General features: G+C 51.2%; 1 protein-coding gene and 1 long non-coding RNA gene across 6 annotated transcripts; one reads left to right on the top strand and one right to left on the bottom strand.

Annotated features, from left to right (window-relative positions):
- The first annotated feature begins 40,487 nt into the window (after positions 1-40,487).
- VWA5B1 (von Willebrand factor A domain containing 5B1) lies at positions 40,488-104,531 on the top strand. Of its 5 annotated transcripts, none has more exons than XM_059879920.1 (22): positions 40,488-40,609; positions 48,897-49,061; positions 51,218-51,370; positions 52,669-52,888; positions 58,248-58,384; positions 59,269-59,400; positions 59,980-60,104; positions 64,171-64,347; positions 68,825-68,935; positions 71,064-71,266; positions 72,200-72,314; positions 73,757-73,942; positions 77,097-77,280; positions 78,266-78,456; positions 84,317-84,518; positions 84,951-85,265; positions 88,793-88,930; positions 94,142-94,270; positions 96,382-96,450; positions 98,190-98,259; positions 99,172-99,289; positions 100,778-104,531. In XM_059879920.1, exons 2-22 carry the CDS (start codon positions 48,923-48,925, stop codon positions 101,270-101,272), a joined length of 3,609 nt encoding a protein of 1,202 aa, XP_059735903.1. In that variant the 5' UTR covers positions 40,488-40,609; positions 48,897-48,922; the 3' UTR covers positions 101,273-104,531. The 5 variants fall into 5 exon arrangements, with proteins under 5 accessions (XP_059735903.1, XP_024838842.1, XP_024838837.1 ...); XM_024983074.2 differs by having other exon boundaries at positions 58,245-58,384; positions 77,166-77,280; XM_024983069.2 differs by having other exon boundaries at positions 58,245-58,384.
- LOC112443424 (uncharacterized) lies at positions 88,926-108,590 on the bottom strand. Its single transcript, XR_009492302.1, has 4 exons — positions 107,833-108,590; positions 106,064-107,681; positions 93,664-94,240; positions 88,926-93,570 (listed from the first exon to the last, which is right to left on the bottom strand). It is a non-coding gene; the product is annotated as an uncharacterized lncRNA (long non-coding RNA).
- Positions 108,591-142,755: the final 34,165 nt, after the last annotated feature.

Genomic DNA, 142,755 nt, shown 5'->3' with positions numbered 1-142,755 from the left:
CTTCTTTATGGTCCAACTCTCACAACCGTATATGACTACTTGAAAAACCATAGCTTTGACTATATGGACCTTTGTTGGCAAAGTGATAGCTCTGCTTTTTAATACACTATCTAGGTTTGTCAAAGCAGCTATACTCCAATAAAAATTAATTTAAAAAGAAGAAATCCACTGGCTCACTTAAGCAATGCAATGAAGAGCTTTGGGAAGATGTGGGAAAGCTTACAAATCAAAGGGAAAATTGGAATAAACACACAAACCAAGTCTCAGGAAGAACAAGAAACCAAAAATCCAGCGAGCAGGAAACCAAACCATAATCCCAGCCAGGCCCCGTGGGTGAATCATATTCACCCTGTCTTCACATGACTTCTCTTTAGACGCAAATTCTGGGAGCAGCCCTGGGTCCTGGGTCCACCTCTCTGCTAGGTGATGAGCAGGACACCTTGATTGACAGTCCAAACACTCCTGCCTCTGGTGGAGGAGGTGGAGCTCACAAAAGGAGCACCAGAGTTTACTTATCATAAGAAGGAAGGATGGGAAGGGATGGGATGGGCGAGCAAAACACAAGCTTCCCGTGTCATCAGCCCATTGCCTCTGGATGTTGAGGGCTTCATCATTTTCACACTCAAAGCAATTCTGTCATTATCGAGCTGTAAAATGAAATCATTCCAGAATGGATATCCTCAAATAACTAGCTAGACTGAGAAGAGGAGTGAGAAGAGAATTTCCTGGGGATATGTTGGTTTTCAAATGTTTCTGTCCCCAGATAACTGCCAAGTCGTTTGGTGGGGACCAGGAAGAATTCTAAAGTTTCCTACTCACTCATCCTCAAAGCCTCTGGGATGCTTGCTTCCAACAATAGACACATGGTCCCTCCTATCTGCGTGCCCTTTTGTAGGTGTGGCTCTGCAACTCCTCCCACCAAGATGTGGAATCTGCTTCTCCCGTCGCCTTGAATCTGAGCTGGCCATGTGACTTGATGTCACTAATAAATCAAATGCAGTGGGTATGAGGCTCTATGACTTCTCCATCTAAATCTTAAGAGGCAATACAACTTTTTGTTCCCAGTACCTGCTACATCTTATGGATTGAATAGCATCCCCTCAAAATTCACATGTTGAAATCTAACTCCCATTGTCCAGCCCTGTAAATGCCACTGATATGTTGTCAACTACAAAATACATCTAGAACCTGCCCACTTCTGCCAGACCTATTGCCATCACCTTAATTCAAGTCAACCCCATCTCCTGCTTAGTCTATTTGTTAGATGTTGGTATGATAATGCCACATAACAAACAACCCCCTCCAAATCCCGATGACTTTCCACTACATTTCTTGAGGATAGGTGTATGGGTCGTTTGGGAGACCACTTCTTTAGGCGACAGGTCAGTTCTGGTTTCCTCTCTAGGTTTCGTTATTCTTCATGGACCGGTAGCTACCCAGGGCATTCTCTTCTCAAGGCAGGTGATGAATAAGAGTAGAAGCCAAACCGTGCAGCTGCTTGTAAAGCCCTTGTTTGCATTACATCTGCGAACACTCTATTAGTTAAAGCAAATTATATAGTTAAGGCCCAAGACGATAGGGGAGAAATGTGTGTTCCTTCCATAGAAAGGAAACCATGACAAGGGCCAGGAAGGGAGAAAGATTTGGAGGCAAATAACAGTCCACCTAAGCTACTCTTATAGCCTCTGTAATGGGCATCCTTCCCAAATCGTTGGAAGAACCATCTTTCGCAAGAACTTGCTGATTAAGGTGCTCTTCTGTTTACAGCCCACTGGTGGCTTCTTATTGCTCACAGGAGATGGGAAGGCTGAGCCCTAATCCAACATGATTGGTGTCCTTATAAGAAAAGTGTAGAAGGAAAGCTATTTAAGACACAGAGAGAATACAGCCAACTACAAGCCAAGGAGGGACCAAAGACGAAACCAACCCCTGTCCAACACCTTGATCTGGGACTTCTAGCCTCCAGAATTGAGAAAATAAATTCCTGTTGTTTAAGCCACCCTAACCTGTGATGGTATGGCTGGTATGTGCCATACTTTGTTATGGGAGCCTAAGCAAACTAGTACGTTCCCGGTATGTTCCTTCACAGCATGAATCACAATGGTAGCGATAATTATGGTGTGATTTCTCTTTCTTTTCCTTTAGGGTTCATTACAGGATATTGAATATAGGTCCCTGTGCTATACGGTAGGACCTTGCTGTTTATCCATTCGATATATAGTAGTTTTCATCTGCTAGTCCCAAACTTCCAATCCAACCCTCCTTACCCACCATCCCCCTCTTCAGCAATCACAAAGCTGTTCTCTATGCCTGTGAGTCTGTTGCTGTTTTTGTAGACAGGTTCGTTTCTGCCATATTTGAGATTCCACATTTAAGAGATATCATACGGTGTCTCTTTCTCCTTCTCACTTCTCTTAGTAAGTTCTCTTGAGTTCTATCCTTGTGGCTGGGAAGTGTGAGTGTGTGTGTGTGTGTGTGTGTGCTCAGTCGTGTCCTACTCTGTGCAACCCTATGGACTGTAGCCTACCAGGTTCATCTGTCCATGGGATTTTCCAGGCAAGAATACCGGAGGGGTTGCTACTTCCTACTCCAAGGCATCTTCCCCACCCAGGGAGCGAACACCCAAGAGCGATGTCTCTTGCATCTCCTGCATTGACAGGCAGATTCTTTACCACTAGCACCGCCTGCATCCATGTGGCTGCAAAAGGCATTATTTCACTTTTTATGGTTGAGTAATGTTCCAATGTGTGTATGTACCACATTTTCTTTATCCATTCATCTGTCAACGGACATTAGGTTGTCTCCATGTCTTGGTTATTGTAAACAGTGTTGCTATGAAGATAAGGATGTGTGCACCTTTTTGAATTAGTTTTGTCTGGATATATGCCTAGCAATGGGATTGCTGGATCATATGGCAAGTCTATTTTTAGTTTTATAAGAGCTTTCATACTGTTCTCCATAGTGGCTGCACCAATTTACATTCCCACCAACGGTTCAGAAGGGCTGCCTCCTCTAAACATTATGGTACAATTTCTTATGTGCCTGCGCCTCCCACTAGACTTTAAACTGTGCAGCCACACAGGGACCACGTTCTCGTATCTGCGGTTCCATCCCCAGAAGCTAGCTTGGTGCTTGATACAGTGTAGGTGCTCAAGAAATGACTTGCATGAATGAACGAACCGATGAGCCTCATCTCAGGTGACAAAGCAGGGAGAGCGTTGGAAGACTCTCCGAAGGGAGAGGGGGAACCCTTCTGAACCGTTGGTGGGAATGTAAACTGGAGCAGCCACCATGGAGAACAGTCTAGAAGTTATCTATAAAACTAAAAGTAGAGTCGCCATGTGATCCAGCAATCCCGTTTCTAGTGCAGACCCCTTGACATATCAACCCCTTCCTCGTTTCTTACAACCCTCCCGATGTAGAACGGTTCCACTGTGAGACTTGCAATCTGATTTACTGCCGAGTGATAGCACAGTCATCACCATGGCAACACCCAGTGATGCTTCTCTGCCAGACAAAGTCTCTTCCGTCAGGAAAGGGCAAATGGGCACCAGGATGGGAAGGAGTCATTTGCAAGGTACGAGAGCCAGCCTCACAGCCCTGCACTGGCAGCCAGGACCTGTGGGAGCTGTGTCTAACAGGGCAGTGTCCCTACGGAGGGCAGCCAGGACCATCTTCCCTGCCACTGAAGAGCTCTGTCTTTGAGACAGGCCAGCCAGCCAGAAGCAACATCGTGTAGGTGGAGGCCAAGTTTAGCTCAGGCGTGTCTGGCTGACTTACCTGCAGCATCTGCCCTTCATCCCCAAACACCTGCACAACGACCAAAGCAATTGTTTTCCCGTCTGCCCATTGTCTTTCCCTTCCTGATTTCTTACAGCCCCTCCCGCCCACCTTCCCCACTGCCCCCGCCCCACTTTCTGCCTTTTTTTTTTTTTTTTCAGTCAGCTTGTACTAAGAACCTGCTGTGTGTTAGTCCATATCTTAAACAGATGTGGCATGTTCACCAGTGCCCAGAGGGGTCTTTCCTTTATAGATAAAGGAATTAAGCCCCATCCTTGTGGTGGCACTAGTGGTAAAGAACCCGCCTGCCAATGCAGGAGACATAAGAGACATAGGTTCCATCCCTGGGTCGGGAAGATCCCCTAGAGAAGGAAATGGCAACCCACTCCAGTATTCTTACCTGGAGAATCCCATGGACAGAGGAACCTGGCAGGCTACAGTCCATACAGCCGCAGAGTCGGACACGACTGAAGTGACTTAGCACACATACTTGCCCTTTTGGTGGAGCTCTGAGGCTGTCGCTCGGGGGTGGACATTGAAACACGTTGCTGGTATCATGAGTGAGATATTGGGACGTGCCTTCTTGCAGCAACAGGGTTGATTAAGTGTCATTTGGGTGAAGCTGAAATACGACTAGTAATCCTCCAAATAGTTAAGGGTCAAATGGGATTTTGTGGGTCCATCTGGAAATCCAACCCCCATCTTACCTACACAAATGCATTCCACATCCCCAGCTTTTAGATACTATCTTCATGGAAGCTGAGAACTGTATCTAGTGGACACTCATTTCCCCTCCCTGGGCTTCTCTGAGGTACTCAGACCTCCTTAATCCCCCAAAGCAAAGGGATCAAAAATTTAGAAAACCTCACGGTTTTGTCTAGTGCTTACCCTGCGGGCAGGGCTACCTGGCCATGAACCAATACACTCAACGTAGGCATGCATCAGAGGGACGAGGGCTCCTGGCCCAGCCCTCCACTGCCTGGCCGTCTGGTCTTGACCCAGGCGCCCTCCCTCGATGAGCCTCAGTGTTTTCATCGGTAGAATGGGGACAACACCTGCTACGTTACAGGATCGTGGAGGGGGTACACACTGTAGCTGTAGCGTCACCTGCAAAGAGTCTGGCATATAGAACACATGGAAAAAATGCGAGCTGTTACAGCAGCTTCTTTAGGAGGGCAGAGCTTGCCGTACAGCACCCCACTGGCAGGAACGTCAACAGAGAGAGCAAGATGTTGAGAGATGCCTCCTGAGCTGGTGCGGATGGAGAAGCAGTGACAATCTGCCCGAAGAAAAACCTCCGCAAGCGGCCCAGGCAGGGGAAATCCAACCATGACAACATTGCCGAGACTCCGCAAGATGCTTCTTCATCATTGATGCTCCTGAGGGAGAAGCCACAGCTGAGCTCATTCCTTTCCCATTGATTTGCAGCATCTGCCCCAGACTTCAGTGGCGGTGGGAAAAGTAAGGATTTTCTGGGCAAGCCTTCAGGCTGCCAACCTTCGATAATCACCGGGTCCTTTCAGAAATTAGATTTTCCAACTGGCCTCTGCAATGCCACTGACAGCTTCGGTGGGCAGGGCACAGCACTGGCCCATGAGTTCCTTCAGGGCCAGGCTCTCCAATCTGCAGAGTTCCTGCACATGTGAGGGCATGGCAATGGCAGATGCTAATGAAACTGGCTGGATAGATGCATGGAGGCATATATGGAGTGCTGTCAACTGAAATCAAGATCGCGTCTTTCTGGCTGCAGAATTCCAGAAGCTCAAGAAGATCTGAGGCTGAAAAAGCAGTGGGGTTCAGGCTCTGGGAAAAGCTAGGAGGACCACAGAAGTGGTTAAGCTCCTAATGACCTTGAGACCCAGGGTAAATCATTCCTTGTGGATGTGCAAAGTGTATTTCATAGAGGGAGGGACTGTGGGCTTGGGGGCCAGCCCAGTCCAGACTCTCTTCCTGTGGATGAGGGCATGGGCCTCAGTTTCCCCTCCAGGGGAGGGCATAATGATGGCACCTCCTTTTCCGGTTCTTGGAAAGTTTTCACTGAGATAATGCTGACCAAGTAGTCTACATAGAACCAGACACATACGCATGTGCAGTACACTTGTTCACGTTATTTTGTGTGTGTGTGCATGTTTTTATGCCCATGAGAACAAGACCCAGTTCCCCCCTCAGTCAGTCTCTCCCATCAGGAAGCTTCCATAAGCTTCTTATCCTTCTCCATCAGAGGACAGACAGACTGAAAACCACAACCACAGAAAACTAACCAAACTGATCACATGGACCACAGCCTTGTCTAAGTGAAACTATGAGCCATGCTGTGTAGGGCCACCCCAGATGGACAGGTCATGGTGGAGAGTTCTGACAAAACGTGGTCCACTGGAGAAGGGAATGGCAAACCACTTCAGTGTTCTTGCCTTGAGAACCCCATGAACAGTATGAAAAGGCAAAAAGGTAGGACACTGAAAGAGGAACTCCCCAGGTCGGTAGGTGCCCAATATGCTACTGGAGATCAGTGGAGAAATAACTCCAGAAAGAATGAAGGGATGGAGCCAAAGCAAAAACAACATCCAGTTGTGGATGGCTGGTGATGGAAGTAAAATCCAATGTTGTAAAGAGCAATATTGCATAGGTACCTGGAATGTTAGCTCCATGAATCAAGGAAAATTGGGAGTGGTCAAATCAGATTAGATCAGATCAGATCAGTCGCTCAGTTGTGTCCGACTCTTTGCGATCCCATGAATTGCAGCACACCAGGCCTCCCTGTCCATCACCAACTCCTGGAGTTCACTGAGACTCAACGTCTATTGAGTCAATGATACCATCCAGCCATCTCATCCTCTGTTGTCCCCTCCTCCTCCTGCCCCCAATCCCTCCCAGCATCAGAGTCTTTTCCAATGAGTCAACTCTTCACATGAGGTGGCCAAAGTACTGGAGTTTCAGCTTCAGCATCATTCCTTCCAAAGAGATCCCAGGGCTGATCTCCTTCAGAATGGACTGGTTGGATCCCCTTGCAGTCCAAGGGACTCTCAAGAGTATATCTACTACTGCAGGCCAGAATCCCTTAGAAGAAATGGAGTAGCCATCATAGTCAACAAGAGGGTCTGAAATGCAGTACTTGGATACAATCTCAAAAATGACAGAATGATCTCTGTTTGTTTCCAAGGCAAATGTTTATAACATAAGACACCAGTATTAATAATGTCTGAGACAGAGGGACCTCAAGCAGGGAACAGATACAGAGGGAGACAAGATTTATCTTCATTTAGTTGCATCATTTCCCAATTCCTTCCCTTCCCTACTGCAGTGAACACCAGGAGGCCAAATGATGCCTTCCCCACCTTCATCCCAGACTGCAGACAGACCCCCAATTCTTCTCCTTACTTGCAGTATATCCTTGGGTGATTTCTTTCCCTTCTTTGAGGCTTGGTTTTCTCATCTTTAAAAGTGTAAATAACAATGGTTTCTTTACATAACAATTGTTTCCAGGATTAAATGAATGTATATACTTTTGAGAGCCTGATCTAGGTGATGCTCCAAGACATCTGTTCTCCCGTTAACCTAAAGAAGCAGCATGGAAATAAATCAGAATCTGGACAGAGGTACAGGAAAGATAGTGGGCTGGGACCTCTTGGACTCTCTTGAAGGATGAGGCAGAGATGCTACAGACTGGAAGGAGGAAATGACATTCCAGGCAGAGAGTCTGCCTGGGGATAAAAGTCACCCTGTGTTCCAGATGCAATGGATATGAATTTGAGCAAACTCCGGGAGATAGTGAAGAACAGGGAAGCTGGGTGTGCTGCAGTCCATGGGGCTGCAAAGAGTTGGACACGACTCAGCTACTGAACAAAAACAACAATGTTCCAGAAGCTGAGGGAAGCTTTGGGAGGGTAGGGAATATTACTACAACGAAAGACATCCCCCACATATATCAGGCTGAAGGAAGGAAGACACAGAGAGCCACCACGGAGTCTCTACAGGGCACAGCTGGATTTAGAAATCTGAATGGAAATTTTGCACTCCCTGCAGCAAGTTGAGTAACAGGTGGGAGACAGTGGAGGGCACGGGTGGGGTTGGTTAGAGCTGCATGAACGCAATCAAGATGCTTGAACCCAGGTGGTGGTGGTGGGGAAGGGAGACAGGTGACAGATTTGGAAAACAAGTTCAAAATATTTCTTGAGCACTTTTTTCATGACCTCTGATCTCACCATGTCTGCTTGGAGCCATCCTTCCAAATCTTCATCGGCAGCTATGTGATAATTTCATAGTGGATCAGATTGCACCACCCCCTGCTTTAAGGCTTCTTGACGGCGTCTTATTGCCCTGGAGGTTAAAGCCAGAGTCTTCAGCCCGGTCTGCAGGCCCTCCCTGTTCTCTGCCTCCGCTCCCCATCTTCCTCCTCCTCCAGGTTAACACCTATTCAGGTCTCAACTCAAGTAGACTTCCTGACCTCCAGGGTTCGGTTAAATTCTCCTATGTCGGGCAAGCACCACGTCACTGTCTTGGTGGCCTTTGTCCCAGCTGTTCTTTCACAATCATGAGTAGCTCCCTTTTCCACTAACATATAAGCTCCACAAGGGTCAGCCCTGTGTGTGTGTTCACTCCCTCTGTGCACCCCCAGTAGTCGGCACAGAGCGTGCTCAGTGAACATGGGCTGAGCCAAGGAGTGAGGGAATGAGCGTGCGCCGTCCACCAGCACCATGCCGGGCTCTCAGGGAGACGTCCACAGGCAGGGACCATTCAGGAGCAGAGAGCCAGCCCGAGGAGGGAGCTGTCCTCCTGAATCCTGTCCCTGCTCCCTGCTCCTCCTCCCCAGGGTCCACAGCCCCGGAGCCGCTCAGAAGCTGACATTCCCTTGGCAACGTGGCCACCAGCCTGGCATGATGAGATGCTTTAGCTGGACCTTGCCGGCTGAGCCCAGCCTCAGGGAAGCTAAGGTAGATGCCATGGCAACGCCTAGCTCCCAGGAGACCCTGGACTGCTCTTTGGGGATGCCAAATCAGGCTTCTCTGTTCTCTGGGGACTGAGCCCAGGGTCCAGCCTGAAAGAGACAAAGTCTTTGAGGGAGAAAAGCCACGTTCAAGCTGGCCAGAGATGCATCACGGCAACCAGTTGTCTCTGAGAGTTCAGGGGAGCCATGGATCAATCAGTCCCACCTAGAGGCCTGACCACATGTCTGTGGTGTGATTGTCATGGTGAGCACAAGGCTCCTAGGTGGGGAAGAGGAGTCACCATTAAAGCAGGTGATGGAGGAAGGGGAGGGCAGGACGAATGGAGAGAGAAACGTGGAAGCATATGCACTACCACGTGTGAAATGGATAGCCAGTGGGGATCTGCTGTACGACCCAGTGAGCTCAAACCAGGGCTCTGCAACAACCCAGAGGGGCGGGAAGGAGGAGTGGGCAGGAGGGAGGCTTAAGACAGAGGGGACACGTGTAAACCTGTGGCTGCTTCGTGTTGAAGCATGGCAGAGGCCAACACAATATTGTGAAGCAATTTCCTTTCAATTAAAAATAAATAAGATTGGGGCAAGATGAGGGAGAAGGTCATGAAAAGTTCTCGTGCAGGGGAGAGAGAGCCAGCATGGCGCTGAGGAAACAGGTGAGCATCCTGGCTTCAAGTCTTGGCTCTGCCTCCTAAATGTCTCCACTTCTCTGAGTCCCTGCATCCTCACTTACAAAGCAGGGATGGTAATAAGACTTACCTTGCAGGGCTATTGTGAGGACCAGGTCTGCTGAGAGACGGAAGTTCCCTGGGACACAGAGAGCGCACACTAAATCACAGCTGTCTTCGTTAGCGTCACCTTGGACTCTGTAAACAGGACGCTGTCGAGACGTGTGATGCGCTCTCAGGTGGCTACTCAGTGAACTGGGCTGGCAGCCTGTTAGAGCGACCTGCCAAGGTCCTGATTCTGATACAGGGGTTGAGACCAAGGTAGGGGGAGTCCTTGACTGGGAGCCCTTGGTCTACCTGATCTCACCTGTCTTCACCACCACCTGTGGGGCAGGGATCACTGCTCCTACTTCCAGAAAGGGATTTCCAGGTCCAGAGAGCCACGTAATTTGCCCAAGTCCCATCATGGAATGAGTTTGTGGATTCTCACAAATGAAGCTGAGAAGGAACAGTAGTAGCCGCTAGCCCCGCGGGACATAGAAGACCCCTGGGGGCGCCTCTAGCCTCTGCCTCAAGCCCCTTCCCACCCCAAACAGAAGTGCTCCTTGAGAAAAGGGAGTGCTCTGACACTGTTGGTGGGGATGCAAGTTGGTGCAGCCACTATGAAGAACAGTATGGAAATTCTTCAAAAAACTAAAAATAGAGTTGCCATATCATCCAGCAATCCCACTCCTGGGCATATATCCAGACAAAAGTACCATTCAAAAAGATGCACGCGCCCCATATGTTCATAGCATCACCATTCACTGTAGCCAAGACGTGGAAGCAACCTGAACGTCCATTGACAGGTGAAAGGGTAAAGAAGGTCTCTCTCTCTCTCTCTCTCTCTCTCACACACACACACACACACACGGGAATATTAGTCAGTCAAGAAAAGAACAAAGTCATGCCAGTTTCAGCAACGTGCATGGACCTAGAGACTATCATACTAAGTGAAGTAAGCCAGAAAGAGGAAGACAAAATGCTACTTATATGTGGACTCTAAAGTATGACACGGATGAACTTATCTATGATTCCTATACATAGAGAATAGACCCGTGCTTGCCAGGGAGCAGGAGTGGGAGAAGCATGGATGGAAGTCTGAGATTGGCAGATGCAAACTATTGTACATAAAGTGGCTAAAAAATAAGGTCTTGCTGTATAGCACAGGGGACTAGAAATAAATTCAATATAGGGCGTCCCTGGTGGCTCAGATGATAAAGAAGCTGCCTGCGCTGTGGGAGACTCGGGTTGGATCCCTGGATCGGGAAGATCCCCTGGAGGAGGAACTGGCAACCCGCTCCAGTATTCTTGCCCAGAGAATCCCATGGACAGAGGAGCCTGGTGGGCTACAGTCTACGGCGTTGCAAAGAGTTGGACACGACTGAGCAACTAACACACACACACATACACACACACACACACACACACACACATACACACACACACATCTTGTAATAAACCATAATGGAAAAGAGTATGGAAAAGAATTTATGTATCTGGTATATATATCTGAATCACTTTGCCATCCAGGAGAATAACACAACATTGTAAATGAACTATACTTCAATAAAATAAACTTAAAAAAAAAGAGAAATGCTTCTTGATAAGGAGGAAGACTAGAAATTGTTTTATCTGGACCACGCTCCTAGCTGGACCTGGACCCTGGGTACCTTTGCCAACGTGAGCTGTTCCATCTGATTCCATAGCAGGGATTCAGGAACTGGAGCAGACAGGCACTCACCTTGGGGATGTCTGGGGCATCCAGGAGCTAAATAGGTGAATGGGTATCTTTTGGTTCTTAAGCATCACGCCCTCCTTTTTCACCTTGAAATAGCAGGTTCAGCATAGGCCAGAAACTTCCTGCAGAAGCCAGTTTAAATTCATGCTTTTTGCTTATGTTACACTGGCCAGTGAATACCTGCAGAAGACAGGAACGATGCACAAGTTGTGAGAGACGATTCTGCTTATGCCTTTTCCCAGAAATAAGTCATTTTGTTTCGTGAAGGCCCTTGGCCTCTGGAAGAGCCAGCTTTCAAAGGGCATGCTCAGCTTGACTCCCTGTTAGAGGATGCACCTTGGGTTGGAATACAGATGTAATTAATAAATCCAGATGGCGCTGAATTTACCACGGAGAGCCAAGGGCCATCAAGAAGGGGAGCAACTAACAAGTGTCATCAACAGAAATATACAAAACCCACAGGCGTGGAGCGCCACCGACTGGGTGGGACCTCAGAACCCCACAGAGTGCCTTCCCTTAAGTGTTTCTGGAAGTCTCGGGGAAGGCGTAGTCCAGCACACTCCATGCAAGACCATTTGTGGTCGCCCGAGGGCTGGATGCAGTTTCTGTGCGTGCTTGAAACGCTGCCCTCGAGAGCACTGTGGTCCTGTGGGCCCCACACTGACGCCTCAAGATACCCAAATGGCCTTCCTCCTCCCTCTGTCTTCACTGTGTTGGAGCCATGCTGGGGTCCGTTCCAACTGGGGAGGATTTATTCATGTAAGGACCATTTACTGAGCATCTGCTATGTGCCAGAAGATTCACTGGGGAATAAATGTGGCATGGTATTTGTTCTTTGTGTAGTTCATGGTCTAGCAGCTGATGATAAACACATGAACAGACAAAAAATTGCAAGGAGAGCTACTAAAGGATGCCATTCAATGATATAAACTCATTGGAGGTTGTATTTTGGGATCAGGTAGTCACGGAGGACCTCTCTGAGGAGGTGACATTTATGCTGAGACCTGAGAGCCATCCTGCCCAAAGTGAGGGATGGAGCATTCCAGGCAGAGGGAACATGATGGGGTGAGGCCTGAAGGCTGGGCCTGAGGAGTTGAGAAGAGGAGAAACGGGTGGGACTCCCGCTGAAGAGAGAGAGGTGGGGGTGAGATTAGAGATGGAGGCTGGGCCAGGTCATTCAAGACCAAAGTGAGGCGTTTGGATTTTATTTTGAGCATGATGCAATCCCCAGAGGGTTCTAAGCAAGGCAGGGATGTGAGTTAATTTATATTTTTAAAATGTCATCCTGTTTCGCAAAGCAAGAAAGGAGGCAGAGAGCAGTGAGGAGACTGCTGCAGAGTCTGGGGGAATGGCCAGGGGAGGGGGTTGGGGGGGAGAAGGACTGGAGGGTCAGAGGGGGAGGGGGAGAGGTGGGTGGACTTGAGGGATATTTTGGAGGGAGAATCAGCTATGCTTGCTGATGTCCATGGATATCCTGATTTTTTTTTAATTTTGGCTGTGCAGCACGCGTGGGCTCTGGAGAGCAGGGGCTCATGTTTGCTAGCTGACTTAGTTGCCCTGCAGCATGTGGAACTTTACTTCCGCAACAGAAAATCAAATCCACGTCCCCTGCCTTGGAAGGAGTATTTATAACCATTGGACCACCAGGGAAGTCCCTTGATTAATTTTTACTGTAAAAATAACATATAGTCTTTGTCTCAGCATTTTTCTCCACCAGGCACTTTACCGATCTTTCTACCTCTTTCTACTTCTAACCTTGGGCCTTGACTCAAAGCTCAGTCTGCCTTCCCCAAGAAGAGGTACCCTAAGTACCCTGCCTTAGCCTTCACTCAGCCAGGACCCCCCTCGCCACCCAAATCAATTCAGTTCAGTCACTCAGTCGTGTCTGACTCTGCGTCCCCATGGACTGCAGCATATCAGGCCTCCCTGTCCATCACCAACTCCCAGACTTGACTCAAACTCATGTCCATCGAGTCGGTGATGCCATCCAACCATCTCATCCTCTGTCGTCCCCTTCTCCTCCTGCCTTCAATCTTTCCCAACATCAGGGCCTTTTCAAATGAGTCAGTTTTTCGCATTAGGCGGCCAAAGTATTGGAGTTTCAGCTTCAACATCAGTCCTTCCAATGAATACTCAGGACTAACTTCCTTTAGGATGGACTGGTTGGATCTCCTTGCAGTCCAAGAGACTCTCAAGTCTTCTCCAACACCACACTTCAAAAGCATCAATTCTTCAGTGCTCAGCTTTCTTTACAGTCCAACTCTCACATCCATACATGACTACTGGAAAAACCATACCCTTGACTAGAGGGACCTTTGTTGGCAAAGTAATGTCTCTGCTTTTTAATGAACACGTATAAACTCGTGCATGCTACAGATGTTGCCAACCCTTTCTAGGCTGTTTAGAAGAAACCAAAACCCAGAGAGGCTCAGAGACTTATTCCAGATCACACAGCTACCACATAATACGTTTTAAAACCCTCAATATATTCTGTTGCCATTGGATCCTACATAGTAATTTTAGAAAGTTATCACCTAAGAGAGATCCTTAAGGAATTTGCTTCAATAAATAGCTAAGAATTCATTTATTCAATAACCCCACTGAGCTATTGTGAGTATTGGTTATCTGTCGTCTGTCACGTGCCCAGCACCCAGCCAGCCTCTGAGGTTATGAAATCAATCAGATAAAGCCCTCTACCCTTGTGAAGCTTTTGGTTTTGCGGACAGAGAGGGTGTTGGGTCGGAGGATGTAAGGGTGTCTCCGGTGTAAAGGCCTGCAGGGCAATAAGACAAGTGCAGTAGCAAAGACACAGACGTGCTCAGGAAAGCAAAACGAACGGTGCACAAACCCCCTGAGCACACAGCAGATCCTTCCAAAAGGCTTAGAAGTTGCTTGTTCTCGAGTTCTTCAAATGTTTGCCTCACAAGTGCACTTAGCCTCTTAGTTTGGACCACCCAGCAGGGCAGGCTCTGTGAGGCTAAGGCAATTGCTGACCCTGGCTCATCTGAATGGCCCTGGATTCCAAACTGATCCTGCAGCTTTTCTGTTCTGTGCTTTTGAAGCTGTGTTTGCTTCTGAACGGTCTCTTATAAAACAGGATCACACCTTTGCTTTTTCAGCGTATTCACCTTTCAGTCTTCCGTAATGCTAGTTTGTAGTGGGGAGGGAGCAGAAAGCAGAGACAAAGACAGGCATGGTCCCCGCCATCACGGAACTTGCAACTGGCCATTAACCAGCTCAGTCCATGAAGGGTCCTGCTGGGTTGTACCATCTACAACTTTGTGCCTCCTAAATCTTATCTTCCGCCGAGTGTTATCTGAGCTCCAAACTCATACATCCAACCATAAACTCTGCCTGGTTACATGATTTGCCCTGAAACCTTTATATTCAAAACAAAATCTAGATTCCCACCGATGCCAACTCCTGCCTGGTTCTCCCTGCACCTTTCCTACCGCTGTGAATGGCACCATCACCATCTATTGCACAAACCCATAACCTAGGAAGCGCCCTTGACTCTTCCCTCTCCCTGGACTCCCACACCCAGCCATGCCCTGCTTCCCATCACCTCTGTCCCCACCACTGGCTGCTGCCATCTTGGACTTCTGTTACCACCATAGCTTCCCGCTGACCCTCTCTCAGCTTTGAATCCATTCATTACACAGTGCCTAGGTCAATCTCATAAAAGTAGACAGAAGCATATCTTCTTGTAGCCTTGCAGGGATGGTCCGTTGCTTTCAGAGTAAAATTCCAACCCCACTGGTCCTCGTCACCTCTCAGCTTCCCTCTCCTTTGCGTGGGTCCCTCTCACTTTGCTCCAGCCTGTCTCATCTCCTCTCTTCCTTGGGTCCTTGATAACCTTTCCCATCCTTTGCACCTGCTGCTCTATCACTGACTGCTCCTCTGCAACCCGGTTCTTTCAACAGCTGGATTCCTCCTCATCCTTCAGGCTTCAGCTCAGATATCAACTCTTCCGAGAAGCCTCCCCTGACTTCCCAATCCAACACACCACCCCCTACCCTGATGACTCTGTGTCCCATCACTCAAACTCTTCCCTTTATAGCATCAACTCTCTCATGGTTTCAGGGACGTAGAATGTGGGACTCATGACAGCAGGGATTCACTATGGAGGCCCTGGGGCCCCGAAAAGATGCTCAAATATTTGTTGAATCCAAACAGAAGAGCCACAAAAAGCTTCCCAGGGCTATTCTGAGGATTACGTGAAACTGAAAGCCCCTGCCACAGGGCCAGGTTCATTGCAGGCTTCCACAGGCTCACTCAGGGTCCCAGGCTGGCCTGTAGATTTCAGGCACCAGAAATGCATTATCCTCATTTCCCAGGGGGAAGAAAGCATGAGAGATGAGACGGCAAGCAACATAAAAAAGTGCTTCTGACCACACTTGAAAGAATTTATTTTCTTTGTTTGCCTCTTCCCCCTCTTTGCTGTGTGTCTATTTTTAAAGAGCTGGAAGGTCGCTGCAAGACGATCGCTCCAGAGATGTGGCCCTCCCTCGTTGCCTTCCACTGGCTCTCAAGTAGCCACCTGTTCCATGCCATCCGCATCGAGCCCAGCCCGCGCCTCTTCCTGGCCCACTCAACTACACCCTGGGGACCCTGGCCAGACCAGGCTCTGTTCCTGCCCCCAGGATGGCTTTGAAGCAAGGAGCTGTGTCTGCCTGTTTGTTTGCAGCTAAGCTCCTTGTACGGTAACAGATCATGAATAAGAAATAAGACCCTGATGGCAGAGCAGACATCTCCCGCCAGCACTAACTGTCCCCCGCCCAGAAGCATCTGCAAACTCCAGGCAGCCCAGCTCCTGGAGAGGCAGCAAGGTGCAGGCAGTAAGCACCAGAGATGGAGGCAGAAGCCACCTGAGCTCAGCAGGCAGGAGTCAAACCCCTCCCTGTGTTGGGAGCTATGTCTGGGTTCCAGTCCTGGCTCTACTGCTAAGCCAGGAGACAGGATTAAGTCCCTTCGCTTTTCTGTCAGTTTCCTTATCTGTACAGTGGGTAGAGGAATACTCCCAAATTGGTACCTAGGATTTACATTTTTGACAAAAATCTTTCCTTCTAATGTTTTTATTTCACTTGTTCAGTGAAGCTTATTTACTAGGTGCCTATTCTGTGCCAGGCACTACACTAGGCATGGAAGATACGGTTGCCCAAAGAGATAAGGTATCGGCCTTCACTGGGCTTGTATTGCAGGGAAGAAAGACATGCACTCGGTTCTCCCATAATTAAATGCTAAGTTACAGCTGTGACAGGTTCTAAAAAGTCTACAATGGACAGGTACTTGGGGCAACGAGAGCCTGTAACTGGAAAATTTGATCTTGAGGGTCCCCTGAGGAAGTGATGCTTGAACTGACATCAGAAGAAGTAGAGATGTTAACTAAGAAAGGAGGGAAGAATGGCCTGGGAAAGGGGAACAGCTTGGACAAAACATGGGTCAGGAGTAGCTCAGAGACTGTGAGGACTTGCAAGGAATCTGATCTTTCTGGGGCTGCAGAGTGGAAATGAAGTGGGAAAATCGCCAGGGACCAGACGTGGTGGTCCTTGTTGTCAGAGGTAAAGAGGAATTGTGTCTCCATTCTGAGAGCAATGGGAAACATTTGCTGGTTTCATCAGGGTGTCTTGAGATCAAGTTTAGTGCTTTCAAGGTTCACTCTGGCTGCTGAGTGGAGAGTAGACTGGCATGAGGGGGATGCTGAGGGAAAGCAGGAGCCTGAAGTCTGTTGAAGGCAACCTGGAGGAAGACGAGGGTGGTTTAGTAATGACAGTGGCTGCAGAGCTGGAAAAAAAGTCCAGGTAGCTGGTTGCATGGCGCTGGGGGGAGGAGTGGAGTGGGAAGGGTGCGGGAAGGTGAGGATGGAGAGGGCTGCCATTCACTGGGGGAAACAAAAATTACCATCTCTACTTTAGAGATAGGAGAATCAAGCCTCAGAAAGGGGAAATGGTCCCCCAAAATAGCAAGTGATGGGACCAAGCTCACAGCCAGTCTTCCAGGAGACCAGTAACAGGTACCATGATTGGGCGAGTGCCAAGTGACTAAAGACTGGTCCCCATGGCCAGGGCTGGCCTCTGCCTCAAAGTTCTGGCTGCCAAAGGTGAGGAGGGCAGTGTCCAGGCTGACCCAGTCCCACCCTCAGCAAATGCTGGGTCCTCAGCCAAACCCAAGGGTGTCAGCCATAGCAGTAGGAAGAGAGCAAGCCTGAGGGCCAGCTGGAGACAGGACCCCGGGGAGGTGAAGATGACAGGCTCTGGAGGCATGCAGACCTGGGTACCAATCCTATTTTTGCCACCTGCCACCTATGTGCCCCCTGATGCTGCCAGTGGCTTCCTGGCATCTGACCAGAACTAGAGAGCATTGCACCAAGACTGTCAGCCTTCGTGAAAACCCAGGCTGGGCTCACCAGAGACACAACTTCCCCCTCTCTCCAAGGACATCCTCTGATGCGGCAGACTCTCGTGGGGATGAGAGCACCAGGGATAAAGGGAGGGTATCTTCCCCATGGCAGGACATCAAGGCGGAGGCAGATGGAAGGGTCTGCTCAGTGTGGGAGGACCTTTTGATCACGACATTGAACTTTCCAATGCATGCTCTTAAGTTGCTTCAGTCGTGTCCGACTCTGTGCGACCCCATAGATGGCAGCCCACTAGGCTTCCCCGTCCCTGGGATTCTCCAGGCAACAACACTGGAGTGGGTTGCCATTTCCTTCTCCAATGCATGAAAGTGAAAAGTGAAAGTGAAGTCGCTCAGTCGTGTCCAACTCCTAGGTACCCCATGGACTGCAGCCTACCAGGCTTCTCCGTCCATGGGATCTTCCAGGCCAAAGTACTAGAGTGGGGTGCCATTGCCTTCTCCGTTCCAATGCATAGTGATAATTAAATGCAAACTGATTTTACCTTTATTGTTTTTAAACTCTCTACACACAAAGTAACTCTTCTTGGCCAGACTCAGAGGAGATGATTCCCGCCACACTTGCCCCCACAATGACGGATGCCAAGGCCCCCTCACCCACTGCCATCTTCTCTGGGGAGGCGGGGAGAAGCATATGTGACTCTTTGGGACACACACATGTAGGGTCATGTGCTTGTTTACTCACTTATTCAACAAATATTCATGAAGCCCTGCTATGTGTCAGGTTGATCATTAGATGCTGGAAATACAGGTATCTGTTAGACATGATACTGCCCCTGAGAAGGGCTTATTCATTCATTTCCCCATTCATGCATTCCTCCAATGTGATATTAATTGAGCACCAACCGTGCCCAGCATGGGAACTGAGGCCCCTCAGGCAGATTATCTAACTGGGATGGTTAGACTTTCTCAAGGAGGTGCCTTCCAAGGGTGCTTCAGCTCTCCTTTTCAGGAAAAGTGGAAAACAGCTAGATGAAGGGAAAACTCATCCACCAGATGGAGGGATCGACACTGGCTAAAAACCCCAAAGGTATGAAGCAACTTGAGGTTCAGGGAACCACAGCAGTTCTACGTGGCTGGAGGAAAAGTTCACATGGGGACTGGGCAGGAGCAGGGCCAGAAAAAGGGAAAGATCATAAAGAGCCTTGAATGCTAAGGCAAGAAGGGGAACTTTTTACTAAGAAGCCATGGCAGAGTCACTGAAGGGTCTCAGGCTGGGTGGAGAAAGGGGATAACAGGTAGGGACAGCCCCCATCAGATATCACAGAGACCTGGCTGCAGCCAGGGGATGGAGGGGAGCACAGGACACTCAAGACAGGGAGCCCAAGTCTGTGAGGAGGCCGGTACTGAGGCAAGTGGGATGGAGAGCAGGGGTGTGTTCCAAAGACATCAGGAAGAGGAAATCTACAAGAGGTGGCTTATCAATCAACTCCTGTCAGAAAATGCTGCAAACCCAACCACTCCAAACTCAGTGACTTAAAAAACCATTGATCCCAGATCAACTGAGAGCTGGCTGATCTTGCCCAGGCTTGATCAGGCTTGACTGGACTTGTGCATGCATCTGCCGTTGGGTGATATCAGCTGGGCTTGCTCGGAGCAGTTTGGTCCTGCTCTGTGGGTTCCTCATCCCCCTCCTGGCACCAACGGGCACGCTCATCACATGGCAATGAGGTCAAGGCACAAAAGAACAAGCCTAACCAGGCAAGACTTTTGTAAGCCGTTAGTTATGTTATATCCACCAATATCCCATTGTGTAAGTCAAGGAGCTGAGCCCAAGATGAAGGGATGGGAGCTATATTCCATCTTTTTGGAGGACGAATTGTCAAGTCACATGGCACAAAGCAAGGATTCAAGGGAAGGTGAGGAACTGGGTCATTCAAGCTGTTTCCTGTCCACTACAAAGCCTGGGAGGAGAGGAAGAACATTCATAAATTCTTTTGCCAAGAATGGGACCCATGTCAGTCTCCAAAGCTTGGACTTGTTGCCCTCTAGACCTCAAAGCTGCATCAAGAATTAAGTGTGAGACAGGGATTGTATCAGATGCAACGTCTTTGCAGCCTGCCCACCCTGCACAGAATGTTCCAGGGGAAGAACCAACCCTCAGCCTCATAACCCATCCAGACTTTCTCTGATCTTTCTGCCAGCCCTGCCCTGAGCACTCCCCTACTGCTTACCTCCTGGAGGACTGGCATCCCTTCTCACTCAGACTGTGTTGATTACACATTCTGGAGCCTTGTTTTCCTCTGTGTGGGCAGAAATCGTCGCACAACCACTCCAATCCTGCAAACAGAGGGGCAGGTAGGAAAAGAGGTCTGTGTTTGGGGCAGGTGAAATCTGCTGCTGCTGCTCTCCATCTCACTGGGATCCTCCCTTCCCCTTTGCACTCTTGCCCTCCTCTCCCGCTGCCCCTCCAGGCCATCCGCCTGCTTCCTCCAATTGCACAGCAAATACGAGGAAGAGTTACTCTCCCCTGAGAGTGACTCTAAAGGAAAGAAGCAGAAGTGGCCTATACCCTGGGGAACCTGAGGGGTGTCATTTCCCTCTTCTGGATCCTAGTTTGTCGTTGTTTAGTTGCTAAGTCATGTCTGAGTCTCTGCACCCCCATGAATGACAGCCCGCCTGCAGCCTCCTCTGTCCACGAGATTTCCCAGGCAAGAGTACTGGACTGCGTTGCCATTTCCTTCTCCAGGGGACCTTCCCAGCCCAGGGATCGAACCTGTGTCTCCTGCATTGGCAGACGGGTTCTTTACTGCTGAACCACCAGGAAAGCCCAAGGATCTTAGTTTTCACACCTATAAAACAGTAACATTGGTTTCAGTTTAGTTCAGTTCAGTTCAGTCGCTCAGTCGTGTCTGACTCTTTGCAACCCCATGAATCGCAGCACGCCAGGCCTCCCTGTCTATCACCAACTCCTGGAGTTCACTCAGACTCACGTCCATCGAGTCGGTGATGCCATCCAGCCATCTCATCCTCTGTCGTCCCTTTCTCCTGCAATCCCTCCAGCATCAGAGTCTTTTAGCAGACATTTAATGTTTAACAGACACTCATACAATGCTTACTAAGTGTCCCGCTATCTTAAGTGCTTTGCAAATATTTGCTCATTTAATTATCATAATGACACTTCAAGTCATCTCTATTTTACAGTGGGAAACTGAGGGGCAGAGAGCCAGGGAATGACAGAGTCAGGGCTTCAGCCCAGGCAATCCAACCCCAGAGTCCACATTTAACCACATATTACTCAGCCAGGTGGTGCAGTGGTGAATAATCCACTCGTCAACCCAAGAGATGCAGGTTCAATCCCTGGGTCAGCAGGTGCTGGGAAACCAATGCAATGGGTAAAGTCTTGAAGGTTTCAAGCAGAGGCAGCTCCAGAGAGTAACTCCAAGCTGGCCTCCTTCTCTACCTCCTAGGGCACATCCAAGATCTTCTGTCTCCCACCACCTCTCATGGAGTCACTCAACCTGGCTGACCTTGATTCCCAGAGAACTTTAATCCCAAAATGCAAACTCTAGGCTGGGGAAGGCTGAGGGGAAAGGATGGCCAGAGAATATGGAACCTGAATGGTAGGAGAACAGAGACTTTGAACTATGTAGGGGCTGAGAATTGGACTTTGGGAACCTCAGGAGTAGGGAGGCTTGGAATTCTTTTTCCAGTAGTCATGTATGGATGTGAGAGTTGGACTATAAGGAAAGCTGAGCGCCAAAGAATTGATGCTTTTGAACTGTGGTGTTGGACAAGATTCTTGAGAGTCCCCTGGACTGTGAGGAGATCCCACCAGTCCATCCTAAAGGAAATCAGTCCTGAATATTCATTGGAAGGACTGATGCTGAAGCTGAAACTCCAATCCTTTGGTCACCTGATGTGAAGAACTGACTCACTGGAAAAGACCCTGATGCTGGCAAAGAGTGAAAGTGGGAGGAGAAGGGGATGACAGAGGATGAGATGGTCGGATGGCATCACCAAGTCAATGGACCTGAGTTTGAGTAAGCTCTGGGAGTTGGTGATGGACAGGGAGGCCTGGTGTGCCGCAGTCCATGGGGTCACAGAGAGTCGGACACGACTGAGCGACTGAACTGAACTGATGCTCTGTGAGCCCAGTACCTAACCTCCAGGAAACTGGGACTCTTTGAGCCGAAAATTGGCTCAAAGCCACTGCAGGTACCAGTGCTATCACTTCTCCGCCTCAGTCTCCCAGGCTGTCTAGGGCAAGGCTGATCCTGCCTACTGCACCAGCGATGGTGGGATGAAACAGATGGTGTGTGTGGAAAGGCTTTAGGGGACGGTTGAGTGGAACAAAAGCTGGTTGGGATTGCTTGTGCCTCGTCCCACCTGACCAAGCTGCTGCAATCTGAGTCTTGCTCATCACTCTGTTCTTTAAGCCCTGAACCCAAAGCCTAGCTCATCATGGGTTTCAAATTTCAGTTTCAAACTGAAGTGAATCATGGTGAGTCTCCATTTTGACGAAGGCAGCATTCCATTCCCAAAACCATCATTTTCTACTCAGGACCGATCTTACACCCCAGCAGGCATTCAGAGGTGACCCAGGCAAAACAACCAACTTGGAGAAGTTTGTTTGCCTACAAGCTAGCTTCCTGTCCTCTCTGCCCCTTCTCCATGCCCTCTGCCCAGCAATACCTACCCCCCAACACACCACACACACAGAATTGCTCCCTCCAAACTCTTCTCCAGAATTCTCTTGCTGGGGCTACGCTCTCAGCTGGCTGACACCTACACAGATGTCTACCAGGGTTTCAGGCAGACATTCAGTGAACGTCTGATGGGACTCAGAGCACTTGAGGATCCTAAGACATGACTTCTTAGTGGTGGAATCACTGACTATCAGACTCCTGGCTAAGATCGCGTGTCACACTAGCAGGGAGCTCCTGCATCCAACTCTGTGTCTCTGCTCCCTTCAGACCTTTCTACCCCACTGCGCCCACCACTGGCCCCATTCCATCCTCAGATGTCTCTCTCCTTAGGCAGAGTTCAGAAAAGGGATGGGTCCTCTGCCCTGGATGTGTAGTGAAGGAGACAGGGTGGAAAGATGGAATCAGACAGACCTGGCCTTGAATTTCATCTCTTTTACTTGTTCTGTGGCCTTGGGCAAACTGCTTCGCCTCTCCGAGCTCATTTTTAAAAATCTTTGTTTTATATTGGACTGTGGTTGATACACAATGTTGTGTTAGTTTCAGATGTACAGAAAAGTGATTGTTATACACATACATACATCTATTCTTTTTAAAAATTCTTTTTCCATGTAGATGATTACAGGATATTGAGCAGAGTTCTGTGGCTATGCAATAGGCTCTTGTTGGTTATCTATTTTAAATATAGTAATGTGATTATGTCAATCATTCTGAAATGAAGATCACAGCATCTTTCTCCCAGGGTTTCGTGCAGAACAGCAGCATGCACCTCTTTCAGGCCTTGCTTGCCAGGGCCTGGCACACAGTGAGAGCTATAAAAGGCCTTTGGGGTGTGATGGGGGGGTTCCCAGGCGTTGGCATCTGACAGGCAGAAATTTGAATTCCTATTCCGCCACCTCCTAGCTGTGCAGCCTTGGGTTAAATCACTCCAGACCTCTCTGATCTGCTGTTTCTCTATGAGAACAGAAGGAGAAGGGGACGACAGAGGATGAGACGGTTGCACGGCATCATCGACTCAATGTTCATAAGTGTGAGCCAACTCCAGCAGAGGGTGAAGGACAGGAAGCCTGGCGTGCTGCAGTCCATGGGGTCACAAAGAGTCAGACATGACCGAGCGACTGAACAACAACAACATAGGTTTTTGATTGTTTAGTGTCATCCTGTACCTAACTCCAGACTCCAAAGCTAGGCTTCACAACCCCAGCTAGCAGACCTCTTGGCTTCCAGATCTGCTGTCGTTGATCATAAGCCTCTGACTCACTGGGCCACCCAACTTTGTACTCAGAGCTCAGGTCTTCAGTCTGATGCCTCCTAGAATTTACCTGAAAGCCTAGATGCTTCCTTTGTGGCTTTGGCATGACCAGAGGTAGGAGGTAACATCTCAGGACTCTAAGGCTGGATGGGCACAGCCAAAGGTCTCGGCAATAACGTGCCTGTGGTCAGCAAGATGACCAGAGCCATCTGCTTGGCTGATCGTGGCCACAGCAGGGCAGGGGCAGAGCATGGAAACAAATGGTCAGGGTCTATCACTCGGTCCTAGAATGCTGGGGGACACTTGCTGGGGGTCAAGGAGATACAGATGAGGCCAGCCTGGCTCTGATCTCGGGCAGAGGGCCCCCCAGGGCCCAGACAGGCCCCGTCAAGTGCTGACCCGAGGCAGCCCTGTTCCCCAGGGAGGGGCTGCCCGCAGGCCTGTGACTGCTGGCCAGGCCCTTTCCATCAGTCCCAGCAGGAATTAGCAGAGGCTGCTAAGTGGCCTCGGCCTTCTCCTGTGCTCCCGAGAAGGGGGGAGGGAGAGGGCGAGGGGGAGCCGCACCAGCGGTGCGCATGGGGTGATTGTCATGGTTACGCTCTGACAAAACAAACAGCCCTGCTTCCTGCAGGCCACCAAACAGCCACTGCATGTGGGCATCAATCAAGCCACTGCCAGGGCCACGGGCACTGGGCTCGGCACCGGAGCCCTGCCCTGGGTGCCCCTCCAGCAGCTCTGGGCTCCGAGAGGCAGCGGCTGGGGCTGCGGACAACAGGGAGCGTTTACCCAGCCACCTGTTGCTTCGGGGGTGAGGTAAGGGCTGGCCCTGTTTGTGTGAGGATGAGGACGGGGCCGCTGGGCTGTCCCCAGTGTGTGCGTGTGTGTGAGCGTGTGCCTACATCAGCGTGTGTACATTGTGTGCGGGCACTAGTGGGATGGACCCGCCGGACACAGGGCTCAGGATGCTCCAGCGATAGAAGTGAGAGCTTACCGGACCACATGTTGCTGCCAGGTCCCCTCCCCTTTCCTCCCCACCTCCTCCACTCCCCCTCTCTTTCTGGAGCGCTCCGGGTGTGTGTGTGTGTGATTAGTTCTCTTTTTCTTATCCTGTGGATGAATCTCACCTTCTCCCACCCCCTATGTGTTTCTTCGCCCTCTTCCCCCGCCCACCCGCCCTGACACCTGTTCCACCGTCTCCTGCCCGCTCCCCCCCCCCCCGCCCCCAGTCTCCAGGGCCCTGGGGCCATCAGGAGCTCTGCGGGCTGTCCTCCCCTGGCTGCTGGGCTTGTGCCCGCTGCCCTCCGGGTACCGGGCGTGTGACTGTCCCCAAAGCCAGCCGCTAGCTGATCCGAGAGCCCTTCTCAGAGCCCGGAAACCCCAGGCTCCTGCCAGGTAAGTGGGGTTCTGGGAGGGAGCAGGGGTCCGCGGCAGGCTGGGGGAGGGGAGGGGAGCCTGGCACCCTCGCGCAGCAGTGGCGTCTGCCAACACGTCAAGCCGGGGCTGGAAGTCCCGTCATAACATCTCCCGCATCTCCAGCAGCGTTGCCAACAGCCCGAGCCCGAGGCTCCCTTGGCCCCGCCCGCCCCGCGGCTCAGACCCAGGCTCGGTGGGCCCCGGAGTGGGGGCGGGGGAGGGGGGATGCTAGACCCTCCCCACCTCTCCTCCCAGAGCCGCAGGCACCTTCCTGTCTCTCTTCCTGCTCCCCTTCCTTCCTGTCTTTTCCTTTTTTTTTTTTTTTTTGAAGATTTAAGAGCGGGTTAAGCGTCCTTCCTCCTCTCCTCTTCCCTGGATTCCCCGGCCGCTGGGATCTGGGCAGAGGCTCAGGGGCGCTGGATGAATCCTGACGTCCTGCCCGAGGGTGGAGGGCAGAAGCCACCCGAGGCTCCCTCGCTTAGCTGGAATTGGGGGAGGGGGCCTGGCTGTAGGGGAGGGGACCTGAGCGCGGGGGGGCGGGTGGGGGGGGGTGTAGAGGGACGGGGGCGGGGGTGGGGCGCGGGGGGGGGGGCGTGGTGCCCGCAGAATGTCTGCTCTAGACACCTGTGGGGGGGCTGTGCGTCCCTAGAAGGTGTGAAGGGTAGGGAGGGAGCCTCAGGGGTTGGTAAGGTGGGGGCATGGTGCGTGTGTTGAGGGGCACGTGTGTGGGATCCCTGTGTCTGCTGGTGTGCAGGGACAGTGTGGGGTGTATCTGTGTGTGTGTGTGTGTATGTGCGCGTGCCCGCACATGCACACGTGCAGGCAGCTGTGGACTGAACTTGACCCAGAGGCTGTCTTCCAGGATTCCCAAGACCTGACAGGTTGGCTGCAGGCAGTACTTGTCACCCAGCCTCAGTCAGCATCCCTTCGCAGGGACAGAGCTTCCCCTGATTCCAACCAAAGCCTCCCCACCGCCCCCTCAGGTGGTGATCCCGGGCACTGGGGAGGCGGCACTGTGCCCTGATGGCTGGCCTGCACACCCCACTGCTCTTTTGACGTGAGACAGGCCAAGGGTCCTGGGCTTAGGGGGACAGGGATGCTCCCTCCCCAGCCTTAGGCAACTCCAGGTCTAGGAAACCAGCCCCAAATCCCAGCCAGATAGCTGCCTAAGGGACTCCAGCCATTGGCCATGGGTTTGTTGCCTGGAGGGTGGGTGCTGCTGGTGGTCCTGGCCCGGAGGCAAGAGCAGCATTTCCCTCCCTGAGCGGGACTCGCTTGCTCGCTGGCCTCCCCTCACCTGATAGAAGATGCTGATGCTTTTCTGGGGGAAAGGGCACCTCTAAGGGAATGGGGACAGCGAAAGAGGCACCCGGGGGAGGCACCCTGCCCCTCCAGGATCCTGGCCTCGGGTTCCTGCTCAGGTTCAAATTGTCCTCTCTCCTGGGTGAGCAGGTCTCTCTTAGCACGCCCTGGCCAAACCCCTCCAACTACATGACCCGAGTAACCCGTGGCCAAGCTGACTTAGGTTGTTTGTGGTCTCATGGACGTTCCCAGTTCAGCGACACTGGGAAGGTGGCTTGGGCCAGGCCAAGCAGAGGGTCACCAGACATGAGAAGTCCACAGACTTCCCTCAGGGCCTGGGGAACAGTCCAGTGGGATCAGCAGACAAAATACGGCTCCAAGTCACCAGAGATGCGCAAATCTTTTCACCCCGTGTTAAACTCCTTAAGGGCTTCCCTGGTAGCTCAGTTGGTAAACAATCTGCCTGCAAGGCAGGAGACCCCAGATCTATTCCTGGGTTGGGAAGATATCCTGGAGAAGGGAAAGGCTACCCACTCCAGTATTCTGGCCTGGAGAATTCCGTGGACAGTCCATGGGGTCGCAAAGAGTCGGACACGACTGAGCGACTTTCACTTTCAAACTTCTTGAAAAGCATGTGTCCATGGGGCACTGCCTGATGAAAATCCAGCTGGATCCTTTCCCTAACCTGTGTTCTCTGGGGTTACTTAGCCAGCAGAATGGCTGGCCCATGAGACCCTCTAAGAAAGGGGGCTGGGACTCGGGGTGTTCCGTGTGGAGCTGAGAAGGCTTCCTGGAGGAGGTGACATTCGGGTGGGGACCTGAAGGAAATGGTGGGGGGATGTGGATACATGGGTGAATGAAGAGAGGCAGGGGAGCATTCACACGTGGCGGGAGGTGTGAGGACAGGCAGAGCTGGGAGGAGCAGGAGTCTTGGTCGGCTCGTTTTAAGTAAATCAGTCGGCATGAAGAGAACCACCTAGGGTGCAAAGAGGGAAAGGAATGAAAACCCTTCATCACTGGGGGCCCGCTTTACACCAGGCTCTTTGCTGGGCACTGCAGTCTCAATTGTGGAGAGCAAGATGCATCCGTTATCCGGGATGAGACAAAGCAGTGCCCATGACATGACTTCTTCAGTTTGAGGTCTCTTCGAGCTAGCCATGAGGAGACCCCGAGGAGGCTTATAAGAACCTGAAGCCCAGAGCTTAAGGCCGAGTGGAGACAGGCAGGTGGGAGCCATCTGCTCACAGCTTGGAGCAGGGCAGGAGTCAGCCACTTTGAGAGAGAAGAAAGGAGAAGGCCAGAGGCTGGACCCTGAGGAATTTTTGCCTCCACTGACCAGTCCCTTGCCTCACTTTAGTCCTGGCCCTGAGCGATGACCTCCCAGAGAAACAGAGAAGCAGCTGGAGGAAGAGGGCCAGTACAGAGGGTCCTCCCCGTCTGTGATGTCTCCGTACCGGGCATCTTCCCTGTGGGGTTTTATTTCATTCTCATTTTACAGATGATGAAACTGAGCCTTGGAGACGTCCAAGAGCTTGGTTGGAGGTCACATAGCAGACGGCAGAGACATTTCAGCAGGAATGAAGTGAGGAGGTGGGCACATCCCGCAGACAGCTCCTGAGTAGGTGCTGGGTGCCCAGAGAGGAAGCAACAGGCACAGGCCCTCTTGCTTCTTCAGAAGAGATGTTAGGACCACTCTGCCGATGGCGATGATCACAGCAGGATGTGGCTGAGCCAACCTGCGTCCCAGGGGCTCAGAGCGGGGAGCAATCACCCCCAGATACAGCATCGGGGGAGGCTTCAGGGAGGAGGTGGGACTTGAAAGGGTCAGAAGGATCAGCAGGTTTAGAAACATGTAGACAGCTCAAGCGTGCTCTGAGTTGAGGGAAGAACATGGCAAGGACATGAGGTTGTGGGGGGCATATATTCTATCTTGTCAGGGACAGAGGGCAAGAGTGGAGGAATGACACCAGACCAGGCTTCAGAGGCAGCTGGGGGTGACCATCAGGGAGGCTGGATCCGACATGCAGTTCAGACTGTTGAAGGAGCAGAGAGCATGGTGATCAGGTCTGGACCTCGGGGAGTGAGTTCAGGCTCAGGTGCTCAGTTGCCTCCATTTCTTTGCTCCGAGGAGTTGAAATTTCACAGCTCTAATCCTCACCAGGATCTGGGTGGGGAGGGGAGGGGGATTCCAGTCCCCAGTTTGAAAACCCTTCGCTGGATTCTTCTCCCCTCTCCTCTAACCATACTAGGGGTCAAACTCCAGGACGCAGGGCATCGGCCGAGTGGTTCCTTCCATGGGTGCCCCTCTGGAGACAGTGAGGTGCAGAGTCAGGATGGCAGCTGCAGGGGATTCTCCAGCACAGACACAAAAGGAGCCTGGAGGAGGGGTCTTCCTGATGCGTGTGTGCAGACCCTTTGCAGGGATCTGAGTAGTCACCATCTGAGACCCCACAAATGTGAGGCTGTAAGTTACCCAAAAAGTCATAACAGAAGAACGTTAATGTAACAGCCACTTGCGTTGTAGTCCCTGTGTGACGGTCTCTCCTCGCCAGCATTGTCCCTGCCCATCACGTAACATCTATGTCCGCCAGACCCTCTTTGGTTGGTGGGTGGGGTCAGCAGCTGACCATACAATGCCACACATTGCATGGTGAAACTGCCGTCCTGTGAAAGTTGTGGGTTTTAATGACTCCAATCAAAGCGGAAGATGGAGGACTCTTTTAAGTAAGTGTTAGTCGCTCAGTCGTGCCCAACTCTTTGTGACCCCATGGACTGCAGCCCACCAGGCTCCTCTGTCCACGAGATTCTCCAGACAAGGATACTGGAGCGGGTTGCCGTTTCCTTCTCCAGGGGATCTTCCTGACCCCAGAACCAAACCCAGGTCTCCTGCACTGCAGGCAGAGTCTTTACTGACTGAGCTACAAGGGAAGCCCCTTGTAGGAGTCTTTTAATCCCACCCAAATTCATAGACAAATGAGAAGTTGACAGGGGTAGGCCAGTTAATAACACAAGAGAAAATTGGTCACACTGAGTTTATGATAGGCAACGTCAAGCACTCTGCTGAGACAGTGAAATATGAAATGAAAAAAAGTCACATCATTCTAGCATATAACGTTCAAAAATGTTACTGCCCCAACCACACTTGTTTTATTCTTTGTAAATTTTTTTTTTTTTTTGGCCACATGGTTTGTGAAATCTTAATTCCCTGACTAGGGCTCAAACTTGTGTCCCTGCAGTGTAAGGGCAGAGTCTTAAGAACTGGACCACCAGGAAGTTCCCATGATCATTGAAAATTTTAGCATGCGGTTACACTTGCAATCTTATTTTAATAATTCAAGATTTTATTTTTATATTTTTAGTTTCATTTCTTAAAATGAAATCCATGCTGAAAACTTTTTTCCACCATTTCCTATGACATTTTCTACCGTGTCTTAAGTGGATTAACTTGGCCTCTTTCTGGTCAAATTATTGGGAAGATTTAGAGATCTTTTGTGGTCAGTGTTTAGTATTTGTAAAGTTTACCAATGAATGAGTGAATGACTATCCCTGCAAGGGCCATGCACTTTGCTCAAGTCTTTTGCTTCTGCAATGCCTGCCTCGCCTTAGGGCATTCTTTCATTTATTTAACATATAATGAGTATCTGTTGATTGCCAGGTACTGGGCATACAACCGTCTACAAAATATGCAAGACTCTGCCTTCCTGGAGCTTGTATTCTAGCGGACTCACCGGCCAATCTCCCCTTTCCCCACCTCTTACTCTCTGCTCAGGAGTGTGGCTTCTGTCCTTGGGACCATAATTACTCAGAGACCCATCCATGGACTGACTCGCTAGTAGATGAGGTGATGGTGCAGTAACAAGCAGCAGTGTTTTCATTCTGGCTTGAGCCACACATCTGGGGATCGTGCACGCTCTCACTTTTAGGTCCAGGATAACAGAGGCTCCTTGCGGACACGTGTCTCTGTGATCACCATAGCAGGGAATAAGATCTGGCCAATTGCACACTGGCTATTACAGCTTCCACCTGGAAGTGACCCACTTCACTTCCACTCTGTTCATTGGCCAAACAAGACACACAACCACACCTTCAGAGGGGCGGAGAAGTGTAATGTGCCTTGTGTCCAGAGGAGGGGGATGAGAAAGACCTGCCCAACAACACGAAGGACACGCTCTGGTTTCCCCGAGGGGGGGGCAGCAGAGCCTTTGGGAGGATGTTGACAGCAAATTGGGGGAAGAGAAAAGGTGATCTTGGGCTGGATCCCTTTGAGCATCTTCACCCCCAGCCCTGGTCACTAACTCTGATCAGCAGATCTGAATACCTGTGGCCAGTGGAGCTGGCTTCTGCAACTCTCAAGCCCCAGCTGAGTGAAGCAGTAGGTTGGTTTTAACACCGTCTTAGCTTGTGCCGCTGTAACAAAAATACTGTCAACTGAGTGACTTAAACAATTTACTTCACATAGTTTTGGAGGCCAGAAGTCTGAGATCAGGGGGCCAGCAAGGTCAAGTTCTTGAGGGAGAAATACTTACTGCTTTACAGACAGCTGGGTGCCTTCTTGCTGTTTCCTCGCAAGGTGGAGAAAGACAGCTCTGGTTTCTTCCTCTTCTTGTATAAACACATCATCAGTCAGTTTAGTCGCTCAGTTGTGCCTGACTCTTTGCAACCCCACGAATTGCGGCACACCAGGCCTCCCTGTCTGTCACCAACTCCCGGAGTTCACCCAAACTCATGTCGATCGAGTTGGTGATGCCATCCAGCCATCTCATCCTCTGTTGTCCCCTTCTCCTCCTGCCCCCAATCCCTCCCAGCATCAAAGTCTTTTCCAGTGAGTCAACTCTTCGCATGAGGTGGCCAAATGATTGGAGTTTCAATTTAACATCATTCCTTCCAAAGAACACCCAGGACTGATCTCCTTTAGAATGGACTGGTTGGATCTCCTTGCAGTCCAAGGGACTCTCATGAGTCTTCTCCAATACCACAGTTCAAAAGCATCAATTCTTTCGTGCTCAGCTTTCTTCACAGTCCAACTCTCACATTCATACATGACCATAGGAAAAACCATAGCCTTGACTAGATGGACCTTTGTTGACAAACTAATGTCTCTGTTTTTTAATATGTTATCTAGGTTGGTCATAACTTTCCTTCCAAGGAGTAAGCGTCTTTTAATTTCCTGGTTGCAATCACCATCTGCAGTGATTTTGGAGCCCCAAAAATTAAAGTCTGACACTGTTTCCACTGTTTCCCCATCTATTTCCCATGAAGTGATGGGACCAGACGCCATGATCTTCGTTTTCTGAATGTTGAGCTTTAAGCCAACTTTTTCACTCTCCTCTTTCACTTTCATCAAGAGGCTCTTTAGTTCCTCTTCACTCTCTGCCATAAGGGTAGTGTCATCTGAATATCTGAGTTTATTGATATTTCTCCAGGCAATCTTGATTCCAGCTTGTGCTTCTTCCCGTCTGTTTCTCATGATGTACTCTGCATAGAAGTTAAATAAGCAGGGTGACAATATACAGCCTTGATGTACTCCTTTTCCTATTTGGAACCAGTCTGTTGTTCCATGTCCAGTTCTAACTGTTGCTTCCTGACTTGTGTACAAATTTCTCAAGAGGCAGGTCAGGTGCTCTGGTATTCCCATCTCTTTCAGAACTTTCCACAGTTTGTTGTGATCCACACAATCAAAGGCTTTGGCATAGTCAATAAAGCAGAAATAGATGTTTTTCTGGAACTCTCTTGCTTTTTCGATGATCCAGAGGATGTTGGCAATTTGATCTCTTGTTCCTCTGCTTTTTCTAAAACCAGCTTGAACACCTGGAAGTTCACAGTTCACATATTGCTGAAGCCTGGCTTGGAGAATTTTGAGACTTACTTTACTGGCGTGTGAGATGAGTGCAATTGTGCAGTAGTTTGAGCATTCATTTGGCATTGCCTTTCTTTGGGATTGGAATGAAAACTGACCTTTTCCAGTCCTGTGGCTACTGCAGAGTTTTCCAGATTTGCTGGCATATTGAGTGCAACACTTTCACAGCATCATTTTTAAGGATTTGAAATAGCTCAATTGGAATTCCATCACACGAGCTTTGTTCGTAGTGATGCTTTCTAAGGCCCACTTGACTTCATATTCCAAGATATCTGGCTCTAGGTGAGTGATCACACCATCGTGATTATCTTGGTCGTGAAGATCTTTTTTATACAGTTCTTCTGTGTAGTCTTGCCACCTCTTCTTAATATCTTCTGCTTCTGTTAGATCTCTACCATTTCTGTCCTTTATTGAGCCATCTTTGCATGAAATGTTCCCTTGGTATCTCTAATTTTCTTGAAGAGATCTCTAGTCTTTCCCATTCTGTTGTTTTCCTCTATTTCTTTGCACTGATCTCTGAAGAAGGCTTTCTTATCACTCCTTGTTATTCTTTGGAACTCTGCATTCAGATGCTTGTATCTTTCCTTTTCTCCTTTGCTTTTCGATTCTCTTCTTTTCACAGCTATTTGTAAGCCCTCCCCAGAGAGCCATTTTGCTTTTTTGCATTTCTTTTCCATGGGGATGGTCTTGATCCCTGTCTCCTGTACAATGTCACAAACCTCCGTCCATAGTTCATCAGGCACTCTGTCTATCAGATCTAGTCCCTTAAATCTATTTCTCACTTTCACTGTATAATCATAAGGAATTTTATTTAGGTCATACCTGAATGGTCTAGTGGTTTTCCCTACTGTCTTCAATTTAAGTCTGAATTTGGCAATAAGGAGTTCATGATCTGAGCCACAGTCAGCTCCCAGTCTTGTTTTTGCTGACTCTATAGAGCTCCTCCATATTTGGCTGCAAAGAATATAATCAATCTGATTTCGGTGTTGATCATCTGGTGATGTCCATGTGTAGAGTCTTCTCTTGTGTTGTTGGAAGAGGGTGTTTGCTATGACCAGTGCGTTCTCTTGGCAAAACTCTATTAGCCTTTGCCCTGCTTCATTTCGTATTCCAAGGCCAAATTTGCCTGTTACCCTAGGTGTTTCTTGACTTCCTACTTTTGCATTCCAGTTCCCTATAATGAAAAGGACATCTCTTTTGGGTGTTAGTTCTAAAAGGTCTTGTAGGTCTTCATAAAACCATTCAACTTCAGCTTCCTCAGCGTTACTGGTTGGGGCATAGACTTGGATTACTGTGATATTGAATGGTTTGCCTTGGAAACGAACAGAGATCATTCTGTCATTTTTGAGATTGCATCCAAGTGCTGCATTTCAGACTCTTTTGTTGACCATGATGGCTACTCCATTTCTTCTAAGGGATTCCTGCCCACAGTAGTAGGTATAATGGTCATCTGAGTTAAATTCACCCATTTCAGCCCATTTCAGTTCGCTGATTCCTAGAATGTCGATGTTCACTCTTGCTATCTCCTGTTTGACCACTTCCAATTTGCCTTGATTCATGGACCTGACATTCCAGGTTCCTATGCAATATTGCTCTTTACAGCATCAGACCTTGCTTCTATCACCAGTCCCATCCACAACTGGGTATTGTTTTTGCTTTGGCTCCATCCCTTCATTCTTTCTGGAGTTATTTCTCCACTGATCTCCAGTAGCATATTGGGCACCTACCGACCTGGGGAGTTCCTCTTTCAATATCCTATCATTTTGCCTTTTCATACTGTTCATGGGGTTCTCAAGGCAAGAATACTGAAGTGGTTTGCCATTCTCTTCTCCAGTGGACCACATTCTGTCAGACCTCTCTACCATGACCTGCCCGTCTTGGGTGGCCCCACGGGCATGGCTTAGTTTCATTGAGTTAGACAAGGCTGTGGTCCTAGTGTGATTAGATTGACTAGTTTTCTGTGATTATGGTTTGTGTGTCTGCCCCCTGATGCCTCTCACAACACCTACCATCTTACTTGGGTTTATCTTACCTTGGTCATGGGATATCTCTTCATTGCTACTCCAGCAAAGCGCAGCCGCTGGTGCTTACCTTGGATGAGGGGTATCTCCTCACGACCACCCCTCCTGACCTTGAATGTGGAGTAGTTCCTCTCGGCCCTCCTGCACCCTGCAGAACCCATCATGGGGGCTCCATAATCATGACCTCATCAAAATCTAGTTATCCCTGGGAGGCCCCACCTCCAAACACAATCCCACTGGGCATCAAGGCTTCAAAATATGAACTTAAAGGGGACACATTCAGTCCACAGCATAGAGGAGGCTGTGCTACAGGAACTCCAATTCTGTTGTGTTACTTTCCCTTTGAGCCTCAGTCTCCTGATCCTTCAGTTCAGTTCAGCTCAGTCGCTCAGTCGTGTCTGACTCTTTGCAATCCCATGGACTGCAGCACGCCAGGCCTCCCTGTCCACCACCAACTCCCGGAGCTTGCTCAAACTTATGTCCATCGAGTCAGTGATGCCATCCAACCATCTCATCCTGTCGTCCCCTTCTCCTCCTGCCCTCAATCTTTCCTAGCATCAGGCTCCTGATCCTTTAAATGGGGATAAGAATTTATTTTGCCCCTATTTAGAAAGCTCCAATTAATTTATGGATGTGAACACGCTTTGATTATACATTGCTTCCTATGAGGTGTGGATACTCTTAATCATTCTTCTAAGGCTCAGTGGTGGAGTTGAGAGGATGAGCTGGTCAGGGATGGGAACCCCTCACTACGTTTACTTCTGTCCTTTCAATTCTTTGGACCTTGAAGCCTTTCCTAATATATCCCCTTTCTAAGAGATTCCTCACAAGCCTATTGGGAGGTCTGGCCTTGACCTACTTTGTTCCTCATCCCATCTTCCCCAACACAGGCCAAAGCTGCCCACTCACCTTTAACACTCAGCCCTGTTTTGTTCACACACCTTTAGCTTGGCCCCTGACACCCTGTTGCTGAATCAGACACACTGTCCAGACTTGAGGACCCCTTACTCCAGGCCAGGTACTGTGCTTGGCTCATCACTTCGTTTTGTCATAACGATGCCAGGAGGTAGGCCTCTAATGTACCCGTTTTACAGATCAGAAACCTGAGGCTCAGAGAGGTGAAGTCACTTGTCCATGTGACTCAGAGATATAAGTCAGAGGCAGGCTTCCAACCCAACTCTGTTGGGACTGCAGAGCCTGAGCTCTTGACCCTCAGGCTGGGGTCTCCTACTCACTTGCCTCTGGTTGGTTTCATCTCTGTTGCTGACAGCCCCACTCTACATCAGGAAGGCTTTTCTCTTGCTTCTGTGGATTTAGCTCCAGCAGTGTAGTAAATGCCGAGGCACTGGAGTGAGACTGCCAGTTCAAGTCCCAGACGTACCACTTACTAGCTCTGTGACTTTGGGCAAGTTTTTTAACCTCTCTTAGGTTCACTCAGTTCAGTTCAGTTCAGTTCAGTCGCTCAGTCGTATCCAACTCTTTGTGACCCCATGGACTGCGGCATGCTAGGCCTCCCTGTCCATCACCAACTCCCGGAGTCTACTCAAACTCATGTCCATTGACTCGGTGATGCCATCTGACCATCTCATCCTCTGTCATCCCCTTCTCCTCTAGCCTTCAATCTTTCTCAGCATCAGGGTCTTTTCCAATGAGTCAGTTCTTTGCATCAGGTGGCCAAAGTATTGGAGTTTCAGCTTCACTCGGATCATCTGTTTAAAAAATAATAATAATAATATAGGGTTAGGAGGAATCAGTGTGGTAATCGACATGAATTACTTAGCATAGTGCTTGACCCAGGGACAGCTTGCTACAAGGGTCGGGAATATCCAGATCATTCAACTGGCTCCCCACTCCCTGCCAACTGTCAGCTGGCACTTTACCACATGGAGTCCTAACAAAAAAAAGACACCGCAGACCTCTTCCAAGGTTCTCCTGCAAGTAAGCTGCCCCTTGAGATCCATTTTGAGGCTGCTGCCTGCATCCTCTATGGTCCATTCACCTCTTGGTTCAGATGACTTCCTGTGGGAGTCACCTCAATGGTGCTGATGCTGCAGGAAGAGAGCCGAGGGGCGGATCCAGCATCTGTGCCTGAAGCGTGGGGAAAGATGTGCCCAGCCCCACTCCCATCTCTGCCCCCTACTGCTGGAAGGAACGTCAGAGGGGCAGGAGCCAGTGGGATGTGGGACCTATGGGTTTTGCCCCAATCTGAGCCAAAGGATCGCAGGCACCGAGTCAGAGCAAGCAGGGTCCCTGGGGGGCACTGACTGGGCCTTGGCACGTGGACCTGACCAGCAGACCGCAGGGAGACTCCATGGGCAACCCAGGTTTTGGAACCAGACTGCTTGGATTCAAATCCTGACTCTACCATGACTTGCTGTGTGACCTTGAGACTTACTTCACCTCTCTGTGTTTTGGTTTCCTCTGCTGTGAAGTGAAGCTGATCTTCCTCATAGGGTCTTTTTTTATTATTATTGTTTTGGCTGTGTTGGGTGCTTGTTGCGGCGGTGTGGGAGCTTTCTCTATTTGCAATGCCCGGGCTTAGTAGCTCTGCCACACGTGGGATCTCAGTTTCCTGACAAGGGATCAATTCTATGTCCCCTGCACTGGAAGGCCAATTCTTAACCACTGGACCACTGGGAAGTCCCCATAGGGTCTTTATGGGGATTAAATGAGATGTGCCCCCAGGTTGGGCAGAAACACTCAGGACTGCCTCTGGGCAGGGACTCAACAGTCAGACATGAAAGTGAAAGTGAAGTCGCTCACTCGTGTCCGACTCTGAGACCCCATGGACTGTAGCCTACAAGGCTCCTCCATCCACAGGATTTTCCAGGCAAGGATACTGGAGCGGGTTGCCATTTCCTTCTCCAGGAGATCTTCCTGACCCAAGGATTGAACCTGGGTCTCCTGCATTGTAGGCAGATGCTTTACCATCTGAGCCACCAGGGAAGTTAGACGTATGGCCCCCTTAAAAAAGGAATCTTCAAGTGAGGGACCAATGCCCAGGCTTCAGCTGCCTTAAAAAAGCAGAGAACTCTCTTCTTTCTAGAGAGAACCGTGGACTGTCAATTTGGGAAAGGGGTACGGGATTCATTCGCCAGGCCCATCTCTTCGTGATGTTAAATGAAGATGCCAAGACTTGGGTGGAGTTGGAAAGTGACTTCTTATTTCCTTCTGCAAATATTGAGGGAATGATGTAGCCTTATGGTTAAGACATCTATCTCTGAAGCTAGAGTCCTAATTCCAGCTCCACTTATAAATATATCACCTTGGACAAGGGATCTAACCACTCTGGGCCTCAGTTTTCTCATCTGCAAAATGGGGATAATATCCATGCCTTACTTTACAGAGTTGTCCGGAGGGTTACCTAAGCTAATTCATGAGAAGTATTTAGAACGATGCCTGGTAGGTCTTCATTGCTCAGTATCTTTAGTATCTTTATTCTTTTTTGAATAACTGTTGCAGCCACTGCTGTGCATGCTAGGGGATAGAACAAGGAACCAGACAACTTTGGTCCCTACCCTCAAGGCGTCCACCCTCAGGGGTGCTGGACAAAGACAGACACTAAGCCAGCAGCCACCTGTGGTGCCAGAGCTGAGACGTGGGCACAGGCTGTATGTGTGACAGCAGGGCCCCAGTCCAGGGCCCACGTGGAGCGGTTGGCAGAGCTGGCACTCAGGCCTGGGAGCCTTGACCTGTCCAGTGGCCTCAGTCTACACAGCCTCTCTCATGTGTGAAGTTGCAGCCTCACAGCTTGGCATCAACCGGCCTTGGACCTCAAAGGGAAACTGAGGCAATGAATATATTCTTCAGTCCACACCTTGACTGGGTGCCTTGGGAAAGGGGGTCCTTGGGGTGGCTGAATGGCAGGGATGGGGGCTAGGGGTGGCCATGGCCACAACTGTTAAGTTCAGTCACTCAGTCTTGTCCAACTCTTTTTGACCCCATGAACCACAACACACCAGGCCTACCTGTCAAACTCCTGGAGTCCACCCAAACCCATGTCAACTGAGTCTGTGATGCCATCCAACCATCTCATCCTCTGTCGTCCCCTTCTCTTCCTGCCCTCAATCTTTCCCAGCATCAGGGTCTTTTCAAATGAGTCAGCTTTTCCCATCAGGTGGACAAAGGGTTGGAGTTTCAGCTTCAGCATCAGTCCTACCAATGAACACCCAGGACTGATCTCCTTTAGGATGGACTGGTTGGATCTCCGTGCAGTCCAAGGGACTCTCAAGGGTCTTCTCCAACACCACAGTTCAAAAGCATCAATTCTTCAGCGCTCAGCTTTCTTCATAGTCTAACTGTCACATCCATACATGACCACTGGAAAAACCATAGCCTTGACTAGAAGCACCTTTGTTGACAAAGTAATGTCTCTGCTTTTTAATATGCTGTCTAGGTTGGTCATAACTTTCCTTCCAAGGAGTAAACGTCTTTTAATTTCATGGTTGCAATCACCATCTGCAGTGATTTTGGAGCCCAGAAAAGTAAAGTCAGCCACTGTTTCCCCATCTATTTGCCATGAAGTGATGGGACTGGATGGCATGATCTTCGTTTTCTGAATGTTGAGCTTTAAGCCAACTTTTACACTCTCCTCTTCCACTTTCATCAAGAGGCTCTTCTTTACTTTCTGCCACAAGGGTGGTGTCATCTGCATATCTGAGGTTATGGATATTTCTCCTGGCAATCTTGATTCCAGCTTGTGCTTCCTCCAGACCAGCATTTCTCATGATGTACTCTGCATAGAAGTTAAATAAGCAGGGTGACAATATACAGCCTTGACGTACTCCTTTAAATGGGAAATGCCAAAAAACATAGGTGCCCAGAAGCAGTCTGAGTTTGGGGGAAAAGTAAGACTAGGAGGAAATCCCAATGGAAGAAGGACATGAAAGCAGTCATCAGCATTCATGGAGAACAAGACACTGGGGTGAGCAAGAACTTGCTTGTAACCCTCACAGTGGGCATCCCTGGCTGGTGGCTCAGTGGTAAGGAACCCACCTGCCAATGCAGGAGACACAGGAGACGCGGGTTTGATCCCTAAGTCAGGATGATCCCATGGATGAGAAAATAGCAACCTGCTCGGGTATCCTTGTGGGCTTCCCTGGTGGCTCAGAAGGTAAAGCGTCTGCCTGCAATGCAGGAGGTCTGGGTTCGATTCCTGGGTCGGGAAGATCCTCTGGAGAAGGAAATGGCAACCCACTAGGGTATCCTTGTCTGCAAAATCCCATGGACAGAGGAGCCTGGTGGGCTGCAGTCCACGGGGTCACAGAGCGTCAGACAGGACCGAGTGACTCATACCTCCACTTTTACTTCTCCTGAATGTCACACGGCAAAGATTCTCATCAGTAACTCTACCCACTGGCACTCACGAACCTGGAGGTTTCAGATCCGAATATGCCCCTTTCTCCCTCCTCCAGCAGGTCTGGACGCAGCCTCTTAGCTGGAAGTCTCCCAAGGTGTGGGCGGCTCAGGCCTCAGCCACATGCACGGCTGGCCGCCCTGGACGCCCGTCCTGGCAGCACTCCAGGTCCCTCGGGCCGCACAGGCACACCGAGCGCTGCTCCGACCCAAGTGACCCGACCGTCCCCCGGGCCCTCTCCCACAATGGGACTGCAGCTGTGTTTGGGATGGAATCCTCCCGGCGCTGGGCTGAGATAGAGGGATTCCTCCCATCGCCAAGGCCTCTTCCCACCCCTCGCTCATCGCCCCTAGCCATTCACTCACCCACTCATGCACTGAGTCCACAAACGGAGCGCTTGCTGTTCGCTTCCCTGAGTTCCTTGTCGAGCAGTTTATGTGCCAGATGCACAATGGGGAGAGAGAGTGCCTGCCCTGAGTTCTAGGAGCTGACCACCTCCCTGCTCAGGAGGGTGGCGTCTCTGCCTGGGGGTGCAGCCCTTGCCTGCCCAGGCCCGCACCGTGTCCCACACGCATTGGCTGAAAGGACACGCAGCACACGGATAATGAGATGGCTGTTGCGACAGGGGCTGACTGCGCTGGGGGTGGGAGTGGGGTAGTTCTGTTCAGCACAGGACCCCCGAGAAGGCTTCATGGAGGTGGTGGTATTTGAGCTGGGTCTTAAAGGATGAGTCAGATCTCCTCTAGAGGAGGCGGTTGGCGTGGGGATGGCATTCCTGGCAGAAACTGGCAGCCTCAGAAGAGATATGGAAGCTGGAAAAGTCTGGCTCATTTGGACGAATTCAAGGGGTCTTAACTGGTTGGAGCGTGGGGTGAATAAGGTGGGGAGAGGGGATGCCAGAAGCACCAATTTGTTTACCCACACCGGGGGGATATGAACCCATGGTGGAAGGTTTAGATGAAGTGGGACCAGAATTTGAGAGCCCCAGAATTCTAGAAGCTTAGAACAATCAGATCGGATCCTAGGAACCCATCAATTCTGCCCCCACTTTGATGGGAGTGTCAGTGTTGGTCAGTGGGTGTGGGGGTCCTTGGGGGACAGACCCTGAGTGAGGGCATTATGGCATGGACTTCCGAGAGGCGTCGACCGCAGGGCAGAGGAGGCGTACCCCCGAGCCCAAGGTGAGTGGGCCAGCTCACCATCTGCACCTCTCCTAGGTCTGGCTGAGGCCCCTCGGCTGGGGGCCTCCAACTCTGTGGACATAATCTGGAGGCGATCTGACTGGGGTGAGGGGTGAGAGGCCTCCAGAATGACTTTCCAGGTGGAGGGAGGAGGCCTCCCTTTAAGGACTGATGCTGAAGCTGAAACTCCAATACTTTGGCCACTTGATGGGAAGAGCTGACTCATTTGAAAAGACTGTGATGCTGGGAAAGATTGAAGGTGGGAGGAGAAGGGGACAATAGAGGATGAGATGGTTGGATGCTATCACCAACTCAATGGACATGAGTTTGAGTAACTCCGGGAGTTGGTGATGGACAGGGAGGCCTGGAGTGCTGCAGTCGATGGGGTCACAAGGAGTCGGACATGACTGAGCGACTGAACTGAACTGAACCGCTCCAAGGGCAGAAGCAGAGGAGTTACTGAGATGAGCACTCGGGCAGAGACGGAAGGACATTTCCAGTGGAGCGGTCTGCCCAGGGGTCAGGAAGTGGCCCCTCGGGGAGGGCTGATGGAGGAGGGGAGACAGGAGAAGCCCCCAGCCCCACCAGGACCTGCCTGCTCGCACCCATTCACTTGATAGGCATTCTCTCCTTTATCGTCCCAGTCTCCTAGGAGTGGGGCAGGGGAACCGGCATGGGCCCATTTTACAGATGTAGACACTAAGGCACCAAACTGTTAAGTCACTTGCTTGAGGTTACACAGGAGGTCCTTGGCAGGGCACAGTTGAGTAACTGGTCCAAGGTTGCCCAGAAGTAGCTGTCCAGGGACTCTACCCCCAGGCAGTAGGTTAGCTCCTGGGACCTCGCTGCAGCCCCACAAGCGTCTTGCTTTCCAATTTCTTTCTGAAACTGAAGAAAGTCAATGCCCCCTGGCAGGGAAGGCATGCAGCCACTTCTTGACCCAGGAGCCCAGTGCAGGCCATCATCACGACTGAGGCCAGGCGGGGCCCAGCACCTTTTCCCAGCTCCTTCCCCACGCAGCCTTCTCACATCTCATCTGAATCAAGTCACACCGCTGCAGTCATCTGTCAGCCAGCCTCTGCGCTCCGCCTAGAACCCTGCACCCCAGGCTGTTCCAGGACAACCTGGAGGTGGGGGGGGGGGGGCCGCTAGTGGGGCTCACGATCCAATTGGGGTCCCGGCTGCATCTTGAGAGGCATCAGAGCAGAGGAAGCCCAGGGTCCCCGGCACTCACAACCCTAGCTCACCGGAGTCCTGGACTTCACTCCTTCTCCCCCTCCCTCCCTTCTTCCTTTCCCCTTCCCTGTGCTCAGCATGGACCGTGAAGCAGCTGGGGAAGGGAAAGCACAGGTGCACTTTTTTTTAATATTTACTGAATTATTTAGCTGTGATGGGTCTTACTTGCGGCAGGCAGGATTTTTAATCTTCATTGCGGCATTCAGGACCTTTTGTTGCAGTGTGCGAACTCAGGGCTTCCCAGGTGGCTCAGATTAAAGAATCTGCCTGCAAGACAGGAGCCCCGGGTTTGATCCCTGGATCAGGAAGATCCCCTGGAGAAGAGAATGGCTACCCACTCCAGTGTTCTTGCCGGGAGAATCACGTGGACAGAGGAGGGCCACAGTCCACAGGGTCACAACGATTTGGACACGACTGAGCAACTCATATATTGACTTTCGCTTTTGAACTCTTGGTTGAGGCACGTGGAATCTAGTTCCCTGACCAGGATCGCACCCAGGCGCCTGCATTGGGAGCATGGTGTTTCAGCCACTGGACCACCAGGGAAATCCTGAAGTACAGGCTTTCAAGGAAGGCTGCTTCCTATCTCAGCCATCCTGACCCCTCACCAGCCATGTGGTCCTGACTTCCAGATCCCTAACCCTCAGCTTCCCTACCTGTAATGTGAGGGTGTGTGTGAGCATTAGCGATGATCGCAAAGCACTTGATGACCCTAGGAGATGATTCCATTTCAGACCCTTCCTCTGCAGGGAGCTGGGGCGCAGGAAAGGGGAGGGGCACCCCTGTTCTTCCTGTGCCCACGACCCTCAGGGGGAGACAAGCCATTGCAGATGGGTAGTTACAGAGCTCCACGATGTGCGAGGTGGCAGACAATGCCCAGAGACTGTGGAGACCCCGAGGAGGGCATGTCTGATGGGCTGGGTTGTCAGGGAAGGCTTTGGGGAGGAGGTGACAGGGGAAGTGGGTCTTGAGTGGTGAAGAGGACTCTGAAAGGCAGAGAGGAAGGTCACGATCATTGCCGGAAAAGGCTCCAGTGCAGGAAGGGCACGGTGAGAAGGTCAGTGTGTTTGGAGCAAAGGGAACACGCGGGACGTAATAGGAGCTGACTCGGGTGGTGGCAGGGAGCTGGTGGGGAGGAGCCTTGAGTGCTGCTCAGGGAGTTTAACCTGCAGGACAGACACAACGGGGAGCCATGAAGCTCAGGGGAAAGGGAAGGCACGTGTGTGCATGTGCACTTGTGTGTGTGTTCACACTTGCATGTGTACCTATGAGATGGTAGAGGGGACTAGGAGGAAATCAGCCTGGAGGTTGAAGGAGCAGGTAGGAGCTGGTAGAGATGGTCCAGGAGAGAACACTGAAGCTGCTGCCCCCATGGGGGTGGAGAGCAGAGGATGTCAGGAGGATGTGGGCAGAAGTGCCAAGACTCGGGGAGACGCTTCCTGCAGGAGGCAGGGTAGCCTCACAGTTAAGGACCTGGGCTCTGTGGTCCTTCTGCTTTGGTTAACGCCCAGCCCAAGGTTGGGTGGGCTTAAGGAAGTTGCCTCACCTCTCTGAGCTTCGGTGTTTTCGATCTGTAGCACATGGATGGTAAGAGTACCTGCTTCTGAACTGGTGGTGGTGTTTTAGCCTCCCAGTCATGTCCAACCAACTCTTGGTGACTGTGTTCTTTGGAAGAAATAATGCTGAAGCTGAAACTCCAGTACACTGGCCACCTCATGCAAAGAGTTGACTCATTGGAAAAGACTCTGATGCTGGGAGGGATTAGGGGCAGGAGGAGAGGGGATGACAGAGGATGAGATGGCTGGATGGCATCACCAACTCAATGGACGTGAGTCTGAGTGAACTCCAGGAGTTGGTGATGGACAGGGAGGCCTGGCGTGCTGCGATTCATGGGGTCGCAAAGAGTCAGACACGACTGAGCGACTGATCTGATGGACTATAGCCCGCTGTCTGTGGGGTGCTGCACTCATTGTATTGGGTTGACCAGAAAGTTCATTCAAGTTTTCATACAGAAAAACTCGAATGAATTTTTTTGCCAAGCAGTATACATAAAGCACTCGCAATGATACTTCAGCTACTTGACAAATATTTATTGAATATCTACTATACCCCATAATATTCTTTGGGTGGCAGACAGAGCCAAGAAACAAGCTAAAAATTCTTGCCCTCACTGGAGGTTATACATCATCTAGAGAGTTGGGGAGACACATTAAACAAATACAGAAGCAGAAGATACAGTCTATCCGAGGGTGATGACTGCAAAGGAAAAAAACAAATAAGAAGAGAGAGCTGGGACGTGTTGAGAAGCTGCTCTTAAAAGTGCCGAGTGACTCAGGTTCTAGAGATGGAGTGACCACAGGCTGTGCCTCAAGTTCAAGGGCTGCATGGCAATGGGAGGCTGAGCTGGAGTGGCAGCAGAGGCTCCTGAGATGTGGGGTTTGGAGGATAAAAGCCCGAGATGCTGCATGCACAGTTCCCACAGCAGCTGAAGTCCCCCTGGGTGATGGCAGGGCTTGGGGAGCAGGGAAGCCAGGAGCCTGGGGCCAAGTGTTTGCTAAAAGGAGGGCATGGTTGGAGCCTTGAGGATGGCAAGCAACACAGAGCGGGTGGGATGTAGCCAAGAGATGTCAGCCTCCCAACCTTGGGGGTGCAAGAAATAAGCAGCCCCTGCTGGAAGGAGGGAAGCAGGTCCTCGGACAAGGACACAGACAGCCTGTCAAGGAGCCTGCCGGCAGCCAAGTGGTGGGCGGTTAGGAGAGGAAGAAGCTGGCCGGGGGTTGGTTCAAGGGCAGGACAACAGAGCACCCTCTGCGGTTGGGTGGATGGTCTGTTCAAAGACGGGCGGGACCGCCGTGCTGGCTGGGAGGGTGTATCTGGGCCCCTGACTGATAAGCTCTGGGAGGGAAGCCTAAACGATGGATTTAATTCCAACATTTTCCCTGAAGAGCTGCCCTGGACCTGGTGGTCAGGGGATATCTCTCCGTCCCCTGGAAAAATGGGAAACTCGGAAATGGCCGGCTTTGCCCTGTGACCATATGTATCGATTGATTCACTCGACGATATTTATTCACCACCTACTAACAGCATAAGCACTCCTTAAGGCGCTCGGGAAGTATCGGTGAGAAACACAGGCCCCAGGATTCGCCCTCGTGCGGGGAGACGGACGATAAGCAATAAACATAATAATGCTTTACATGGAGTACGTTAGTAATATGTGCTTTGGGGAAAATAAGACAGCAGGATGAGGGTTTGGAAGTGAAGCTGGGGGAACAGGTTACAAGTTTAAACCCAGGATTAAGAAGAAGCTGTCCTTTGAGCAAAGACTTGAAGGAGGGAGGGAGCTAGGGGAAAAGCATCCCTAGAAGTGGAAACACCCAGCTGGAAAGCTCTCCAGTGGGGGAACAGCCAAGCAGAGTCACCAGTGGGGAAACCAGAGAGGAAACCGGTGCGGGGCCTGGATCGGGGGTCTCCAGGGGCGTGGAGAGCTGGCAGGGCGGCGAACTCTGGGACCACATGACTGGATCCATGGCTTCTGAGGACTGCTCTGGCGGCTTTACTGGGAGTGGACATCACTGTGGGACAAGCCGGAGGCAGCTGTGACAGAGACAAGGAGTTGGGTTTTGAATCTGTTGGCTTGCAGCTGTATTTGGGATCTGTATCCTCTGTTAGTTCATATCCCTCATCTGCCTTGTTCTCCACCGTCTGCCCAGCACGTAGATGAGCACTAAAGGTTAGTGTCCCTGGGAGACTGCCCGCATTCATTCGTTCATTTCACTTTACAAGTATTTATTGAGTGCCTGCTACATGCCAGGCACTGTGCTGCGTACTTTATGCTTACTCGGTTTAACCTTCAGTGCCAGGGAAATAGGACCTATTGGCCCTTCCACTCACTTGGGATTTGTTGTTGTTGTTTTTCCTTTTTGTGTGTGTGGCTGTGCTGCACAGCACAGGGAACTTCCCCAACCAGGAATCAAACCCACACCCCCTGCATTGGAAACACGGAGTCTTAACCACAGGTTCACCAGGGAAGTCCTCACCTGGTTTTATAAAAGAAGGAATGAATAGCCAGGGATTAAAGTGGCTCCTCGCTTAGAAATCCTCTTTGTTACCCTCTCTGCACCCGCTGCTCTCTTCATGGCTCCTCTAAGGTCCAGGGGCCCCTCCCATTCCTTCTGCCAGTCCATTCATCCCCTTTTCCCTTCCCTCTCACCTCACCAGCCCATTTTCCAGATCCTGCATCCCAGCAGTTTGGGGAAAGACAGGTGCTCTGGCCAATCAGGAAGAAGATGAGGAGGGTAAAGGCCTGGCTACACGCTGACCCACTGAGATCAGCCCCTGTCACTCTCTGGACCAATTCACACTGCTCTGCTCCTGAAGTCGAGCCTGGCTTCTCACACTGTCCAGGGGACGCTGGTGCCTTCCTCCCCACAAGGTGTCTCCTGGGTGATGCCCACCGGAGCCCCAGGCTGGGATGGTTGGAGGGATGATGCTCAGCGTTCCTGGCGCTGGTCCGCATCTCTTGCAGGGATGCCCCTGGGGTCCTCCAGGAGAAAGTCCCACCCACGCATCCCTGGCACCCATATGTCCTTGGGGGGCCCCAAACTCTTGTGCAAAAAACAAACACACCTCTTTGGGACCTTGATGTCCTCACTTGCAAAGCAATGCACTTTATAAGGTTGTGAGAATTAGATGAGATAATAGGTGTGCCTGGCACAGTTTCAATTTTCAACAAATTCCAGCCACTGATACTATTACTATTACTTCCCCCACTCCTCGTCCCCTCTAACTGAGGATTGTAAGTTCCTTAAGGATGGAGCCGTGTCTTATCTTTGCATCCCCAGTGGCTAATTCAGGACCCAGAATACAGTAGATTCCTATCAGTGCTGGAGGAATTGATAAAGATGACGCATGAAGTAGACCCCGCAGAATTTCAAGTGCACTCTTTCCAAGAGGGCAAACGGGAAACAATCAGCGCTCAGTGAGTCTGCCTGCATTAGTGACATCTGTCACCCAAGCCCCACTCCCTGGGGGAGAGTGGCCCCAGGAAACTGGGTGGGCACAGGGCGGTGTGGCATGACTGGGCTGGTTGGGGCACCCTTGGCAAAACTCCACCCCATGCATGCGTGCTTTGTCTCCCAGTCGAGTCCAATGCTTTGTGACCCCATGGACTGTAGGCCGCCAGCTCCTCTGATGGGATTCTCCAGGCAAGAATACTGGAGTGGGTTGCCTTTTCCTCCTCCAGGGGATCTTCCCGACCCAGGGACTGAACCCAAGTCTCCTGTGTCTCCTGCATTGCAGGCTGATTCTTTACTCACGGAGCCATCGGGGAAGCCCACCCCCAACCCCAGGATGAACCCAAGCTGAAGTTCAAGTTCCCCACACATCTGGGGGCTGGCTTGCCAACCTTCTGGACAGGAGGGAACCAGGAAGAGGAGGTGGAGGGAAGGAGTGTGGAGGGCCAGGGAGGTGATTCTCTCAGGAAAGGAGCCCCACCATCTGGTTCTGCCCCTGGCTTTGCCCTGGGCTTTGAGACAGAACTCCCGGGAGAAGGCGGCTGGGAATCCAGCCCTCTCTCCTGGCTCCTTATCTGCCTCCTGCTGTCAGTCAGCATGCTGCAGATATGCCGGGGGGCTGAGAGCTGTCTGGGCTGGAGCCACATAATTAAATCAATACTCCTGGGCCGGCAGAGAGGGTGGGAGCACCTGAGGATCCTTGCTTGGGAACACAAGGAGGATGGAAAAGCACAGAGTTCCCTTCTCAGAGAAAAGACAGGGTCATCAGCAGTCACAGAACAGCCTTGCAAATAAACGGCAACAGGCTACCAGCCCACTGCGGCTTCCGCAGCCATCACCCAGAAGAAGACCCAAAAAGGACCTCAAGTTTGTATCCGCAACCTTTGGTCGGCTTCTCTTCCCATTCCTTCCCCCACCTCTCGAAGGCAGGTGATTGCTTGGGAGGGTCTCAGGAACCTCAGAGAATCGGCACCTGCCCTGAAATGCGCTCGGCAGTCACTGGTGTTGGCGTGATCACAGTCATCTTTTTGTTGTTTCTGGCTGTGCTGGGTCTTCTTTGCTGCACACGGGCTTTCTCCAGCTGCAGCGAGGGCGGGGTTCCTCTTTGGTGCAGTTTGCAGGGGCTTCTCACTGCGGCGGCTTCTCTAGTGGTGGAGCACAAGCTGTTGAGCAGGTGGGCATCAGTAGCTGTGGCCCGTGGGCCTGGTTGTTCCCCAGCACGTGGGATCTTCCTGGCCCAGAGATCGAACCTGTGTCCCCGGTATTGGCAGGCAGATTCTTAACCCCTGGACCGCCAGGGAAGTTCCCAACCACGCTTTTACTTATTCAGTCAGCACTTAGGATGCCATGCAAAGCACCAAGAGACCAGGAGCGCGCTCTCCAAAGGAGATGATGCTTCTGCTGCTTGGTCCCTCAGTGTGGCCGACTCTTTGCGGCCCTGTGGACTGTGGCCCCCAGGCTCCTCTGTCCACAGGATTTTCCAGGCAAGAATCCTGGAGTGGGTTGCCATTTCCTTCTCCTAAAGGGGAGGATAGACGTGAATAACGTAATCTCATGGAGACAGGATGAATCCTGACAGACTGCTGGAAGGAGAGAAGCTATGCTCTGTGAGAAGCCTGGCACGGTGGACTGGCTTCCCTGCAAAGGGAGCCCTGAGTTGACACCTAAGGGCAGTGGGACGTGGCTCGTTTATTTTGGCTCATGGACTGAGCCTTCCAGGTAGAGTGTGGCAAGGACAAAGGTTTGAGAGCACACAGGTCATATCTGAGGGATGAGGTGGAAGTGGGAGACCCACAACGTGAATCCAGCAAGGCCTCGTGACTGCAGGCCTCATTTCCTCTACTGGGAGGTGAAAACAGAGGGCATAATCACGCCTTTTCTTCCAAGGGGTGGTCCAGCATCACTGTGGGAAGTGGTTGGGGGGAAATGGAGAGAATGAGGCTCTGCTTGCCTGTGGAGGCTGAAGGGGGATAACTGAGCAGGGCGGCATGGTGGCGCGGGGGGCCTCTCCCCACTTCTTGCCTTGCCACCTCTTGCAGGTCCTGAAGGCCGAGTAGCCCGCGAGATGCCGGGTCTGCTGAACCAGATCACAGGGGCGGCCCTGCCCCTCACCGCGTCCGACGTCACCTCCTTCGTCAGCGGCTACGCTCTGGGGCTCACCGCCTCCCTCACCTATGGAAACCTGGAAGCCCAGCCCTTCCAGGGTAAGGGTCCCTGCGGGGGCTTCCCCAGGGCCACGGGCATGCTTAATCCCCCGTCCTGACATGCATCAGCCAGCTGACATCAGACAAGTCACGTCACCTTTCTGAGCCTCGGTTTACCCACCTGCAAAGTAGGAATACCATTTCTGCCCAACAGGTCTTAAAGCTGGGGGCAAGTCATGTCAGGATTTGAAGCCAGCTTTGGGCTCTGCCCCAGCCCTGTCCCAGCCCTATTGATGTCCACAGATCATGCCCACCGGTCAGATAGTCAGTCCTCCACATCCCCCAGGGAGTCTCACAGGAGGAGAGGTGTGTGGACTCACTGGAGGCCCGGAGCTCCCAGTGCTAAGCATAGCTCTCGTCCCCGTGACCTTGGGGAAGCCGCAGTCCTCCTCGATGTCAGGATGCTCCTGTGTCTCTCTGGATGCCAGGGTTTGAGGGAAAAGCAGATGAGGTAATGCGTGAGGAAGGGCAGCGTGGAATGGAAAACAGTCTGCGAATGTGAATCATCAGTGTTCGGAAGTCAGGAGTGTGCACCGACGTTCCCCTGCAAGGGCTGTTTGTAAATTGTGCTCTAGTCTTTGCATGTAAGGAAGGGAGTTACCAGAAGCCTGGCCAGGAAGGTCCTGTATAAAGGATAGTTATGCTTCGCATCCCTTCTCATTCACAGTGATGGGGGCCTCCTAACTCCCAAACTTCACCTCTTGGGGCACCCACCCTCCAACCTGACCTGAGTGTCTGAAATCCTTTGAGTTCCCAAAAGAAACCTACAAGGGAAACTTTCCTCCCCACAGAAATCTTGCAGGCAGAACAAAGATCCTGTCCCTCTGTTTCAGGAAGCCTACAGAGGACAGCTTAATGTGAGACTGACGGGGAACCAAAGAGACTGTATTACTTGAACAGCTTTAAGACAGTCCTTTAGCTTTCCATGTGTGGAAAAACCAGTGCCCCCATTTTATAGATGAGGAGACTGAGGCTCAGAGGGATGGGAAACTGGGATTTATGGAGAGCTCGCCATGGTCCTGCCACTGTGCTGCCCCTGGGTTAGTGGGCTGATTAAATGAGATAGGACCTCTGTCCTCCGAGCGTGCTCCCCCAGCCATCGGCATCACCCAGGGCTGGTTAGAAACGCAGAATCTCGGCCTGCCCCAGAACTACTAAATCAGAATCTGCATTTTAACCAGACCCGCCCCCCTCCCCCAGGTGACTCGTGTTTTCTTAAAGTCTGAGAAGCGCTGCCCTGAGACATAAAAATGTAGGACGCACACTATGGGGGGTGGAGCTTAGTGAATGGTGGCTCTTTCTCCCATTTTCACAATGACCCTGAGTTTGACTCTATCATCCCCGTTTTCAGACAGGGCTCTGAGGTTTCGAGATGCTGAACGTCACCAGACTGGGGCAGAGGGCAGGGCTCAGATTAGAACCCTAGTCCTCTTCCTCCAAAGACCAGCTCCTGGGCACCACGGGTGATAATCCACCACACAGGAGTGTCTCGTTAGACCCACACAACAGCTCACATAGAAATCCAGATTGCCGCTCTCTCTTGAAAAATCAGAAACCCTGGCCACACCAGTGGAGCCAGGAGGATGGGGGAATCTAAAACCTGGGAGGAAGGAGGAGGCAGATGCTCTGGGGAGAAGGTGGTCAGGACGTTTCTCAGAGGCTCAGGGTCCACGTAGGCATGAGCGCCCCCTTCTCCCAAAGACTCAGCAGAGACCAGCCCCAGGCCAGGGCCACCGGGGGGCGGATCTTGGCACCTGCCCCGCGGTGAGTGCAGTTCCTCCCTGAAGCGGGTGGATGAGGCTGCCTGTTTTAGAGGTTCGGTCTCTTCATTCTCTTTTCTACTCCCTGGGGCCGCGAGGGTGGGGAGGTGGGCAGAGTGCTGGGTGGTCGTGGTGAGCTTGCAGCATGGCACAGAGTAAGAAATGGCTGGGACAGGGGAGCAGCGGTCCCTTTACTAACCCGCCGCTGACGCGGAGCCTGCCACTCTACGCATCCTATCAGGGGGCAGCCAGCCCGAGTCCCCTCGGGAGCCCTCTAAGTGGCAGTGAGCGCCATGGTGTGCTCAAACGGCAGACCAGGGGCTCTAGTTCCATCCGGGGGGCGGGCACGCCGAGCGGCGCTGGGTCACCCCGTGACCCCGGGCCCTGCTCCGCCAGGTCTCTTCGTGTACCCCCTGGACGAGCACACCACGGTGATCGGCTTTGAGGCGGTCATTGGGGACCGTGTCGTGACGGTACAGATCAAGGACAAAGCCAAAATAGAGGGTGGCCACTTTGAGGCCACCGGCATTCGAGCTGCGACTGTCACAGGTAAGAGGGCTGGAGGGGCTGTGGCGGGACCTGGGCGTGGCTGACGTCTCGTGCAGACCGAAAGGGGAGCAGTGGGATCAGGTAGAGAGAGCACTGTACTAAGAGTCGGGAATCCTGTGCGACCGTGGCCCAATAATTAACCTCTCTGAACTTCACCTTACTGTCTGTAAAACAGGCAATTGTTTCTCCTCTCACTTGGGAAGAGTGGTAAGGGTCAAAGGAGGCAACTGAAGGGTATTTAAGACATCTCTAAACACCAGAAAAGCATATTATCATTTAAGCTCAGAGGTTGTAGAATGAGTCATACCAGGATTTGACTTCCAGTCCTGTCGCTTGCAAGCTTAGATAAGAAATGAAGACTTGCTTTGTAAAATGTAACTAATAATCCATCGAAATCTCACAAAGAGCGTGCAGAACGCTCATCCCTGTCACTGGTGCAGAGTCAGTACTCACACAACGGCTGTGGGTTCCTGCTATGGACGATACTGAGGCTCAGAGCGGGAGTGCCCAGCCCAAGGCCACAGAGCATATTAGTGGCAGAGCCAAGGCTTGAGTCCAGACCAAGGATCATATGATATAAAAGATTCTCACCATTGGATCTGTGATGGAAATGAAGTTTGTTCACCTGATCATTGATGTTCAAGAATCTTTGAACACCCATGCTATGTAAGATGCAAAGTTGCCCCCCAAGAGTTTAGGATTTATCCCAGCCTGGAAGAACAGCTAGGGCATGCCAGGGAGTGACTACGATAGGAAGTTGAACGTGGCCATGCCAAAAACGGTCCAGATCATATCAGAGGGGGAAAAGAAGGGGCCACATTGGGACCAGGGAGGTTTTCGTGGAGGGGCTGGGTGGGTGGATAAGATGGGCTAAGAAATAATGAGGGATGGGCCTTTCCAATGAAAAGAAACAGCACAGATTCTGAGAGAGGTGAGAGCTCCAGTGTAAATCCTAGGGGGACATAGAGTCTGAAGATGGAGATGTGACCCTCCATCAGGGGTGAATGGGTCCCAGCCTCCCACTCCCGGCAGGGCACAGTGTAAAGTACACAGGCCTGGCGTCAGACCCACGTAGGTTCAGGTCCTGGTTCCGAAATTAGTTATTTGTTGAATAACTTGAACTCATTGCACCCCCACGCTAAGCCTCAGTTTTCCCATCAGCGCACAAGCTCCTCTAACCCAACACACAGCAAGCTTAGAGGGGATGAGAGAGAAGCAGCTCACGGCCCCTGACTCCAGGCCTGGCATGTAGGAACCATTCTGCAAACGTTCCATTATCCCTCCTTCCTGCCAACCAGGAAAGGTGGCTCTGGACGAGGATTTGGAGCGGATCCTCTTTGTGGTCAACCTGGGGACCATCGCCCCAATGGAGAATGTCTTCGTGTTCATCAGCACCTCCTCGGAGCTCCCGACGCTGCCCAGTGGGGCTGTGCGGGTCCAGCTGCCCGCTGTCTGCGCCCCGACCGTGCCCCAGTTCTGCACGGAGAGCACCGGCGCCCCCAGCCAGCAGGTCCACGGGTGAGGAGCCCCTGCCAGACAAGGCCAGGGTCATGGAGTCGGGGGTCAGGGTGTGGGGGAAGATGAAGGATAGGCAGTGATGCTAAGCTCTGTAGCTGCCACCTCTTGAAGACTGTCAAAGAATCTCCCTGAAATGGCTGATGTTGGTACTGATCAGAAGTGTTGGAGTTGGGATCAGAATATCCAGGCTTGATACTTTAATGCACCCAAGAGGCATTTTTGGAGCACCTACTATGTGCTAGTGGAGAAGGAAATGGCAACCCATTCCAGTATTCTCGCTTGGAGAGTCCCACGGACAGAGGAGACTGGCGGGCTACAGTCCATGGGGTCACAGAGCGTCAGACATGACTGACACGGCTTAGCACACACTGTGTCTAGTCACTGGGGTGGGTGTCAGGAACACAGAGGGAACAAACGCACACGGTTCCAGAACTTTCCGGAACTTGGTGGAAGAGATCATTATCCAGCCAATAACACGGCTAAGGTGAACTGTTTGTGAACTTGCATGCATAATTAATTACGTGAAAGTGCAATGGAAGAGACGTTCATTGGCTAAGAATATAAAAGAGGGACCCAACCCCTGGGAGGTCCAGGGGCCAGGTCAGTCTTCTCTGAGGAGTGATATTTCAGCTGAGGGCTGAGCCAGGAGGCAGACAGATAAGGCACAGGGAGAAACGTTCCTATAGGTGGGAATGGCAGGGGCAAAGGCCCTGAGGCAGCAAGGACGGGGCCCCAGAGGACCGGAAGCACAGGTGACATGAGATGAGGCTGCAGACATACAGGACACCCTGCGGCCCTGGCCAACTCTGGATTGCTCCCCAGAGCAATAAGGAGCCATTAACAAGGGTTTTCAACAGGGTCGGGTAGGACATTGCAGCACAGTTTCTCTGTACTCTCCCCAGGGGTAGGGAGGAGGGCAAAGGGGTCACAGCCTGAGGCACCTGCAGCTGAGATCAGGGATCCTCCTATTTCCCCACCGTGGACCCAGGGGACTAGCGTCTCCTCCACAGGGAGAGAGGAAGCCCGGTTTAAGAAGCCTGCTGCGTACGGGAGGTACCTTTTGATGCATCTTATCATTTGGTCTCCCCTGGTGGCTCAGCAGTAAAGAACCCGCCTGCCAATGCAGGAGACGCGGGTTCAATCCTTGGGTCAGAAGATCCCCTGGAGAAGGAAATGGCAACCCACTCCAGTATTCTTGCCTGGGAAATCCCATGGACAGAGGAGCCTGGTGGGTTACAGTCCCTGGGGTCTCAAAGAATCAGACATGATTTAGTGACTAAACAACAAACTCCTTAACTCCCCCTCCCCTACTCTCGTTCTGAATCTTTGAGTCAAGTTGAAATACGGGAAGATATAAACACTGTCCATATCCAGGAGCTTCATACACATACTCTGTAGGGCTCTGGGGACAGCTGGAGGCACGTGCCCACTGGATCACAGAGGGCCATGTCAATAGTCTCCTGGACACTGCAGGTTAAAGGGATGATCTGTGACTAGGCTGGGAAAGGGGAGAAGGAGAAGGGGATGACAGAGGATGAGATGGTTGGATGGCATCACTGACTCAATGGACATGAGTTTGGGTAAGCTCCAAGAGTTAGTGATGGACAGGGAGGCCTGGCGTGCTACAGTCCATGGGGTTGCAAAGAGTCGGATACGATGGAGTGACTGAACTGAACTGATGGCCAGGCTGGCGAGGAGGGGGTTACTGCAGCCTCCCATAAGGGGCCAGCCTGGAGGGCACTCCTTAGTCATTCCACAGATTAAACACTTACTGTGGGCCAGGACCAAGCACACACATGGGCCGGGCACTGTTTTGGGTGCTGGGAATACAGCAGTAAACCAGAGTGGCAAGGTCCCTGCCTTTAAGGAGCTAGCATGCTAATGAAGGCGGCAGACAATAAAGAAACAGGCTCATAGATATGTCAGACATTAGGTGATGAGGTCTATGGAGATAAATACTACTGAGGCTGGAGAGGGACAGGATGCGGCAGGTGCTCATTAGAAGAGACGAGGCTTAGGCACCATCTGAGACTCGGACCATAATGAAAGCTGAGCTGCCGGGGTCCAGCCCCGGCTGATCCAGGGTATTCAAAGCGGGGATGGCGTCGGCGAGGATCAGGATACAATAGCTTCAATTAGACATTAATTAGAGATGTAACGAGTAATAGAATGAGGATAGCTCAGTAGGAAAATTCAGTGGAGAAAAGAGGCTGAGTAGCTTGGTTTACGCGGGAGACCAATAAAACTTGAAGACAAGAAGTTTGCACCACTTACGGAGGCCGCAGGCATCCTTCTGTTCTCCCAAAGAAGAGGAGACACTGAGGCCTCCCCGGTCGGATCTTAGAAGCCCAGGCATAATTAGTAAGCATGGCGGGTTCCTCGCTCCAGATGGAGACTCAGCCTGAGTGAGAGAGAGAGAGACATGGGGAGACCAGTCTTTCAAGGAACTGATCCCAATTCTTTATTTTCCATGGTCTACTTTTATACACTGAGATGTTATGCAAAAGTCACACGGGGTCAGCAGTCCTGACTTTTATCAAAGTCAGGTGCTTCATACAAATGTATACAGAGGTCTTAGGGGTGTTACATCATCTTCTGGCCAGGGGGGCCTGCTGACAATTTATGACCCTCTCCTTGTGACAGCGATTAGTCAACCAGGACACTTATTTCTCCAGGGGTGATTATTCTTAAAACAGACGCCACCCAAATAAAGTTACATTCCTATAGGGTGAGGGTGTAGTGGGTTTTAGTTAAGGAAAGAATTTACTTAGCCTAAGGTCTAACATGATTAATATCAAAGGTTAATACTTATTTCTTCTATATATTCATTAATGTGTGTAAGGGCAGGGGATATGGAGACTTAGCAACAAACATTGGCTCAACAAATGAAAAACCCTTCACCAATACAATTTCTAATCAGCCCATTATACTTATACTAATAGTTTTCTAACTTTTCTAAGGAACCTGTTTTTAGAAGGTTTAAAGCATCTCGTGCCTCTCATGGTTGGGAGGCTGTGAGCAATCACATGTGGCCGGACAAGCCTGTCAGGCAGGCCAGAGAACCTTCAGAGGAGTTTGTAGGTTAAAACACTCTTGTCACGCCCAGGAGTTTTTATTAACTGGAGCTCTAGGTTAACTCCTTCTCTGAAAGAGGTGGTGGGGGACAGCCACCCGTAAAGTCAGAGGTGTAGGTGAGAGCACAAAGTAGTAAAGTAGGCAGGCTCTGGTTATGAGGGTAGATGCTCGAGGATTTCCAGGGGGACTCCTGAGGCTCGATCCCGCCTTTGCATATGTCGAGCCTCCTTCCTCATGACCTTTGCCACGGGCGGAGTACCTCACTCTGGCCCCCAACACTGAGCGCCAAAGAACTGATGCTTCTGAGCTGTGGTGTTAAAGACTCCTGAGAGTCCCTTGGACTGCAAGGAGATCCAAGCAGTCCATTCTAAAGATCAGTCCTGGGTGTTCTTTGGAAGGAATGATGCTAAAGCTGAAACTCCAGTACTTTGGCCACCTCATGCAAAGAGTTGACTAATTGAAAAGACTGATGCTGGGAAAGATGGAGGGCAGGAGGAGAAGGGGGCGACTGAAGATGACATGGTTGGATGGCATCACTGATTTGATGGACATGAGTTTGAGTAAGCTCCAGGAGTTAGTGATGGACAGGGAGGCCTGGCGTGCTGCAGTCCATGGGGTCACAAAGAGTCGGACACAACTGAGCAACTGAGCTGAACTGAGGCAACATCTGAGGCCTGATCTGAATGAAGGGAGCAAGCCATGGAAATCATCTGGAGGAAGAACATCCTGAGCCGGGAGTAGAGCAGGCAGGAAGTGCAAAGGCCCTGAGGCAGTGCCAGGCTTGGTGTGTTTGAAGAGCAGCAGGAAGGCTCGTATGAACATAGCAAACAGGAGAGGAGTGCTGGAGTCAGATCATGGAGGGCCTCGAAATCTAGAGTGAGGACACTTGCTGGCACAACAGAGAAGCTGCTGGCACCATCCAGGGTCAGGCCAGGGAGCACCAGCTCGTGTGTCAGCTGTGTAAACGCTGCCATCGTGCATTTGTAAATGCAAAACACTTGGTAAATGCAAGCCTGGTACATTTGAGAGGCAGGACTAGCAGAGCTGAGGACATTCAGACCTCGGTGGATCAAGGAACAAGAGGCTTGGGAGTACACAGCTCCCCTGAGGTGGCCCTGATAAATTTTTGATTCCTGCCCATTCCAGCAGGAAAGAGTTAACAGAGGCACCCTTGGGACTGCAGGGGATGCAGACAGCTGCCTGCATCAAATTCCGATGAAAAAGTGGCTTAGATAGAGTGACATGAGAAAAAGTAAGAAAAACAGACCATTCCAAATGTTAGTGAGGGTGAGGAGGGAAACTCTGGCTCACTGCCGGTGGAAGTGAACACTGGCCCAGACACCTTGCAGTGCAGTCTGGCGGAATTTGATGTGTGCCCTTTGACCCAGGGATCCCAGAGAAATCCTTTCATACGTTCAAAAAGGGAACACAGATGAGGGTCTTCATGGGGGTGGCCTGTGGACGCCGGGAGGTGGAGGCAGGAAGAAACCAGGACAATGTCACAGGCCCTCAAGTCGGACCATTGTTGCTGTTATTTAGTCGCTAAGTCACATCCGACTTTTTGCGACCCTGTGAAGTGTAGCCTGCCAGACTCCTGTGTCCATGGGATTTCCCAGGCAAGAATACTAGAGTGGGTTGCCGTTTCCTCCTCCAGGGGATCTTCCCCACCCAGGGATCAAACCGAGTCTCCTGAATTGGCAGTCAAATTCTTTACCGATGAGCCATCATGGAAACAAGCTGAATCACAGCAGCAGCAAAGACTTTGGTTTTCAGACCTTTAAAATGCAGCATTGGGTGAAAAAAAAGGGAAGCTGCTGAATGAGATTCCTAACACAGTGCCATCTTTTCAACCAAATGTCATGGTGCCTTACAACGCTCTGTGCATATTCAGAACAAAAACCTCAGAGGCCAAGGCTGTGGAGGGGAGGGAAATAGAGCGGGATGAGAGCCCAGGTGGGGACAACAGACAGAGGGCCAGAGACGATTGAGCAGCAGATGACTCTGCTAAGCACTCACGAGAGACAGCTGTGTTGCCATGATCCCTATTCAACGAGAAAACCGAGACTCAGAGGAGGAGTGGCTCAGGCAGGGGTCCCCAGCTCACAGAGACAGAGCAGGGATTCCAGATGTGATGTGATGCTATGTAAACTGTCCCACGGCTGAGTCCGAGAGACCCAGGTGAGGATGTACGCTCTGCCCAGTGCGAGTGTGGGAACTGAGGCCAGTGCTCCCATCTTGCTGAGTCTCCTCCCCCCTCCCCTCCTCCCGGCCCCTTTCCCAGCAGAGACAAGCACTGCTTTGGCAGCCTGGACTCCTGGAACAGACTGTGCCTGTCGACTCTACTGGACACCGACGTGTCCAATCCCATGGAATACGAGTTCAACTTCCAGCTGGAGATTCGTGGGCCCTGCCTGCTCGCAGGTGAGCGGAGCTGCCTAGACCCTGATGGGGCTGGAACGAAGATTCCAGGTCCCGGGGTGGGGAGAGGAAGGGAAGGAGGGAAAGCTGGCCGGCCCAGGTGGATGACAGCCTGCAGCCAACCTGCTGCCCAACAGGACTCTTTCCCAAGGACAGATTTCAAGACTGTCCGCTCCCCTCCCCGCCATGGCTTCCCTGGGGAAATGTCCACATGGGCCTAGCAGTCCAAAGTCCGAGGTCGGAGGTCCAAGGTCCTCTCCGGGAGGCCACAGCCACAGAGATGCTTCTCGGGTCCTCCCCTGGGGTGGAAGTGGGGGTCCTCTCAGTGGGGTAACTTTCCAAATCCAGCCACCTAGATCCCACCCTAGAGCTTCTGATGATGACACTGGTCTGGGGGCGAGAGCCCTGGACACCAGAAACATTGAAAAGCTCCCAGGTGATTCTAACTGGGAGCCAGAGTCAGGCACCACTGTTCTGATGGTTCCCCTCCCCCTCCCAGTCAAGGTTTTAAAAGAATGTGGTTTCGGTCCATGAGTAAGTTCTCCCAGAGCAAGCCGACATTCAGCACGAGAGGCGTTTATGGAGTGCCCTCCGATGGAGCGTGAAGCTCCTTTTGTCTCTGTGGCCTGAGAGGAAGCCACCCCTTTAACCCCCACTGGGTCCCGGGGTCAGGGCAGGAGAGGTTATCCGACCCTGTCTAGCTAAGCTCCCATTTTACAGATGGGAAGACTGAGAAGGGCTGTCCACAGTTTTGCACCCCGGCAGGCCAGGAGCCCCTGATGGGGCTGGAGTGGCAGTCACCTCCGGCCTGGGTCTCCGGGTCCCCCCACCAAGGCCCTCTCTCTCTGGGGACCCCTGAACCTATCCCATCTTTCTGCGCCACTCAGGGGTAGAGAGTCCCACCCATGAGATCCGAGCCGATGCCGCCCCTTCTGCAAGCTCGGCCGAGAGCATCATCGTCACCCTGGCCAACAGGCACACCTTCGACCGGCCCGTGGAGATCCTCATCCACCCCAGCGGTACTGTGCACCAGCGGGGGCCCCCGGGGCTGCTGGTGGGAGGGAGGAGGTGCTGATCCCAGGGCACACAGACTGCCCCTTGCCCACCCCATAGCCAGGGAGAGGGTAGGCTATGTGGCAGAGGAGAGGAGACCAACTACTGGCTTCCGTGTAAACGTGGCTCTGATTAGCAGAGTTGAGTGTCTCCTGCCCCATTTCAGCTCCTGAGGCCCCACTGTCTCATCCACCCATTGCTGCACTTTGCTCTCAGGCCAGCTGAACACCTAAGCTTGCTTGGTGAGACCCCAACAGTTCTTTACCCCCAGGGAGCAACTCTTTTATCTCTTTAAGAATTGTTAGAATGTCAAGATGCAAAAAGATTGGAGCCCAGGATCACTCCCGTTTTACAGATGGGTAAAGTCGAGTCATGCACTCTCCTGACTCCCAGCTAAGGAGTCTTCATGGCCCCACATGCCTCAAGCGTCCAGGGTTCCCATCCCCCTCTTCCAACTGGGAGTCCCCCCACAGCGAAGATCCACCCCTCAACCAAGGTCCCCTACGTTGCCTTCACGCTCGGACAGTACTGTCTCATCTCTACAGAGCCCCACCTGCCACATGTCCTGATGGAGAAAGGGGACATGACCCTGGGGGAGTTTGACCAGCACCTGAAGGGAAGAGCAGATTTCATCAAAGGGATGAAGAAGGACAGCAGTGCAGAGCGAAAGGTGAGGGTGGCTGAGCAGCGTCAGCGGTGGCAGAACTGGGGTGGCTCTGGGCACTGGGTCTGCGCCGGGCCAGGGAGAAGCCTGAGCCTCAGGGCAGGGGTGGGGGTGACTCGCCTGAGGTCACACAGCAAGCTGACAATCCCACCTCCTGCCAGGTCACCTGCTCCCAGTGCCATCCAGGTGCCTGAAAGCATGTAAGTCGCTCAGTCGTGTTCAACCCTTTGCGACCCCTTGGATTGTACAGTCCATGGGATTCTCCAAGCCAGAATACTGGAATGGGTAGCCTTTCCCTTCCCCAGGGGATCTTCCCAACCCAAGGGTCGAACCCAGGTCTCCCGCATGGCAGGTGGATTCTTTACCAGCTGAGCCACCAGGGAAGCCCAAGAATACTGGAGTGGGTAGCCTATCCCTTCTCCAGAGGATCTTCCTGACCCAGGAATTGAACCGGGGTCTCCTGCATTGCAGGCAGATTCTTTACCGATGAGCTATCAGGGAAGCCCTTCAAGGTGCCTAAGCTAGAAAAATTTTAGGCTGGTGGCAGAAACGACCTTGGTCTTCTTCAGGATAGTCTTCCCCCAAAAGGTACCAACGGCCCTACGGCTGGGTGCCCTCCAGGCTCCATCTCTACTTCTGGGTCTCCCTTTACCCACCTGCTGAATGGGTCTCTTGATTTGCCTTCCTTTGGGGTCATTGCTTGCTATTAGGTAAAGAATAAAGGCAGAGCCGGGGAAGCCAGAGAAACCCTCTCCCTCAGCCCGCCCCTCCCCCATGAAGTTCAAGGATAAGGGGGTCCTCAGCAGGGGCTGGGGGTGGGGAAGGGGGGGTAAGAGGATGCTGAGCCTCAGCCACAAGCCACCCCCACAGTCTCCCTCCTGCTGGTGTCACCGCACACCGCCCTGGGTCCTGAGTGCCAAGGTAGGCTCAAGAATCAGGGCACACTGCTTTCTATCATCTCCCTTTTTAGGTGAGAAAACTGCAGCTTAGCACCCACAATAACCGGTGAGCTGGGAAAAGGGAGTTGGCTTTCGTGACACTGAGGCTAAGGACATCACCCCGCTCATGTGGGGTGGTTGTGCTGAATTTAAGGGCCTCTCTGGCCCCTGCTGGTCTGACGGACAGAGGACGGTGGAGAGGAACAGACAGGAATGCAGAGAAAACCTACAGCTGATATCCTTCCCTTTGGTAGAGATCCCACCCGAAGGCCCCTACTTGGAGGGAGGTAGGGGATGGCGCAGGGAAGGTACAGATGGCTCAGTGCCCACCCCCACCTTGGAGACCCTGCTGTAAACATCTGCCCTCCCAGAGGTGCCCCCAGATGAGTCAGTTGGGAGAAGAGGCTGGAGCCAGGTTCTCAGAGTAGGGGTGGCAATGCCGGGGTGCCACTGGGCTCCGAGAACTGCAGCGTGCAGGCAGGGGGGATCAGCAGTGAGCCTCCCTGCCTGCCCGCCTGCCAAGCCTTAAATCAATTAGCTCTGGGACCACCGGAGCAAATGAGAATTAATTTGCCACCTTGGGTTGGTTATGCAAATACCCTGTATTCTCATGAGCTTCAGGGATGACAGCCATCAACCCGCAGCTGCTAAGAAGTGATGAGTTTATTGTAATTGGATAATGGCAGCTCAAGGAGACATCAGAGAATCCTGAGCCCGAGGCCCCCACCCCAACCCTCCGAGAGGCGAAAATCAGGCTCCTGTCACTGACGTGGCCATTGCTGCCTCGGGCTCTGTCATCTAGAGAGCTCTGTTGGGCAGTAGCTTTTGGCTAAGGACCTCGCTGTGGGAGGGAGGACCTGATCCCTCACCAGGGAGAGAGGTGAGCACCCAGAAGCATCAGCCAGGGAGAGCTGGGTGGGCTGAGCTGTCAAAAACTGTGATTTAACAAAGTGGGGGCAAATGACACAGAGGGAGACACAGATGGAGATGCAGAGAGAAGCAGAGACGAAAGAGAGAGAGACTGAAAAAAATTTTTAAATGATGTACACAGGTCAGTTGCAGACAGAAAAACCCACGAGATTCATCTTCTCATTTATTCATTCAGCAAACAGTAAGTGCCCTGTTAGGCATCAGGCTCTGTTCTAGGCACTGGGAGGACTGAAAATGTCACATCCTTTCCTTCTGGCGCTTACATTCTAGCCCAGGGAAACAGACAAGAAGCAAACATACGAGCAAGATCAGTTACGCAAGGACCAGGGTCTGTGAAAGACCTGAAACAGAGTGACAGGATGAGTGATGAGGCCTGGGTGCTGAAGCCAAATGTTGGAGGAAGCTTATCTCAAAACGAGACCTGGTGGGTTGTGAAACCCTGGGAGGAGGTACAAAGAACTGGAGGCAGAACAATGGTGATGTGCTTGGAAGACAGAAATGTGCCCCCTGTGGCCTGAAATGTGGGGCAAACACGAGGTGGACAGGCAGGCAGGGGTCAATCCATAAGGGGCTTCATGAGCCCTGGTTCGGGAATGAGAGGACGCTGTTGCTTAAGCATGAGAGTAACAGGAATGATCACACTGCCTGCTCTGTATGGAACAGATCACAGGGAGAGAAAAGGAAAGAGGCCAGGAAGGGGCTACTGCACAGGTCCAGGCAAAGGTCCTGAAAAAAAGAAAGTGACGTGAAAGTATTAGTCCCTCAGTCATGTCTGACTCTATGCAACTCCATGGACTGCAGCCCACCAGGCTCCTCTGTCCATGGGATTTTCCAGGCAAGAATACTGGAGTGGGTTACCATTCCCTTCTCCAGGGGATCTTCCCGACTCAGGAATCAGACCCAAGTCTCCTGCATTGCAGGTGGATTCTTTACCATCTGAGCCACCAGGGAAGCCCAAGTTGGGTGTTTACAGTAGGGACAGGGAAGAGGACACGTTCAGAAGGTATTTGAGCTACAGAACTGGCGGTTCTCTATTGAGGGAGTAGATACACAGAATGAGGAAGAGGGAGGGGTCAAGGACGACTCCTGGATCTTTGCTTTAACCCACTGGGCAGGTGATGATGTCATCTATTGAACTGAGGAAGGGACCCAGACAGACTGAGAAATAGACAAAGAAAGACGTGTACACACAGAGACAGTCAGAGACAGAGAAAGATGGGGTGGTGAGGGAGGGTGGCGGTGAGGATGGAGAAAATGAGATTTGGTGCAGAGATGACTGCAAGAGTCTAAGACAGTTCAGTAGCAGCATGACAAGGCCAGCTAAGAGGATCCATGAAAAGTACAGAATTGTGGTGGTATCCTTCCTTTAATATTTCCTGAGCCCATCTTTATACCAAGCTTTATGTGGAACCCTGGAGATGCAAGAGACTCAAGCATGGTCTGCCTTCAAGTAGCCCCCAAATTAGAGGGGAGACAGAGAGATGAGCAAAAAACTCAGTGTGAGAAATGCCTGGGTCCCTGCGGCAAATAGCAAGAGCAGCGATGGTTGCTGTTCAGCAACAATTACTCTGCTGAGCGATGCCCTACAAGTGTTGCATTTAGGCCATACAACTCAGTGAAGTATGTACTCTTGTCCTCATTTCATGGGCAAGGAAACTAGGTAATTAAGTTCATGTAAGATGGGGGCAGGATTTCCAAAGAGGTAAAACTTGAAGCGTGAGTAGGAAGTTTATCAGAGGGAGAGAATCGGTAAACCAGAGAAGCCAAGGTGAGCCCGAGAGTGGCTTATCCCTGGATGTGAAAGGGAAAGAAACGGCTACTCAGCTGAGGGCCTGCACGCGTGTCAGGGCCTTCCCATCTGCAGGCCAGCCCAGTTCATCCTCAGAACCACCCTGAGAAATGGACTTTATCTGTCCCATTTTCCAAAGAAGCAACAGACCCTGAGGAGGGACTGACCCAACATCACACGACTGGACAGTGATAGCTGAGATTCAAACCCGGGTCTTCCCGCCTCCAAAGTCCCTGTTGCTATTGCAACCTGTGAACATCTAGCAGAAGAGCCAGGTAGGGTCAACCTGGAAGTCTTATACTCAGAGGATGAGTGGGATTCTGATTAAACTTGGAGAGTGATGGGGGCCACCAGGGTGAGCCCCCAGCTCTGGGCCCCTTGAATGCTCAAGTGAGAGTTTTCCTTTCTCCTCCAGACAGAAATCATCCGGAAACGCCTTCACAAGGACATCCCCCACCATTCTGTCATCATGCTCAATTTCTGCCCCGACCTCCAATCAGTCCAGCCGAACCTGAGGAAGACCCGTGGGGAGTTTATCTTCCTTGTCGACAGGAGTGGCAGTATGAATGGGACCAACATCCAATGTGTCAAGGTACATTTACGAGGACCCCACCCCCAGGATCTAGGGTTCCAGGGTAACCAGCTTCTCAGCACTTTCTCCTTCCACACCTGAGCCACTTCCTTAAGTGACTATCTCTGGCTAAGAGACATGACGAGCAATTTCTTTTGTATCAGTTTAGACAGAGATCTCTCTGCTCAGTGATATGAGCGGAGGTTAACTGCTGTCTATTTTCAAGGAATGAAGTCATCAGCAACTCCCCTTGGAATTCTCCACAGCTCTGTTGTGTGCCTGCTCTGGCTAAAACGCCTCACTAAGTACTCAGTGGAGAGGGATGTAGAGCAGAGAGGAAGGAAATTAGCATTGGCTGAGGACCTGCTATGAGTCAGGCTCTGTGCAGCCACTTAGTGCACAGCTTGGTGTTTAATCCGGACAGTAATCCTGTGAGGCTGGTCCAGTTGTCCCCGTTTTCCAAATGGGAAAACCCATCCTGAGGGTTTCGGTAATGTACCCAAGGTCACGGTCTAAAATTAAACCCCTGTCTGTCTGTTTCTACCATGTGACATCAGAGATTCATTAGATATGGCCCCTGCCATCAAGGAATGTGTCAAATCCAGTGAAATGATTTGATTCATCTTTTCTCTTTTTTTTCAAATGCCTAATATGTGCAAAGCCCCGATGCTTGGAAATCCAGAAAGAGTGAAAGTGTTAATTGCTCTGTCATGTCCAGGCAACCTCACAGACTGTAGCTCACCAGGCTCCTCTGTCCATGGAATTCTCCAGGCAAGAATACCAGAGTGGGTAGCCATTCCCTTCTCCAGGGGATCTTCCTGACCCAGGGATGGAACCCAGGTCTCCTGCACTGCAGGAAGATTCTTTACTGTCTGGAAAGAGGGCAGGTTGTAAATACAGTTCTGCCCTCAAGGAGCTCACAGTGGGGAACTCCCTGGTGGTCCAGTGGTCAGGACTTCATGCTTTCAGTGCCGAGGATTTGGGTTTCAATCCCTGGTTGGAGAACAAAGACCCTACACAGCATGTGGCATGGCCAAACCAAACGAAAAACCCAGAAGCTCACAGTCCAGTGAGGTGCACAGCCCTGTTAACCCAGCGCTCCTGGGAGTGTGGTCTTGATGCTTTGGGAGTTCCGAAGGAGAGCAGGTGAAAGAAGAATAACCCCACACACACACACATCCAGAAGCAGCCCGGCTCCTTCAGAAGATCATTCACCTCAATTATGGCATTACCCAACTCTTCTGTGTGTTTTCAGTTGTGCAGATGTCTGCCTCCTTCTCTGGAATTATTCCCTTATTGAGGGGAAAGAGCAGATCTTCCTCGTCTCTCTCCCCATTGGGTCTAGCTCTGTGTTTGTGCATAAAGAGCCCTTGGTCACTGTTTACTGAACTGGGTAAAGGATTACAGTTCAAGAGAGCAAGGGGTGAGTGACCAAGGAGAGGGCTCTGCTGTTGCCTGAAAGTTTATCCCTCCCCCTAGCTTGTCCTTGGAGCAACCTCTTGTTTCCAGGGCAACAGGACCAGCAGGGAGGGATGGGGTTAAGTGGGATCCATGATGGCAGCTGTCTCCTCGGCCTTGCCATGACTGGGTTTGCTCTTGAAGTATGACAGAGCAGTCATACATCAGATCCAAGTTCCTGTTTGAGGCCTCTTGACATTCAGGTGCAGGACTACCCCTGCCCACCATCAAAGGCAAGCAGCAAGATGGGGAGCTGTCCACAGTGCTAGAGTGCTGAAGCACACGGCAGGCCTGTGTGGCCATGTATATTCCATTCCACAGCTGTACCAATTTGTAAGACATCTCTTCAGTTACTCTAGAGTATCATGGGATCACATACCTAAAACATCGCTTAGAGATCATTTAATCCCCTTTCCCCACCATTTTCCAAGTAAAGAAATTGAGTTCACAGAAGGCTAAGTGTTCTTCCCAACATCACAGAGCTGGTTCAAGAACCTAAGCCTTCTGGATCTTGACTTGGTGCTCATTTTCCTTACCTTGCTGGCAGGGGATTATACAGACTCTTCCACTAAGAAAACCTCTCTTCTCTGATTATTATTCTTGCTTCATAGCTCTGTGGGAAAAGCAATGCCTGGGTTGCAGGGTCACTTCTGCCACAGACTTGCTATGTGGTTTTGGACAAGTTGATTCTCAACTCTGGGCTTTATTTATTCTCGATGAGAAGGGAGGATTCATTCAGGGAGGGCAAGCATATGTCACACATCATTCCATTCCCCTCTCCCAAGTCCAGACAGACATCAATAATTGACCATGATGTCTAACGGTTTATGATGTCCATCTTCTTTGTGAATTATACCTTTTATCATTAAAGAATATTAATCTCTGTTTCATTTAAAAATAAAAATATAATTGACCATGACATTTTTTTCAATGCTGAGCCTGGTCTCAATCTGTATATCCTTCTTAGCTTGGTGTTCCAGGCAGTTACTACCAGTTCGATGGAGTTTATTGATGAGTGGAAATCCAGTTCCTGAATTAAAGACCTATTGTCAGAATTCCCTGACAATAGCTTTCTCTAGCTCTGATTTGTGTCTCAGTCCCTTTCCCCTTGGAGTCGCTCATGCTTTCTTTTCCAGTTCAGCTCAGGGAGCTCAAGGTCATCCTTTCCCAAATGGCTTTGTGTTGGCACAACCCATTCTGCTAAATGTGCCCCTGTTAGAAAAAGTCACAGAAATTACTCAAGCCACATGTCCCTTTCCCCATTGACAATGAGGCCATTTTGGGGTTGCTGAAGTCTTTAGGTGGCCCATTAGGTTGAAGTTTTAGGAAAAGCTAGGCTTTGGGATATAAGGGAGAATAGAAATCTAAACAGTCACGCCAAAAGGCAAAGTTCAGCCAATTTAATTTCCTGCAGCTGGTCTCCTTCTTCAGCTACCAACTGCTGCCAAAAACATGGCTTTAAAAATTGTAATAGGTGTGAGCAGAGACAGTCTATATGGATCAGCAGAATCTCCTGCTAGCAGCAATACACATTAGCAGCCAATGAAAAAATAAACAGATATTGACTTCTTTTGCAGAAAAACAAGATGTATTGACACAAGTAATAAAAGGAGAGGGACAGAACAGTGATGTTAATATTTACAAAGCGGGGTGGGGGAGGGGCTGCAGGGCTGTGGAGCCTGAAAGACCATATGGTGTGAAAGTTGCCAGGATCTACTTGCAACTGTTTGCTTCTAGATTTTGGAGTATAACAGTTTGTTTCTGTGAAGCTATGCCGAGATCCCTGGGATGCCATCAATAAACTCTGTGAGGGTGGGGAAAAGCCCCTCATTCCCGAGTTCTGTGCCAAGCCAGAACCAACATGACTGAAGATCTCAGTGCTGTGCTTTGAAAGCCTCAGCCCTGTTCTTAGGTTTTATGACCCAGTGCAATTCCTCAGTTTCCTTATCTGTAAAATAGAGGTATTTTTATTAATATGTATTAGATAGGGTAAGTAATAATAACCATTTACTGAATATTCTACTGTGTGGCATGCTGAAGTTCAGAAAAATAACATAACTAACCCAAGGTCAGGTTAGTAAAGGTGAGATTGAAACCCAGATATGTTTAACTTCCAAGTGTATCTTCTTAACCACTATGCTGTAATATATATTATAGAGATGAAAAGAGATAATGTAAAGTGCTTAGCACATAGTGATTGCTTGACATTGATCATTGCATTACATCCTCCTCATCATCAATACCATCATTTTCCCACTTGTCATCACCACCTTCTCTCTGCGTCATTATTTTTAGAATATACCTTGATGAAGGTCTCCTGGTGTTGCCTAGTCAAATAGGGTCAGACCCTTTAATGTTCACAGGCTTGGAGTCAGAGTGACACATTTGAGTCCTGGCTCCACTAATTTACAATCCAGATGCTCGCAAACAAGTCACTCCACCTCTCTGTGCCTCAGTTTTCTCTTGAATAAAATGAGGATGATGTTGTGCCTGCCTCAAAGCATTATTGTGAAGATTATGTGAGATAATGCATGTAAAGTACATTCTGGGCATTCAACAGATGAGCTAAAGAGACTCTCCCTAAGAAATGTATCCCTAGCTCATGACAGTGGTGGGGGGCAGTTTCTGATGAGGCCCTGGATGACAGCCAGACAGAAGCCTGTTCCATGGCCAGCGAGACCAGGCCATGTGTCTCCCTTAGATGTCAATTTTGTTTTGGCGGAAAGGAATGCATACTTCCGGCTCTCCTTACCGCTCAGGGTCAGTAGGAGGTGAAATGGAACTGGCAAACTATAATAGAATGGCTTTGAGAAATCAGACTTGCTACATGGATGAGGAGTTTTATGATGATGGCTTTGGCCCAGCCTCTGGTCAGCATCAGTGAATTTCTTGCTCTGGGGGAGGAAGCGTGATCGGGTGCAGGCAGAGGGCGAAAGGTTCCCTTGGAGGCTGCCTCTCTGCTGGTATGAGAACACTGCTGTGTAATGACCAAAGGAAGAACCCCTTCTGGAATCCTAAAAGTCCCTTCCTTCCCTATTAGGATGCCATGCTGGTGGCTCTTAAGAGCCTCGTGCCAACCTGCCTCTTCAATGTCATTGGGTTTGGATCCACGTTTAAAACCCTCTTCCCTTCCAGTCAGACCTACAATGAGGTAAGGAGGGGGCATGGTTGGGACAAAGAGGCGTTGGGTGGTGAGGAGCAGAGGCAAGGGAAGAAAAGGAAAAAGGAGGTAACCTCAAGGCCTGCCCTCAGAGGACCCTAACCCCGTGTAGAACCTAGCTGGTGAGGCCAGGAGCAGAGAACCATAGGGGAGTTTCTCCCCTTGCAGGCCATCCGCTGACCTCCCCTCCCCAAAATAAGGAACATGTGGGGCAAAGTATGGGTGTGCTCAGTGAGGGAGCACAGGGAAGAGGGTACCTTAGGCCTCCCACCCGCTGAAGCCTCCCTCTCATAAGAATGATGGACTCACGCAAGGTTGAGTGAAGGCGTGAATGGCAAGGGGCAGAGGAGTGAATAGGTGGGCAAGGGGGCTGAGCGTGGTGCTCCACACAGCTCCACAGCCACCACTCACGACGTGCCAACTTGCTGTTGCCCTTTCTTTGTTCCTCTTTAAAAATGTAAACATCCCTGGAAAAGGTAGCACATCAGATCCTGATTGCTCAGCACAGAGGAGGTTTCCTTTTCTGATGAGTGAGGCAGGAGGTGTGGCAGAAAGACCACTAGTCTAGAAATCTTAAGATTTCTGAAGATTTCCAAACGACAAGGCACAATTTGGAACAAGAAGACCTTGGCCCCAGCAGGATGTTCAGAACAGGAGTATCCTAGGGGATTCCATGGTGACCTAGTGGTTAGGACTCTGGGTTTCCAGTGCTGTGGCCCAGGTCCCATCCCTGGTTGGAGAACTGAGATCCCACAAGCTGTCCAGCAAGGCCAAAAAGAAGGGGGAGGAGGGTGTGTCCCTGTACAGGTCTAGACACAGGGAAGAAGGAACAGAGGGATGGAGGGGTGGATGGAAGAAGGGGAAAAGGAAGGAAGAAATGAAGGGAGGGAAGGAGAGAGAAAGGGGGAGAAAAGGTGTAGGAAATGAGAAAAGAGGGACATAGGAACCCCTTTTCAATTAAAAATAACTTCTTTATGGGTTTCTTCAATACAGAAATAATATATATTGATTGTCCCATGATTTTTAAATCTAGAGATGGTTGAAAAGAAAAATTTGAAAATCACCCATCATTAGTCAGAAAAAAGAGAAAAAAAAAAAAACCACTATTAACAGCTTAGTATAAATCCCTTCTTGTTCTAAGCATTTGCACACATTTTCAATAAAGATAGGATTAGACCTCCCATACTGTCTGTATAACCTATTTTTCTAAGAGAACAGCCTATCCTGAGCGTATGTCCATGCCAGTGAGTATTAATCTGCAACATAATTTCAATAGTTGCCTAGTATCTCGCTACACAGACAGACTGTGACTTATTTAACTAAGCCCCTCCAGTTGAGCATTTAAGTCGTCCCCATTTTTTTCGATTTAGTCATCTTTGCAGCAAAGGCCTTGCATCCATCCTTAATGATTCCCTTGGAATAAATTTCTAGTCTTGCTAGTTCAAAGGGTACATATGCATTTGAGGACTTTTGATATATTCCATCGCTCCGAGTGTGCGTGTTGGAAGAGCTTCTTCCTGAGTCAGGATCAGGAGGATGCAACATCCAGCAGGAATCTGTCCGTGCCCAGTGGCATCCATCCAGTGCCAGAACCCTTGGCCAACTGTGCCTCGCAGTACTGGTCCACAAGGGTGGAGATCTGAAGCCCAGATGAGGGAAATGGTTTCCTCAAAGGATCCTAGGAATTTAGTGCCACAGTCAAGCCAGGACTTGAGTCTTAAGATTTCTAGACTACTGGTCTTTCCACCACACCTCCTGCCTCACTCATCAGAAAAGGAAACCTCCTCTGTGCTGAGCAATCAGGATCTAATGTGCTACCTTTTCCAGGGATGTTTACATTTTTAAAGAGGAACAAAGAAAGGGCAACAGCGAGTTAATACATCGTGAGTGGTGGCATCTGGGGCATTGGTAGATGGTGTTATTAGGCACCTCACACCAGAAAATGACCACCTGTTCCTCCTGCACGTGAGGCAGAGATGAAACCGGGAAGAGGAGTCAAGTCTAGTGAGGCTGAACTAAAATTCAGGGCAACAAAGCACTCATCCTCCGGGTTCTGGGCGTCTCCATGCCACATGACAGCCCTGGGGACCACCTCCCTGCCCTCCACCTTCCTCTGTAGGAGAACTTGGCCATGGCCTGCGATAGCATCCAGAAAATGCGAGCTGACATGGGTGGCACCAACATCCTCTCCCCGCTCAAGTGGGTCACCCGGCAGCCAGTGCTCCGAGGCTGCCCGAGGCTTCTCTTCCTGATCACAGACGGCGCCGTCAACAACACCGGGAAGGTGCTGGAGCTGGTGCGAAACCACGCCTTCTCCACCAGGTGGGCACAGGCTGAAGGTCTAGGGCTCGGCTTTTCTGGGCTGCCCTGGGCTGGGGATGCCAGACCTGGGGTAACGTGGAAAATGCCAGAAGGAAAAGCAAGGACCCACATTCCTCCAGTGCTTTGCTTCCAGGGTGGTGTCCAGTTCAGTTCAGTTCAGTTGCTCAGTCGTGTCCAACTCTTTGTGACCCCATGGACTGCAGCAGGCCAGGCCACCCTGTCCATCACCATCTCCCAGACTTTATTCAAACTCATGTCCACTGAGTCTGTGTTGCCATCCAACCATCTAATCCTCTGTCATCCCCTTTTCCTCCTGCCTTCAATCTTTCTCAGCATCAGGGTCTTTTCAAATGAGTCAGTTCTTCGCATCAGGTGACCAAAGTACTGGAGTTTCAGCTTCAACATCAGTCCTTCCAATGATTATTCAGGACTGATCTCCTTTAGGATGGACTGGTTGGATCTCCTTGCAGTCCAAGGGACTCTCAAGAGTCTTCTCCAACACCATAGTTCAAAAGCATAAATTCTTCAGCACTCAGCTTTCTTTATGGTCCAGCTCTCACATCCATACATGACCACAGGAAAAACCATAGCCTGGACTAGATGGACCTTTTTTGGTGGTGTGGCTGACTTCAAAGTTTGCCTTTTCCCCACAACAGTTCAGGAAGGATAAGATGCTCACGACCTTGCATCCAGGTCCCAAAGAGTAGCCTCAACAGAGGAAGCCCTTCCTGCTTTGGCTCTGCACTGGGGTGGGAGGTGATGGGCTGTCCATGTGTGAATGAGTGTCCATGGATGCCCTTCTTCCTTCTCCCTCACCCTCTGCCTGAAGCCAGGGCCAGCTCTGAGATAGCTCATGATCTGCCCCTTTCCTATCAGGGGACAAAATAGCAGAGAGGGTGGGAAGTACCAGTCTCTTTTCTCCTCCTCTCCCAGGTGCTATAGCTTTGGAATTGGACCCAACGTCTGCCACAGACTGGTGAAAGGGTTGGCAACTGTGTCCAAGGGCAGTGCTGAGTTCCTGGAGGAGGGGGAGCGGCTGCAACCCAAGGTAGGCAGAAGGACCTCAGTCTTTTCTGGTGCTGGAACCTCAGAAGCCCAGACTGGCCACACAGCAACTCAGTGGTGGAACTGGGATTTCACCCCAAATCTGAGCTCTCCACTAGGCCACATTGCACCTCAGGGAGAATCACAGGTGGAGGCACAGAGTGGGCAATTTCTGGAGTTAGTGCAGGACACTAGATGCCCTTGTCTCCATCCACTGGGTCATATGTTCCATTCATCCTGGGTGGGTTGGATTGGGGCTGCCAAAGGAATCACTGCCTCTTGGATATGAGTTGTGTCTGGGGTCCTTTCTGGACGTGTTCCTGATGATGATAAATGATGGCTCAGAAGAATCTAAAGGGCCCAGAAGAAGTCAAGGCCATTAGTCTTCTCTCCATGTCCTGTATAATTGGCACAAGTAATCCAGCCCTTAGAGAGTCTCTGTGTTGGTCCATATCCTCCAGGGACAAGAAACAAGAAAGCTGAAGAGCAAGAGGTTTCTTGAGGGATTAAAATCTGTGGAAGGGAAGAGGAAACAGGAAGGAAAACTCTTGAGTCCATGTGCAGATGCAGCACTTGTGAAAGGGAAGGAGGGAAACAGAATTGAGCAGGGAGAGCCTCAGACGTCAGCGCGGGTCTGGCAAGGTCTTAACCAACCCACCAGGGATCTCTGGAGCAAGAGTTGCCCATTAGGTCATCTGTGTTGGGTGGAAAGGCCAGGCACTGCTCATCTGTTGCCTCGGGGCTTCCAGGGAGCTGTGCGGTCTTGGTTTGAAAGATGAGGCATTGCATGTGGAGACTGCCATCTAACTGCATTCCTTGCAGCAAAAGAGCACAGTCTGTCTCAAAGGAAAGATTGAAAGTGCATCTCTACGGCTGCCATACTCCCCAGATTATTTTTTCTCCACCTTTGTAGTACATTTGAGGAAATCACTCTAGGGGATGCTAAGCCACTAAGTGCTAAACTAGCTGTCATTTATTGAACACCTGTCTTGTGGCAGATACTTGAAATGCAGTATCCCAAGTAGTCCTCTCAACTACACTGAGAGTGGAGAATTACCAACTCCCTTTAACAGAAAGGGGCCCAGGAAGGTCTGTGGCCCAGGAAGACAAATTGACTTGCTCAAAATCACTATTCGGGCCATGTTTTGACACAACTTGCTGTATGCCCCTGACTCATCATAATCCTACTTTGAGTCTTGGGTTTTTCTCATTTATAAAATGCTAAGCTTAGAGGTGACAGCAAAGATCTGCTCCAGCTCTGACATTCTAGGAGTCTGAGATGCTCAGATGCATGTTCACTGCTGAACAGGCCGCCCCAAGGTCTCTCGTCACTTCCTGTCTGCTACTCCTCCTCATGCTCACGCTCACATGGTCTTCATGCTCCTCACGTGTGCATATCCCCACGCACACATCCCCTGCAACCTGTGTTCTGACCTTGCCCAACAGATGGTCAAATCCCTGAAGAAGGCTATGGCCCCAGTCCTGAGTGATGTGACTGTGGAGTGGGTCTTTCCTGAGACCACCGAGGTCCTGATCTCACCTGTCAGCACCAGCTCCCTCTTCCCTGGAGAACGGCTGGTGGGGTATGGCATTGTCTGTGATGCCTCTTTATACATCTCCAATCCTAGAACTGTAAGTATTTTAGAAATTCCAGGAGTCGGTGGGGGTCCAGAACCCTGCCCACAAGGCCATCCTTGGCTGGAAAGACTGTTTATTTGTGGCAGCCAGGAGCCAATTGGATTTGGGTTTACTGCTGTGGGGTATAGTTGTTAGGCCATAGGCATTCAGTCAAGTGGTGACACCGCTTGGATAAATGCTACTATCTCAGTCTGTGGTTCTCTAGGCCCCCTGCAGCTGAAGAACTTGGGGAACATGTTTAAAATGTAGAGCCCTTGCTCCAACCCAGGTCTACTGAATAAAACTTAGTGGCTAAGGCCCAAGAACATACATTTTACATAATTGACCCAAAGTAGGTTATGGGTATATTTGATGAACAATTCAGTTCAGAACAGCACTTATGTTTCCTTCCCCCAAACACTCTAATCCAGCCATATATCCTTAGAAGAATTTGTGTTTTATTTCTTAACATGGATAATTCTGTTGTATGTGGTGGCATAAGTGGGATAAAAGCGAGGAGCTTATCAAAGGAGGTGAAACCCTAAATGCTAAAATGTAGAAGATTGCCCAAAAGCTATTTTCTCACTTAGCTTCCCTCTTTACTCTTTAGTAAGTCTCTCAACTCCCCTTTAAAGGATTTGTCATCTTATTTTCTTTTTAAACCAGAGTCACAAACTCAATGCCCAGAGGGACTGGGCAGGTATAAAATGAATGAAATGAACTTGTTATAAAAATTGAAGGGGAAAATATCATGAAGGATGGCAGACATTCCTGACAGAGAGGAAATGAGTGGTGGTGAGGAATATAGCAAACTGGATCACACAGTTCCGTTCAGTTCAGTCGCTCAGTCGTGTCTGACTCTCTGTGACACCAAGAACCACAGCACGCCAGGCCTCCCTGTCTATCACCAACTCCTGGAGTTCACCCAAACTCATGTCCATTGAGTCAGTGATGCCATCCAACCATCTCATCCTCTGTTGTCCCCTTCTCCTCCCGCCTTCAATCTTTCCCAGCATCAGGGTCTTTTCAAATGAGTGAGCTCTTCACATCAGGTGGACAAAGTATTGAAATCACAGCTTCAAAATCAGTCCTGCCAATGAACACTCAGAACTGATCTCCTTTAGGATGGACTGGTTGGATCTCCTTGCCGTCCAAGGAGACTCTCAAGAGTCTTCTCCAACACCACAGCTCAAAAGCATCAATTCACACATCTGTCTAAATTGTCAGCCCCTACTCAGGTCTAACAAAGCATTGCCATGGAAGAATGTAGACCTTGTGTTAAATGTATTTCCAATCTTTCAAGAAAAGTTAGGATTTCATTTGAAATTTTCAGATGTTATAAAGATATGGAATCTCTTAAGAACCATGGTCAGTAATATTAAGTGTATTCTGGAGAGTAGGGTGTTCAACTGCAGAGAAAACATGCTAAACCAAACGCTGGTCAAGACTTTGCACAGACTAGACCCTTCTTGGAGGCCTGGGAGGTAGTAGGTCATCCCCAGACTACTACTACTAGCAGGGATTATCAAGTCCATTCTTTTGTCCTAATGCATGAGACGAGCAATGCTTTCTCCTCCTACTAGAACAGTTGTTGGGTAAAGAGTGTGATTATGACTTACCCTCCTGAAAGGCAATCTGCTGCTAAGTCGCTTCAGTCATGTCCAACTCTCTGCGACCCCAGAGATGGCAGCCCACCAGGCTCCCCCGTCCCTGGGATTCTCCAGGCAAAAACACTGGAGTGGGTTGCCATTTCCTTCTCCAATGCATGAAAGTGAAAAGTGAAAGTGAAGTCGCTCAGTCGTGTCTGACTCTTAGCGACCCCATGGACTGCAGCCTACCAGGCTCCTCCATCCATGGGATTTTCCAGGCAAGAATACTGGAGTGGGGTGCCATTGCCTTCTAGAAATAACTAATAAAATTAGACATATATAACTATTCAACCCAGCAAAACCTCCTAAGAGTCAAATACATAGAAACAAAAGTGATATAATAGATTTATGGCCAAGAATTTATTGTAGTATTTTTTATGGTGGCAAAAACATAAATGGCCACAAAGCAAATGCTTTATAATAAGGGGTGGTACAGTATCATACAGTCAAATGTTTAAAAGAGTAGTTGATATGAAAGATTTCCAAAATGTTTTAAGTGTGAAATTCAAGCTACTGACAAAATGTAAGTAATATGGTCCAGATTTTGTAATACAAGGTGGCCACAAAAACCTTTATATTTTTTATAGTTTATAACGTGGGGAATGGAATGAGGGCAGCAGATAGTTCACACTGCTGTTTTTGTTCATCTATTTGGAGACAGCAATACATTTAGAATTACACTTTTAATTTAACAAAGAATATAATTATAAATATTAACAGCATCAGATTAGATCAGATCAGTCGCTCAGTCGTGTCTGACTCTTTGTGACCCCATGAATCGCAGCACACCAGGCCTCCCTGTCCATCACCAACTCCCAGAGTTCACTCAGACTCACATCCATCGAGTCAGTGATGCCATCCAGCCATCTCATCCTCTGTCGTCCCCTTCTCCTCCTGCCCCCAATCCCTCCCAGCATCAGAGTCTTTTCCAATGAGACAACTCTTCGCATGAGGTGGCCAAAGTACTGGAGTTTCAGCTTTAGCATCATTCCTTCCAAAGAAATCCCAGGGCTGATCTCCAATTAACAGCATAAGCGATATGAAAAGCCATTTCCATTCATCATCCCTTAAACAGCTGCTGCTGCTAAGTTGCTTCAGTCATGTCCGACTCTGTACAACCCCATAGACAAAAGCCCACCAGGCTCCCCTGTCCCTGGGATTCTCCAGGCAAGAACACTGGAGTGGGTTGCCATTGCCTTCTCCAATGCATGAAAGTGAAAAGTGAAAGGGAAGTCGCTCAGTGATGTCCTACTCTTAGCGACCCCATGGACTGCAGCCTACCAGGCTCCTCCATCCATGGGATTTTCCAGGCAAGAGTACTGGAGTGGGGTGCCATTGCCTTCTCCGCCCTTAAACAGCAGTCTGCCTAAATTCCCCGAGCAAGCAAAACCGTTGCCTATTATTCTGGTTCTTCAAAGGTGGAGCCTCTACCATCTCCTCTCACACCCCTTGCTGCCCTTTGGATGTCCTTCTTGACACCTAGCTTCACTCTAAGTCCTCTTTTCTCTCCCTCCCTCCAGGACAAGAGAAGACGATACAGCATGCTGCACTCTCAGGAGTCCGGCAGCTCTGTCTTCTACCACTCACAGGATGAGGAGCCCAACCCAGACAGCGGGGACTGTGTCAGGAGCGTGGGGGCACCGTTCAACCCGAGACAGGCCAAAGACGCCCAGCCGTCCAGCGGAGACGCCACCCCCAATCCCGGTTAGTTGGCTGCTGTTTGTACTTCAGCTTCAGGGAAGCCATGACTGCTACATTTTTACTGAGTACCTACTATGTGCTAAGTACTTATTAACAATCTCAGTGAATGGTTAGCAGCTGCAGAGGCGGGTTGCTATTACATCCACTTTACAAATGAGGAAACCGAAACTTGGAGAATTTTAGCAACTCAGCTAACTAAGCTCATGGAACCTGAAAGAGGTACAGTACAGATAAAGAGTCTGTATCCATCTTCCTCCAAAACTTCTTTATGGCATTAGTTTCCATCCATAGGGTATTTACTGGTCACCTACTAAGGCTAGGTCCTGAGCACAGAATGGGAAGCAAAGATGGCTCAAACGTGGCACCTGTCCCTCAGAAGCCTTCCGACTTTGAGAAAGACACAATTGTCCTTAATTCTGTTAGAAAGCAGAGTGACAAGGACCATAGGAAAGCTTAACAAACTGTAGGAATCCCAGGGAAAAGGACATCTGGCAGAGGATATTAGCAAAGACATAAAGAGGGCACCAGTTCTTAGAAGTGGGGAGAGGAGATTCCAGGCAGCAGGGACTGCCTGAGCTAAGACGTCGAGGTGTTGTGGCTAGAGAACACACACACGGCCAGTATGTTTGGAGCACAGATGCCTGGAAAAGGAGTAGAAAGAGTGGCTGGGCAGATAGTTTAGAGCTGGGTTAGGCAAGGCTTTGGATGCCAGGTGAGGTGAGACACCCACCTATGTTTCAGTAGGTAAGTGAACATGAAAGTCACTCAGACGTGTCCAACTCTTTGCAACCCCATTGACTATACAGTCCATGGAATTCTCTAGGCCAGAATACAGGAGGGGTAGCATTTCCCTTCTCCAGGGGATCTTCCCAACCCATTAGGTAAGCAGTAGAAACCTCAAGAAGCATCCAAGCAGGCAAGGGGTCTATAAGCCACTCTCTCTTTCTCCACCCTGATGGCTTGCTTCTCTGTCACCACTCCTGCCCAGGTCTAGACCTCTCCCAGCGACGGCGGGCATATAGCACCAACCAGATCACCAACCATAAGCCCACCCCAAGGACCCTCATAGCCAGTGACCCTACAACGGCTACCAGGAGATACCCGCTGCGGAAAACCAAGCTGCAGGACCTCACCAACCAGACCAGCCTGGATGCTCCTTGGTGGCAGATTGATTTGCAGGTACCCTAGCAGGGAATTTTGGAGTTAGGGCTCACCATAGATGGGAGGAGCTGTGTCTCCTGCTTCAGTCAGAAGGATGGAGCTTGACTGCAATTTACACCAACATGAGTCACTTCCTCCTGTTTCCAAATCTTTACCTACCTGACCTCCAATTGACACCTTCCTAATAATGGTACTCACCGGTCAACGACATCACATATTCTCTTCTCATAGAACTTCCCAGTTGTCAAACAGCACCGCATTTGCACTCTCATTTGATTTTACAGTACCCCTTGGAAAGGAGGGAATGTAGGAGCTAGCCACCCCCACTCTGTACAGGTGTGGAAAGTGAGGGTCACAGAGGTAAAGTGACTTACCTAGGGTCACTCAGCCAGTCAGGGGATTGCAACCCAGGACCTTTTGCCTGCAAAGCCCTTGCTTTCCCCTCTTCATCCCTTTCTGCACCCTCTGCAAACCTCAAGGGTTGTACATTCATCTGGGGCAGAGATCATCTCAGAGTCAGAGGCACAGCAGGACCAATTATCCAGTGTCCAGCTCGACTAGGGTTCCTCAGCCCCCACACTATTGAAGCAGTAACTCTTGGTTGTGGGGCTGTCCTATGTACTGTAGAATGTTGGGCAGCTTCCTTGGCATCTATCCACTGGTTGCCAGTAACACTACCATCCCCAGTTGGGACAACCAAACATGTCTGCAGACACTGCCAACTGTCCCCAGGGCAGGGCAGCAAAATCACCGGGTTTGAGAAACACCGTGGTAACCCGGATGGATGTTTGCTATGATCTGTATGCCTCAGCCCATTTTCTTACAAATGGGCTTTGCATAGCATTGTCATTGTGAGTCTGTGGTTCCATAAAAGTAGCCTTTCATCCTCCCATTCCCCCCAATAACCCCATCCTCCCCTATCTGCACATATACATAAGCTCTCTGCACTCCCCAGCGATGGAAACACTGCCACCTTGTCCCTGAAGGTGCTTCTCTGTGCTTAGCCAGGAACCATTCGATGTGGTTAGAAGACACTGACTTTGGAGTCAGACAGACGTTGCCTAACCTCTCTGAGTCCCACCTTTTCATCTCTGCAAAGGAGAGACTAGCTTGTCAGACGACTGGACTAAGAGTCACCAACAGATGTTTACTGGGAGCCAACCATAGGTGGAAGACTCTTGCAGCATCTGCTGATAAGAGATAAAGTAGCTAGTGCAGCGCCTGGCACACAGTAGGTGTCCTTTATTTTTTGGTTTCTTTTTTAATGCATTTGTTTGTAACTGAAGGGCAATTGCTTTGCAATGTTGTGTGTGTCTCTCCGGCGCACCAACACGAGTCAGCCATAGGTAAACGTATGTCCCTCCCTCTCGAGCCTCTCTCCCACTTCTCAGCCCAGCCTACCCCTCTAGTCTGTCATAGAGCACTGGTTTGAGCTCCCTGAGTCACCCAGCAAATTCCCACTGGCTTCTATTTGACATGCGGTAGTGAGTACGTTTCCAGGCTACTCTCTCCACTCGTCCCTCTCTCTCCTTCCCTGCCTGTGTCAACAAGTCTGTTTTCTACATCTGCGTTTCCATTGCTACCCTGCAAATAAGTTTATCAGTACCATCTTTCTAGATTCCATACACACACACGTTAATATGTAACATTTGTTTTTCTCTTTCTGACTTACTTCACTATGTATAATAGGCTCTAGGTTCATCCACCTCATTAGAACTGACTCAAATGTATTCCTCTTTACAGCTGAGTAATATTCCATTTTGTATATGTAACACAGTTCTTTATCCATTCATCTGTCAATGGACATCTAGATTGCTTCCATGTCCTAGCTATTGCAAATGGTGTTGCAGTGAAGGTTGGGGTACATGTGTCTTTTTAAGTTGTGGTTTTCTCAGGGTATATGCCCCGTGGTGAGACCGTTGGGTGAAATGGTATCCTTTACGCACAGTTCTGCTTGGTGAGAGCTCTGGACAGTTTGGCTTCTCTCCTGCTCACTTCTGACCCATCTTTGTTTACTGTTCCCTATCCCCTTCTTGATTTCTTCCACAACGTGATAATTCCCAGTATCCTTACACGAATGCATATGTATGCACACACACACACGTACACACTCCCTGCAGCCTGTGGATGGGTGAAGGGCTGAGTCTTAGACTAATTTGTTGCTGTGGAACCTGTAGGAGTCTCTGTTTTTCAGTGTGGTGGTGATCGTGGAGCAGGAGTGAGGGGACTCCCAGTCTCTGGTGGCGATAAAGGCGTTAAGGACCTCCCGGGACTCAGCAGCCTTGTCTGGGTACCAGTTCCCACTGAGGCCATCCTAAAAGGGACCAGTCTCTTTCATCTCCCAGACCCTTGTATCATCGCCAGGACCTCAGGCCCAGAGGAAACAGGAAGGCCATCTCTAACCCCTGCCCCCAAGAAGCCCCCTCTACTGGGGAAGTACAGTCCTCTTTCCAGTAAATATTTGATAGAGATGAGAAAGACTCTGTAGTTAACCATTAGTCTAAAAACTAAGGGGCAGTTTCTCTCTGTTACACCCAAGTGTCTTTGTTCCCCTACACCCTCCTCCTTCCAGGCAGGTGTACATGTTCCCAGAGGTACAACTTCTTTTTTAACTAATTTAATATTCTTTAATTACAAAAGTAATACATACTTCAGTTCAGTTCAGTCGCTCAGTCGTGTCCAACTCTTTGCGACCCCATGAATCGCAGCATGCCAGGCCTCCCTGTCCATCACCAACTCCCGGAGTTCACTCAGACTCACGTCCATTGTCAGTGATGCCATCCAGCCATCTCATCCTCTGTCGTCCCCTTCTCCTCCTGCCCCCAATCCCTCCCAGCATCAGAGTCTTTTCCAATGAGACAACTCTTCGCATGAGGTGGCCAAAGTACTGGAGTTTCAGCTTTAGCATCATTCCTTCCAAAGAAATCCCAGGGCTGATCTCCTTCAGAATGGACTGGTTGGATCTCCTTGCAGTCCAAGGGACTCTCAAGAGTCTTCTCCAACACCACAGTTCAAAAGCATCAATTCTTCGGCGCTCAGCCTTCTTCACAGTCCAACTCTCACATCCATACATGACCACAGGAAAAACCATAGTCTTGACTAGACGGACCTTTGTTGGCAAAGTAATGTCTCTGCTTTGTCTAGTCAAGGCTATGGTTTTTCCTGTGGTCATGTATGGATGTGAGAGTTGGACTGTGAAGAAGGCTGAGCGCCGAAGAATTGATGCTTTTGAACTGTGGTGTTGGAAAAGACTCTTGAGAGTCCCTTGGACTGCAAGGAGATCCAACCAAGTCCATTCTGAAGGAGATCAGCCCTGAGATTTCTTTGGAAGGAATGATGCTAAAGCTGAAACTCCAATCATTTGGCCACCTCATGCGAAGAGTTGTCTCATTGGAAAAGACTCTGATGCTGGGAGGGATTGGGGGCAGGAGGAGAAGGGGACGACAGAGGATGAGATGGCTGGATGGCATCACTGACTCGATGGATGTGAGTCTGAGTGAACTCTGGGAGTTGGTGATGGACAGGGAGGCCTGGCGTGCTGCAATTCATGGGGTCGCAAAGAGTCAGACACGACTGAGTGACTGATCTGATCTGAGCTGATCTGATCTAGGTTGGTCATAACTTTCCTTCCAAGGAGTAAGTGTCTTTTAATTTCATAGCTGCAGTCACCATCTGCAGTGATTTTAGAGCCCCCCAAAATAAAGTCTGACACTGTTTCCACTGTTTCCCCATCTATTTCCCATGAAGTGATGGGACCAGATGCCATGATCTTTGTTTTCTGAATGTTGAGCTTTAAGCCAACTTTTTCACTCTCCACTTTCACTTTCATCAAGAGGCTTTTGAGTTCCTCTTCTCTTTCTGCCCTAAGGGTGGAGTCATCTGCATATCTGAGGTGACTGATATTTCTCCCGGCAATCTTGATTCCAGCTTGTGTTTCTTCCAGTCCAGCGTTTCTCATGATGTACTCTGCATATAAGTTAAATAAGCAGGGTGACAATATACAGCCTTGACATACTCCTTTTCCTATTTGGAACCAGTCTGTTGTTCTATGTCCAGTTCTAACTGTTGCTTCCTGACCTGCATACTAGTGTTCTCAATAAAGAAAAACCCTCAAACAGTTCGGTTGAATATAAAGTCAAAGTACCCCTCTCTTGTGCCTTGTGCCCCCTTGGTTTGGGCCATTTCCTTCCAAAAATACTACACACACTCAAAAACACACATATGCAACACACGTATATGTTTTGAATAATCACATATACAAACTGCTCTCCAATTTACTTTTTTAATGTCTTTTTAATTCACTTCTTATATCCAGTAAAAATTACTCTGTTTGGTGAACATCTCTCTGAGTTTTGACAAATACATATAGTCATGTAACTCTCTCCACAATCAAAATATGGAACAGCTGAAATTTTTTAAAATATACATTTTATCTTGGATATCTTCGCGTCTTGGTGTGGAAAAAACCCACGACTTTCATTTCAGCGTTGTGTGATGCTCCACTGCACAGAGGTACCGTAACATATTTTGGCTTTCTAGGTGACTCAGTGGTAAAGAGTCTGCCTGCAATGTAGGAGGCTCAGGGTCAGTCCCTGGGTTGGAGAGATTTCCTAGAGGAGGAAATGGCAACCCACTCCAGTATTCTTGCCTGGGAAACCTCACAGACAGAGGAGCCTGGTGGGCTACAGTCCACGGGGTCGCAAGAGTCCAGCATAACTTAGCGACTGAACTACAACCACCATGATGTATACACTATCCCCTATCAATGGCCTTTTAGAAAGTTTCCAGATTTTCACTTTCTCAAACAGTCCCACAACAAATATACAGCACATGCACATGGATATTTTCATCCTTGTGTGTTGCCACAGAATTCAATTCCTAAAAGTGGAATCGCTGGGTCAAAGGAGCTTGTGCATTTTCAATGCTGACAGATGGCACATTGCTAAATCGTTCTCCTGCAGGAGTGCTTCAGCGCAGTGGCCCATCAACAGTCCATGAGAACTCCTGTCTCCTCCTTGGCAACAAGGGTGTCGTCAAACATTTAAATATTTGCTAATCCATAGATGGAAAAATCATAACTTATTTCAATTTAGAATATGCTCCTGAGACTGAGCATTTTTTCACAGGCTTATATAATACTTTTCTCATAAAAGCATTTTGTTGAAAATGATGTTTGTCATGCATGCTGCAAATACATTTCCCAGTTGACTTCTTGCCTTTTGAAGTGTTTTGTACTAGCATTGGACAGATTAAATCCACAAAACAGAAGTCCAGAAATAAAACCAAATGTTCATGACAGCTTTGTTAGGATAGAGATGGAGAACTGATAAACTGCAGGGACTCGATGAATGAACTGTCATCGGTAAACGGTGATGACATTTGTACTATTCGGAAAATCAAAGAAAAGGCTGTTTTCTATTTCCTCACACCAAAATAATTTTTATTTTTGTGTGAATCAAAGATTTAAACAAAAACAGAATCACAAAAATTCTAGAATTTTTTTTTCCTATTCGGAAAGACTTTTTAGCATGACAAATGGGAAGACATAAGGGGAAAGGTTGATAATTATAACCACACACACAAAGTTTTAAACTTTACGGCCAAAAACAAAACAAACAAAAAAGTGGGTTTCGAATATTATCCATGGTACATGATTTTCCCATGGTTTTCTGTGGTTTGGACTTTATCCACGATTTGGGATTACTTGTGTCGATGTTTCTCATGGGTAGTGGAGAGCAGGTCACGTGTCCTTGGGCGCTATGGGGGCAGTACCAGGGAGGAGCTGTGATGTGCCAGGGAAAGAGCTGTGGCTGGGGGCAGAGGCGAGGGGGCCCACCACCAGGAGCTCAGCTTTCTCCTCTTCCTCTTGCGTTCTTAGCCCTTGCTGAACGGTGGCCCGGACCTGAGCCAGGGTCCCAAACTCCGGGGTCCAGGGGCCCGCAGGCCCTCTCTGCTGCCCCAAGGCTGCCAGCCCTTCCTGCCCTCCAACCAGGAGACCCAGGCCTGGAGCCCCATGAAAGAGTTGGATCTTGGGTCCAATTTGAAGCCTTCCTCAGAGAGCCGCAGCCCTGGGGACCTGGGTAAGTGTCCACAGGGTCCAAGATCTGATTGGGGACATGGAGGAATCCTAAGCTGGAGCCCATCCTGGGGGAGGTGGGGCGGTGTCTGATATGGCCCATCCCTGCCAGGGACCTCACCAACCCCTCCTTCCCAATCAACCTGGTCTTTGGGCTACCTGCGAGGGTCCCAGATGTCCTCCCCGCAGAGTGCTCCCCACTCTCTGGCCCCCTCAGGTACTGACTTCCGGGGAGGGGGGTCTGCCCTACTCTTGGGGACAAGCCCGTGCTACCCCTGTTCTCCTAAGGAACATTGTGGGTTCCCTGGGGCGGGAGGAGCGAGGCGGGACTGTCCTTGCCTAGTGTCTGCATCCCGGGGAGGTATGTAATGTCCCCTGGGAGTGGACCCTCTGTCCTGCAGCTCAGCTCTCAGCCTGCTTGTTCCTCCGCCCGCAGAGCCGTCCCATCACCCCTCTGCCTTCGCGACGGAGACGTCCTCCGACTGGGAGCCCCTGGCCGAGTCTGAGGAGCGGGCCAGCCCCAGCAGGCCCGCCACCCCAGGCCCCGTGCTGGGCAAGGCCGTGGTCAAGGGCCTGCGGGACAGCCAGCATTTGCAGTGGGAAGTGAGCTTCGAGCTGGGGCCTCCCGGCCCCGAGAGGGGCGGCGCGCAAGAGCCCGACCTGTGGAGCGAGACCTTCCACCACCTGGCGGCGCGCGCCATCATCCGGGATTTCGAGCAGCTGGCGGAGCGAGAGGGTGAGATTGAGCAAGGTGAGCGCAGCGGGCCCGCCCCTCCACGCGGCCCCACTCCCTCATCACAGGACCACCCCCCCCCCCCAGCCGCGTGGCACCCGCCCCCCACCACAGCCCTGCCCCTCACAGCGGCCCCGCCCCTCCGATAATCCCCGCCCCTTGCCTCTCCCCCAGGGGCCGCCCTGTTTCCCGGCCCCACCCCTTACTTCTCTCAGCAGCCCTGCCACCGCCCAGCGCTCCACCTCCTTTCCCCATCGCTGCCTCCAGTTGCATCCCTTGACCCCCACTGTCCCCCTCCCAACACACACACACACACACACACACACACACACACACACACACACACACACACCGACACACACAGCCGAGGGCTCCACCTCCTGCTTGATCTGCCCGGTGACCTGTTCTCTCTTCCCTCCTTCCCCCCTGCTATGGGTCCCTCAATAACCTCAGATATGCAGGTGACACCACCCTTATGGCAGAAAGTGAAGGACTAAAGAGCCTCTTGATGAAAGTGAAAGAGGAGAGTGAAAAAGTTGGCTTAAAACTCAACATTCAGAAAACTAAGATCATGGCCTCCCGTCCCATCACTTCATGGCAAATAGATGGGGAAACAGTAGCAGACTTTATTTTCTTGGGCTCCAAAATCACTGCAGATGGTGACTGCATCCATGAAATAAAAAGACGCTTGCTCCCTGAAAGAAAAGTTATGACCAACCTAGACAGCATATTAAAAAGCAGAGACATTACTTTGCCAACAAAGGTCCATCTAGTCGAAGCTATGGAGAAGGAAATGGCAACCTACTCCAGTATTCTTGCCTGGAGAATCCCAGGGACCGAGGAGCCTGGTGGGCTGCCGTCTATGGGGTGGCACAGAGTCAGACATGATTGAAGCGACTTAGCAGCAGCAACAGCAGAAGTCAAAGCTATGGTTTTCCCAGTAGTCATGTATGGATGTGAAACTTGGACCATAAAGAAAGTTGAGTGCTGAAGAATTGATGCTTTTGAACCGTGGTGTTGGAGAAAACTCTTGAGAGTCCCTTGGACTGCAAGATCCAACCAGTCCATCCTAAGGGAAATCAGTTCTGAATATTCATTGAAAAGGACTGATGCTAAAGCTGAAACTCCAATCCTTTAGCCACCTGATGTGAAGCACTGACCCATTGGAAAAGACCCTGATGCTGGGAAAGATTGAAGGCAGAAGGAGAAGGGGATGACAGAGGACGAGATGGTTGGATGGCACCACTGACTATATGCACATGAGTTTGAGTAAGCTCCAGGAGTTGGTGATGAACAGGGAGGCCTGGCATGTTGCAGTCCATGCAGTTGCAAAGAGTTGGACACGACTGAGCGACTGAACTGAACTGAACTGGACTGTAGGACTCTGGAGACAGTACCATGAGGACCACCCTATTCCACCTCCCTAGCTCCTCTTGGACCACACCTCTCCTCCCACAGAACCCTCTAGGTCCAATCGGTCCACCCGTCACCTTTCGAGGCCATTTATTGAGTACGGATCAGCTGGGGGTCAGGCTGAACAGCGTAGTGACCACCGTCATCCCCGTCCTTACTTATGAGTGCTTGACACAGACTAGCTGGGGGGCCAACCAATATAAATCAAATAATTATCAGTTCAGTTCAGTTCAGTCGCTCAGTCGTGTCCGACTCTTTGCAACCCCATGAATCGCAGCACACCAGGCCTCCCTGTCCATCACCAACTCCTGGAGTTCACTCAGACTCACGTCCATCAAGTCAGTGATGCCATCCAGCCATCTCATCCTCTGTCGTCCCCTTCTCCTCCTGCCCCCAATCCCTCCCAGCATCAGAGTCTTTTCCAATGAGTCAACTATTCGCATGAGGTGGCCAAAGTACTGGAGTTTCAGCTTTAGCATCATTCCTTCCAAAGAAATCCCAGGGCTGATCTCCTTCAGAATGGACTGGTTGGATCTCCTTGCAGTCCAAGGGACTCTTCTCCAGCACCACAGTTCAAAAGCATCAATTCTTCGGCGCTCAGCCTTCTTCACAGTCCAACTCTCACATCCATACATAACCACTGGAAAAACCATCGCCTTAACTAGACGGACCTTTGTTGGCAAAGTAATATCTCTGCTTTTCAATATGCTATCTAGGTTGGTCATAACTTTTCTTTCAAGGAGTAAACGTCTTTTAATTTCATGGCTGCACACCATTAATTGAGTGCATTTGTCCTAATGCTATTAAGAAGAAACTTAGGAATTCAAGCAATTGTGTAACAGGGATGGTGGGGAGGCTCATTTACTCCAGGAACTGGGGCAAACTTTCAAGAAAGTGATCGGTGAGCTCTTGATGAAGCATATTTGGAGAACAGATACGGATATACATCGAGAATAGTTCTATTGTTTGTTATAATTTATGCCTTATTTATATAATAATACTACATGGTTTTTGTTTTATATTATTTGTAGTTTTGTATATGTTATTTTTTTCTTCCCATGAGCACTTTTCCTTATGGTTTACAGGACATTTGTCCATCATTCATGCCAAGAAGCCTCCTCACCTGTTCAGTAGGAAGAGTCTGGACTTTGGGGTCAGGCCATCCTGTGTCCTGATCTCAGGTCCATTCCTAAGTTGCTGTGTGACCCTGTGTGCCCCACTCCCCCTTTCTGGTTTGTCTCTATGAGGCGGATCTATGGTCCCCATGCAGCCAGGAGACCTGCAGAAAGATTCTCAGCACACAGCTGCAAAATGAAAATAGAAAATACTGCCAACACAGAGATTTGGGTTTTTTTAATAACACTAAAGTTATTTAAGGAAAGTAACTGTCATTTTTATTAGCTATCTTACCTCTTTTACATTAAAATAGCCTTATTTTATGAAATGATGGTGGAGTTTTTAATAATTTTGAGAGTTTATTTTTTTAACATCCTTAATGGCAAGCAGAGACATTACTTTGCCAACAAAGGTTCGTCTAGTCAAGGCTATGGTTTTTCCTGTGGTCATGTATCGATGTGAGAGTTGGACTGTGAAGAAGGCTGAGCGCCGAAGAATTGATGCTTTTGAACTGTGGTGTTGGAGAAGACTCTTGAGAGTCCCTTGGACTGCAAGGAGATCCAACCAAGTCCATTCTGAAGGAGATCAGCCCTGGGATTTCTTTGGAAGGAATGATGCTAAAGCTGAAACTCCAATACTTTGGCCACCTCATGCGAAGAGTTGTCTCATTGGAAAAGACTCTGATGCTGGGAGGGATTGGGGACAGGAGGAGAAGGGGACGACAGAGGATGAGATGGCTGGATGGCATCACTGACTCGATGGACGTGAGTCTGAGTGAACTCCGGGAGTTGGTGATGGACAGGGAGGCCTGGTGTGCTGCGATTCATGGGGTCACAAAGAGTCGGACACCACTGAGTGACTGATCTGATCTGATCTGAATGGCAAGTTGGTAACCCCTTAATTGTAAGGCCTGATTGAATTCTGAAGATGGGGCCACTGACCTAGCCCTCCTTTTAGCACCTGTGGAGGTAGGACTTTCCGAGTCCACACAGTGCCCTCGGCTCCTCCCTCTGCAGGGTCCAGCCGCCGCTACCAGGTGAATGCCGTGCACACCAGCAAGGCCTGCAACGTCATCAGCAAGTACACAGCCTTTGTGCCCGTGGACATAAACAAGAGTCGTTACCTGCCCACCGTGGTGGGATACCCCAACTCCGGTAAGGCAGAGGCAGGGTCCTCCCAGTGGGCCGGAGGGGGGTCTGGGGTGCAAAGGAGCCTAGACCGGTGGGAACGGGTGCAGAGAAAGGCCTAGAAGTGAAAAAGCCCCAGGCAGAGAGGGTCTGACCTCCAGGGTGTGGGAGGCTCACGAGTCCCCAGCCTACTGTTCTGCAGAGGGCTGTGAAACTATCCTGCTCCCTTTTTTCCTACTAAATGAATTTGACTTTATTGTCCTATTTCCATTTGGCATGTGTCACTGTAGAAAATTCTAAAATATTGAAAGATGCAGATGGACCTCGAGGTGATCATACTAAGTGAAGTAAGCCAGACAGAGAAAGGCAAATATTTCATAGGCTGTCACTTATATGTAGAATCTACAAAAAAATGATACATATGAACTTACTTTCAAAACAGAAACAGACCCACAGACAGAGAAAACAAACTTGTGGTTATCAAAGAGGGAAGTGGGGGAAGGATAAATTAGGAGTTGAGGATTAACAGATACACATTGCTGCTGCTGCTGCTGCTGCTGCTGCTAAGTCGCTTCAGTCGTGTCCAACTCTGTGCGACCCCATAGACCGCAGGCAGCCCATTAGGCTCCTCGGTCCATGGGATTTTCCAGGCAAAAACACTGGAGCGGGTTGTCATTTCCTTCTCCAATGCATGAAAGTGAAAAGTCAAAGTGAAGTCACTCAGTCGTGCCCGACTCTTAGCGACCCCATGGACTGCAGCCTACCAGGCTCCTCCGTCCATGGGATTTTCCAGGCAAGAGTACGGGAGTGGGGTGCCATTGCCTTCTCAGAGATACACACTATGCTATGCTATGCTATGCTAAGTCATTTCAGTCGTGTCTGACTCTGTGCGACCCCATAGACGGTAGCCCACCAGGCTCCCCCGTCCCTGGGATTCTCCAGGCAAAAACACTGGAGCGGGTTGCCGTTTCCTTCTCCAATGCATGAAAGTGAAAAGTGAAAGTGAAGTCGCTCAGTCGTGTCCGACTCTTTTCAACCCCATGGACTGCAACCTACCAGGCTCCTCCATCCATGGGATTTTCCAGGCAAGAGTACTGGAGTGGGGTGCCATTTCCTTCTCAGAGATACACACTACTGTATATAAAATAGGTGAACAGTAAGGACCTACTGTATAGCATAGGGAACTATATTCAATACGTCGTAATAACCTAAATGCAATAGATACAATGTGTATAACTGAATCACTTTGCTGCATACCCGAAACTAGCACAACATTGTAAACCAACTACACTTCAATGGAAAATAAATAAAAATAAAATATAGGAAGACATTAAGCACGTAAAAGTGACTGGAACTGACAGTCATCCCGAAATGAGTACTAATTACCCCCTTGGTGTGATCATCCTTCCAGACTTCTATGAGTATCTATATGTAGAGAAATCAAAAGATAGATCATTTTGTGTGAATTGAATCATATCAATATGTGCTATATCTTACAAACTCTGGGTGTGGGAAATATGTTTCCACTGTTCATTTTAATAGTAACAATTCCAGTGGTAAAGAAGCTGTTGGCTAATGCAGGAGATGCAAGGGACGGGGGTTCAATCCTTGGGTCAGGAAGATCCACCGACTCCAGTATTCTTGCCTGGGAAATTCCATGGACAGAGGAGCCTCGTGGGCTACAGTCCATGGGGTCACAAAGAGTCAGACATGACTAAGCACACGGCAGGGAGCAATCATCATAACAGCCAATTAGACAGTGTTCCAAGCACTTTATATATATTAAATCATTTAGTCCTCAAACAGCTCTGCAGAGAAGATACCATTACCCTCGCTTTACAGATGCAGAAGCAGAGGCAAAGGGGGTGAGTCATGTCCACAGTCACGCAGCACAAAGGGCAGTCAGGCTTTAATTCGCAGCGACCCGGTTTCAGAGTCTGCACCCTCTGCGATCCCACTCCACTGCCTCTTAAGGTTTATCTCAACCTATTTAACCAGCCCCCAGGTTTGATCCCTGGGTCAGGAAGATCCCCTGGAGAAGGGAATGGCAACCCACTCCAGTATTCTGGCCTGGAGAATTCCATGGACAGAGGAGCCTGGTGGGCTACCATCCATGGGGTCACAAACAGTCAGACACGACTGCGCGACTAACACTATTATTATTAAACCGTCTGTTTGTTCCCCCTTTTGATTATTGTAAATTATGCTGCAAAGGACATCTTTGTACATGGTCTGGTTATCTCCTCAGGGTTAATTGACATTCAGAATTAAGATTGCATATCAAAAGATTGGCCCTTTAAAAAAAACAAAATCTTTTGGCCCATCAACCAGGGATCAAACCCATGCCCCCTACAGTGGAAGCATGGATTAACCACTGAACCACCAGGGAAGTCCTGACTCATCTTAAATTGTTGTAACGTAAGCTATCAAACTAGCCCTGCCTTCAGAGGTTATCCTGTGTTATCCACTCTCGCCAACACTGAAAATTGTTTATCTTTCTAAACCTACAATCTGAGAGGGGAAGAAAGTATCTTTGGGGAATTTCTTTAGCTTCTTTGTTGAAAACTTTTCATAGGTTTATAAACTCTATGTACTTTTTCTTTCCTAAATTTCATTTTCTGTCCCTTGCAGCAGCTTTTTCTTTTTAAAGCAGACCTCTTGACAGAATTGTATTTGGAAATAAAATACGCCTTTTCTCATTCCTCTTGCCCCTCTGCCCTACTTTCTAAAAATCTACGGCACCAAAATTTTCATTATTCCACTCCCTCTCTCTGCCTCACCTCCTCTGATTTCAGATTCTGACCAGCTGCCCAAGCTGTCACTCCACTGGCCTTCTCACCCACTGGGCACTGTCACCCTGAATGATGCTCACCCCCTCCCACTCGTCTCTGATCATTTTAGCCCCTGTAGCTGAAAAAACAGTCTGGGAGTTTTAGGGACCAGGCCTGTGTCTTAACCGAAGTCTCATAGCCCCCTGAGGTCTGGATCAACACTTCCCAAAGTGTGTTCTAGCAGACTGGAACCCCAGTTTCATGTCCTGTTAATGGCCATTCAGCACAAAAAAAAAACAGGAAATACCAGATTGGGGGAAAACATTTCCCAACCACTGGATTAAATAAAGCTCAAAAGCTTTCTTTACTGTAGGACTTCTCAGAGCCTTTAGGGTGCTAGTATACATCAAGAGGCCCAGAGAATGGACTACAGGACGAGTTCAGTTCAGTCACTCGGTCATGTCCAACTCTTTCCCATGGACTGCAGCACGCCAGGCTTCCCTGTCCATCACCAACTCCCAGAGCCTGCTCAAACTCATGTCCATTGAGTCGATGATGCCATCCAACCATCTCATCCTCTAGTGTCCCCTTCTCCTCCTGCCTTCAATCTTTCCCAGCATCAGAGTCTTTTCTGAGGAATCAGTTCTTCACATCAGGTGGCCAAAGGATTGGAGCTTCAGCTTCAGCATCAGTCCTTCCAATGAATATTCAGGACTGATTTCCTTTAGGATGGACTGATTGGATCTTCTTGCAGTCCAAAGGACTCTCAAGAGTCTTCTCCAACACCACACTTTAAAAGCATCAATTCTTTGGCACTCAGCTTTCTTTATAGTCCAACTCTCACATTCATACATGACTACTGGAAAAACCACAGCTTTGACTAGACAGATCTTTGTTGGCAAAGTAATGTCTCTGCTTTTTAATATGCTGTCTAGGTTGGTCATAGCTTTTCTTCCAAGGAGCAAGTGTCCTTTAATTTCATGGCTGCAATCCCCATCTGCAGTGATTTTGGAGCCTAAGAAAATTAAGTCTCTCACTGTTTCCCCTTCTATTTGCCATGAAGTGATGGGACTGGATGTCATGATCTTCATTTTTTGAATATTGAGTTTTAAGCCAGCTTTTTCACTCCTCTTTCACTTTCATCAAAACACTCTTTTGTTCCTTTTTGCTTTCTGCCATAAGGTTGGTGTCATCTGCATATCTGAGGTTATTGATATTTCTCCCCTCAATCTTGATTCCAGCTTGTGCTTCATCCAGCCTCGCATTTTGCATAGAAGTTAAATAAGCAGAGTAATAATATGCAGCCTTGTCGTACTCCTTTCCCAATTTGGAACCAGTCCATTGTTCCATGTCCAATACTAACTGTTGCTTCTTGACCTGCATACAGATTTCTCAGGAGGCAGGTCAGGTGGTCTGGTATTCCCATCTCTTTAAGAATTTTCCACAGCTTGTTGTGATCCACACAGTCAAAGGCTTTGCCATAGTCAATAAAGCTTCCCTAGTGGCTCTGATGGTGAAAAGTCTGCCTCCAATGTGGGAGACCTCAGTTTGATCCCTGGGTTGGGAAGATCCCCTGGAGAAGGGAATGGCAACCCACCCCGATACTCTTGCCTGGAAAATCCCATGGACAGAGGAGCATGGTGGGCTGCAATCCATGGGGTTGCAAAGAGTCAGACACAACTGAGCAATTAACAGTATGAAACATCTTCAAAATTTATTCTTCAGTAGAACTCTTCACTTTTAGGAACAACTTACAAATTAGTTTTCTCCAAGAACGGAGTTCCCCAGAACGCACTGTTGGGTGTTGTAGCTTCATCTCTGATGGTGATGCTCTGGGACGTTCTGGTGATGCTCTGGGGAGGCGGAAACTGGGACCTCAGTTTCTGAGGTGGCAGACTGGGAGGAAGGGAAATGGGGTGCTTCTGAGAAAACCAACCTTTTCTAACTAACACTGTGCTTTCTGAACATTATCTCAGCAATACTACTTACCTGGCAAGGTGAGTATTATTATCCCCATTTTCCAGGTAAAGACACTGAGGCTCAGAGTGGTCAGCACTCCACCCAGCTAGTAAGAGATGGGGCTGGGGTTCAAGCCGAGGTCATTCTGGCTCCAAATCTCAGTCTTGCCTTCTGCAATGCCTTCCTCCTTTTAGATAATTGACAGGCTGAAGCTAGAACCATTCCTGCCAGCCTTGAACGTGTCGGTCGCTCAGTCATGTCTGACTTTTTGAGACCCCCGTGGACTGTAGCCCGCCAGGCTCTGTCCATGGGATTTTCCAGGCAAGAATACTGGAAAGGGTTGCCATTTCCTCCTCCAGGGGATCTTCCCAACCCAGGGACCAAGCCCAGGTCTCCTACATTGCAGGCAGATTCTTTCCCATCTGGCCCACCAGGGAGACCCTGGGGACAAGGCAAAAGCCTAGCACAGTTGTACCCACCTGACCACCTTCTCCTCGTCCTCGTGAAGGTGCTGCGTTGCGGATGGTCAGCTCTCGGGTCCTGACTCGACAGTGGAAGGGCACTTCTGGATTCGGGCGGTCCCAGACCATGCTCGGAGAAGACTCAGCTGCAGGGGACAGCAAATATCAGAATCTAAGTAAGAACTGCCTCAGTGTGTTCTGGAGTCTGGGCCTCTGGGTTCCTGCACCCTCGTGTCCGAAGCCATGACGGATTCTCTCTGAATCTCCAGTCCGGGCCTTACAGAGCCAGAGCCAGAGCAAGGTCAGGCTTCCTGAATTCTCTGAGGCCTGAGACAGGCAGAGGGGCTGAGCATGGCCCAGGTATGCTGCCAGGACCAGAGAGCAGACTGGCCTCCCTGCCCACGTGCCCACACCACACCCCAGCTCTCCCTTTTCAAGGTCCAGTGACCCCAGGCTGTTCCCTGCTTCCAACGTCCGAGTCCTCCCAGGCACTGAATGTCAGGAAACCTAAAAGTCCAGGGAAAAGGCAGCTCCATCTGTTCGGGTCCCACCGTCTGCTTACTCTAGGATTCCCCAAAGCTTCCTCTCGACCATCACCAAATTCCATTGTGCCTGAAGCTTGGGTCCCTGAAGATCCACGATTTGGTCATTTGGCGACCTTGCTCACATTCATAGGACAGCCTGTGTCCTGGAAGTCTGCGTGTCTTTCTGTCCTGCTACAGACAGCCTGACCACTGCACCCATCCCAGCCCCTTCGTCCGTGCCCTCACGTGTACCCTGAGCATCTCCTGCCTTCCTCTGCGTGTGGAAAGGGCATCAGAGTCCCACCTGGCTGCCAGCCCCAACATCCAGACAACAGCCCTATTGTACCTGAGGGATTAGAAAGTACTCACGGACACTGATGGGTTCAAAAAGGAATAGTGTGAGAGGGGGTGAAAATCCGAGCATTTCCTCAGAGATTAAGGAGTTTTGCCCACTCCTTGGTTCCTCAGAGCCTCCAAGGGGAACCTGCTCTACCCCTGAGTCAAGCTGGGCTCCCAGTCTAGAAGAAACTTCTGGTCTACCCTTTCCATCCTCTGTAGCTCAGCTCTTGGTGGCCCATGACTCCCATCAAAATCACAAATCCCTCCTTTTCTAATTGTCTCCTAATTCATACCCGGTGTGCATGACTGCTAAACTCTTTGTGTACCCCAGGCCCTTCCCTCCCTTTCCTTCCCCAAGGAGGGAATGCCTAACACTGACAGAGGGTTTTCTAGGTGCTCAGCACTACTCTCATTACCCATGACTCTTCACCCCCATCTGAGAGAGTTTCTTTCATTTTCCACATTAAGAGATGAGGAAAGTGAGGCTCAGAGGGGATAAGTGGCTTACACGAGGGCACGCAGCAGAGGCACAGTAGAGCCAAGATGCGAACAAGCCCTGTCGGCTCCAGAGCCCATGAGATTGATTAACCACCATGTTCTGGTTGCTTCAGTCATTCAGCCACTGGTTCACTTTTGTGCTCACCTTACCCCACCCCACATAGGCACCCAGCAGTAGACAGAGCTTCTTGCCCTCAAAGAGCTGCTAACAGTCTCAGAGGGGAGACAGAGGCTCAGCATAACATTTCTGTGTGTGAAGTTTTTCCCATAATTTCGATCATTCCTGAACAGTACATTGCCCATCACTCTCCAGCTGTTAAATAATAATCATAAGAATAATCACCACAGTACACATATGTGTAATTATTATCCCCATTTTACAGATGGGGAAACTGAGGCTCAGAGCCCTCTGACAAGTCAGTGCCATGTTCTGGTGCCTCCTGGAGAACTGACATGAACCAACCCCTCCCCCCCCCACCACCTCCAACCACCACGTTCAGGCCTCTAACATGCTCCCACTACCCTGCTGAGTGCATAGCTCGGAGCTTTGCAGATTACATACCACAGGCCAGGCACTGAGCACTATCTGTGTATTATCTCATCTAATCCTTACAACACCACCAAGCAGTACTATTAGCCCTGGTTTGCAATCGAAGCTTATAAAGGAAGTAACTTTCCCTGGGGTCACACAGCTATCCATTGGGACGGCTGGGATTTGAACCCAGACGTGTCCAACTCTTGTGGTGGAGCCGTGGTGGTGTCTCTGGGAGGTGAAGACCCATCCAAGCAGGGACAGGAACCTGGACATTGCTCTCCCCCTGCCCCCCTAGGTACCGTGAATTCAGACCAGCATCCTCCTGGGGGGTCTGGGAGGTGCGAAGGGGAGGGCCGGGTAGCTCAGGCCTCACTGGCTCCCTCTGTTGTAGACGTGGAGGAAAGCACCCTGACGCCCTTCAGTGAGAGCATGGCCCGTGAGAAGTACGCTACTCTTGAAGGTGAGCGCAGTCTGCCAGTGCTCCTGTTTTTCATTTTGATATTTTTTTACTTATTTGGCTGTGCCAGGTCTTAGCTGCAGGACCTGGAATCTTCAATCGTCACAGCATGTGAACACTTAGTCGCGGCCCATGGGATCTAGTTCCCCGACCAAGGATGGAACCCAGGGCCCCTTGCATTGGGAGTGCAGAGTCTTAGCCACTGGACCACCAGCAAAGTCCCTGCCAGCTCTCCCTTGAGTTAAAATAGTAATTGATCTTTGGGCCGAGAGAGTGTCTTAACCCAACAAAGTCCTTGGTGGTTCTTTTAGTCTCCAAACAGCTCCATGCATAATCAGACCAGATCAGATCAGTCGCTCAGTCGTGTCTGACTCTTTGCAACCCCATGAACCGCAGCACACCAGGCCTCCCTGTCCATCACCAACTCCCGCAGTTCACTTAGACTCACGTCCATCGAGTCAGTGATGCCATCCAGCCATCTCATCCTCTGTCGTCCCCTTCTCCTCCTGCCCCCAATCCCTCCCAGCATCAGAGTCTTTTCCAATGAGTCAACTCTTCGCATGAGGTGGCCAAAGTACTGGAGTTTCAGCTTTAGCATCATTCCTTCCAAAGAAATCCCAGGGCTGATCTCCTTCAGAATGGACTGGTTGGATCTCCTTGCAGTCCAAGGGACTCTCAAGAGTCTTCTCCAACACCACAGTTCAAAAGCATCAATTCTTTGGCGCTCAGCTTTCTTCACAGTCCAACTCTCACATCCATACATGACCACAGGAAAAACCATAACCTTGACTAGATGACCCTTTGTTGGCAAAGTAATGTCTCTGCTTTTGAATATGCTATCTAGGTTGGTCATAACTTTCCTTCCAAGGAGTAAGCGTCTTTTAATTTCATGGCTGCAATCACCATCTGCAGTGATTTTGGAGCCCCAAAAAATAAAGTCTGACACTGTTTCCCCATCTATTAACCATGAAGTGATAGAACCAGATGCCATGATCTTCGTTTTCTGAATGTTGAGCTTTAAGCCAACTTTTACACTTTCCACTTTCACTTTCATCAAGAGGCTTTTTAGTTCCTCTTCACTTTCTGCCCTAAGGGTGGTGTCATCTGCATATCTGAGGTTATTGATATTTCTCCAGGCAATCTTGATTCCAGCTTGTGCTTCTTCCAGTCCAGCGTTTCTCATGATGTACTCTGCATATAAATTAAATAAACAGGGTGACAATATACAGCCTTGATGGACTCCTGTTCCTATTTGGAATTAAAGCTTTAAAGGAAGGAGACTGAGATTCAGAGCAGGTGAAATGACTTGCCCAAGGTCACACGGCAAGTTGGTGACAGAGCTAGGCCAGGAATCAGGCATCCCAATTCCCAGCTGAAGGACCAATCTCCCACCTCCCTTTGCCCAGAATCTTCTATCAGTGTGCCCACAGAAGAAAGTCAGTGTCCCTGCTTGGGGCTGAGGGGGATTGGGCTGCAGCTGTCACTGTCCCCACAGGGAAACTTCCAGAAAATGCAAGGGCTGCCAGCCAAGGGGACTTGGAGGGCTGCTTCTTTCCCCAGGAACCCACATCTTTCACCCCTCCCCACACCCACTGGCTCAGAAACAGCCTCATCATTAGCTTGGATCCGTAGGCATACAGGCAAGCCCCCTGCCCCTCTCTGGGACTGTTTCCCCAGCGGGGTGGTGAGCAGTGGGACAAGGTCATCTCTCAGGTCCTAACTTGCACTCTATGGCTCTCCAGGTCCCCTGCGAGGTTTGGCCACCAACACCGTTTCTTCCTTGAAGGCCTCAGACACTCTCTTTGGATCCAGGTACGTGGGGATTTCCACTGGGGGATCCCTCTACTGCCATCCATTTTCAGGGCACTGCCCCTGGCTTGGGGGCCAGAGGTAGGCCCAGCCTGACAGCTGCACAAATGTGAACACTTTGAAGGTGGCAGGAAGGACCCTTGCCCAGAGACAGCATCGTCTTCAGGTGTCACACTGCGGAAACCTTCCCCCGCCCCACATCCCCTTCCCACACCTCCACGGTCTCTTTACAAGTGCAGGTCCCCCCGGGAGGGCTGGCACATGACTGTCTGACACTGGGCTGACCAAGAACATGGTGTCAAAAGAGGGTCCCGGGATGGGATGGAGGGTCAAGAGAGAGGTGTGCGTGCGCTCTGTCGTGTCTGACTCTTTGCGACCCCATGAGCTGACGCCCACCAGTCTCCCCTGTCCATGAGGATTCTCCAGGCAGGAACACTGGAGTGGGTTGCCATTTCCTCCAGTAAAGGATCTTCCCCACCCAGGGATCGAACCCACATCTCACGATCCTGCATTGGCAGGCAGGTTCTCTACCACTTGTGCTACCAGGTGGGAAGCCCTCTCGTGGGAGGGGACAGATGGATACCTGTGGCTAATTCATGTTGACCTGTGGCAGAAACAAGCACAGCATTGTAGAGCAATTATCCTCCAATTAAAAACTTTTTTTTTTTTAAATAAAGAGGGTCCTAAAAAGAGTACTACCTCGCCCCTCACTCGAGCTGCTGCTCGAGTGAGTGCCTTGGGGAGACACACTCCCTGGGCCTCAGTTTCCCCCGCTGTCCAAGGAGGAGATCATCTGTCAGACCCCTTCTGGCCGGGACTTTCAGAGGCTGTCGAGGGGCCTCTGGGAAGGGGGGGGTGGACCAGGGACACCCCCGGGATGGCGGTGGTCACTCCTCCTCGGTTCTGCCCACACAGGCTGAGCCTCAACAAGTCTAGGCTGTTGACAAGAGCAGCCAAGGGCTTCCTGGGCAAACCGCTGACCAAGACTCCAGACTCAGCCCAGGGGAACCAGAGCTCCGACTACATCCCGCTGGTGAGTGCCCTAGACCCCAGGCCTCAGTCCCACACGCAGCAGAGGGGCCACACTGGTGCCATGTGTGTGTCTGTTTTTCAATACATAAAAACAAAGCCTTGAAATGAGTCACCAGCAAGTGAAAAGAACACCCTGGGGACGTGTACTGTGTTTAGCAAGTGGCTCTGCAGACACGCCAGCCTGCGGGGCAGGGTGAGGAGCCCCAGCCAGGAATGAGTGTCTCTGAACTGAGGAGCAAGGGGGCCTGATCTTGCCACATCTGGGGCTCAGAAAAGTTGGGGAAAGAAGGTGCTGGAAGGATGGACAGGGTGGGAGCTTCCCTGCCCTGTCCCAGCCCCTGAACACCCAAGTGCTTACGGTCACTTGGAGTCTCCAAACACCCCGGACAACAGAGCAGGAGTCATGTAGTCACAAGGGTCTGTTGAGTCAGGCACGGTGCTAGACCCTGGGAGATGACCTTGGACCAGGTGAGTGTTGTCTCTGAGCTCCAGTCGCTCAGTGTCCAGTGGGGACACCTCAAAGGAACCAGGCAGCTCTGATCGCCAGGTGCTGTGATGGGAGACACCAGGTTTGGTGGGGGAGAATGAGGGAAGGGTTGGGAAGATCCCCTGGAGAAGGAAATGGCAATCCACTCCAGTACTATTGCCTGAAAAATCCCATGGACAGAGGAGCCTGGTAGGCTACAGTCTATGGGGTCGCAAAGAGTCGGACACGACTGAGCGACTTCACTCACTAATGAGGGAAGGAGGAGACACCAACTCCAGGCTTGAGGATGGGGAGACATGAGGCATGGCTTCTGGAAGGATGCGAATGGTTAAGCCAAGACCTAAAGGGCGAGGAGTTGTGGTGACAGTTTACAGAGGAGAGAGAGCACCTGGGGGCTAGAGAACAGCGGGGAGGGGAAAGAGTCAAGCACAAACCAGAGCTCTGGGGATTATAGCTTGGATTTATCCCAGAAGAAAATTGAAACTACTGAGTGGATGGCCTCCAAAGAGTGACGTGCCCTATGCCTTGCAGAGACCCCTCAGGACACAGAAAGGATGGGGGGAGGTGGGGGGACAGGGAAGGTAAGGAGGGTTAGGGATAATGTGAAGTGGCAGATGGCGGATTGCAGAGCTGACTAGAGAGTGGGCTCACTGGGACTCAGAAACCAGTGGAGGCAGAGGGAGGAAGCAGGTGGTGAGCTGCCTGAACCACAGTGGATGGTCCCAGGGGCTGAGGTGGGTCCAGCTGCCCAGGACAAGAGGCAGGTTTAGAGTGAAGACGTTGAGCTGCACTTGGAAGAGCCATCAGTGTGAGCACCAGTGGGATAAGGTGCGGCGATGCTCAGCTGGTCTGGGGGTCCCACAAATCCCACGGGTGGGCAGGGCGAGCTGGCTGGGGGAGGTGAACGGGTGTGCTTGTGTGCCCAGGCTTGGCCGTGGCCTGGGGCTCTGTGGGCTGAAAAGCGTGATGCCCACTGAGGGGCTTCCCCTCACACACACACAGGTGTCTCTGCAGCTGGCTTCCGGGGCCTTCCTGCTCAACCAAGCCTTCTGTGAGGCCATCCACGTCCCCATGGAGAAGCTCAAGTGGACCTCGCCCTTCACCTGCCACCGGGTGTCACTCACCACCCGCCAGCCCCCCAGTCCCCAGCCGTGCACCAGCCCCGCGCCCCTGCACCCCTCCCGCGACGGCCTTTCCCAGGAGCCGCTGGCCGAGGGCAGGCCGGGCCAGGAGCCCAGGGCCGTGGTGGAGCACATGGGGAAGATGTGGGCCACCGTGGTGGCGCTGGCGTGGCTGGAGCACAGCTCTGCCTCCTACTTCGTCGAGTGGGAGCTGGTGGCTGCCAAGGCCAGCTCATGGCTGGAACAGCAGGAGGTACCTGAGGGCCGCACGCAGGGCACACTCAAGGCTGCCGCCCGCCAGCTGTTCGTACTCCTGCGGCACTGGGACGAGAACCTGGAGTTCAATATGCTCTGCTATAACCCGAATTATGTGTAGGGGGGCGGTGGGGAGGCTGGGGAGGCGTGGGAGAGTGAGGGGAACCCCGTGGGCCTTGTAAGCGGCACTCTTGAAAACTATAGCCAATATACTGTTGCTAGAAAGAGTCCTAGACTGGCAATCAGGAGGCCTGAATTCAACACCAACTTTGCTACCACCTACCTGTGCGACTTTAGGCCAGCCCCTGCCTCCTTTCTGGGCCTCAGTGTCCCCACCCGTAAAAGAAATGTGTGAGGTGAGAGAGTTGGACTAGGTCTCGAGAATGTCCAGATTCCTTTCTGCCTGGACTTCTGGGGAGCCACGGAACTGACTGCCACTGGGGGTTGGAGAAATATACAGTTTAAATCTCAGTTCTCTCTGGAGGAGGAGCACATGGGCAGACCACCCCCCACCCCGACCCAGATAAAGGATGGATGAACAGACCCCAAAGCTGAAAGTAACCAGACCTGCAAGCTTGCATCTAGGCAGGGGGAGACCACCTCCGCCAGTTGCATTCTGGGACAGGCCCTTGACTCCACGGTGACAGTCCAGGACCCTAAATCCCACCCACAAACTGCCTGGAGAACCATCCTCCCCAGCACTTTACGACAGTCACCTGGGGAACTTTTATTTTGGCTTGGAAGCCCTTCCTATATTTCAGTGTTGGTTTGCAGATTGTGATTTCCTATTCAAAAAGAGGACTAGGGAAGACTCCCTGCAAGGTGAGGTTTAGCATAAAGCCACATTCTGTGCAAAACCAGTCCCAAAAGAAGAGCCATGGTCACAGAAGTCAGTGGAGAAATGAGAGGACTCCTTAAGTAATTGATATACACTTTCCAGAATTACGTAATGCAAGCTCTATCCACTTGTCTTGAGGGGCTAGAGAGGCTCCCGGTGTTGGCTGCACTCTGGGATAGTGGAGGCCTTCTCTTGCCATAGCACACGGTGAGAGAAAGAAAGGGGCCTTCTTGGCAACAGAGCCCCATGCTTGGCTGCAGTGCATTTGGGGATGGTGGCTTCAGCTGGGGGCTGTGATTTAGTCAATGAAGTGAAAGACTCTTGAAGCGTCAAAGCAGAGAGCCCCTGGGGACTTCCCTCTCTCAGGCCCGCCGTGTTGGGGACAGGTGTGTCCCAGCCTAGGATTCCCTCATGGCCGGTGCCCGGTCACCTCTGCCCTGCAGACTCCCTTGGGGTGGGTCTGGACCTCACCTGGGAAGCCCACCAGCTTGGGACCCCAGGCTGAGTCCACACCCTTGCCCACCCCGCTCCCCAAGGCCTTAATCTCTCCTCACCAGGTGGTCCCTTCTGGCCCAGGACCCTGGCATGAAGCCTGCCTCTGCCAGATGTCCCCTTCAGGGGGACCCCACGGATCAAACGCCTTCATGAAGCCCCAAGAAGACTCAGTGCCCGGTCTTCAAGGGGTGAGAGAGAGGGCGGGGTCAGCAGGACGCCCATCACACATGGAGAAAAGGCAGTCCGCTCAGGATGGGGCGTGCCATCCCCATGAATGGAACTACTGTCAGGCTGAGAGCTGAAACGCCTGGCACTAGTTTGGGCAAGTGGCTTCCCCTCTCGGGGTGCCCCGGAGCTGAGAAGCAGGGGCTTTCTCCTGCTCCAACAGTCCCGGATCCTCCATCTCTGAGATGGTGACCGCGGCGTGCTTGTCTGTGTGACCTTGAACAAGTCCCACATGCTTTCTAGGCCTCTCTCCCCCTCTACCATGACCAGCTTGGGACTGGGCTGTCCAACTTCCTGTGTTCGGCTGCTTCTGGGTCTCTAAGCTCAGTGCAGACAATGACCTGGGCTCAGGCGGTCCAGTACCTGCCCAGTACGAAACCAGTGCTGTAAGACTCCTCGAAGGAGGAACTGAGAAGCCCAGCAGGGTGGTGGGCATACCACCCCCTTCTCCAGGGAGCGGTTCCCCTACCCAGCACCCAAAGGTGCAGAGGAACAGATCCTCCTTGACTTCAGATAACCCAAGGGCTTTGGGGGACATCTGGATAAGAGACTTTGTTTAAAGAACTCTGGTGGTATTGACAGGACACGGGTCTCAGAAATCTGCCCCCAGGGTTGCCAAGCAAAGGACCAGAGGGACTAGTTCTAAGGAAGAGGGAAGCACCCTAGGTAAATAGTACAAAAGGTCTTGTGTAGATGAACCACTGCCCCTGTAATCAGGATTGATGTGGACTCATCTGGATTCTTTGTTAACCTGGCCCCTGCTTTCTAGGTCATGCATAAGGTCGTTTATGTCCTGCCTGGCTCAAGAATCAGGAGGATACAAATGCTTAATGGCACCGCTCAAAAGAATGCAGAGTTGAAAGCTGGGGAATTTAAGTGCCATTCTAAACTCCGCCGGTAGCGTGCTGTATGACTTCTGGCAAGTCGCCCACCTCCTCTGGGCCCCATTTCATCTTTTGCAGGAGGAGGAGGTGACGCTAGCTCAGCATTTCCAGCACTGTTTCTTGGTGGACAGGTGAGTCAGCCATTCATGAGAATCTGTCCAGCAGGCAAATATGCTGGGGAAACACTAAGGAAACAGATTTCCTGAAGTCAGGACAACCAGTCCCATGAATGCATACATACGCATCGTCCGTCTCCAGGAGGTGATGTGAGTCTCTCTCCCCAGGTTATTCAGTTGGGAACATGCTGCTAGATCTCCATTCAGGTTCTTCAGGCGCTGACATTCAAAAAGCCTTTCAGTTCAGTTCAGTCGCTCAGTCTTGTCTGACTCTTTGCGACCCCATGGACTGCAGCATGCCAGGCCTTCCTGTCCATCACCAACTTCCAGAGCTTGCTCATACTCATGTCCATCAAGTCGGTGATGCCATCCAACCATCTCATCCTCTGTCGACCCCTTCTTCTCCCGCCTTCAATCTTTCCCAGCATCAGGGTCTTTTCAAATGAGTCAGTTCTTCACATCAGGTGGCCAAAGTATTGGAATTTCAGCTTCAGCATCAGTCCTTCCAATGAATATTCAGGACTGATTTCCTTTAGGATGGACTGGTTGGATCTCCTTGCAGTCCATGGGACTCTCAAGAGTCTTCTCCAACACCACAGTTCAAAAGCATCAATTCTTTGGCACTCAGCTTTCTTTATAGTCCAACTCTCACATCCATACATGACTACTGGAAAAACCATAGCTCTGACTAGATGGACCTTTGTTGGCAAAGTAATGTCTCTATTTTTAATATTCTGTCTAAGTTGATCATAACTTTTTTTCCAAGGAGCAAGCATCTTTTAATTTCATGGCTGCAGTCACCATAAAAAGCCTTTATTGAGAGCCTACTGTTTGCCAGACACACTGGGGCGGTGTGGTGTTCCTGTTCTTTTTGGAGGTTGGGGAGAAGCATTTGAAGGGTGTCTCCTCTGCACACATTTCCTCACTTCCTGGCAATCCAGGTGGGTGTGTCTTGACGGGCCACGCCCCCTCCCTGTGGTCCTGCCACCTGTGGGTGTGGCCTCAGGCCCCATCGGCCCTGAAGACGGCCCTAAACTTGCTTTTTCATTGGTGTGTGTGTGTGGGTAAAACTGACGGTAACAGCCCCCAGCTGTAACAGCTGGGGCCTCCTTGTCCCGGCCTCAAGGGCCCAACCTGCTGCTACACACAGAGGCAGAGCCCTCTCTCTGAGAACCCCTCATCCGAGGAAACCAACTCCAGATCCCAGGAAAACTGGGCCCCTCACGTAGGCAGACTTACACTGGACTTGGAGATAAGTAGCATCGGTTTCCAGCCAGCACTCATGCTTCCCAACCTGTCCCTTACCTGTGGACCAAACCAATGTCACCGACTGTGCTCTGCTACTGTGACTGATGAAAAGAGGAGTTGATTCCCAAACTAGCTGCTGGTGGGTTTTCTTCCGCTTCTCAGATGTTTGAGAAAGCCAGGTTCCTCCTCCTTTCTTCCTGCTTTCGGAAAGTCCTCTGGAAGTTTCCTCTAAATCCTGACTTGCCCCAGGTTTTGTCCCTACCCTTATTTGGAGGGGTCTCCTGAGATCTGAGTGCAGCCTACCCCAGGGGACCAGCCACCCAGCTCACCTGCCTAGCTGGAACCTTCGTGACACTCTGGCAACTTCCACTGTGGGGTCCAAATACTGCCTCAAGATATTTGCATATTGGAATGTAGGTGGTCCCCAGACACAAATGCATTCTTTGCCCTTATGGTGCCCTGGGGAGGGAAAGAGAAGGCAGCCGCTACCCCAGGAAGTAGGTTGTGTGTTCACTGCTATGGCATTTGGAAGATCTTTTTTTACCACCCCCCCCCCCACCAACCTAGCAGGGACTAGAGAAAACAAAAAAATGGGCACATGGCTCAGCTGTGCCACACTCTGCGGAGCCAGCGTAAAAATAACCAGGGCAGGGGCGGGTGCAGCACTTTGCAGCTGGATAGTCTGATCTACAGAGATCCACCCCAAGGTCAGAAACTTGGCAGCATCTCCCGGCCAGGCCTCCAGCCCCCACAATGGAGCTCCCTGACCCACGTGTTCACCCAGCCCCCAGCCTCTCCACAGCACTGCCTTCCAGGTGACCTGACAAAGTGGGATTTCTCCTGTTCATGCTGCAAATCTCCCTGGCTAGGAGCCAGCTGTCTGGAGCCTACAGCCGCTTCCCAAGGCCAAGCGCCTCGTCTCACTGCGGCTGAACACAGGTGCACTGCAGTCCAGTCACTAATCGCCCAGACGGCTTCAGCTCAAGTGGCATGGCCGGTGCTTGTCCCCCCGACCCCAGAGCCTCAAGTGCCTACCGCGCACCACCCCACCCCTGCCTGCTCACCTGTAATATCCCCACACTTCTCAATCTTGGACCACGTCTCACCTTTCTGCCTGGTAGCCAGTTCTGTAGACACTGTGGAATCCTGGACACCAGCGTCTAACGTCCACCAACAGTTAGTGCATCCCACCCTGGAGCTGTATGCCTGTGCCTGTTCCCAGCAGAATGGCTTCTTTGTATATTACACAGTGGCTACTGTTCTCTTAAAGGCTTTTAGCTCATAAAAACTGTTGACGATGTGACAAAAATTATACTCGAGTCTGCTCTTTTGTTCTCGAAGCTCACACTTGGCTTTCAAACTAGAATCGAGTGGTCTTTCCGCCTCAGTGTGCTTGCATCACTCTTGATGTGGGTTCTCTCTTGGGTGACCAACTGTCCCTCCAGGTTGCCTGGAACTTAGGAGTTGGTGGGGGGCGGGGGGGGCGGGGCTCCCAGGATGTGGGACTTTGAGTTTCAAAACTGTGACAATCCCAGGAAAATCAGGACAAGTTGGTCACTGTAGTTCCCCCAGATGCAGAGTCTGAGATGAGGATTCATTGTAAATAGTGTATTCGTGTGCTTCCAGGAACGTGAAGCACTTCACTTCCTAGGCACGTGAAGAATTAAAATAATAGCGCAGAGGACACCCATAGAAGGATTGGTGCTAACCAGCTTGTGACTCTGGGTGTGGACCCTCTTTTGTTCTCAGAGCTCATGCTTGGCTTTCAAACTAGGTTCAGTGACCTTTCTGCCTCACTTAGTACGGTTACATTTGTCTTGATCTGGGTTCTCTCTCTCAGATGACCAACTGTCCCCTAGGTTGCCTGGAACTTGGGCATGGGGTGGGAATCTTCCCAGGATGTGGGACTTTGAGTTTCAAACTCTCTAGGAAGGAGAGTGGATGCCCATCTCAGCGCTCACAGGGATGGAATGGGGGGCGGCGCACCAGCTCCACTCGGCCACTGCTTGAGGGTCCCTCCCAGGGACCTTCACCCCTCGGCATCCATGGCCAGCCACGGGTGCACTGGCCGAGCTGACTTCTGCAGCTAGAGAAAGCCACCTGGCAAAGGGCAGGTGCCGGCAGGGCTTCAGCCCTGGTGCGCCGAGCTGAACGGAGCTGAGAGGGTGCTGGCCCTGAGAGGTGCTGGTGACACCTGCTGTGGCCTCTCTGCCGAGCTGCTTCCATCTCTGCTTTTTCGCAGTGGTCACCAGTGATCCCACAAAATATGGTCCTTAGAGGGCCACCGTGTTGCCTGGGAAGCCACCCACACTGACCCCCGAGTCAGGACACTGAGGCTCCTTCGGAAGTCCTCTAGCAGCTGGCCTCGTTTCTTCAAAATCAGTCATCGCTTGGCAGAGTCCAGGGAGAACAGTTGATTAAAACAGGAACTCCCAATGGGCCAGAAACAGCATGCCAACAGCCCCTCGTGGAAACAATTCCAGGAGCCAAGAGGCTGAGCTTAAACAGTCAGCCGAAACACTGTTCACGGGCAGCCCCCATGGGTGATTTCTCAACCAGGTTAATGGCTTTCACTGAGACAGACCAGCCCTTTTCTCCGATCACCACCACAGCTCCACGCTGCTGGAGGACGCACAGTCCTTTCAGACCTCACTGACTTAACACGAGCCAGGCACCATCTACCTTTGTAGGAAACTTGCAGTTGGCTGCTTGGTCCTCTTCACCCTGCAAAAGCCAGGTGTGTGTGTGAACATGCACGTCCTGCTGGGATGGTTGTACGGGTCTCCTGGTCCCTCCCACAGGGAAAGACATGTGCAGGGAAGCAGGGACTCAGGGTCTCCCCAGGAGCTCTGTATAAGGAGAGAATAAAGTGAACCTGTGGTCTCTGAGCCTCTGAAGTCCTCCGTCCCACTCCAAGGCACTGAGCTCCCTTGTGCTGTGTGCTAAGTTGCTTCAGTCGTGTCTGACTCTGCACCCCCATGGACCGTAGCCCACCGGCCTCCTCTGTCCATGGGATTCTCCAGGCAAGAATACTGCAGTGGGTTGCCATGCACTCCTCCAGGGGATCTTCCCAACCCCAGCATTGAATCCATGTCTCTGATGTCTCCTGCATTGGCAGGAGGGTTCTTTACCACTAGCGCCACCTGGGAAACCCCAAGGGGTTCCCACCAGGGAAACCACCTGAGCTCCTCTAGGCTCCATTCTCCTGAAACGGAGAGAAAACACTGAGTCCCAGCCTGGCTCTGCCAAGCTCTCTTGCTCTTCCATCCAGCACACTTGCTCTCATTCCCGTCTGAGTCCCCCTACCATCAGTCCCTCCTGGAAGCACCCCGACCACCCACCCAAAGTCCACCCACCCCAGATGCCAGGTTGGAGGAAGAAGGGGACACACGTCCCCTGGGATATAACGAGACATAGGGGATCTGCTGGGAGGGGATCCTCTCTCATGATCTGGGGTGGAGAAGGAGTCCTGGATACCCAGGGTGGTGGCCACCCCAGCTCCTGAACGCCCCCCTCCGAGATCTGGGGGACAAGGTACCCCGATGGCTCCTGCAGTCATCCCAAGCCAAACTAGCCTCTCCCTTCACTACTCGCAAGCCCCCAAGATCCTCCCAGACATGGACCCAGGGCCTGTCTGTCCTTCCTACCTGACTTCAGAATTTCTCCCCCAGAGCCGGAAACCAGGAGGCTGGCTGTCCAGCAGAGGGTGCTGTGGGCATGCACTGCCTTCCAGACCCCAGGCCTGCGGAGACATCTGGGAAAAGAGGAGCAGCAGGGATGAAGGGAGGCTTTAGAAGCTATTCCTGTCCCCTGCCAACAGTCTTTTTTTCTCTCCTAAAAATGGGTGATTCGTGATGGCCAAGAAGCCCACTGAAAGGCTGTGCAGGCCACGTATTCACCCGTGTGTCCAGACACCAGACCAGCTCACCTGGGACTGCAAAGGAGAGGTAACAACCTGGTCCCTCCCTGCCCTGCCCACGCCTCCCCCTCCCCACCACGGAGAACCCCCTCCTGCCCACCCCAACTCTGTGCAAACCCATTTCCTTCAGGACACCTTTCCAGGCCTCCCGGGAGCAGCTTCTAATGGGCTACTTTATTAGTGCACCTATGCGTGTATGTCTCCCCCATCGTCCTTGAAAATCTCTTCCCCTGGGGCAGCGGCTGTGCACCCACATCAGGTGGGAGGCTCTCCAAGGGCACAGATCTCATTTCCTCCATCAGACCAGGGTGTTTCCCAAACAGGGCTCTGTCTCCGCCCTTGGATGGTGCACTCTCTGAGGCAACTCCTGTGTAGCCCATGGCCCCTGTTTCGGGACTCTGTTCACAGACGGTGAGCAGACCGGGGCCAGTTCTCTTCCCCCACGCCCCCAAGGTGGGGGCATCCGAGCTGCCCTCAAGTCCCATGAGCTTGGCACACTGGGCAAGAGACAGATGGAATCTGATCGGTAAGAGCTCACCTCTTTGGAAAGCAGAACAGAAGGCGGGCAGATGGGCTTTGTAAGGGATGGAGCCACCAGCCCATGGTCTGCCCTGCACCTCTGTCCTGTCCTGAAGGTCCTCTCCTCCAGCTACATGGTCATCCGGGACCTGGTCCTCCTCACTGCATGTCACCAGCAAGGTTCGTTCATTCGAGAGCCACAAGCAACTGTGTTACTAAATGCTGAGCCCATTCTGGACTAGAACTGGTGCTTTTGAGCTGCAGTGCTGGAGAAGACTCTTGAGACTCTTGGACTGCAAAGAGATCAACCAGTCAATCCTAAAGGAAATCAATCCCAAATTTCACTGGGAGGACTGAGGCTGAAACTGGAAAACCAATACTTTGGCCACCTGATGTGGAGAAAGTGAAGTCGCTCAGTCGTGTCAGACTCTTTGTGACCCCATGGACTGTAGCCTACCAGGCTCCACCATTCATGGGATTTTCCAGGCAAGAATACTGGAATGAGTTGCCATTTCCTTCTCCAGGGGATCTTTCCGACCCAGGGATCGAACCCAGGTCTCCCACACTTCAGGCAGACTCTCTACCATCTGAGCCACTAGGGAAGCCCCCAATGTGAAGACCAGACTCATTGGAAAAGACACTGATGCTGGGAAAGATTGAGGGCAGGAGGAGAAAGGGACGACAGAGGATGAGATGGTTGGATGGCATCACCGACTCAACGGACATGAGTTTGGGTAAGCTCCAGGAGATGGTGATGGACAGGGAGGCCTGGCGTGCTGCAGTTCATGGGGTTGCAGAGTCAGACACAAACGAGCAACTGAACAGCAGCACTCTAGACTGGGGATACAGTCGGGGAAGAACTCAGGCTGTCCTAAAGGCAGTATAGACAAGGAGCTTAAATAACAGAAGTGTTGTCCCACAGCTCCGCAGGCTATAAGTCCAACATCAAGGTGTCTGCAGCACTGACTCCTTCTCAGGGCTGAGGGAAGGATCTCTTCCAGGCCCCTCTCCCGGCATCTGGTGGTTCCTCGGCTTGGGGCAGCATGATCCCCATCCTCAAACGGCATCCTCCCTGTGTACATGCCTGCCTCCAAATTTCCCCTTTGAATAAGGACACCCATCATACCGGATCAGGGCCCACCACGATGACCTCATGTTAACCTGATTACCTCTGTAAAGAGCCCGTCTCCAAATATGGTCACATTTTTTAGGTAGTAGGGGTTAGGAATTCAATATCTAAAAATGTTTTTGGTGGGAGGAGACTCAATTAAATCCATAGCACTGTGCTCATGGGGTTGATGTCCTAGTGCCAAGAGACACAAGAAACACAAAATCAAATAAATATAGGCTGGAGCAAAAGGTAAGGCAGAAAAATGAAGCCGTATGGGGGAAGGGAATAACAGGGAAGGGAGGGTGCTGTGTATTCAAGCGCAATTAGAGAAGTCCTCCTGGGAAAGTGGCATAAGAGCGAAGGCTGGATTCTGAGTGTCCCCCAAGCAAGCCATTCATGTCCACCACGTTTTCTCTGCCTATGATGGAGGTTTACCAAAAGCAAAGTTCTTCTGAGCTCAATGCGGAGCACAGCTCCTCCAGGAAGCCTTCCCTGACCTGTACTCCCCCACCCCAGAGCAGACTCAGCCTCTCCCACAGCCCTCTGGACTCCAGGTAGCAGCTATTATGTGCACTTCTCAGGGGATATTTCCAGACTATGTGTTCAGATGTCTCCTTTCTCAGACTATAAGCAATCTGAGAGCAGAGATGGGGCCTCAGCCACGCCTACATCCTCTGCAGTGCCTGGAACATCTTACAGGCGCAGTAACTGCAGACTGAAGTGCAAGGTTAGAGGGCAACCCAGTCATTCTCTCTTTAGTGAAAATAAATAGAAGCTCTGATTTGGGGAATCCTAAATGTCAGAAGGATTCTAAGACCTGATTCTAAGACCTTCCCATTGATTCATCTTGTTCGCTCCTCACAACCCTAGGAAGTACCATTTCCGTGTTATAGATAAGGAAACCGAGGCTCAGAGACACGAAGGAATCTGCTCAAGGTCACCCACCAGTTTCTGGACCAAACCCAAGTCTGCCCAACTCTAGGGCCAGGTCTCTTTACTCTAAGACACCCATTCATTCATTCACTCCGCCATGTCTACTGAGTGCCGGCTACCCCAAGGCCAGGCTAACCCAGCCAAGTAGGAGAGGGAAGTGTTTGAGAGTGCTTCACTTCCTCCGCATTAGATGAAGAACTGCCCTTCCGAGTTCGGGTCCTGGGACTGCAGGCTCACTACCCCTTTGCCCACTGAGTCCTCTCTTGCCCACACCATCCCTCGAAGGCCACCATAGCCCAGCTCTTGCTGTCTGTTACCAGGAGGCAGCTAGGAGCCAGGAAGCTCAAGACACAAGAGCAGGATGGGTAACAGCTCCTGCCTCTCCCTGCTCTTCATGCTGCTTCCTGGGGCTCAGAGGCCCTTGTCTTTTCTCCACTGTTTATACCCCAGGACGGGAAGCAGCAGATGGGCCTGGGCCTGGGACCCAGATCCCAGCTGCTCCTCTGGTGGTCAGTCCTGAGAAGGAAGAGCTGCAAAGGGTGCTTACGAACCCCCAAATGTCCTCAGCACCCCCACTTTACAGACGGACACACTGAGGCCCAGAGAGGGACAGAGCCTGGACCAAAGTCACTCAGGTCCTGCAAAATCTGCCCCTGTTGGGTGTGGGAAAACATGTATGTGTAGGTCAGAGCTAGAGACAGGTGATTTCAGAGGGGCAGTACCCGCAAGCTAGAAACCTAGGCCAGTGAGGACGGGTCCTAGGCCGCTGAGAGGACTGGGTGAAGGGGAGCAAGGGCTGGAAAGAAGACTGGGAAATACAGGAAAGAAATCTTGCGGCCTGCCCCATTCTGTAGTAAAACCCAGATCCCCGAGGCTGAAATAAGATGGGGGAGGGGCCATCCACGTGTGAGCTCAGTTGTGTCAGACCCTCTGTGACCCCATGGACTATAGCCTGCCAGGCTCCACAGGCAAGAATACTAGAGTAGGTTGCCATGCCCTCCTCCAGGGGATCTTCCCAAACCAGGGATCGAACTCCCATCTCTTACATCTCCTGCACTGCGGGTGGATTTTTTAACCTTTGAGTCACTGGGGAAGCCCCAGGGCCATCTGCACCTCCCAGCAATCATTCAGTGCCAGAGGACTGGATATGCTCCAAGGTTCCCTTCACCTCTGAGGCCTTAGTTTAACATCCTGATCCCAGACTCCAGAACTTTCCAGGATGAAAGGATGGTACGGATATTCCACCCCCCTCCGCCCCGCCCTGGACTCTCAGCCCCCGTGAGGTTGGGTCAGCTCTCCTGGGGATGAGGATTCCTCCCCATGGACCACAAGGCCCCCAGCATTCAGGCAGCAGCACCCAGCATGGCCTCGTCTGGTCCAGGCGTGGAGAAACGCGCTCTGGGGACCTGGGGAATGTCCAGTGTACACAGCACCCCCCAGAGCCTCCCGCAACCACCAACCAGGCAGATCGACCAGCTTCGGTTCCAGAAGGCTCTGCGGCCACCCCAACATCCCTCAAGGCCAGAAGCCTGATGAAATTACAGCCACCATCAATCAGAGGTTTGGCCCTGGGTAGTGGAAAAAAACGTGAGCTTCTAGGCTGGCCGCTCCATCCAGCCTCTGCCTGTCACTAGCTGTGGGAGTCACATCACCTCTCAGAGACGCTGTGTGTACTTCTGGAAAACCATCACGCCTACCTGCGCGGTGTTCACAGAGGGAAATGCACTTGGCCCGCTGCAGCTCAGAAGAGGGACCCGAGATCCCTGCACCGCCCCTTTAAATCAGTCTTTGGGGTCGGGTGGGGGTGGGGCACAGTATCCTGGGCTTTATTAAACTGCAGTTCCCATCCAGCAGACACAGTTTCAGGGTGACACCAACCAGGCCTGAGAGTTGGCAAACACCATATTACGACCCCCATGGACTGTAGCCTGCCCGGCTCCTCTGTCCATGGAATTCTCCAGGCACGCATACTGGAGTGGGTTGCCACTCCCTCCTTCAGGGGATCTTCCCAACCCAGAGATCGAACCCAGGTCTCTGGCATTGTAGGTGGATTCTTCACTGTCTGAGCCACCAGGGAAGCCCATGAATACTGGAGTGGGTAGCCTATCCCTTCTGCAGGGGATCTTCCCGACCCAGGAACCACCCGGAGGTCTCCTGCCTTGCAAGTGGATTCTTTACCAGCTAAGCTACCAGGGAAGCCCGATTAAGCACAGTACCCACAGTACCGGTAATAAAATTAAACGAATAAAGGTCCTCAAAGTAGCTGGCCTCCGCATTAAGTCTGCTGCCTGGGGTGGGGCTGGGCTGATCAGGGAGGGGGTGGTCCCGGGCAGAAGCCGGCCGCCGGCAGCCCCCTCTCCTGGCTGCCTCTCCAGCCTCCAGCTCGCCAGTTTGGGCCCAGCTGTATCTTCTGTCCCCTTCCTCTGCCTCTGTCTCCCAGTCGTCGCCTCCCCTTGTCTTATCTCCTCTCTCCAGGGGCGCCCAGCCGGGGTCTCTCCCAGTCCGTTCCGCCCGCTCCCCTTCCCCACTCCGACCAGCGCCCGCCCCCGCCCCCGCGCGCCCAGCCTCCAGACCCAGGGAAGCCACATCTGTCCTTAACCCAAAATCCTGCCAATTAAACCGCTCCCTCCGGCTTCGGCGGCTGCTGCTGACGTCGGGAGAACCAGGCGATGCGAGGCGGCCGCCTACGCGGGTGGGGCGCGGGGAGGCGATGCCGCCCCCGCGGCCCCCGCCGTCTGTCAGTCAGCCCACAGCCAGGTGAGCCTCCAAGGTCCAAGCGCCGCCCGTCCAAACCTTAGTCCCATCCAGCCTCGTGCTCAGAGTACCCACCTGCTCCAAGACCCCCCGGCTGGGGCCCTCTGCACCGTGCCTCCATCCCGTGATCCCCCACCTGCTCCAAGAACCCCCAGCTGGGTCCCCCGCAACCCCCACCGCACTCCCAAGACTCCAAACTGCGCTCAGGCAGGCCTCTCTCGCTCTGGCTCGGGGACCCCCACCCCGCGCTCCCCAGGTCCCCAGCCCTTCAAACGCGCGCACCCTAAGCACCCTCTGCGCCTCGCCCGCGCCCACGCGGGGCCCACCCGCCGCCCCCTCCGCGCGCCGGTCCTCGGTTTCCCCGCTGCTGCGGCGCTGACTCCGCCGCCGCCACAAAGGCGTCGCCGTGGGAACCAGGAGGGGGCACATTAAGAGCAATTAGCCCGCGCACAGTTGGCAGCGATACCTTAATAAATAATAGTCTGAAAGGCATGTAAATAAATATTAGAGCGCATTACGCGGGCAGGAGGCGCGGCGCGGGGGCCCACGAGCGGTTCCCAGACGAGACGCGGGGAGATTGGCACGTGCCGGCGGCTGCGAGGGGACGCCCGCGCCCCAGAGGCTGAGCAGGGCGGGGAGAGAGAAAGGACATAAACCAGGCAAAGGGCAGTGAGGACAGAAGTCACAGGCAGGGTCGAGCGCCCCAGAATAGAAAGGTGAGCGCCTTCTCCCCTTGGATTCTCCTCCTCCCTCTGATGGCTCCTCCTCAGTCCTCTGCTGGCCGCAAACGTCTCAACCTTGGGGCCCCCCAGCGCTCAATTCCAGGGCCTCTTACCCTTCCTCACTTGCTCGCTAACTGCCATCGTGGGTGAAGGCCTCCCACGGACACACTCCAGCCAGACCTGTCTCCTCCGAGCCCCTGGCTCACCTGCCTCTTAGATGTCCAGACCTTCACATGGCCGGTCCGGCAAACTGCCCTCCCTCCCCTTTGCCCTCAAATTCTCCCCAGGTGGGTGGGGGCAGCTCCCTCTTTCCCTGTTGCTGGGACAAAAACCTTGCAGTCATTCTGGCTGCCTCTCCCTCCCACCTCCTCTAGCCCATCAGGGAATCCTGTCCTCTCTACCTTGAAAAGGGTTCTGAAATCTTTCCACACCGCCCAGCTCCCGGTGCCCTGTAGCCCAAACTCCCAACGCTTCTCACCCAATTGCTGTAACAATCTCTCCTTGTGGGGCTCCCTCAACCCCAACAGCCTCTCTGCAGACAGAATGGAGATTTAAAAATAAACATACAGGATTTACTTAGTGGTCCAATGGCTAAGATTCCGCGCTCCCAGTGCAGGGGTCCAGGTTGGGTCTCTGGTCAGGGAGCTAGATTCCACAAGCTGCAATGAGAGTTCACTTGCCACAATTAAAGATCTCACGTGCCACAGCGAAGACCCAGTGCAGCCAAATAAATAAATTTTTTATTAATTTATTTTAATTGGAGGCTAACTACTTTATAATATTGTGGTGGTTTTTGCCATACATTGACATGAATCAGCCATGGGTGTACATGTGTCCCCCATCCTGAACCCCCCTCCCACCTCCCTCCCCATCCCACCCCTCAGGGTCGTCTCAAGGTACCGGCTTTGAGTGCCCTGTTTCATGCATCGAACTTGGACTGGTGATCTATTTCACATATGGTAATATACATGTTTCAATGCTATTCTCTCAGATCATCCCACCCTCCAAAGAACTAAACAGACATTTCTCCAAAGAAGACATACATATGGCTAACAAATACATGAAAAGATGCTCAACATCACTCATTAGAGAAATACAAATCAAAACCACAATGAGGTACCATCTCACGCCAGTCAGAATGGCTGCTATCAAAAAATTAATAAAATTTTTAAAATATGTATATGAGTGTGTGTGTCAAATTAAGCCCCTCCTCTGCTTGAATGTTTCATTCGGAGGAAAAGTCAACATCCTTAACATGGGCACACCAGGCCTAAGCACCTCGAACCCTCCAACTCCCCATCCTGGCACTGACCTCTTCCCTGACTTCTCCCCACTCACTCCCTCTGCACTAGCGGCCGGCCTCCTCTCTGTATCTGGGACACACCAAACTTGTTCCTACCTTAGGATCTTTGCACTACCTCTTCCCTCGTCCTGGAAAATTCTTTCCCCACACACCATCAGAGATTAGCCATCACCTGCAGGTCTTCAAGGCTTTAGCCTTCAAGTCTTTGTTCAAATCTCCCATTCTGCATGAGGCCAGCCATTCCATTAGAACTGTGAATTTCTCTCTCCCTCACCACAAAGAACAGCTCCCCGTCCTCAACACTCTGCTTGATTCCTCCAGAGCACTCAGCCCCTTCTAATGTGCCATGTAACTGAATTATCTTGTTCTTGGCCTCTCTCTCCCTCCCAGGTAGAAAGTCAGCTTCACGAAAGCATGGATTCGGCCCTTTCCCCTCCCCCACTGCTATGTCTCCAGTATCTTGCAAAGGGCCAGGTACCTAAAAGAGACTCAAAAGTATTTGAAGGAAAGCAAGAACCGTGTAGAGTTGGTGGGAGGGAAGGAAGGGGAATAAAAGAGGAGAGACAGTCCCGGGAGGAGGGAGCACTGCCTGTGAAGGCCGGGTGGCCTGGGCAGGCACAGCAGCCTGGGGAGACACTTGGACGGAAAGCCCTGGGGCTGCTACATCTGAGCGGCTTCCTCACCAGCCTGATCTTCGGCTGGAGAAGCACCGGTGGGGGACACGGCGGCCCCATCTCTGCTGAGCCCCCAGCCCCGTGGCAAGCAGCACCAGCCCCACCTCAAGCCCCAGCTGGGTGTTGGACCCCAGGGTTTCGGGCGGTACTGCATGGGTAGGCCCCTGGTAACAGCCACAGTAATTACTGGTTGTATGCGATTAGGGGATAATTATGCTTAATAAGTCCAAAAGTAATTACCATGCAGGCTGCTTGCTGCTTTGGAAAACAGAGGCCCCCGGTGAGCTGGAGCCAGAGACGTGGGAAGGGGGAGAGTGGGCATCATGGAACCACAGAGGCGCTGGTCCGTTTCTCCAGCAGATGCCTGAATCCTCTTGGGGGCACCCACCGCAGGAGCTTGCTCCCCTCTGGTGATGGGGAGCCCACTGTCGCACAGGTAGCTTCATCACTGGAGGCCTGCACCTTCATTTTGCATACAGTTTTGGCTGTTCCTGGCTCTTCACTTTCTCATTCAACATCTTAGCATGTGCAGAGACAAAGAACAGAAGAACTAATTGCAAAAGGAGCGAAGTCCATATCGCTCCTAGCTAATTGACTCACAACATCACTGAGGCAGCGTTCCCTATTAGCCCCACTGTGCAGGTGAAGAAATCCAGCCTCTTGGAGGCCAAGCTCTTAGCAACGGTGAATAGCAGAGTCAGAACTCGTATTTCAGCCTGTCTGATGCCAAAATCTATGTTCCTAACACCTAACTTTTACTGCTCCCCCCGGGAACAACACAGAACCAACCCATCTTCCCAGAAGCTAACCCACAGCCCTTCAAATCTTTCCTTTTTTCACTCTGGACTGAAGCAGCGGCTGGACTTGTGGCACTGTGCCCAGGAGGCCGTGTGGCACACTGAAAGGAAACTTGATTCTTTCCATTGGTTCTGCTGCCCACTGACTGAGGCCTGGGACAGGTCAGCTGGCCTGTATGGGTCAGGTCATTTTGCCACGTGCACAATGTGGGGATGGGCCCCCCACTGCTGATTTGATTCTGCTCCTCCAGGTCAACCCTAAGACCTGAGCAGCTCCAGGCCCCCACTTGCACAAGGCTTCCACACCAGGTGCCTGGGAAGACTCAGCGACTTCCTCCAATACCTGGGACAGTTCCCTTTCCTCCTCTGGGTTGAATTACCCTTTGGAGGCAACTCAAGAAGATGCCTGAGAAGGGACAATGAGCAACACTGCTCTGGACACACAACCTTGCCCTTCCACTACCCCAAACATCTACCTTCAACTTCATCTTTAGACTTTTGTCTCCAGAGAAAGGGGAGAGAAATGGAAGTTAGCAAGACATGAAGAATATCATAATAAAATGCAAATAAATGCCCCCCTTAAGTTTTCAGCCATCATCTGGGTTCAGATTCCTCTGTATGATTATAATAACTTATGGGGGGCTTCCCTGGGGGCTCAGATGGTAAAGAATCTGCCTGCAATGCAGGAGATACAGGTTTGATTCTCGGGTCAGGAAGACCCCCTGAAGAAGGGAATAGCAACTCACTCCAGTATTCTTGCCTGGAGAAATTCATGGAAAGAGGAGCCTGGAGGGCTATAGTCCATAGGGTCGCAAAAAGTTGGACACGACTGAGTGACTGAGATTCTGACTTTCCATGGTGACTTACAGGATGACACTTTGATGTCCATTTTCTCATGCGATCTCTCCATCAGCCCTGTCGAGGCATGGATAGCACTGTCCATATTTCACACACCAGGCAGATGAGGGTCAGGAAGTAGGAGCAGCTTGTCCAAGATGGCACAGCTAGCAAAAAGCAGAACCAACTTTTGAATCTGGACGTGACACCAAAGCCTGTGCTTGCAATCACTATTCTGTACCTCCTGACAACCTCAAAGCCAGCTGCTCTGGAATCTGGAAATCAAATAAGAGGGTAATGCAGCTTACAAGGGTCCAACCCACCCTCCTCCCCGAGGGGGCAGTCAGAGGCTAGTGAAGCTCTCTGGCCCCATCCTGCTGGCATCCGTTTTGGTAGAATGTCCATTGTGACTATTCCTCCACCGACAATTTTCTCTTCAGGGTCTCACAGGGAAAGAGAAGTATCTAGAAGAGTAAATACCACAATAAAGGCATCTCATCTCTGCCTGGAGCAGTTCAGTGTGGGGATGGAGAGCACACGAACATAATTAAAGCCACTCCAGCTCCCTGAATCTCCAGGCCTAGAGGCAGAGGGAAAGAGTGGAGTGGAGTTCAGAGGACTGCAAGTATTGGATCTGGAAGAAGTGTGCACCCTCAAACTCCCAGAGTAGAAAATGGTTGCCACTGCTATAAAAGTAATTGAATGGCCAATACCCATAAAATCTGCTCTATTAATATGAAACATATAAAAACGATTTGCTTTTCTCTGAGAGCATTAAAATTACAAATTTATTAAGAAAAATCGGAAGATAATATAACTGAAAAGCAATGATCCATGAGAGAGGTGGGCTAGGATTGGGATACGCAAACATTCCCCAAAGAAGTGGGGTACGAAACCACACTCATGGAAGATTCTCAAATGTACAGAAGCTGAGCACTGACCCCGGGAGATTCTGATTCAGTGAGTGAGAGGCAAGGCCTGGGAATCACAATAATGATGGATTCTCCCCGGGAGATTTTGCAACAGCCATTCTCCAGCCAGGTCTGGAGTTGAGGACCCCCACCCAGGTGCCAGCCGTATTTCAGCACCAGGGACAGTGACACACGCATTGGCTCTCCCAGAAGTTCCCGGTCACCCTGCCTGTTGGGGGTGGGCGGGGTGGCGGTAAGTTTAGCTCTTATACTTTCTTTGGTAGCAGGGAGAAGAGTGGGAATTTCTCACCTCCTCCCTCTCCCTTGGCGGGGGGAGGAAAGCATGTATTCTTTATGGCCACTTGCAGAGCATGAAAAAAGAATGGAAGTGGGGCAGAGGGGACCACGTCAGTCTCAGAGATGAGGGACACTCACTCTTCCCCCTAGAAAGGATCTCACGCTTCTGCTTGACAGTCAGGAAGAAGGGAGGGGAGAAGTGGAGGAGTCCTGGGCTGGGAGTCCTGCGTGTGAGCCTCGGGTCTCCCTCCAGCCAACTGTATGGCCTTGGGCAGCCCACTTGTCCTCTCTGAGCCTCACTGTGACATTTATTGAGCCCTGTGGCTGGCAGGGTAAAGCTGGGGGTGACCTCAGATCTCTCGGATGACTCAGATAGTGCTTTCTCCCTCTACCTCAGTCACCATGGTCTCAAAACAGTGACTAATCTCAAATTAGTATGTCTCAGACTATGACCTTCAAAAGTGGGTGTGTTCTAAGAGACAGGTGTTCTGTGCTTACGAAAAAGGAAGGGGGAGTACTCTGAGAAGTCCAAAGGTAAGCAAAAGCCAACAGATCTTCTCGCTGTAGGGCTCCTGGGGCCTCTCCTGTGCTGTTGTGTGTTGATGACTTCCAAGATGATGGGTTATTACAGAGGAGCTCAGTGTTTCTCAGACTTTCTCTCATGGAATGCCTATAGGAATAGCTAAGAGTCATTCAGCACTTATTATGTGCTAGGCACTGCTCTAAGACCTTTGCATTCTAAGGCATTTATTCTTCACAACAACCTATTGAGCAGATGTTATTGTTGTTAGCATTTTCCAGAAAGGGAAACCCAGGCACAAAGGGATCAAATACTTATCCAAGGTCATGGCTCGTGTGCTGCCAAGCAGGGGTTGGCACCGAGGCAGACAGGCCCCAGTGCCGGTGTTTTAACCACATCTCTGAATGGCATCTCCCATCTTGAGGACCTGGAGTTCACAGGCCACAGTTTGGGAAGCGCGTGTCTATTAGCTTTGGAAAATTTTAGCAATAGAGTTTCCTTTTCAATTTTGCTGGCTTTGGGCTGACGTTTTGATTGCCTGAGCAAACAGTGGTAGGGGAAAGGAGAGATGGGGAGAGTGGCTGGAGGAAAAAGGAAAAGAGAAGAGAGGAGGTGAAGGAGAAGGAAAGAGGGGGAAAGCAGAGACAGAACGGGGGTGAGAGAGAAGGAAGAAAGCACACCGAGGACTAGAGGGAGATGGAAGGGCGAAAAGAGGGGAGCAGAAAAAGACCCCCTCCCCTCGGCTCCAGTGCGGTGTCCCCCCACCACTCCCTCCAAGGCCGTCACTCTCCCCCATGCTCTCCCGTGAGAGCACCTCCCTTCTCCACAGCCCAGGTGAGCCCCCCTTTCCGGGCACCTGGGAAGCAGGATCTGGGGCTAGCCCAGCCTGCGGACCTCAGCACTGTGTCTTGGGAACCCCTCCATTCCCCCAGCCCCATTCTGGGCCCAGTCCTCTCTCCAGGCACTTTCTGCACAGTTTCCCCAGAGCAAACCAGCCTGCCTGTCACCCACCACCACCAGGAACCGCCGCTCCCTTGCTGTCCCCCTGGAACTTCAAAAGGGCCTGACATGCTTTCTCTCCAGCAGCTCTTCCCTGCTAAGGTGGCTCAGCTGGCTCCAGGACTCAGCTGTGCTGCTCATTTTCCGATCTTAAAAAAAAACCCAAAACACGGATCCTGTTTCTCTTCTCACCCGGAGCATCAGCACCAAATTGGAGCATTATTGGTGACAGTCCCTGCTCAGGGCCCAGCCCTGGAGCATCCTCGAGGGCATGGGGTGATGTCATCTCCACAGCCTGAGACACGGGTGGATTCCAGCCCCGTCCAGGTCAGGCCCCCACCCAGTCTTAGGCCTCTCGCAGCCCAGGGCACCTCTGGGAGGAAATTCAGGGCCAATGTTGCCATGGTAACCATGGTACCAGCAATTGGTGCTCACTATGCTCAGCTTATAGAATTATATGACCTGGAATTTAAGATGAGAAGCAGCTAACGTTGCGGAAAGAGCCATGGACTGGGAGTCAGGAAGCCCACCTCTGGCAGGAGCAAAGTCATCACCAAGCAAAGTGACTCTGACGAGTTCCCTGTCCTGGCCGGGACTCGGATGCCCACCTGTCAAATGCCTATCTGTGTGCATGTGGGGAGGGTTGGGTGAGATGATCCCCAAGCTGGATAAAACTGCTGGCTGCCTCCTATAGCTAAGTGACTGCATGACCAGTTCCCAGGAGAGGGTGAAAAAACAGTCCAAAGTATATTATCAAAAGCTCTGATTTGGGGATTCCCCAGGTGACCCAGGGGTTAATATTCTGCCTTTCAATGCAGGGGACACAGGTTTCATCCCTGGTTGGTGAACTATGGTCCCAACTGCCCCAAAGTGTGGCCAAAAAATAATAATAATTTTAAAGCCCTGTTTCTATTCTAATTTCCTCAACTAGAGATCAGGATAGTATTAGTCCAAAGGAAGCCAACGACCCTCATGAGTTGGTCTCTCTCAGAAAACAACTACCTCCCTTGTGGTGCTAGGAAGCTTTGGTCCTCTTCCCATCAACCCAGCCCTAAAAGCAGTCCATCCTTTGAGTCAGTAACCCCTCTTCCAGAAATCTATGCTCAGAAAATCACTTAAAGTATAGGGAAAAAAAGCTTGAACACAAAGAAATGCATCACTCTGATGCTTGCTACAGAGAAAACTTAGAGTCTATTCAAATGTCCAAATGTAAGAGAATAACTTCCCTGGAGGCTTAGATGGTAAAGAATCTGCCTGCAATGCAGGAGACGTGGGTTCAATCTCTGAGTTGGGAAGATCCCCTGGAGGAAGGCATGGCAACCCACTCCCGTATTCTTGCCTGGAGAATTCCATGGACAGAGGAGCCTGGCGGGCTACAGTCCATGGGGTTGCAAAGAGTCAGACATGACTGAGCAACTAACACACAACAGCAGAAGGGAATGGTGAAGAAAATTAGGGTACGTATCCCCAACCGGAATATTGTGACTATCATTGGCAATTACCCTTACTGAGAGTTTTCACTCACAGGAAATTGCTTTCTCTCTAATGTTAAGCAGAAAAAATAAGATGCCAGCAGAGTGTGTTGTATGATTTTTTTTAAGGGCATAGAAAAAAAAAATTGGTTTAGGGTAAATTTTATTTCTTGAACTCTACTTTCCAAATCTCTACAGCTAGCATGCATTATTATGTTCTAGAAAGATTCATAAATCATGTTTAAATGGGCCTTGACCGAGAGACAACAGGGTTTGACAGCTCTTGGTTCACACCCTAACTCTGACACCCTCCAGCCGTGACTTCCTTGACCTCTATGCACGGGGATGACACCCAGCGTGAAGCTGGGATGAGACAGCACCCCCTAGGGCACCTAGCGCGGGACTGGACACGCAGTGAGTGCACAGGAAAATAGCTGGGTGCCGTGTGGCCGTCGCCCCAGACCCAGGCTGGCTGAGGCCTCGCAGCCGTTCTGAATCTTGGCCTCTGCCGCTCAGGCTGCTGTCTGGATTTGCTCATGCTCTCCTGGCTCCATCTCTGGCCCCATTTGGAGATTCTGCCCCTGCCCCCTGGCTCAAGGCCATTCCAAGATGCCAGCCACCCCAGATCCTGCTCAAGGAGCTGCTCTAAGGGTTCCTCCAGGATGCCCAGCTGAGTCCAACACTCCCCCAGCCTCCTGCTGCCCGCCAGACCACTCCCCAGCCGTCTCCAGCCTGGTGGGCTGGGGTCTGCCGCCTGGCCAAGGATTCCCCAACCCAGCTGCTCCAGAGAAATTCTCCAGCCCTGGGGACTCTTCTCATAGCCTTTGGCGCTTTCTCCGGGGCCTCTGGGGAAGACGCAGTCGGGCCTGAGTCACCCCGAGCCCGGGGCAGATAAGCATCTTCCGATGAACCAGCCGGGAGCAGCACCCCACCCACCATGCCTGGTGACAGACTGTTTTACCTCTGATAATTCCACCGCTTTTTGGCACCTATGAGGCAGGGAGAGACGGAGCAGAGCAGGCAAGAGAACAGTGAATATTTTGTGGGAGCCGGAGGCGACTGAAGATCTCTGCTGATGGCAGACAGGAGCAGGCTGGGGAGACGTGTCGGCGCTGCGGGGTGGGGAAGAAGGGGTCCCCGCGGGACATGAGCCTGAAACCCATCCTCCCCACCTGCCTTTCCCCCCTTTCACTCCTTCTTTTCTCCTTCTGTTTTCTTCCCTCCCGTCTTTCCTTCTCCTTTTCCTTCCCTTCCCCTTCCCTCTTTTCCTCCTTCTTTCTTTCCTTCATCCCTTCTTTTGCTCATTCACTCATTCCTATTTTTATTTTTTTTAAACTTTTTATTTTACATTGGAGCATAGCTGATTATGTTGTGATGGTTTCAGGTGGACAGCAAAGGGACTCAGCCGCACATACACGTGTGCCCACTCTCCCTAAACTCCCCTCCCATCCAGGCTGCCACATCACATTGAGCAGAGCTCCCTGGACTCATCCCTACTTTCACTCCTCTTCCCTCTGTCTGTTAAAAGGACATTCCTTCTGCTCCTGCTCCGTGCTGAGTCCTGTTGCTGGGCGCTGGGGACACAGATCAACCAAACAGAGCCCAGGTCCTGAAGGACACAGAGCCCAACAACCCCACCACTCCAGAGCACCGGGGAGGGCGGCAGCAGAAAAGCCTGGACCAATGTATCTGGAAAGGCTTCCCTGAGGAGGTGCCCATCGTGGAGAGCCATGAGGCCTCTGCCAGCGGGCAAGCCAGGGCAAGGCACCCGGGCAGAGAACAGCCTGTGCAAAGGCACAGAGGAGGAACTGCCCGGGCGTGGCCAGACGTGAGAGTGTGGCCTCATGGCGAGGAAATGATGCCGCTCGAGTTACTTCCTGTGGGCTGGGCATGTCGGTAAGCACTGCCCCTTGTGCAATGGGGAAACTGAGGCTCAGAGAGTCGTGGGACTTGCTTAACATCACACAGCCAGTGAATGGTAGAGCCGGGACTTGAATTCAGACCTGGGTGGTTCAGAAGGCCATGACCGTGCCTCTTGACCATGACAAACCTCAGCTCAGTAGTTCTCAAAGGTGCCAGTGACAGCCATCGGGTGACTGGTGAAGCCCGCTTCTGCAGCCTTGGGGCACACATGGTACTTTTCTGCTGTCCACAGAGGTAAGGAGCCTGTGCCCTGCAGGCAGGAGCCCTCCTGCCACCTTCAACCACTGGGGAGAAAGCAGATCTCCCCATTTGGAACATGGAGCAGGGTCTGGCTGGAAGGTAAGCCCAAATGGCTTTGAAGGGCAGTGCCCTATCCTAAGCACTTTCACCCCCTTCAGGCTGGGCATCCTCCCTGACACCTCCAGGAGTGAGGAGCAGGAGGAGGCAGCAGCTGCTTCCCCTCAACCCTGCCCTGAGCCTCCCGGAATCACAGAGTTGCCAAAGGTGAGAACTAGGAACAGGCCATAAAGAAGGCTAAGCACTGAAGAATTGATGCTTTCGGACTGTGGTGTTGGGGAAGACTCTTGAGAGTCCCTTGGAAAGCAAAGAGGTCAAAGCAGTCCATCCTAAAGGATTCAACCCTGAATATGCTGAAGCTGAAGCTCCAATACTTTGGCCACCAGATGTGAAGAGCTGACTCATTGGAAAAGACTCTGATGCTGGGAAAGATTGAAGGCAGGAGAAGAAGGGGATGACAGAGGATGAGATGGTTGGATGGCATCATCAATTTAATGGACATGAGTTTGAACCAACTCCAGGAGAGAATGAAAGACAGGGAGTCTGGTGTGTTGCAGTCCATGGGGTCAAAAAGAATGGGACACAACTTCGAGACTGAACAACAGGGAACAGGTGGAAGCTCACTCCACCAAAGGCCTGGAGGTGCTGACTGCCACCGGCCAGGAGGCCCCGACTTAAGCCTGAGCCACCACCTCCCCACTTCTCAACACAAATCATAACCCCCACCTCCCACTGCTGGTGTCGCCTTCTGGCTCAGCAAAAGAGGGCCTTGGATGAGGAAAGACTAAGAGCTTTAGAGGCAGAATCCTGGGTCCGGGCCTCAGCTGTGGGACCTCACCACTCAGAACCTCAGTGTCCTCAGGTGTAGACCGCTAACAATAACATCTCGCTTCGGTAAAGAACCCACCTACCAATGCGAAAGGCATAAGAGATGCGGGTCCAATCCCTGGGCTGGGAAGATCCCCTGGAGGAGGGCATGGCAAGCCACTGCAGTATTCTTGCCTGGAGAATTCCATGGACAGAGGAGCCTGGCGGGCAACAGTCCATGGGGTCACACAAAGTCAGACACGAGTGAGTCCACTTAGCGTGCCTGCAACAGCTGATGAAAGTAGGTATTCCTGATACCTACATAAAATCTCACAAATCAAATACCAACTACTCGAGCTGCGTGCATTCATTCATTTTATTCAGAAGATACACAGGGTCTATGTACTCCAGGCACTGAGGTCGACATGGGGTGGGGTTGGAATACCCCGGAGTCCAAAAAGAACAAGGTCCCCTCCTTAATGGTCAGCACATGCTGGGGGGTGGGGAGAACACAGTGGTGACAAATGACGCTGGCTGACGTGATGGCATGTGACTGGGAAGCTGCTTGAGGCAGGGTGACATGCAAGGCTTCTCTGAAGGGACGAATGACGAGAAGGAGCCGGTCATGCCAAGACCTGCAGAGACATTCTGCAGAGGGGACAGCATGTGCAAAGGCCCTGAGGAAGCAACAGGCTTGTTGTCTATGAGGCTGGTGTGGGTGAAGACAGGGATTGGTTGAGGTGGTAAGTATAGCCAGGTCAGGGTGGGGCCCTGGAATGTGTGCAAAAGGAGCTGGACACATGGTGGGTGCTCCATGTCAGTAGCTGTAAGATCTCTGGTTCCACGCCCTCCTTTAGTAACTGGGGAGACAGGCCTCACCATTCGCCTATGGGGGCTCTCTCTGGCCTCAGTGACTGCCAGTCCATCTGCTCATATCCTAGTGGTCTGTCCTGACGCAGAGGGCCTCTGGGCCACCAAACATCAGGTCTTGAGTTCTGAATAAAATAAAGGGGGGCCCTGGGGTGAGCACCCTTCCCAGTCACCTCCAGCCTCATCTGTTTCATGCACTTTTAACACTGTTGGTTGCTCAGTCGTGTCTGACTCTTTGCGACCCCAGGGATGGCAGCCTGCCAGGCTCCTCTGTCCCTGAAATTCTCCAGGCCAGAATATTAGACTGGGGCACCATTCCCTTCTCCAGGGGATTTTCCCAACCCAGGGATCAAACCCAGGTCTCCAGCATTGCAGGCACACGCTTTACCGTCTGAGCCACCAGGGAAGCCAAAGAGTGATGGACACCAGGAAGCGGTGGCCCTTGCATCCAGATGAGCCCTTGGGACCAGCCAAGCCTGCTCAATTAGGCAGAGAATTCACCCTGAATTGGCTGAGGTCTGTGAAGCTGAAGGGAAGGGACCCTTTCGCAGCAGCTGAAGCCCTGAACCCCAGGAGGCAGGCGGGATGAGCTGGGGTGAGGAGAAGGTTTCCCACAACCTCCCTCAACACCTGTGAGCTGCACTCAGCTTGGCGACCTCCGCAGAGTCCCGCCAATAACGGCCTGGCTGTCAGGGGCCCAGACCTGCTGCTGCTCAGACAGTCCTCCCAGGACCCCCATCCCCGTCCGCTGTGTTCTCTACCCGCCACCCCCAGCCTCTCCCCGTCTAGACCCTCCCCCTCTCTGGGTCTCTCTGGACCCTCCCCCTCTCTCCCCTCACTCTCATCTCCATCCTCAACCTGTCTCCAACTCTTCTCCTATTGCACCTTCCTCCTAGCTCAGATGGTAAAGAGTCTGCCTGCAGTGCAGGAGACCTGGGTTCAGTCCCTGGGTAAGGGAGATCCCCTGGAGAAGAAAATGGCAACCCACTCCAGTATTCTTGCCTGGAGAATCCCATGGACAGAGGAGCCTGGTGGGCTACAGTCCATAGGGTCACAACGAATTGGACACAACTGAGCAACTCACACACACACACACAAATCCCCTTGTCTCCACCCTTCTCTCTTGTTCCTCTTTTCTGAGTTAACAAATTGTTGGTTAGTTGATTGATTGTTCTCTTGCACGCGCACTCTCCCAATTTTCAGCAGACTTCCAGGGAGTTTGTAGGAGTTTATAAACCAGAAATACAACAAGGATCAAGTCAATGTTCTCGGGGGGTCCGCTGGCCAGGCTCTGTCTGGAAACTAAGATCTTCATCACCAAAGGGAGAGAGGACTGCTGGCCCTTGGAAGACCCTCTCCCAAGAGGGTTCCTCTCCACAGTGCTGTAGATGAAGACTGTGGTGCGAGGCAGTGAGTTCCAGGCAGGCGCCCCGGCAAGTCTCTGCAGGTCAGCAGCGCCCTGCACGCCACCCATTACAGGCTGAACTGTTGGCTTCTGGGGGTACCCAGGGGACTGCCAAGCGAAGTCAGAATCACCCGGGGAACTTGTTGAAAGTACAGATCCAAAGGCCCAAGCAAGAATTGCTAAACTGGGTTTTTCAGGCTGGAGCCGCAGCATTTATATTTTTAATAAGATCCCTGGGGATTCTGATGGACAGTGAGACTGGAGGAAGCCAAGCAGGGCGGGGCTGTTCATTCTTTCACCACCACCCACTCCGTGCCAGGCAGTGTGCTCAGAGCTGTGTGTTCATGGGTGACGAAAACAGGCACAGCGCCTGCCCTGGGGGGGCTCATTCTACCAGGGTCCTGATCTAAACCCTAGCATGCCCACCAGGCCCTGAGCAATCTGGTGCTGCCCGTGTCTCCCCTGCCATGGTCCCTCATGCCAGCTGCACGTGACCTCAGCCAGCTCCTGGGATGCTCTGTACCCCTCAGACCGCCAGGCACTTCCCACGTAGCTCTGTTCCGTCTGCCCGCCCCATCACTGCCTCGTTAAAGCCCCTCGTCCACCAGAAACAAACGGAGAAAAGTGACTAAGACACTGGACTCCAAAGCCAGGGAGCCTGGTTTCAAATCTCTACCCTGCTACTTACTAACTGTATACATTGGACAATTTACTTTCTGTGCCTCAGTTTCCCCATGTGTAAAATAATGATAATCACCCTCAAAGAGCCCCAGCTCCCAAAACCACTCCTCATTCCGAGTTTTGTGTTTTCTTAGCCGACCCTACTTTGGTGGAGTAGTGCTTCGATCTGTCATTTCCTTCCATTCATAATTATTGGAGTCGTGTCTGTTCTCCCCAGGAGGGCAAGGACTGCTTCTATTCTGTCCTCACTGCTGAATCCCATTCCCAGCACAAGGCCTGATGCTTCCTGGGAGTTTAAAAAATATTTGTTGTCTGAGCAAATGAAGGAATCAAGTGTAACTCTCTTCAAGCCAGGCCATCCCGGTTCCTCTGAGTCAATCTCAGCATGAGTTACAAGTCAAAGCAACATCAGTCTTATACCCAGAAATTGCCCAAAGGCCACTTGAAGGCTTTACTGCCCTCTCTTATTGTTCAGTCGCCAAGCCATGTCTGAGTCTTTGTGACCCATGGACTGCAGCCCTCCAGCCTTCCCTGTCCTTCACATCCTTCATGTCCCAGAGTTTGCTCAAACTCATGTCCATCGAGTCAGTGATGCCATCCAACCATCTCATCCTCTGTCGTCCCCTTCTCCTCCTGCCCTCAATCTTTCCCAGCATCAGGGTCTTTTCCAATGAGTCAGTTCTTTGCATCAGGTGGATAAAGTATTGGAGTTTCAGCTTCAGCATCAGTCCTTCCAATGAACATTCAGGACTGATTTCCTTTAGGATGGACTGGTTGGATCTCTTTGCAGTCCAAGGGACTCTCAAGAGTCTTCTCCAACACCATAGTTCAAAAGCATCGGTTCTTCAGTGCTCAGCCTTCTTTATGATCAAACTCTCACATCCATATATGACTACTGGGGGAAAAAAAACCCATAGCTTTGAATATATGGACACTTGTCGGCAAAGCGATGTCTCTGCTTTTTAATATGCTGTCTAGGTTTGTCGCACCTTTTCTTCCAAGGAGCAAGCGCCTTTTAATTTCCTTTTTTTTTTTTTAATGTCTCTTGAGAGAATGACAAAAGTGTGGAAATACAGTAATCAGCCAGACCCAACATCTTTAAACCCCTTCAGCTCCCCCTCTGGCCAGCTCAGCCCCTCAGGAGAAGCCGCCAGGCTGCTACTCTGGGAAGGAAGCACATAGTTCCTCCAATGGAGACCTCACCATGATTTCTGGAGCCTTCCTTCCCCAAGGGAGGGAAGGATTCCCTGACCGACTTGGGGATTATGAACCCTTGAAGGACTGGTGAACAAAGAGCCCTCAGCCCCCTTTGCCCAGGCCCAGCCAGCTTGTCTCGAGGTCCCCTCGAAGGAACTGAGGGAGGGGCCCCCTCTCCCCCACCTTCAACTGCCTGCGTAAACCAGCAGATGATGGAAGACAGTCTTCACGTGGGTGCTTCCGCTTTCATTATTGATAAACTTAGAGTCCATACAGTCCTGGGAGCTGGGAGGGACCTTGACAGAAAAAAACATTCCCTCTGAGCCTTCAGTAAGCCCTGGGGGGTTCAGACTGTAAATGCGGGAGACCCGGGTTCGATCCCTGGGTCGGGAAGATCCCCTGGAGAAGGGAAAGGCTACCCACTCCAGTATTCTCGCCTGGAGAATCCCATGGACAGGAGAGCCTGGTGGGCTACATGGGTCACAAAGAGTCAGACACGACTGAGCGATTAACACAAGTTCAGTAAGTCCTTTCCCTTCTCAGAGTTTGTTCTGTCCACCTACATGGGGGCGACTAAGCTCCCTTACTGGAAACCAAGGTGGCCCAGCCAACCTGGAGCAGCAAGAGAAATTGGTCCAGGGCTTTGGCACACGGAGTCAGGCAGCTAAGTCTTCCGTCAAGTTGGGCATCCTCCTAGGGCAGTCATAAAGACCACCAGGCTCTTAGTGACCAGAAAGCCTAGGATGGCTTTTATCAAAACACTGTAGTGGAGCAGTGCCTCTAGGTATGAATCTTAACCACACAGGATCTTTCTCTCCTGTGGGTAAGTTTGCCTATGTTCTCTGAGATGCACCTTTAGGCAGCATTGTATTACTGACGTGTCCAGCACCCTCCGAGAGGTCTAAACATCCCCTGTAGTCAGGAATACACTTATATGTGTGTCCTTGGTAACAAGACATACTGGATCTTGTGTGCCAGTGGACGCTCATTAAATGTTTGCTGGCTTGAGATTTTTTTTAATTGATTTCGCAGTTTCTGGCTGTGTGACGTCAGGCAAGTGTCTTAACCTCTCTGAATTCAGTTTTCTCATCTGTAAGATGAGAATAAAAAAATATATGTGCCTGCAGGGTCCTTTTGAGGATTAAATAAAATTATGCACACAAGGTGCTTAGCTCTACATCTATCACAGATAAAGATCTCAAAAAACGTTGATACTGATTGGTAGCGATGACGGTGGCAATGGCGACGACGACGGTGGCAACAGTGATTGTGGTGGTGGCAGCAGTGGCCGTGCGGGCGGCGATGTGATCGTGATGGAAAAGCTGGTGGTGAAGGCAGTATGATGCTGATGCCAGCCTCACCTAGGTCAGCTCAGGTGAGCCCAGAATCAGCTCCCCCACCGGCCCCCGGGTCCAGCCAATACCTGGCAAGCGGGCGCTTGGAACACAGACAAGGCCTTTTGGCCCCAAGCACTGCCACTGAGACGGAAGCAGAAAGCACCCACCCACGGTCAATAGGAGGCTGTGATGTTTCATATGGCATGTTCTGCCAACAAAAGGTGAGTGTAATAATTTTGAAAAGGATATTTGTGCACTTGAGCCGCTGAACAGCCACTTAATAGAGTACTCAGCAGGGAAGGCAAGACACGTGGGCCATGAGAGATCCGTATCCATTACACCCAGAGCACGGCCACCGCATGTGTGGATCAGGGGCTGGATTCCATTTGTCTGGGAAAAGGCTGACTACAAAATCAAGCCCAGACCTTTGCTGAGCTCCTCCTGTGTGTAGGCTGGGCTTTGTGAAGGGTACGACTGAGCATGAAATCCAACCGTTACCTTAAAAAGCCAGCTGCAGGGAAGGGAGGCAAGACATATAGAAAAAGGACATTAGTATATGTCCATTCATTCAACAAATGTCCACTGAACACCTATTATGTATCAGGGCTGTCATAGATCCTGGGAATACTGGGGAGGGGTGGGGGGTGAAGGGCTCCATCCTTCAAGAAGTTCCCAGCCCGGTGGTGAAGACAAGTAAATAAATACAAAAAGTGGACCCTGAGCCATTCAATAACCATCACTCACTGAGGCTTATGCAGGCTCACACTGGGCCTCCCACTGGGATAAAGGTCTTATTTTCATCTCAATTATCTTACCATGAGTCTATGAAGTCAGGGCCATTATGATGCCCATTTTATACAGGAGCAGACTGGGACCCCCAAGAGCTTAAGCAACCTGCCCTAAGTCACAGAGCTCCTAAGTGGAAGAGTCAGGATTTGAACCTGACTTGTGCTTTTAGGCACAAGAAGAAGGACAATGGCAGCCTACTCCAGGATTCTTGCCTGGAAAATCCCATGGACGAAGGAGCCTGGTGGGCTACTGTCCACGGGGTCGCAAAGAGTCAGACACGACTGAGTGACTTCTTTTGTATGTGTGTGTGATTTTAGGCACCCTCCTGATGCAGGAGAAGGAGGATCTCACCTCTGCTGGGAGAATCAGGGAGGGTTCAGAGGAGACCCCTGAGCTGGGTCACAAAGCAGGAGGAAGAATGCCAGGAGCTGGGTTGTGGTGGGCAGGGCGTGGGCAGAACCAGGCATCCTAAAAGGGGTCACAGCAGGACCGTGACTGGAGGCGAGAAAGCACGGGGCACTCCCTGGGCACAGTGAGCAGAGCAGGGTGCCTGAGTGGAAAGTTCCTGCAGGTGAAGCGGGAACGAGACCACTAATGGAAGGGAGCCCCAAACAGACTACTGGGCCGAGAGCAGGCCCATCAGGAGACTGAAGCTGCCAGCAACGAAGCTCTAGGCTCCTGCCAGGCAGCGTGTGAGTGAAGCGTGACTCCCTGCACTCCTGCCACCTGGTCCAGACCTCTCCTGGGCTCCGGATTAAGCTTCCAATTTCAGATACCAATGTGGCAGAAAGAACACGAGCCTGGATTAGAATTCCAGCTCCAGTCCACACTCTCTGAGCGATTTGGGGCAAGTTGTCTAACCTTGCTGAGCATCGGTTTTCTCACCTGTAAAATGGGCTCATTAATACCTACCTCACTTTTGTGAGAATAGTATATAGTACTAAAAGGGAAAAAAAACTAACATAAAGTCTGGCATGCCGCAGATGTTCCTATATGACAGATCCTCTACTCCTTTCCCTACCTTCCTCTTCCTTCCCTTCTGGTGGAAACCACATAACCTCAGTTTTCTGAGACTGTCCTTATTTCAAATATACTGTCTTCTCCTCACCCCCACAAGCCATGAAAAGATCCCCCAAATTGTAAAGCTTCTACATCTACATCATGTCCTTCAGAATGTGCACTGGTCCTGGAATCAGCCTGGAATTCCTTTGCAGGTGCTGACTTGGGATTCAAAAGATTCCATCCCTACATAGGGAAGATGCACATTTAATACATATGATGGTGGAAGGTGCTTATCACATTCCCCAATGCTCTGCCCACCCTAGGATTAGAAATAGGCCCAAAGAAATGCTCTCATTGGAAAAGATCCTGATGCTAGGAAAGACTGAAGACAAAAGGAGAAGGGGGTGGCCGAGAATGAGATGGTTAGATAACATCACTGACTTAATGTACATGAATTTGAACAGACTCCTGGAGATAGTGGAGGACAGAGGAGCCTGGTGTGCTCCACGGGGTCGCAAAGAGTCGGACTTAACAATTGAACAGCAACAACTGATCTCAAGGGGGCTTCCCAAGTGGCTCAGTGGTAAAAAATCCATGTGCAGTGCTGGAGACCCGGGTTCCATCTCTGGGTCGGGAAAATCCCCTAGAGAAGAAAATGGCAACCCACTCCAGTATTCTTGCCTGGGAAATCCCATGAACAGAGGAGCCTGGCAGGCTACAGCCCAAGGTGTCGCAAAAAAGTCAGACATGACTTAGAGAAGACAGGTGAGGTTGGTTGCTTCTGGAAGGTGCTAGATGCAGGGGGGCTCCTGAGGGTCTGTCCTCCTGGGGCTGGGGGCTGGGAGGACACAGCACCCCCTATCCATCTCTTCCCTGAGCTCTAGACCCTCTGCCCATCTGCCACTGCTGCTAAGTCACTTCAGTCGTGTTCAACTCTGTGCGACCCCATAGACGGCAGCCCACCAGGCTCCCCTGTCCCTGGGATTCTCCAGGCAAGAACACTGGAGTGGGTTGCCATTTCCTTCTCCAATGCATGAAAGTGAAAAGTGAAAGTGAAGTCGCTCAGTCGTGCCCAACTTTTAGCGACCCCATGGACTGCAGCCTACCAGGCTCCTCCATCCATGGGATTTTCCAGGCAAGAGTACTGGAGTGGGGTGCCATTGCCTCCGGAGGCCTCAAAGGCAATGCAAACTCAACGTGATCACGACTCAGTCCTGCTCTTCATCCCCAGACCTGGGCTTTCCCCAGCCCCATGTATGTCTCTTGTCAATGGCTCAAAGGCTGTTTAGAACCCTAGAGGTCGCTGTCTACACCCCTTCTCACCCCGGTCCCCTATACACCATCCATCACCATGCCTTGTCCAGGGTGCCACCTGAGGATCTCACAGCTTCATCCCCTTCCTTCCATCCCCACCTTCAGGACCTAACTCCAGCTCCTCTTACCTGGACAATCCCACAGCCTCCTGACCAGTGTTCCTGCTCTCACACCACCCATTCTTCACAGTCCAGGCCACATTTGTAAAATGCAAGTCTGATTGTCCCACTGCCTTGCTTAATGGCTTAATGGTATTGCTCTTAGAATAAAGACTTCACTGCTTTAAAAACAACCTTTTCTAGATGAGAAGTGAAGTGAAGTTGCTCAGTCGTGTCCGACTCTTTGTGACCCCATGGACCATAGCCCATCATGCTTCTCCATCCATGGGATTTTCCAGGCAAGAGTACTGGAGTGGGTTGCCATTTCCTTGTCCAGAGGATCTTCCAGACCCAGGGATCGAACCCAGGTCTCCCGCATTGTAAGCAAGACGCTTTACTGTCTGAGCCACCAGGGATGAGGGGAACTGATAATTAGGGAGTTTGGGATGGACATACAGACACTGCTATATTTAAAATGGATAACCAACAAAGATTTACTTTATAGCACAGGGAACTCTGCTCAATGGTATGTGGAAGCCTGGATGGAGAGGAGTTTGACGGAGAATGGATACATGGATATGTATGGCTGAGTCCCTCAGCTGTTCGCCTGAAACTGTCACAACATTGTTTAGTTAATCGGCTGTGAAAGCCAAAGTGTTAGTCACTCAGTTGTGTCTGACTCTCTGTAACCCCAGGGACTGTAGGCTCCTCTGTCCATGGAAGCCTCCAGGCCAGAATACTGGAGCGGTTAGCCATTCCCTTCTCCAGGGGATCTTCCCGACCCAGAGACTGAACCTGGGTCCCTGTGTTGCAGGCAGACTCTTCACCATCTGAGCCACCAGGGAAGTATCAGCTATACCTCAATACAAAATAAAAAGCTTAATAGGCGAAAAAAAAAAAGGAACCTTCCCTAAAAGATCAGAAAGGCCCTGTGGGTTGGCCCCACCCTCCCGTCGGTTTTCACTCCACAGTCCCCTCGCTGAGACACAGCACCTTCCTCGCCCTTCTGCAGCCACTCTGCTGCTTCCCACCGCAGGGCCTTTGCATATGCTTTCCCTTCGCCCAGGAAGGTTCTTCCAGCCTCTCTTTACATAAATAACACCTTACACTTAACAGCTCAGCCAAAGGATACTTCACCCAGGAAATCTTCTGTGACTTTCCAGACTAATTCTGGGCTCCCATAAAGCACCGCATGTCTCTATAATACACAGCACTTATCATGGTCGCAATTGAACGTTGATTTGTGTGGTCATTTGATTAATGTCGGTCTCCCTGAAACTCCCCAGAGGTATGGATCACGGCTGCTTTTGTTCATTTCAGAACAGATGGTATTGGTACATTACAAGCACACAATGACTTGAACCCAGTGAATGAATGAAGTGATGCTTCTTCAAGGACACACCCTCCACTTCTTGAACTTCTGTAAACAAAAGACAGATGGAGACAGGGAGAGGAAATGTGAAGCCGCACAGCCAGTATGCAGCTGCGCCCAGGAGAGCCCAGGCTTCCTGACTGGGACGCCCTCCCACTTCCTGACTTGGGGTCCAAGTGCCACCTGGGGCGGTCGGGGGTGGGCAGGGATGCAGGAAGGGATTCCCCAGAGGAGGCTTGAGGGCCAAAGGAAGAAAGAATTTTATAGCCCTGGTCTCTGTGCACCTGAGCTCTATCTATTCAGAATACAGGCACCCTAGAGACCAAAAGAATGTTTTCCCATGTTATTCCAGGCCCTGCTTTCACCACATGCAAATGTATGCAAATTATGAGCAAACACAGTCTCTGGCTCAGATGAAAGAAACCAAAGGCCTGGTACAGGAGGAGCCATCTGAGACTAGACCAAGCTGGCAGGCCCTTCTGGCCGTAAAGCTCTGACGCAACCCTGTTGGCTACACAGTTGAAAGAGATGGAGGGGGGATTTGCAGGTGGGAACATCTCTCCCCAGTAACCCCCATCCTCCTGCCCTCCCTAAACACAGACCACCAACCCCAGGGGAGCTGGGTACGGTGAACTTTGGGTTCTTTTTCCAGGAGTAAAGTCATGCCCCCTGCCCACCCATCCTTGGCACAGTTATAAGCAGAGTCTGCTCTGAAGGGACCATGTCCAGAACCCTGCTGGAAATGGCTCAGTCAGTAGGTAGTGTGTCCTCACGGCCTCACTCAAGCATTCTCAAAAAGAGGTTCCATGGCCCAACCTCAGAGAGAGAACTTGTGGGTCCGGAAGAGTCCTCACCTTTTGCTGAGCTGAACACACTCCTGTTCTGCCTTGAGACTCAACTCAAGGATCTGCTGTGAAGATTACTCCTTAGTCTCCTCACTTTTCCCCTTTGGCATGGACCTCCCCCCGCCCTTAGCCCCCGGAAGCCCTCCAGCAGAGCCTGGCCCCTTGGGGAATTTTCCTGTGTAGTGATCAGTCTCTCCCACTGCTCTCGAAAGGCCTTAGGAACACTTGATCAGAGACGGGAGAGGCTTGGTGAGTGAATGAATGGGTGAGAGTGATGGGGGAGGAAAGAATAAATGGAGCATCAGTGATCTCTTAAGGAAAATCCCAGAAGGTCTGAGAGAGCCAGTGAGGCAGCCAACGGTGCAGCTTGGGCTAGGGGTATTTGGCCTCCCGCCTCCAGGTGCCCCAGGGCCTGGCTCTGCCTCAGCTGAGATTTTCTGTGGCTCCTGTTCACCCTCCCCCTGGCCCCAGCATCAGCCTAATCGGCTGTCAGCACCTTCTTTTGCCCAGAAACTGAGCTGTTCCTTGAAACCTCACAGCCATGATTAGATCTATGACAGCTTCCTAAGCAGCTCAGCGGTTCCCATGGCAACCCAACTGGTACCCGACTGGCAGTGGGCCACCTGGAGGAAAGGGAGGGAGGAGGGAGAGACAGGTGTGAAGCTGCTGCCTGAGGCAGGGAGATGATGGAAGGAGGGAGATTCAGAGAGGACAGAGGAATCAGGAGAGCCCGGGAAGAGGGGAAAGCCCGCAATCACGGGTACCCTGGAGCAAGCGGGTGTGAGCTGGGGTGGCCGGGAGACACAGTGAGAGGTCGTACCGAGGCAGATGGAGGAGACTGGGGACATGTGATGAACCTGAGATCAGGAAACAGAATGACTGGATCTGGGGAGATGAGGAGGGTGAGACTTTGAACTAGGAGATATGGGAAGGCTGAGAGTGGAGGGGGCGGTGGGCAAGATCAAGGGAGAACCATGGGGGTGACCACAGACAGCAGAGAGAAGCTGGTCAGGCTGGGGCCGGAAGCAGGAAGCAGAGGCTCGCTAGCTGGGCAAGCTGCGGCCGAAGAAAATGGCCTCTGGCTAGCCCCATCCCTCAAACAAGGAAGGAAGGAGATGGACATGACCACTGCCCATCCTCAGCCTCTGACCTCAGCCTGTCTCCAACCTGAGGATCCAGGCATCACTAACGAGGAGGCCCAGCAGCAGCTGCATAGGGGGCCTGGCAGAAGGAAGCTCTGCTTGACTTAGAAAGGCCAAGGAGCCTCATCAGAAAGTCCCCACGTGACTAAAGTGCCCGAGCCCGTGGTGGGGAGTTACAGATCAGCGTGTCACCCCATCTCGGGAAGTGTGCCGCCCCTCTCAACAGTGATGCCCGGAAGAGAAATACGGCTGTTACCAAATGCAGGTCCACGTGCCCGATGCACGGTGAGGCCAAACAAGACAGACAGGTCTGAGTTTGGAGCAGAGAAAGGCTTACCCCTGGGCCCCCACGCTGGGAGCCACAACTGTAACAGGGCAGGGGCGGGAGCGAGACCCTCCAGGGTCCTAACCCGCCAACAGTTGGCAGCACAGGAGTCCCGGCCCAGAGGCGGCGGTCACCCTGGGGCCTAGTCTGTGGGACCCAGCCCTCGTTTGCACAACCCGAGGAGCCTGGGGCTGACTGGGTCCTGGGCACCTGGCTCCCTCAGAGATGATGGCTGGGCAGGGTCTGGGGGCCTGATGCTAAGGGTGCCACCAGCTGAGATCTGCCTCTTCACCAGGGTCTGGGCACTGGTGGGATGAGCTGGACTAGGTGTTACATGGACACTCCTGGGAGGGGTGACCAGCCCAAGCAAGAACCCCTCCTCTCGGCCAGGGCCTGGACCTCGGAGGGAGAAAATCAATCATTTGGACCTTGAACAAGTGAAATGTTGCTTTACCTACAGGATTTGTTAAGTGTTAAAAGCTGCAAGGATTGATGCTTTTGAACCGTGGTTTGGAGAAGACTCTTGAGAGTCCCTTGAACTGCAAGGAGATCCAACCAGTCCATTCTGAAGGAGATCAGCCCTGGGATTTCTTTGGAAGGAATGATGCTAAAGCTGAAACTCCAGTACTTTGGCCACCTCATGTGAAGAGTTGTCTCATTGGAAAAGACTCTGATGCTGAGAGGGATTGGGGGCAGGAGGAGAAGGGGACGACAGAGAATGAGATGGCTGGATGGCATCACCGACTCGATGGACTCGATGGAGTCTGAGTGAACTCCAGGAGTTGGTGATGGACAGGGAGGCCTGGCGTGCTGCGATTCATGGGGTCGCAAAGAGTCGGACACGACTGAGCGACTGAACTGAACTGAAAAGCTGCGAGGAGACAGAATTCAGTGCCTCCCCTTCCATTTTTTGTATAATTCTCAAGGCTATGACCTTTTAGAGTATCATTACTGCTACTGCTAAGTCACTTCAGTCATATCCGACTCTGTGTGACCCCACAGACGGCAGCCCACCAGGCTCCCCCGTCCCCGGGATTCTCCAGGCAAGAACAATGGAGTGGGTTGCCATTTCCTTCTCCAATGCATGGAAGTGAAAAGTGAAAGTGAAATCGCTCAGTCGCATCCGACTCTTAGCGACCCCAAGGACTGCAGCTTACCAGGCTCCTCCGCCCATGGGATTTTCCAGGCAAGAGTACTGGAGTGGGTGCCACTGCCTTCTCCATTATACCTTTAGATAAAAAGAGTTGCAGAACATACGATAACATTTGTTTTGATGAAAGTTGACAGCAACATTGTGACCTGGCCCTCATCTGACCTAGTAGACAGCTACAAGAACAAAGGACTCAATACCAAGAAGTTTACCACAACTAACCACACTCCTCTCCCACCTTTCCTATAAAAGGGCTTTGCTGAAAGCCTTTGAGGAGTTCGGGGGGTTGATGGCATGAGCCACCTGTCTTCTTGCATGGCCCTGCAATAAACCTTTCTCTGATGCAGACTCCGAAGTTTCTGTATCATTTGGCCTCACTGTGCGTTGAACTCATGGACCTGCATTTGGAAACACTACAGCAACTTTAAGGGTCAGCCTTCTACTGCCCTCCAGAGAGCACTGACCGTTGAGGGCTGGGAGGTAACACCTGGAGTCACCTTGTTGGGACAGGGCAGCCAGGAAGAGGGGCTACACTAGGGGTCAGGCATTTGAGCATTGCCCCCAACTCATCTCTAGTTTCTCCAGACATGGCGGGTGGGCGGGGGGGATCAATGCAGATTTAGACAAATAGCCAGGACTGGAATAACCCTCGAAGCCAGAGCAGAATCAGGCTCTCCCTCCTGCCACTTGTGGCCGAGTTCTAAGCTAGTCTACCCACCAGAGCTGCAGTACACCCAGCAGGGCTGAGAGCCATTGTCAGCTTTCGCCAAGCACTCCCATCTCCTGCAGCTACAAGTGGTGGATAACGAGTGGTGTTTAGAAATTGCAGCAATACGTAACTTTTATTCAGTGATTTGTGTAAATGTGTAGGATCTGTATTGGGCACAGGCAGACATGATTTGCACTGCAGAGTGGCTTTCTCAGTGGACCAGCAACAGGGAAGCTGGCTTGATGGTCTGCCTGAAGTCACGCGTGATCATTTTATGCCCAAGGACGACAGGGTGTTAGGGTCAAGACAGCATCCAAGATAGGCCTCCGGAGTTCTCCAGGCCAGGCCCCAGCTCCTGTGGTCCCTCTTACCACCCCCTTCCACTTCCTTCTGGAAGTGGAGCCAAGTGGTTAGGAACATGGCCTTTGGAGCCAAACACACCTGGATTCAATCCTGGCTCCACCACCCTCTCCCCCAGTGGCCTTGAGTGAGTCATAGCAATTGCTGGGGCCTCAATTTCTTTTCTGTAAAGCAGAGCAAATTAAAAAAGCCTACTTCCTGGGATGGAGACCTCAGAGAAATAATCCATATATTGGCATGGAACATGTTCAATAAACAGCCCTTAAAACTTACCACCAATTTTGACTCCTTGGTAGGTACTGCCCTCTCTTCACCTTTTTCTCCCCACAAGTGACACCTGGGCCTTGGCACCAAGATACCACCACCCCCTGGCACCTGCCGGCACCACTTGGCACAGACTCTCAGCAAACAACAGCAGTGGCTTATGTCCCGTAAGTCGTTAGGACTCACCTGTGTTTTTTAAATACACTGAGTCTAAACATTTTTTAATCTACTGTTGTACCTTCAGCTCCTAAGACAATACCTGGCGCTGAGTAGGCACACAGATATGTGCTGACTAATGGACGTCTTTGTCCACTCGCTCATTCTTGAATTATTGGTACTGACTATGCTTCAGACGGGGGATTCCCAGGTCTAGTGGTAAAGAACCCACCTGCCAACGCAGGAGACGTAAGAGACACGGGTTTGATCCCTGGGTTGGCAAGATCCCCTGGATGAGGGCATGGCAACCCACTCCAGTATTCTTGCCTGGAAAAGTCCCATGGACAGACGAGCCCGGCAGGCTGCAGTCCATAGGGTCACAGAGTCGGACCCGACTGAAGAGACTTGGCACACATACGTTTCAAGCACTCATCACAGGGAGAAACCACGCGTGGCCTGTGCAGGGGGGCACAGGGGCAAAGATAAAATGAAAGTTGGTTCCTCCAAGAGACCTGGTCCCTCTCACAGCCCCAGTCTCAGCTTTGACCTTGGGAAGATACTTGTGGTCTCTACTGAAAGGCAGGGGCATTTGAAAGTCACCCTCTCCCAGATTATTTACTCATTCAAAATTTATTTTGAACCCAACAATGATGCCAGAAAGCCTAACCGGGTGCTCTTCTTTTCAAGGACTTTTGAGAACAACCAGACCACTCCATCTGTTGCCCTGTATTCTAGAGTCAGTATAAAATGGTTAATGAGGACATAATCCAGGTGTTTGGTTCATTGAGAGTAACTGTGTCCCATCTGGTCCTCATCTTTCTCTAAAACTGTCACGAGGAGTGAAGAGGTCCCGTTCTGAAACGCCGATGTTCCACTTGCTCCAAGATCCGCAGACTATCCCTGCTTAAGCCCCAGTTAGCTTCCAGCATGCACTTGGGCTGTTCATGCAAATTAACTTCCTCTCTTTGACAGCTGTCACCAAAAAAAAAAAAAAGCTTTAAATCTAAAGCCCTAAACTGGCATTTAAGGACCATGAACAGTCTTGTCCAAATCCTGGATGGATGGATGATATGTGAATGCACGCATGGGTGGATAGATGGATGGATGAAAGTGAAATTGTTAGTCATTCAGTTGTGTCTGACTCTTCGTGACCCCCATGGACTGTAGCACACCAGGCTTCTCTGTTCATGGGATTCTCCAGGCAAGAATACTGGAGTGGGTTGCCATTTCCTTCTCCAGGGGACCTTCCTGACCCAGGGATCAAACTCACGTTTCTTGTGTCTTCTACATAGACGGCAGATTCTTTACCTGCTGAGTCATCGGGAATGGATGGATAAATAGATACATGAACAGATAGGTAGATAGACGGATGGATGGATAAAATGACAGCCTGCTCCCCATCTCTCCCTTCTCATGGGCCCACTCCTCTGGGCATGAAAACCTACATCTGGCCCCAACTGTGGATGAGTAGGTGAATCGATGGGTCAGCGACTGTATGAATTGCTGACTCCTTGATCTCCTCTTCCCTCTCAGTTGGCCTGCCCCCTAAGAGTGAAAGCCTATGCCTCAAGGGTTCCCCACAGGCCACTTGCCCAGAGCCCCAGCGGAGTAGGACTCCAACTTTTCTCCATCAGTAAGGAATCTCTAGTCAGCAACAACACCTAGTGAAATGAGTGAGGCGATACAAATACACACTCGTTCACTCACTCGCTCGCTCATTCATTCATCCACTCATTCTGTCAACAAATATTTACTGAGGCTTCCCTGGTGGCTCAGGTAAAGAATCTGCCTACAATGCAGGAGACCTGGGTTCGATCCCTGGGTCAGGAAGATCCCCTGGAGAAAGGAATGGCAACCCACTCCAGTATTCTTGCCTGGAGAATCCCATGAAGAGAGGAGCCTGGTGGGCTACCGTCCATGGAATTGCAGAGTTGGGCACGAATGAGTGACTTTCTCTATGTCCCAGGTACTCTGTGGGACAGAGTGA

The sequence above is a fragment of the Bos taurus genome, chromosome 2 (assembly GCF_002263795.3).
Source record: "Bos taurus isolate L1 Dominette 01449 registration number 42190680 breed Hereford chromosome 2, ARS-UCD2.0, whole genome shotgun sequence".
In the NCBI taxonomy this organism is placed as follows: Eukaryota; Metazoa; Chordata; class Mammalia; order Artiodactyla; family Bovidae; genus Bos; species Bos taurus.
Note: the sequence above shows the minus strand (reverse complement) of the source record. Positions and strands in the feature narration are given on the sequence as shown.

Bases quoted from the DNA above. Each gene is read 5' to 3' on its own strand.
- VWA5B1 (XM_024983069.2), top strand. From the start codon at position 48,923: ATGCCGGGTCTGCTGAACCAGATCACAGGGGCGGCCCTGCCCCTCACC. The intron at 52,889-58,244 runs GTGAGGAGCCCC...CCCCTTTCCCAG, and splicing joins CCCAGCCAGCAGGTCCACGG to CAGAGACAAGCACTGCTTTG. The intron at 84,519-84,950 runs GTAAGTGTCCAC...CTCCGCCCGCAG, and splicing joins CCGCAGCCCTGGGGACCTGG to AGCCGTCCCATCACCCCTCT.